Below are 144,179 nucleotides of genomic sequence, written 5' to 3' on the forward strand. Positions count from 1 at the left end.
CTAATATGGCAGCATAGAGACATGTCCCTACATGAACCCAGAACCTGCATCTCCCACCTCCAAATGTCTGCCTGCTTTAGAATTCCCAGGACTTCCAAGAGAATTTATTGTTTGTTTCTGCCAACCATTGTTGATAGGCTTTTGACCTTCATTTCCTAGAGCATTTACTTTTTAAAAAGTAATTCCAATTATGAATCTGTATCTCCTATAACTTCAAGTTATTTTTCCTAAGAATCTGAAAATCATTCCTTCAAAATGTAATCATCAGGAGGATACAACTTTGTCTCCAAGTCTCAGTGTGAGGATGGAGCCCAACTTTGATAATTGCTAGCTAGTGAAAACAGCTAGCCTCATCACATTTATGGTGAACAATGTAATGATTCACTTCTCTGACTCTACTTGAGCCATATCTCTTGGTGTCCAACCCATTCTTCCTATAAGAGACAATCACTTCTGACAAATCAGAACAGAGCTCTCTCTATGGAATAAAAATCTGTTTGTATAACTTTCACTAGTTTCCAGGTGTGTTTATCTTTGGCAGATTTGAAAAAAGAAGAACAATCCACATGACTAGTAGCAGAGTTTCCCAAGTAGAGGGACAGCCAGGAAGGGGTGAAAATACAAGAGCATTTAGCCTGTACGAGTAAAAAGGAGTCCAGTGTGGCAAGAGCAGAGGAAGTAATAGAAATATGGTGTGGTAGCTCATGTCAGAGGGTAAATGGAAAGGCAGATGGAATAGCATGTAGGCATTTATAAACTACTTGAAGGTAAGTATTTTAGCTTTTACGCTCACTGGAATGGGGGGACCACTAGAGGATAGAATAGAATATAGGAACATATAAAATACTTAAAAGTAAGTACTTTAGCTTTTACTCTCACTGGGGTGGGGAAACCAGTGGAGGATGCAGAGTAGAGGAGGGACATGATTTTGCTTGCATTCTGCAAGGATCTTTCTGCTATGTTGAGATCAGATGTACTGGTATTGGAAGACAGGGTTTGAAGTAGAAAGTTCAATTAAGAGGTTACTGAAATGAATCGTGTGAGATATGATGGTGGCTCAGTCAAGGGTGACAGCAGTGATAACATCAGATTCTGGATATACTTTAGTTCCTGATGGATTAGATAAGAGAAGTTAAAGGAAGTGTCAGGTATGATTTCAAAGTTTTTGTCTGGAGTAGCTGACAGAACAGAGTGTCTTTCAACTGAGATGTTAGCAGGCTTTGGAGGGGGCAGTGGAGAGGACAGCCTCATAGGAGTTCAGTTTCAGACATGTTTATAACATCTGTTAGATATTTATGGGGTGACTGAGTGAGCAGTTGGGTATTCAAGTCTGGAGTTCCGGGAAGCATCTATAACACAGATTCAAATCTGGGATTCATTGGGAAGTATATTATGTTGAAAGCCATAGAGTGCATGAGGAGACCAAGGAAGTGAGTGCAGCTAAAAAGAAGAGAACCTAGAATCAAAGCCCACCAATGATGGTAGAAGTTTGGAAGAAGAGGAAGCAGCAAAAGAGAATAAGAAGGAAGTGCCAACCAGGTAGGTGGAAAGCCAAGAAAGTTTAGTAACCTGGAAACCCAGAGAAGAAAGGTTTATCAAGGAAGAGCAAATGACCAACTGTTGCTGCAAAATTAGGACTGAGAAGTGACCATTAGATGTGAAGGTTATTGGTTATCTTGACAGTAGTAGTCTGAACGTAGTGGGGGTAATGAAAGCCTAAGAGGAAGCAGTGTGAGAAAGAATAAGAGGCAGGAATTGGGAAGAGTATGGACAATTTTTTTTGAGGAGTTTCCTTGCAAAGAGAAGCAGACAAATGTATCAGTCAGCAGTGAAAAAAATGAAGTTCAGAGTTGGCTCTTAACAGGTGTGTATTACTGACAACAGTAATGATACTTGCATCCACATCCTAAATTACTTTCAAACAAGGTATTTTGATGGGCCTTTATACATGCAAAACAGTCATACAATCATCATTGTTGTCCTCAATTGATAGATGAAGAAACAAAAAGCGTGAACAGAGAAAGGTAAGTAACTTTCACACTTCAGCCCAGAAAGAGAAATAACCTGTTTCCACAGATAAAAGTGTACATTATAAAATAGCACTATCTCTCAAGTAGAGTTAAAGTTAGTATATTGTCCAACAACCTGAATGGCTATATCCAAGGGAATTATTGAGAACCCAGCCATGACTGTGTACAACACAAGTGCCTACATTTTGCCTGTGCCCACACCAAGATACATCATCTACATAATTTTCAAATATGTTGTGTTGTTCTCCCAGTTTCATGGTAAGTAACTTTATCAGTTAAAATACAGGGAACTGGAAGAAAGCTTTTTAAAGGACTAGGAAAGTGAGAGAAGCAATCTCAGGTGTCACTAGGAGTGCAGTCAGAACAGAAGCAACTGGGGCAGGGGTGTGTGTCAGTATGCAGGCGAGTGGTTTAAGTTGCATGTGTGGCCATATGTACTCAATATAGGTTTGTAGGAGGATTTTCTTCACTGCTTTAGAACTTGACTAGGGTGCTTGGAATCTCCAGGTTGGTCTATGATTTTATAAAAGTTAATATAGATGGATGATATGAATTAGCATACTCATTTGTTGTGTCTTTATACACTGCAAAATCTGGACACTCTCATGCACTGATCTTGCTCATAATCATTTTGTTCATCAACTATTAAGCAAAATATTGTATTATGTACTATGGGATTTTCAAAGACAACTGTTCCTGTTGTCAAAAACCTAATTTCTACTAGGGAAAAATATATATACATAAATAGCTATAGGATACAAAGTTCTACAAGAGAATTATTAAAATTCTACTAGATTAATTCACAAGAGGAAGTGCTTATTTTGCTTTGGTTAATCAAAGAAAATTTCATGAAAAAGACATTTGAGTGGCTTGGAATTTGTGTGGAATTTGAATGTGAAGAGATAGAAACAAGGTTATTTCAGTGGGAACAGTGCAAATAAGAGTGATGTGAAAGTGTAGTAGATATGGAAAATGTAAATCCTTAAATTTGGCAAAGTATGATGCTCTGATTCCGAACTCTGCCTTGACTGCTGAGGGGCTGTGAAAGGGCCATTCAACTGGCCACTGAAAGAGAAATAAAAAATATCTTGAATGCTTACAACTACCATATATATATATATACATTTGTTTTTTGATGACAACATGAATTCAACTAAAAAACATTACTGAATTATTCATTTATTATATATTTCTTTTTTTTGAATATATTTTTTAGTTGTGATTGGACACAATACCTTTATTTAATTATTTATATATGGTTATGTGGTGCTGAGGATCAAACCCAGCGCCTCAAATGTGCTAGGCAAGTGCTCTACCGCTGAGCCACAACCCCAGCCCCTATTATGTATTGGAGTTGTGTGTTCAAAAAGGCTGATGGGTTCTGGAGTGAAGACAAACTGTAAGGGACTCCCCCTGAAATTAATGGCAATTTCCTGATGGCTTGTTTTTCTCTAGGACTTGAAACAGTTCCTTTTCAAATTAAAGTTTTAAATCTCTGAACTTCCTCATAATGAGAATAACAACTTTCTCCTGCTGAGGACTGACATCACGGAAATTAAGGATGATGTGTACTCTGGCAAAGTACAGCCTAGCTAGAATCTACATGTGTGCATAACCTGGCTTTTGTGTCTATCAATTGCAACTGCTTCTGTGGGAAAGGCAAAGCAAGCAAGCAAAGTAGGTGCTTCTCCCCATTTTAATCAAACTACATCACAATTCATTTTTCCTTTTTACCATCATTCGCCTATATTTTTATGTGGGTGCCTGGGATCCAAGCAGGGTCCTGGGGTAGGCTAGGTGAGAATAACAAAACCTTTATATGAACTCAATTGTGTGTGTTGTGCTGTTGAAGTCTTGAGTTTGTTTCCTTATCCCTGGAGTATGGACTATAAAAACCAACCATGTTTTGACTATTAGGAAAACAACTGGCAGATTTTAGGTGCACAGCAAATGAGAAGAAGCATAAAAAGAAAAGATGAGGCGAAATTATAATCCACCTTCAATACCGAATTAAAGAACTAGTGCTTTTACTTTAGGCATGGTTGTTACCGAAAGGTTGTTTGAACGGCAAGAAGTCAAGAAGTAACACAAGGTATTGCAGCGGCGTTGGCAGTGCTCACAACGTGGCATAACGAGGCATTAGCAGTGAAATTCTGGAGTATTTTGGGGTATCAAACAACAGGACTTCGCCTTTATTGTATAAGGTCTGTAAAGTAACAAAGACTGATATTTCGATCTAGGGTGCTGTTAAGAAAAAGTAAACAGAGATATTAACTTCACTTTGAGCTTAAATCCTGAAATTATTGTAAACTGAACAAGGAAGGGTACAAAAACCACTGAACATGATTTGTGCTAAAACAAGGATCCAGAAAATTTGCTCATTCTCCTAAAACCTACGAATTCTTAAAATCAAGCCTTTAGACCTTTCATTTTTTTGAATTAAAAAAGAAAATACAAGAAAAACAAAACAACCACAACAACAAAAACCCGGCGGCGTAACCCGTTATTAGGACACCATACGACAGGCGGCTATCATGGACGCGACACACTCCTTCTGGCCCTAAGATTCCGCGCCCGGTGATGTCACCACGACGCGCGGCGCGCTCCTGCGTCTCGGCAGACGCGGTACGTCATTACCAAGGAGGGGCAGCAGGCGGGGCGACCCTCTAACGTCCTCGCTCGCTCCCTCGTGGCAACTGGTTTCGAGGCCCAAAGCTGATCGCTTAGTCCTCATTCTTCCGTCAGTCTGGATCAGCGCATGCGTCCCACTTCTTGCCTGACCCAAAGCCGGTCGAAGGGCGACGCCTTGAGGTTAAACCCAGGAGGTGCGGGAGGCGGGCCCGCGCCGGCGCAGTATTCTTGGAGAAGCCGGGGGTTTTTGGCGGCCGAAACAGGTACCATGGCGGAGGGGCAGGTGATCGGCGACTTGTCTTCGGCCTCTGACAGTAAATCAAATAAAACCTCCAAGGTCGCCGCAGAGTCCCTAGACTCCGGGGACTACGACAGCAACTGCTTGTTCTGTCGGATTGCGAGGCAGCAGGAGACCAGCACCGAACTCCTGCCCTGTGAGGTGGGTGGACGTCCGACCGCCCCTCGGAGCTCCGGGAGGGAGGCCTAACCGGTGTGGACCGGGTGGGGAGGATCCGGATCACCGTGCAGAGCTCGGGAGGCAGAGGGGCTGTGTGGACCGGCTGGGGTTGAGGGCAGTGGGTCTGAAGGGTGTTGTGTGAAGGACCCTGACTTCTCTCGGGAGACCCCCGGAGTGTCTCCAACGAGACAGTTCCCAGGGGAGAAAAAGTAATGAGAGAGCTGCAGGTAGCGAGATTCTTGGCATAAAAGAGCATTTGGGGACCTTTTATTCCAGGAATAATTCCTTTTATTACAGGAATTCTTTTTTCCTCCTTTCTAATTAGAGATCTTAAATTCTGAGCACTCTTCATAACCAACACTGACGAGAAATCTAGTAGAAAACAGATAATGCCAAAATGTTAGATTAGCTGAAAATCGGCTGGGGTTGAGGGCAGTGGGTCTGAAGTCCGACTTAATAGCCTCTGATTTCTACTGAAGTGATATCAGTTGGGATATGTGGCAATTTTCAGACTGACTTTGCTCAGATATTTTCTGAGATATGTGATACACACCGTATTCAACCTGTTCTACTTGTTAAAAAAAAAAATCTTTTTGAGAAAATAAGCTCCCAAGATTGTGTAGTAATCATTCTTTAATTCGCTGCGCTGAGAGGTGGTTTTGGAGTCAGTGGTGGACAAGATAAAAGGACAGACAGTCTGCCTGTAGGTTTTATAATTTAAAGGGTGGAATGCATACAGAGGTGGCAGCCAATTACAGTGCCCTGTGGTGTGGTCAGGTGGTTTTACTGTATTTTGTAAGCTTGTGGGAGGGGCGTCTAACCCAGGTTTGAGAGCTAAGGGAGGAATTTCTAGAGGAATTGAGACATAGGTAGGAGAGCAACTGAAGTGCAGTGGTGAGACAGAAAGCAGTTTCAGTTGATTGAGAAGAATCTGAGGGGAGTGTGAATATCAAATATAGTCAGCTTTCTCAGAAATTTGGCAAACAGGAGGAGTTGGGGCTTAGGAGAAAGGACCTGATTTCACTTCCCAGTGCCCTGTCCCAACACACAAAGGAACTAATTACCTAGTATTTAGTTTGTATGTTTTTCATTATATGTGTATAATATATTTACAGTGTATTCATGTTATATTCATTATAAACATCTAGAAGTTATTGGGTTCATATGAAGTGGGATATACTAATAATTTATATATACAGAGATCACTTGATTTGTTGGTAAGTTACCAACATCATGTAGACTTTAGTCTGGGAAACTGTCCAGCAGAAGCTAAAGAAGATTCCTTACCACATAGACTTCTATACAATCTTTTCTCACCATGTTCTGCAGAATTGGACTAATCAAAGGTTAAATCATGCATTCTCATCAGGGAGTTTATCTATTCCCAAGGGGGTAAAAATTGTTTTTTGTTGTGGTGGGGGAAATATGTTACTCTTCTATATAGGAAAATCCTATGCACAGAATCTATGCACAGATTTGCATAGAATGCATAAACAGATAAATGATATATCTAAACAGATAAATGATATATCTATGGTATTAAAATCCTATGAATGTCTTAAAAGGATCCTAGAGTGGCAATAATGGGAAAATGGTTAAACAGTACTGGATTAGATTTCATCATGTTTGAACTCATACTGAGGAAATTTTAGTATTAATATAACTCCTCCATCTTTGATAATCAAAGTTGTTCTAAAACCTTAGATGACATGATATTCAAATGTTATTACTTTTTATTTGCTTTAGGTATCAGGGCATAGTTTGTGGAAAGAAAAGCTATTCTAGCTATTTTAAACAGAAATCTCAATGTAGTTTTTTTAAGAGAGAGAGAGAGAAAGAAAGAGAATTTTTTAATATTTATTTTTTAGTTTTTTGGCGGACACAATATCTTTGTTTGTATGTGGTGCTGAGGATCGAACCTGGGCCGCATGTATGCCAGGCGAGTGCACTACCGCTTGAGCCATACCCCAATCCCTCAATGTAATTTTAATTTGCATTTCTCTAATTGCTAAAGATGTTGAACCTTTTTTCATCTACTTATTGACCATTCAAATTTCTTCACTTCTTCTGTGAAGTGTCTCTTCAGTTCCTTTGCCTGTTTATTGATTGGTTATTTGTTTTTTGGTATTAATTTTTTTTTAAATTCTTTATATATCCTGGCGATTAATGCTGTATCTGAGATGTAGGTGGCAAAGATTTTCTTCCATTCTGTAGGCTCTCTCTTCATGTTCTTGATTGTTACCTTTGCTATGAAGAAGCTTTTTAGTTTGATACAATCCCATTTATTTATTCTTGATTTTACTTCTTGTGCTTTCAGAAACTTGTTGAGGAATTTGGTTCCTGAGCCAAATGATGGAGATTTGGGCCTACATTTTCTTCTAGTAGGTGTAGGGTCTCTGGTCTAATGCAAATGGCAAAAATTTTCTCCCGTTCTGTAGGCTCCTTGCTAGTTTTAAAATATTAGGAATATATCATAGAAATAGTTGCATGAGTATATAGAGATTATTATTGTTCCTTTTTATAACCAAATAATACTTCATTATAGGGATTTATCACAATTTATTCAGCCACTGTTCTAGTTGAATTATGGATCTTCGTGTTATTTTCATTCTCTCATCATAAATCTCACTGCAAAGAATAATTTTTTACTTATATAATTTCATATTTTTTGGCAGCATATCTTTGGAATAGAAGTATAGTCTTAAAATAGAGATCCAAATAGTGGCTCAACCAATAGTAGCAATGAGAGAGAGTATGACATCAGAGAGCCAATTTCAATATGTTTGAAATCTTGGTGGAAATCTAATTTAATCACTAATGTCATTAAGTTTCTTTGCTTTTGATAGGACTTTTTTCTATTCTTGGTGCTGATCACAGATATGTTGATGGTAGTAGTTGTTGTTTTTTTAAAATTAGAATTAGGAAAACAAATTATACGTAAAAATACATAAAATATTTCAAAATAGAGATTTGGGAGATAGACAAAGAACTGAGTATTCTGGTCATATAGCTGAGTCATGGAGTGTGAAACAGCAGGTTTATATAGGAATGTTTTTTTCTGCTGATATCCTTTAGATTGACATTTTCTAGTTTTATTTTTTTTATTTTTATTTTTTTTAGAGAGAGAGAGAGAGAGAGAGAATTTTAATATTTATTTTTTTTAGTTCTCGGCGGACACAACATCTTTGTTGGTATGTGGTGCTGAGGATCGAACCCGGGCCGCACGCATGCCAGGCGAGCACGCTACCGCTTGAGCCACATCCCCAGCCCCTTTCTAGTTTTATTAATCCAAAAAATGTTACTCCTGCTTTGAGGCAGAATTCAGTTTTATCATCTCAAACTAATTCTAATCAGGATGTATTCTGAACCAGAAGGAATTGCCTCTGAACTTTTAAAAATCAATGTCATAATTGAGGGGAAATAAAAATATGAAATTGTGTTATCAACTATGATAACTAATCTGGGCTATGTTAGTATGGCAATTTTTTGTTGCAAGATTTGATGACCAGTACTACTTGTTTCTTAGCTGAAAGAAAAAATGGAAAACTTTAAACAAGAACATTGTGATCCTTTGCCTTATCCCTTTATAAAATAATCCATGTATATCAATATTTAAATTTATCACTAGACAGCAAAACCATAATAAAAAAATAGATAAACTGGTATAATTATTGTGTTTGCCATATTAGGATAATAATGAGATTACTGACATGAATTTGAGGCCCTCATTCAAATTGAATTTTTTCAATGAATTTGTGCTTTTGGAATGGAGAATAATGAGCAACTGTGCATTTGGGAAATTTTACTGAGGAAACTCTGCTTATTGATACTGATTTTTTAAAATCTAAGATTGATTAAAGTTCTGTAAGAAAGATAGATTTTTCTCTTGTAAAAGCCGAAATTTTAAGGCTTTTTATTTGGAATAAATTATCATCTCATGTCAGAAGTTATGCTTGTTTTTATATACTTAGTACATAATCATAAAATTGCTCAGTATGGCTTTTTTTTTTGTAGCATGCATACCATTTTCCTTTCAGAGGTTTATGATGTTTAAGTTATGCCACAATAGTGTTAGGAAATTATTTTCTAAATTTCACTAACAAATACTTTTTTTTTCACTTTAGAATGAAGACCTTGTTTGCTTCAAAGATATAAAACCAGCAGCACCTCATCATTATCTTATAGTGCCAAAGAAGCATATTAGAAATTGCAATGATCTAAAGAGAGAACAAATAGAATTGGGTAAGATGATGGCACTGTTATTCATAGGTTTATCATCTTGAATTGGTATCAGCAATGGTAGTGACCATTAAAATATCTAGCTAGGATGAAAAGGGTCCATTATGACTGTTTGGAACTCCCATGTATTCATCACTTAGCTTCAGTATTTATTAACTTGTGGTCATTTTTTCAAGTATTAACATCCCAGAGGTGACTTGAAGCAAACACCAGACATCATGTTATTTAATATTTAAATTTTTTCAAAGATAATGTTTGAATTTTTAAAAATGTTGGCATTTCTTGACTCTGCAAATGGAAAGTGCTATGAAAAAATTTAAACAAACAAGTTACAATATGGCATATTGTCTCATAGTAAGATCATGTTTATACTCCATTAAGATCAATCACTAATGTAGATGAATTAGCAATAATTTAATTATGAGATTTGAGTGATGAACTTAGTTTCTGAAAAGGAGATTCTGAATTTTGCTTCTTACAGAATTATTCTGTATTTTCCAACTTGTACCTTCTGTGACTCGTCAGCTATCATTTCCTAAAACATTCCTAAGTTCACTTCAAAATGTAATTTGTAGATTTTGTCATCAGGGTTTGGGATTAGTTTGGTTAATACTGTAAGGTACCCTACAAGATAGATAAATAAATGGAAATTTTGATGTGGATATAGTTAATTTAGGCTAGACTTGCCAGTTTTTAAATTGTTGTTTCTGGATACTACAAAGATTTTTAGTATTTGAAGTTCTTTTAGTACTTTTGAGAAACATAGGTTTATACCAGAAGATTGCAGTTGAGCTTATAAAGATCAGATTTAACTTCATTTATTTATTTATTTGGTAATGGGAATTGAACCCAGGGGTGCTTGGTGCTTTGCTACTGAGCTACATCCCCAGTCCCCTGCCCGTTTTTTTTTTTTTTTTTTTTTTTTTTTTTTTTTTTTTTTGGGTACTGGGGATTGAATTTGGGGCACTTAACCACTGATCCACATCCCCAGCCCTTATTTATTTTTTTGTTTTTTGAGACAGGGTCTTGTTAAATTACTCAAGGCCTCACTAAGTTGTTGAGACTGGCTTTGAATTTGAGATCCTCTTGCCTCAGCCTCCCTAGCTGCTGGGATTACAGTTGTGTGCCACTGTGCCTGCCAGTCCTTTTTTATTTTATTTTTTTAGAATTTGAGACAAGGTCTCTGTAATTTGTACTTGTGATCCTTCTCCCTCGCCATCACAAGTCGCTGGGATTAGAGGCATGTGCCTCTGTACCCTGCAGATTTAACCTAAATTTACCTGAAATTGAAACATTCTAGTATTTCTTTGGTATTAAAAGTTTCCATTTCATTCTTGTGATAGTTTCTTAGACATTATATTTTCTTTAGAAGTTTTGGAACTTTTCTATTTATTTTTAAGGTAGAGGTAGGTTTGGGAAAATAGAAGCTGCTGTTGTAACTAGTTTTATAACTGTTGCATATCAAATGTTACCAATTTTTAAGCAGCTGGTGGGTATTTGGGATTTCACTATGTTTTTCTCTCTACTTTTATATATATTTGAATATTTCCATATTGAAATCTTAACAGTAGTGATTAATTTTTTTATATAATCTGTAAAGGTAGAGAAGTATTAAGCATATGGAGGAGCTCAGTGATACTATCAAGTCTAGTGACCATTACTGACATTTATAGAATACCACTTAGCTGCAGAATACACATATCTTGAAGAGCACATATTCACATTCACCAAAGTACAGTATATTCTAATCAGTAAAATATTTTCATATTGCAAATGCTTGAAATTTAATAAAATGTCATCTGAAGATAATAAAATTAAATTGTAGAAATAACAAAACCTGGACTAAATATTTATAAATTAAAGAACATATTTCTAAATATTTCCAATATGTATACGCACATACACTTATATTGCACACTTCTAAGTAATTCCTAAATAGGTCAAAGAAGAAAATAATTTTGAGTGGATTGGTCATGAAAATACAACATGTTAGAATTTGTGGGGTGCTGGTAAAGTGGTACCTAGGAGAAAATTTATGCTTTAAATGCTCATATTAGAAAAGGAAGTTTAAAACCAATGACTTCAGTTACCACTTTCAGATGTTAGAAAGAGGCAAGCAAATCAACCCAAAATAAGTATAAAAAATGAAATAATAAAGAGTATATAGCAATGAAATACAGAGAGCAGATTTTATTTCATGTATTTTGAAGAATTTGATTTTATGTAAATATATAATTAGGATTGTCATATCTTCTCAATAAGTTGATTATTTAAATTATAAAATATCTCTTTATGGAAATATTCTTTGAGTCTATTTTGTGTGATAATTTAGCTGTTTCTACTTTATTATTTACTATTTGCATTGCATATTATTTTCTACTTTCAACCAAATGCATATTTATATTTAAATACTTGAAAACAGATATGGTTGAATCTTGTATTTTGTTAAAATATAAAATCTCTTAGTTGGAATGTTTAACCCATTGACTTTTAGTGTAACCCATTATATCATTGGGTTTAGGTCTACTATTGTGCCATTTGTCCCATTTGTTATATGTTGCTTTATATCTTATTTTTCACTTTTGCTTTTTATATTTCTCTTAAATTTATCTGTTGTCATATTCACTGCTTTTTAAAAAATATTCCTTTTTTAGATGTTGATGGACTTTTATTTTATTCTTTTATTTATATGTGGTGCTGAGAATTAAACCCAGTTCTTTACACATGCTAGGCAAGTGCTCTACCACTGAGCCATAATCCCAGCCCCCCCCCCATATTTACTACTTTTTATATTTCTTTATTTAGTGGTTGCTTTAGAGAGGTTATAATACACATCCTTTAATTACCAGGCCTTGCTTAATACAGGCATTATATCAATTCATTTAAAATGTAAGAAACTGGTAGTCTCCCAGTGCAAGCCTGATTTAGAGAAGTAAATATTAGCAGTTTAGTAAGCCTCAATATAACAGCTGTCCTTTGTCGAATCTCTTACTTCTTCCCCTTTTAGATGCATGGTTATAGTATGTATAGGCTTAAGTTTTCCCATTATACTTTGAAGACCCAGGCTACCAACATTTTTCTAATAGGGAGACTTCTTTTTCCCACTTTAGGCCATAAAAAAAAAAAAAGAGATGAAAAATGATATGACATAGAAATTGGAAGTCAAAATCATTATATAAATGTTTAACTAGTAAAGACTAGGATCACTTGAAGGGATATCTTATTTCTAATTTGGGCTTAAAGACAAATTTGGTTTTTCTGTCTTTTAAAAAATTTGTTTTTGAATTGACAAAAATGTACATGTTTATTTTATATAAGATGTCTTGAAATATGTATACATTATGAAATGAGTAAATTGAGCTAATTAACATATACATTAACTCATATGCCATTTTTTGGTGATGAGAAAACTTAAAATCTACTATCATTTTTAAGGATAACAGTACATTCTCATCATGTTGTATGAACTTACTCCTTTTAATTGAGGTTTTGTGTTGTTTGACCAACATCTCCCAACCCTACCCCGCCTCCAGCCCCTGCTAACCGCCATTCTACTCTGTTTCTATGAGTTTAGCTTTTTTAGATTTGATATTTAAGTGAGATCATACACTATTCAGCTTTCTGTACCTTGCTTATTTTACTGAGCATGAGGTCCTCTAAGCTCATCCATGTTGTCACACGCCAGAATTTCTTTCTTTTTAAAGCTCAATATCATTTTATTGTGTGTGTATATATACATATATACGTATATGTGATATTTTCTTTATCCATTCATCTGAGGGTGGACACTTAGGTTAATTCTGTATTTTGCATATTGTGGATAATGCTGTGGTGAACATGCTATCTTTTTTCTTAATTCAATTTCTGTATAATTACCTATTCTCTTTATTAAAATAGGCATCACTATAATGTTCTAAATAGCCACTTGATAATATCTCTCAACTGCTTTCCAAAGCCAACTTATGTGTGTAATATTTTGTGATAATGATAATGCACTAGAGCTCAATTTGAATATTCATTTCAGTTGTCGATGAACAGATTTCTTGTTGACTTAAAGCTATTGAATGTGTCTCTAAATGTTTCCCCATTTGACGTGACTTTTGACCAGAACCCCAAAACTTAAGATTAATAACAATTTAGTGAACTTAACATCTCCTATAGTCTAATGTTTCTTTCCTGTTTTATAGTGGAAAACATGGTAACTGTTGGAAAGACCATTCTTAAAAATAACAATTTCACTGACTTTTCAAATATGAGGTATGTATACATCAGATAGAAACTAACATTTTGCATTATTGATTTTTCTGACATGTTATTTTTCATGAAAAAGGGAATAGCAGTTACAGAATTTTGGTTTAAATACATTTTTTTCCTGAAAGTGAGAATATAGTTCATATAATAAAAATTTGATAAAACTTCTTCCTCTCATTTCTTAATATCTTCCAAAAATATCCACTTAATAGTTTAGACAAATATATATATAAACAATGGGTAGTTAAAATAGTTATGAGTCCTTTTTTTCTTTATTCTGTTTGGGATTTCTATAAAATTGTGTATAAAATGAATTTTATTAGACCAATCTTTATTTTTTTGTGATTTAAAAAGACATTATTAACTCTGCACAACCAGAGATATGAAAAATTGTACTCTATATATGTAATATGAATTGTAATGCATTCTATTATCATATATAACAAATTAAAATAAAAAAATGATAAAGAATACATTATTAGACTTCTGGCATGAAATTAAATTGGATTTATTGCCTGCTAATTTGAACTCTGGCATTTGCCAATCTGAGAAAAAACACATAATGTTCAATTAACTGTTTTAATTAATTTAAATTATAGTATTCTTTTTAAAAAGATTTCTGACTTTGTCCTGTGTGATGTAGGCAGTTCCAAGGCAAGGTATAGTAGAGATACTTTTCTAACACTTCTGAACCAGAATTCAGAATTCTCTAATACTATCCATATCATTTGTGTACTGTACTTGTACTAGCTGTGTCATTTTAGACAAGTCATTTTAGTTATCCACAATAATACTGCTCTACCTACTTGTATACTAATGAGATTGTGTGTATGAAGATCCTCTGAAAACTGTTAAGCGTTATCTTAATGTGGTAATGACAAGTAACATATGGTATTTAAGATCTTCTGGCCTGAACAAACATGTTCCTTTCTCAGTTTTGGAACTGCTTATTAGAAAAAAGAATACTGGATAAGGAGTCAAGATCCCTGAAATTTACTCCTAGCTCCACCATATTTTAATTTTGTGGCCTTGGGAAGAGTCTTTATTTTTTATTTTTGAGAAAGAGTCTGGCTGTGTTGCCCAGGCTGGTCTCAAACTCCTGGGATCACGTGATCCTTCTTCCTCTGCCTCTCAACTAGCTGGGGCTACAGGCATGAACCATTGTGCTCAGCTCTTAAACTTTTAATCTTTGCTTACCCATCTTTAAAGTGAAATTGAAAATGGATTTTTAAGAGGTTAAATCATACTTATGAATAATTATCATCTGACTTATTTTTAGTATTAAATTTAGGTGATCAAAGTTTTTTTTTTTAACAAGATGATATGATTGATATCACTTTTGAAATATTGGTTCGCAAAGAAATGCCTGAGTACTTTATTACAGGAGAAAGCATGCCATCTACTGGTTATACCTTGGAATAAAGTAACACTACTGCTTGTGTACCCCAAAACTTTATTAGATTCATTACAGGAACATATCTTAGAATTCAAACTTAATGTTATAAGGACTGAACTGATAAGGAATAATGTCAGCTCAGAATTTATAAAGGTTATTCTGAGATATAATGTGCTATTAAGCCCTTCCTTGTTAAAGAGTTTATTACTATGAACTTGAACATGAAAAGAAGAGGAACTGTGTGAATACTATGAAGTGTGTAAAGAAATATACTAAAAGAGATATGTGAGTGATATTCTTTCTACTTTAGGTAACATATTTTGTATATCTTTTATATGTCATTTAACCTATAAATTGTTTTTAATTATTGTAGAGCTGATTTGTCAATCATTTCTTTCTTCTCTGTTTTAGGATGGGTTTCCATGTGCCACCATTCTGTTCCATTTCCCACTTGCACCTTCATGTTCTGGCACCAGTCAGTCAGTTGGGCTTCTTATCCAAGTTGGTTTATAGAATAAATTCCTATTGGTTTATCACAGTAAGTGTTATTGTATCAAGAATATGCAAGCATATTTAAAATATTTGTCCTTTTGTTGAAGCTTCTTTTCTTGCAAGATTAGGCACTTATAGCTTGCAGTAGCTTGAACACCTGTTTTAACAAACTGCTTTGTATATATTCAAAGTAATATTTTTACTTTGGGGGATTTTGTAGTTATCAGGTCTATAGGGAGAGAAGCTATGGCCAATCTCTCCATTGCAATTGGGGTATATGATATAGAAAAGCAAGACATTAAGAATTTAGACTTTGGAGTCAGATTTGAATACAAATTCTGGCTCCATTGCTTACTTGAGGAATCAGGTACAGATTACTTTTTTTTTTTTTTTTTTTTTTTTTTTTGCTGATGTTGAACCTAGGGCCTGGTGCACGCTATGTAAGTATTATACCACTGAGTAACGTCTGCAGCCCAGGTTTAAGTTCTGTTTTACCTGTCCTTAGGGTTAATAAAAGAGATGATGAGATGATTTCTGTATAAAGCACTTAAATCAGTACTTTGTAAGGCTAAGAGTAAGGTCATTGGTAGAACGTTTGCCTAGCATTTGTTAGGCTCTGGATTCAATTGCTAGTATTGCCAATAAATAAATAGTACCTTGCAGATAGTACTCAGTAAATAAGTTAGGTACTGTTTCTACTATAATCAACATCAATATAGAAACTGATTTTTTTATAGTTTTGTGTGCGTTTGGATGTGGTTACTGGAGATCAAACCCAGGGCTTTGTGCATGCTAGGCAAGCAGTGTTTCACTGAGTTATGTCCCCAGCCCTTTTTATTTTTTTATTTTGAGACAAGGTCTTTTTTTTTTTTTTTGACTTTTATTTTTTTTTATTGGTTGTTCACAACATTACAAAGCTCTTGACATATCATATTTCATACATTAGATTGAAGTGGGTTATGAACCCCCAATTTTACCCCAAATGCAGATTGCAGAATCACGTCGGTTACACATCCACAATTTTACATAATGCCCTATTAGTAATTGTTGTATTCTGCTACCTTTCCTATCCCCTATTATCCCCCCTCCCCTCCCCTCCCATCTCCTCTCTCTACCCCATAGACTGTAATTCATTTCTCTCCTTGTTTATTTTCCCATTCCCCTCACAACCTCTTATATGTAATTTTGTATAGCAATGAGGGTTTCCCTTCATTTCCATGCAATTTCCCTTTTCTCTCCCTTTCCCTCCCATCTCATGTCTCTGTTTAATGTTACTCTTTTCTTCCTGCTCTTCCTCCCTGCTCTGTTCATAGTTGCTCTCATTATATCAAAGAAGACATTTGGTATTTGTTTTTTAGGGATTGGCTAGCTTCACTAAGCATAATCTGCTCTAGTGCCATCCATTTCCCTGCAAATGCTATGATTTTGTCATTTTTTATTGCTGCATAGTACTCCATTGTGTATAGACACCACATTTTTCTTATCCATTCATCTATTGAAGGGCATCTGGGTTGGTTCCACAGTCTAGCTATTGTGAATTGTGCTGCTATGAACATCGATGTGGCAGTATCCCTGTAGCATGCTCTTTTAAGGTCTTCAGGGAATAGTCCGAGAAGGGCAATAGCAGGGTCAAATGGTGGTTCCATTCCCATCTTTCTCAGGAATCTCCAAACTGCTTTCCAAATTGGCCGCACCAATTTGCAGTCCCACCAGCAATGTACAAGTGTACCCTTTTCTCCACATCCTCGCCAGCACTTGTTGTTTGACTTCATAGTGGCTGCCAATCTTACTGGAGTGAGATGGTATCTTAGGGTGGTTTTGATTTGCATTTCTCTGACTGCTAGAGATGGTGAGCATTTTTTCATGTACTTGTTGATTGATTGTATATCCTCCTCTGAGAAGTGTCTGTTCAGGTCCTTGGCCCATTTGTTGATTGGGTTATTTGTTATCTTATTGATGAGACAAGGTCTTGTTAAGTTGCCTAGGCTGATCTTGAATTTGGAATTTTCCTATCTCAGGTTCCCAAGTAGCTTGAATTAAAAGCATGTACCACCACCATGCTGGGCAAGTGTTTATAATATTTGTAAAGACTTTTTAACTTTATTTTATTCATTTATTTTATTATTTTTAGAAGTACCGTGTGCTAACTGATTGCACCACTGGAGCTCCTATTTTATTATTTTTAAAACAGGTCAAAGGTTATACATATTTAATAGTAATGTCTACTTTACAATTACAAAATCATGTCCATTGTAGAAGTTTTTTATTATTAATGTTTTAAATTTATAAATGACAGTGGAATGCATTACAATACATATTACACATATAGAGCACAAATTTTTCATTATCTCTGGTTGTATACAAAGTATATTCACACCAATTTGTGTCTTATACATGTACTTTGGATGATGATGTCCATCACATTCCAACATCATTTCTAACCCCATGTCCCCTCCCTTCCCCTTCCACCCCTCTGCCCTATCTAAAGTTTGTCTATTCCTCCCATGCTCCCCCTCCCTACCCTACTATGAATCCTTATATCAGAGAATCCTTATATCAGAGAAAACATTTGGCATTTGTTGATTGATTGTATATCATCTTCTGTGATTGTATATCATCTTCTGTGAGGTATCTGTTTTTTTTTATGTGGTGCTAAGGATTGAACCCAGTGCCTCGCACTTGCTAGGCAACTGTTTTACCACTGAGCTACAATGCCAGCCCCAGTTTTTGTAATTTTTGATTTTCAGTTTAAACTCCATAGAAAACTACTAAGAAAAGGACTTTAGTACTAGTGTTAACTACCTGATCTGTGGTTGAAGCTTGCAGCCTAAAATATTTGCAGAATCATGTTTGCTGAGTCAATAAGTAAAAGAAAAAAATTCAGTTATTTATAGGCTGGTGGTCTGACAGTTTCCTTAGACTCTGGTCTCTCTGGGATACTTGACCAGTAATTTACCAGGCTCTTGTTTTTTGTGTCCATTATCATAAGATAACTGACAGTTACTGTATCTGAATAATCAAATAGTATTTATTTGCCATTAGTCAGTGAATGATAGTATTCTAATAGTGCAGAAGAAATTAAAAAGCCTCAGATTTCTAGAAACTTCAAATTTCAAACATCTTTCTCTTCAACATATCCAGATGATTTTATTTAGTATATTTAAGATTGTGTGTGTGTGTGTGTGTGTGTGTGTGTGTGTGTACTTGAAATAATGTTGGGTGTTCAACAGGGCAGCACTTGTGGTCTCTAAAAATCATAGCCTTTAAAAAATTTTACAAATGGATTCCCTCCTTCCCTCCCTTCTTTCCTCCCTTCCTCCTTCCCCCCTTCCTTCCTTCCTTCCTATCTCTGTTTCTACTTGTGTATAAGATTTTGATTTGTGATAAAAATTTAATTAAACCACATTTTGGGAGTGGGGAGTATAGCTTAATAATAGAATGTATTTTCTTTCATGAAAGTTTTTAGTTGGCAAACATGAATAAACAAAATTTTAAGATCTGTTAATGGTTTATCCTGGGAATCTAAATTCTTTAATCTGTATTCTCAGTAGTGTATTATGAGACTTAAAAAAAGATAAATATATTAAAGTTTATTCTAAAATATCTTATATAAAGTGTTCCAGATTATGAAGGAAGATTGAGAAAGGCTCTCTGAAATGATGTAACTTTAGTTTACTTTCAAAAATAGACTTTATTTTTTAGAGCAGGTTTAGGTTGTCAGTAAAATTGAATGCAAAATACAGAGTTCCCATATACCCTGTGCTTGCACATATGTGCAATTTTCCCCATTATCACATTCCCATCACAGTGGTTCATTTATTATAATGAGTGAACCAACATGATCTATCATTATTACTCAAAGTTTACTTTAGGGCTCACTCTTGATGTTCTGCATTCTGTGGGTTTTGACAAATGTATGACATATTCTCACTCATGTAATATCATTCAGAATTTTCTATTCTCTGCCTATTCATCCCCTTGATTCACTGACAACCATTGATTTTTTTTAATATTACCATAGTTTTGCCTTTTCATAAGGTCTTATAGTTAAAATCACACACTACATAGCCTTTTCAGATTGACTTCTTTCTCTTAGTAATAACATTTAAGTTTCTTTCATATCCACATTATTTTTTAAAACTTTATTTTCCATTTCTTATTGATGCTTTTTAATGAATATATAATATAGTTTATAAAATCTGCCTATTTGTATATAATGTAGAATACCTTTACTATAGTTTATAACATTATTAGTTTTTTTTTTTTTTTTTTTTTGAGAGACATTTTTAGAAAGAGACTATATAGTACCTTGCTTTTCTGGTATGGCTTTTTTTTTTTTTTTTTTTTTTTTTTTTTTTTTTTTTTGATACCAGGGATTGAACCAGTGGCGCTTAACCACATCACCAGCTGTTTAATATATTTTATTTAGAGACAGGGTCTTGCTGAATTGCTCAGGGCCTTACTAAGTTGCTGAGGCTGGCATTGAACTGTTGATCCTCCTACCTCAGCCTCCTGAGCCATTGGGATTACAAGTGTTTCTGGGTGGTATGGCTTATTATAATAGGATTGTCAAGAAAATTATCTGATAGATAATTATCTGATAATTATCAAAATTATCTGATATGATATCTGGAATAAAAACATGTTTATGTGTTTTTTTTCAATTACAGACTGATTATTTGATTGAAAAACTAAGAATATGAAAATACCAACAATGGAAGACTTTCCTAATCTTGGCTCAGTATGAACTAATATTTTGATTTCTAATTGCAATTTTAAGGTTTGTTGTGTTTTACCAGAGGCTGTTGCTGAGTAGCCTTAAAATCTTTTCTGAACGTCTGTTTTCTAAGGTCTATGATATAGTTATGTGAATACTTTTGTCACTGACTTTTTCTGTTGTAATGGTTGTCTAAGGATTTTGTGCATCAAATACTATAGATAAACTTCGTTTAAAATCAAATTATTAATCAAGGGTTCTGTATTTTTTAAAAAGCTCAAGTAATTTCATTTCTCAGTAGTCTTAATAGTGATTTATTTATGAAGATTAAACTGATATAGAAAGTAATTTATTGGAACATTTATTAGTATGAGGGAGAAAAAGAAATTAGCTATTTCTTAATCATTCTGCGTAAATTTTCAAAATAAAGAATACAATACTACACAGTAATCTCTGCTTGAGGAGGAAACACTTATGTGTTACTTTTTATTCAAATTTTAAATAATATGTTCCAAAACCCTCACTGGGTACCTGAAACCCAAGGTAGAACCAAACCATATATATATTATTATTATTTTCCTATACATACATATCTGTGATAAAATGTAAATTATTAAGCAAATTAAGAGTTAACATAACTAATAATAAAATAGAATAATTGTAACAATATGTTTTAATATAATCACAGAATCACTATTGTCCTTGGGGCCATTATTAAGTAAAATAAAGATTACTTGAATTCTGTGAAACTAGGAGAGTCTGATAACTGAGATTGTTATTAAGTGACTAACAGTGACTAATCATCCATGCATTGTGTACTGCGTGGATGATTTGCATCCCAGGTTGGATGGAGCAGGACAGTATGAGATTTTATTATGCTACTCAAAATGGCTGACAATTTAAAATGTATGAGGTATGTATTTCTGGAATTTTTATTTAAAAATTTCAGACTACTGTTGACAGTGGGTGACTGAAACTGTGGAAAGTAAAACCTCAGATTGGGAGGGGGGCTAATATAATGTGATTTCTAACAGGGATTTACAATAATAAGCAATTTGGTTATATAACAATCCACTATAGTAGAATACCTATAAGAACATAAAAGAGGAAGAAGAATAAAATATTGTATTAAAACTGGCAGACACTGTTGCTTTTTATGTCATGCTTTTTGTACCAAAGGAGAATTAGAACAAAAAGTGGTTAGACCTACTTGTATTATAAAAAGGACCTGATTTGAAAACAGAAAGAGAAAGGCTTATATGAGAAATTTTATTTGAATAACGATGTTAATATTTATTGTATATCATTTCACAAAGCATGTTTCCTTAGGAATGGTCTTTGGTGCTAATCTATGGTCACATTAGTGAATGTGAATGAAAAAAATGAAATAGGCACTGAAAGATAATCCCTAGTGGCTATTGATACCATGTACATGAAAAGAAATGAATATAAAGATTAATATATTGCTGGATTACTAGTTTTCACTCCTTGTTTTGGCATATTAAACATAGTTTTAAGTAATAAAATACCTATTACAATGCTTAGTTATAACATCTGGAGTCAATTTTGTTAAGTTTGTTCATTAATTTATTTAGCAAACATTTATTGGGCATTTTCCATGTATCAGACACTGCCAGAATCAGGGAATAAAGAAACGAGAAAGGACAGTCTGCCTTTAATTGCTTATATAGGAGCCTGACAAAAATCAGTAGAATTTAGTGTGTTGGGTGTCATGAGGTTTAGAGAAGAGGCTGTGGAGGGGCAACCACTTCTGAGAACAGGTAGTAGTAAAAATGAGTATTCAAGACTCATTCTTTGGGAGGTAGACAGTGGATTTTAGACTGAGAAAACCACATATTGTTTTTCATGACGTTTACATTCACTATTAATTTACAATTGGCATGAATGTTCTAATTTCAGCTTATTTGCTGAAGGTGGAAAGTGGGATTTGCAGGGATTATGGGTTCTCAAAATTGTATGTTTGTCAGTATTGTTTTGTGAAATAGCTGAGCATTTGTATTTATAATAATAGTTACAAGCTTCTATAAATCAGTTATAAAATATGATTAGCTTCAGGGAAGAAATTTTAACATGTGCAGGCTTTGAATGTTTTATTATGTGAACTGGCAATGATATACATGAGATTATTATGACAATGACATGACAGATATTTAAGGAATTCTAAAATGCTTTATGGATCTCCAAAAATGTGAATAGCCAAGTGACTCCATTTATATAGCTTTACAACCTTGCGTAAATTTTCTTTGTTGGAAAACCTTTGGAAATTCTCTTTACTTGGTAAAATTAATAATCAAATGACTACAAATAAAATTAACTTAGCCTTTTTTGGGGGGAGAGGGTAGTCTGAGCATTTAACTCCTTACCTGTCTATAAACATTAATTCAAAGCAACGTTAAGTCATAACCTGTCTTAAAAATGTTTAGTATAGAGAATATGTATATGCATGTTGTGATGTTATTCATATAGTTATGGAATAATAAACTTATTATAATGAACTACTTCAAACTGTGCTTACTTACAAGAAAATGAAATAAAAAATAGAAAAATACTATGTCAAGTTTTGCCTCTGTAGACTCTTTTTTTAAATATATTTTCTTTAGTTATAGGTGGACACAATTTTTATTTTATTTTATGTGGTGCTGAGGATCAAACCCGTGCTAGGTGGTGCTCTACTTTTGAGCCACAACCCCAGTCCCTCTGTGGACTCTTAATACTAAAAACATGTTCAAATGGTGTTTGATAAATTGGCTGATAACAGTGCACAAAAGGTTCACTCTTGTTTCATACAAAGAATTGAAGGTCAGAGCACAATCTTTGTTATTGCATCGCTCAAATATTTCTAGGTTTTGATGTCAAAAAGTCCTCTACAAAACACAAGTTTCATTAAATTTTCAGTATGTACTAGGTACAGGTACTCCCTAGTTACCAAAATGAAGCTGGTACCTGTTTATTCTACAAAAATAAATGCAATAACCATATCTCTAATTCAACTTAAGTTAATTTAATGAAAATGTCTTATCCACTTCTAATTAAGGAGAATCAGATGTATGATTAGTTATTTAAAATCTCATAGGGAGAGATGGAACACAACCAACAATCATGCACTGATTAAACTGAACCCTAAACCAAATATGACTCAACTAAGTTGGTATTAAAATATGCACCTCAAGTTTCAAATTTCCCCCACCCCCAACACATTCATCTGTTCTATCTTTATCAATGGCAACTCCAGTCTTTTGAGTTGCTGAAGTCAAAATCTTGGAGCCATATTTTACTTGTCTTTCACATTCATATCTAACATTAGCAAATCTATTGGCAATATCTTCAAATTATATTCATAATTTTACCACTTCTTACCACTTGTACTATTTTCATCTTGGCCAAGTTATCCTTTCTTTAGATTCAGCAGAAACTTCTTTATTATGATCTCCCTACTTTTATCCTTGCCCAACTCTGCAGTCTATTCTTAATTCATTGCTCTACTAAATAGAACACACATGCCATGTTTCCTCAGGCTCCTAAACACTTTACCTTGAGATTTATACCAAAAGTTTTAGAACCAGGGTGTAACCTTGAAGAAGTCCTAAAGCAAAAATCATTTCAATCCTCTTAATGCCCAGTGTCTGTCTTCAGATATTCATACTTTCTTGTCTTGACTATTGCTAGAATCTCCTGACTGGGCTCCCTGCCTCTAGTCACTGTCTGCCTAACAGAGTTCTTTCTAAATTACCGCCTAAATTACTAAACTGGGGCTGGGGGATATAGCTCATTGGTACTGCACTTGCCTAATATGCATGAGGCCCTAGGTTCAATCACAAGCACCAAGTAAAAAATTTTAAATCACTAAATTAACCTCATCATCTACCCTGAAGATAATGTTTCAGCTTTTTTATCTGTATTTCTCACACTTGTATCCTAGTGTACCATCCATTTTTAGTGACAACAGTTGTTATAACAACCAACAGTTTTAACATTTTTAGTTGTAACAGTATATTACTAAACTGATCACATCTTTGTAAATATGTTCATCTGGCTCTCATATTACTTTCTCTGTGAAATCTTCTCTGTTGTTTCCCATCCCCAATTGTAGCAATATTGTTTCTTCTGCTTCAACCCTAGCATGGACATTTTATGCAATCTAGTCAAGATAGAATGGGCTGTCTCTTATCATTGAATTTTGAGCTCTTGGAGTTGGGGGTTTATTTTATTTTTTAACCTTATCTTTGTAACTGCATTGCCTTATTCTAGTGAATGATTGATGTGACTTGTCAGTAAATGTAATTTAATCTCTGAATGCCTTCACATATTACCATAACAAACCAAAGTGACTGAAGACCATAATTTTAGGCAAATTTCAATCCAGAAGATTATAATCTAGATGTCAGCTGATCTTTCTGGACTGATACCTTTAATGGCAGTATCATTATCAATATAACTCAAGTGTGAGACTTCTTTTGAGTTTCCAAAGAATTAATTCATATCAGAGATTTTAAAGAGTTTAATATTGAAACTTACAGGGCTATGGGAAAGTATCATATAGTTCTTGACATTATTAGATTTGTTCTTTCTCTAAGGGCTTAGGTTCTATACAACATTCCTGGCCCACAGGAAATCACCTATTAAGTGATTATTCTAGATATTTTCATAGCTAAGGAGATTCAAAACTAATTCTCAATTTAGTTGGCCAAAGAGGAATACTTCCTTCTTGATACATATTCCTCTGAGAAAAATATTTGTGATGGTGACAATTTTGCAAATTTATCATATGAATTGTCTCCCCAGAGGTGGATAAGGAAACAACAAAACATTAGTCTTTGATGCCTGGGCCTCTAGAGACTCAAAGCCCATCCATTCATCTCCTCCCCCAAGAAGTTATCCTTAAACCTTAGCATTATTCAGCACCTTTTGGTGGATTTTTTAAAAAACAAACTGCTAGGCCCCACCTCCAAAATTTCCGATTCATTTTTTTTGGGGAGTGGGACAGCATTTTTAAATGGTTTCCAGGTGATACTGATGCTGCCTGTCCTAGAACCACACTTTGAGAACTACTGCTGTAAGTGATTTTCCAATTTGATTGCACATTAAAATCAACTCAGGAACTTTAAAATTTTATTTCCAGACTGCACTCTAATCAAATTAAATTTGAATCTTGAGTTAGATTCCAGGCCTCAGTATTTAAAAAAACTCTTTAGGTAATCACAATATGCAGCCAATTTTGAGAACCTGTGCTCTATAGGATTGAGTAAAACACTACATTTGACTCTGCTGTTATATAGTAGACTGTCTAAGAAAATCCCTAAAAGGGATTAGGGATGATCTACAGACTACTATAGGATAAAAGGAAAGGCTTCATGAAGAGTTACTGAAAGGGACTGACAGTGGGTGCTTAATAGAAAAATTGATGCAGATTGGTTTAATCATAACTTTTAAGTGACAAGAGCCTTAAGAATGAAGACTCAAAGATCCATAGAGCCCTTGGGTTCTATGAAGAGAAAGCAGCCATGGAGTAATAGGATTAGACACGAAAGGTGTGATTTAATAGAGACAGTGGGGGAACACAGGAAGGCCTATTTAACTGTTCTGGCCCCTGTGCAGCACTCCTTCCACCCTGATGGGGCGGGCAAGACCGCTTCTGAAATGGAAGTCTTATGATCTGTCAGACAAGGTAGGCCGAAGAATTTCTTTATGGTCCACTCAAAGGTGGGGGAAGATTAGTATTTTTTGGTTTTATGGGCTTGCTTTGGAGTGAAAGAGTTCTAGTTTCTATTATTCCCCATGGGGAAGAGGAATTCTAGTTTTTAATGGCTTGTCTTGTAGGGAAAAAGTGGAGCAGAAGACAGAGTAAGAAATTTTGTTCCCAGGCCTTCATTTTGGTGTATTCTCATCTGAGCCCCAACACTATATAATTTTTCTACTCCTGGGAAGCAGTTAGAATTAAAAGATGGAGAGTACTGGGAATTATGCTTAAAACAATATGTGCTTAAAAAGCATCTAGAAGGTGAGCTGCATACCTACCTTAAGCAAGAATGTAATGTTTGTGAATTACTTGCCAAAAGGCCTTTTAATTTAGAAATCAAACTTGGTTGTATTTTAGGAAGGAAGGAAAGGGGAAGGAAGAAGAGAGAATGGGGAAATGAAAGACCTGGCTCATATGAGGCAAATGCGCTGTGATGTTGTACTACTACTGGTTTACAAGTTATGCCCAAGGGAAATAATAAATGGGGTCCATTTCAAAGATTAAATCTATTAATCTATTTAAAATCATGAAAAGTCCACCTAAGCTGCAAAGCTGAAGCTTCTTGAGCAGTGGAGTTAATAATCACTGTCTTGCTTTGCCCTTTGTTTGGAGAGGAGTAAAAAAAAAAAAAAAGAGTGAAAACTTAAAATAATTAAACAAAGGAGTGGCCCAGAGAGGAAATTCCGGCAGGCCTTGGGTTAGGCTTCTTTGGGGAGAACTTGGTATTTCAGTCACCTAATAAGATGTGGAGAGAGTTGTCTTCCAGCTTAGTTCAATTAGGCAGCTATCATGTTTATGAATGTATAGCCCTTGATGACCGTGTTTGAATTGTGACAGCATTAGGGTTTATGATGACCAGGAAAGAAGGCTGAATCCCCAGTTTTCCTTCACACATTTTGCTATGCGCATAATCTGCTTCCTAGCAAATTAGAGGACATAGTTTGCAAACTAGGGCTTCATGTTTCTTCTGGGGAGTCTTTAGACCATAGAACAGGATTTACTTTTGTCCACCTCTGGAGATTTTTCTTGTTGGAAATTTGACTTCCAGGAGTTGAGTCATTCTTAAATCAAAAAACTCCAGTTGCTCAAGTCTCAATTGGTGCCTCAGAATTTCAACTTGCATTCTTGTTTCTACGGAGCAACCACTGTTATTTCTCTCCTTTCATGAACCATATTCATTAACAAATGATACCAGAGACCCCTCTGGCACATCAAGAAATTTGACATTCCCATAATTCCTATATAAATCGGTACAAAATACTTTTATTTTTTTCTAATTGCAAAAATCTTAACAGATTAACTTTTCTCCTTCCCATTGGATCTCTGATACCCAATCTCTTTTCAAGTGTTAGATGCTCAGCCTGACAGCGATGCATGGATGTTTTGGACTTATGACCTCGGCCTCGATTTATCAGAATCTGTTCCAGGGAACAACGCTTCTCCTTGCGCCAGCTACTTGTACTTGGGCCCCCACCCAGACTTAAGCCGCTCCAGCAGTTGGAGAGTGCGGACGCCAGGCATGAAAACTGTCAGCACAGCGCGCGCCCTGTTGAACTTCCGCTTCCGGCCGCCCAGGCTCCGCCTAGGGGAAACGATCTTTGAGGGGTAGGGGGCGGGGCCAAGCGGGCCGCGCAGGCGCATGGAGAGCAGCCGCAATGGCGCTGAGGTGCACTCTGAACAGGTATCTGCTGCTTATGGCTCAGGAGCACCTGGAATTCCGCCTCCCGGTGAGCCCGCAGCGCCCTTCACAATTCCCGACGCGAGAGGACTGAGCGGTGGGGTCTGGTTGTGGGTGGAGGCTCCCCGCACCTTCAACGCACGCACCGATTCAGGGGACTGCTGGTCCCCAATCCTTGGGTGCCTGGGCTGGGGGCTGAGCTTTGCGAAGGGTGAAAGAAGTTCTGTTAGTCCTTGGAGGAGGGTATGTGAAAGAGAAGTCCTCTCGGTGTTGCTGAGCCTTTTCATTCATTCTGCACGTGCTCCAGGTACCAGAATTAGGCAGGCGAAAATGATGGGGCCTCTTCCTCCGGGAGCTTATTTGAGTAGCGGAGGATAGAGATATCCAAGAGGAGTGCTCGGTGTGTGTTTTACGTACAGAATATGAGGTTCAAGCGTGGTGAAGGGGTTAGTAGTTGCTGTTAGATGATGGAGAAGCTGGGGAGATTTTTTTTTTAAATGTATTCAAGAAACCTTTTTGGAATGACTGCAATCCACTATGCTGGACACTGAGGATATCATTGCCACAGGAAAGCAGAGAGCTGAAACTCCAAACCTCCGTCCTTGTGTTTGGAAGAAAGAAAATTTAAAACCAGACACCAAAAGTCATGCAGGAGAACTTATAAGTGAAAGTGAGGTCAAAGTAAAGTAAAAGTAAAATGAGGTTCAGGTAAAGAACCCTCTCAAGAGAGCGAGTGGTCCGACTCTGAGCAGAGAATGACAGAGACAATGCTCTCCCTAAATTTATTGCTGTTTTGTGGTTAACTTGAAAAGTGGGGTCCTCCTTCAGCAACCTTCGCCAATCAGATGTTCAATTCCTTCCACTTGGGTGGTGGAGTTTTTAACCTTAGTTGGTCCTCACCAGAATTGTCATGTGGCTGTCATATTTAGGGGGCCTTCAATCTATAAGTCAATTCTTTGTTAATGTGGGCACTGGGGTCAATAGCTGGTCAGAAGTTGCCTTAGTGCACTTGCGTTGCTAAAGGAATCTTCCCTCCCAGACAATTGGACGCTTGTAGCCATAATGCCTAACTTCACATCAACCTCGGTGAACCCTGTCAAGGGTCCTATTAATCCTTTTCTCTTGACATGTTTTACAAATAGTTCTCTTGCTTTTGTTTATTTTCTACAGATTAACTGTCACCATTTGATTTCTTAAGATAGTTTAAAGAAGTACCCTAAAGTAAAAAGAACACTTTATGACCTCACATGCAATTTCACTGTTCATTGCTAGCTACTTCCTACCTAATATCTTGATAACAGCCTCTGCTCTCAAGGGGCTTACTTTTTAGGCTAAGGGCTGAGCAGACACATAAGCATAGAATTAGGTTAGCAGGTGCAGTGAGAGGGATGCACAGGGAAATATGAAAGAATATAGAAGGGGAATCTCATCTACCTGAGGGACGGGGGTCGGGGAGATCTTGGCTTTTAAGAGGACGTCCATGGGAATAACACTTGAACTATAGGGCTACTAGTAGTTAGCTGGACCAGGGAAAGAAATAAATACATTAGTATTACAAACTGTTAGCTACTACTAGATCACCAAATATTTGGCAGAGAGTGATAAGTGACCAGAAGAGGTAGAGAGGGATCAGAAAATACAAAGCTTTGAATATGTTGGGGGTTGGAAGAATAGTTTATTGAAGGGCAGAATTAGTTTTTTAAAAAATAACTTTGACAGCAAAATGGAGGATGGATTTGAGGGAAATAAGGGAATCAGAGATTAGTTAAGAGTTAGTTGGAGGGCTGGGGATGTGGCTCAAGCGGTAGCGCGCTCGCCTGGCGTGCGTGCGGCCCGGGTTCGATCCTCAGCACCACATACAAAGATGTTGTGTCCGCCGAGAACTAGGAAAAAAAAAAAAAAATTAAAATTCTCTCTGTCCCTCTCACTCTCTCTCTAAAAAAAAAAAAAAAAAAAAAAAAAAAAGGTTAACTCTTAAAAAAAAAAAAAGAGTTAGTTGGAGTAGTCTTGTAAATTAAGAAGGCATGGGGCTGGGGTTGTGGCTCAGTGGTAGAGTGTTTGCCTCGAATGTGTGAGGCACTGGGTTCAATTCTCAGCATCACATATAGATTAAAAAAATAAAGGTCCATCAATAACTAAAATGAATAAAATAAGTAAAATTAAAAAAAAAAGAAGGCCTGACCTAGTAAGGGTGTTAAGAAGATGGGATAGACTGGTAAAGCATTTAGGTGATAAGATCATCAGAGCTAGATTGTTAGGGGGAGAAGGGCAAGTTGAGGATGACTCCTGGGATGGATGTAGGCATGTCTCCATTTAAAGTAAGTACACAGGCAGATGGTAAGATTTAAGTTTCAGTTACACTGAATTTGCTTCACTAGTATACAGTAGGTTGGTCAGTAGGTAGTGGATATGAGTATGCATAGAGCATAATAGGGATCTCCAGACTGATGATAAATATTTGAGAGTCTTCTGCATATGCAAACTAGAAGAGAGGATAAAATTACTACAAGCATAGGGTCAAAAGAGTGGTGAGCCCAGTACAGATTCTTGGACCCATTGCTATTGAGATGTATTGCAAATGTCAGATAAGAAGGGTGTGAGACCACAGACATCCAGAGGGTAAAGTTTTAGAAAGCAGGGATAAATTAATAGTGTCAATGAATGTGTTTTTTGATTAGAAAGTAATGAAAAATGTTCAGTTACACTCTCAGAAGGTTAGAGGTGAATATTCTAAAGCTGTTTAGATTTTTAGTGGGAAAAGCCAATTGCTTGATTTAGAAATCACTGGAAAATAAGGAAAGGAAAATAGGCTGGACTGCTCTTAAGTAGAGCGTAAGAAAGGAAAGTTAAGAGATTGGTTGACTGTGGTCAAAGGAAGACTCCCTTTAAAGAGAGATTGAGTTTGAGCATAATTATAGGCTGAAGGGAAGGGGAGGATGGATATAAGGACACAGTGGGAGAAAAATTCACCTTTCAGTAGAAAGGGAGATTGATTGAGCAAAGGAGAGTTGGGGTGGAAATTGCCTGGAGGTCTGTTTTCTAGGAAGTGAATAAATCTGAGTTATTTTCTCAGACATAAGGCATCAGCAGTTGAATGGGAAAAATGAAAAATAGTGAAATTGTAAATAGTCTTTGAGGGAGGTAACAAGGACAAAGTTTAGTAGAGAAGATCACAGGTGTTGGAGCAAGGCTGAAAAATCAGCAAGCCACTGAAGGTGTAGATGGTGTATTTTTGTTTTCTATCATTTTCTTTTCTGGTCCTGGGGATTAAACCCAGAAGTTTTCTACCTGAACTAAATCTCCAACCCTTTTGTTGTTGTTTTTGAGACAGGGTCTTCTTAAGTTGCTGAGGCTGGCCTGGAACTTGATACTTCTGCCTCAGCTTCCCAAGTAGCTAGGATAACAGGTGTGTGCCACCATACCTGGTAAGATTGTGTGTTTTCAATTGTGCCAAGATTCTTTGATTTTCTCAATTAGTGTTCAACTTATTGTCCTTGGGAATTATGCAGGAAGATTGTAGAACTGATTCAGTATTAGGAAATACTGAATTCCTTTAGGAAATTTGAAAATGCACGTTTATATTTAAAAGGAAGGTCTTAAATTATAAAGGAGATACTGTGTTAGTGAAGAGGATTGGAAAGCCCATTTCCCTGAAAAAGAGAAGCACATGCAAGGTATAGAAGCGTAGTTGGTTATTGGAGAGAGGATGAAGGTAGGGGGCATTGAAGCTAGAGAGGTGGGGTAGCGTCCAGATTTTGGAGTGTTTGAAACTATTCCAGGGTGTTTGAATTTTTATTTTAGATTGAGGGGGACATTGACTTTTTTTTTTCTTTTTGAGAGGATATGACAAGATCATTTTTGTTTTATTAGAGATAATTCTGTAATACCAGACAAAAATACCATTTAGAGGATACTAGAGAGGAACTAGAATAAGTACCTAAAGTAAGGCAGTGTGGTGGGAATGGAGGGGTTAGGCTGTGGTGTTAAGAATAGCATCCCTAGTACTTGCTGAATTTACTTGTTTCTTCCCTTTATCTTCTTATTAGTTACTGTCTTACCTTGGTGCCAGTTTAATGTTTCATAAGCTCAGTTCTGTTTTATGCCCCCTTTTTCTTAAGGTTAAAATTCCAATGGTCTGGCACGCCTAGCTTTCTTACATTGTTCCCAGTCCTTAATCCCACCCAAACTGACTCCCTGTCATTCCCTGAAGGATATCCTCCATTTTCCTGCTTTGGTTTTTGCTCTCTGTGTTCCTTCTGTCTGGTTGGGTCTTTCCTCTCCTATAATTTAATCTCTGGATTTTATATAATCAGTACTCATTTAGATTTACCTGCATATTTACTTATTTTAGGTTTATATTTTTTACTTGATTATTTTTAACATCTAAAACATCCTCTGCCAGGGGATGACTCTTCTTTATCCCCTTCAATATAGAATGCCGAGTAGTTAAAGTATGTGACTCATAAAGGGGCACTGTGGGTCTGTTTCTATTGTTTATAAAGTTTCTGTTTCTTCTTCAGATATATGTGCTAGATTATTTTTTAAATATGTGCCGGATGCTATCTTTGAAAATTTATTCAAAGAAATACTTTGAGAACTAGGATGATAATACAGTCTCTCTCTTTCTTTTTAAAATATTTTTTAGTTGTAGATGGATACAATACCTTTATTTTAATTTATTCATTTTTATGTGGTGCTGAGGATCAAACCCAGGGCCTCCCATATGCTAGGTAAGTGCTCTACCACTGAGCCACAACCCAGTCCATAGTACATTCTCTTAAAAAAGGATGGAACACATAGAAAAAAGCATTAGGAGTCCAGAGTCACTTTAACTAATTTTCAGATATTGTTTTAGTGAGCTTTGTGTCACTGTGACCAAAATACGTGACAGGAACAACTTAGGGGAGGAAAAGTTTATTTTAGCTCATGGTTTCAGAAGTCTCAATCCACAAATGACCTACTGCGTAGCTGGACCCCTACTGAGGCAGAACACAAAGGCAGAAAGGCATGGGAGAGGAAAACAGCTCAGGGCATGAGAACCAATAAGCAGAGAGAGCTCTGTTTACCAGGGAAAAAATATAAACCCCAAAGTCATGGCCCCCAGTGACTTATTCCCCATCCACACCCTACCTGCCTACAGTTACTTCCTAGTTAATCCATGTCAGTGGATTAATCCACTAATTAGGTTACAACTTTCATAATCTAATTTCATCTCTGAACATTCTTGCATTGTCTCACATGAACTTTTAGGTAGGAGGATGACCATATCTAAACCGTAATAGATATTAAGCTCTGTTTATATTCTGCTTCATTCATGCTCCTAGAGTATGGGATCCTAGTAAAAATTGGGTGGTTTGTTTGTCAAATCTCCTTTCTTCCCCATGGGCAGCCCTGTACTCCTTTTGTCCTTCTAGCTCCATTAGGCTATCAGAGGGATTTTTGCCTTGACAGTTGTTTTTGAAGTTGGTAAATGTTTTAGGGAAAAGTGGTTCTTCCTTGAAATCCCTGTCTTTGTTCTTTCTTGAAATTTCTCTTCAGTCTTGGTTTGGTGATTCTGGTTCGCTCTCTGGGCCTTCAGTAGATATTCAGCTTTTTCAGTTTTTCATATCAAGAGACTTAATCTGAATTATCTAGTTTACCTTTCCTGGAAGAGGTTGTCCTCTGCCATTGATTTAGCCTTGCTTTTGCTGAGGCTGGCTTTGAACTGTTGATGCTTCTGCATCAGCTTCCTAAGCCGCTGAGATTATAGGTGCACACCACCACACACGGCCTTGCTTTTACTTCTTTAAGAACACTTCACACTTCAATTGTGGGGTTAAATGTTTCATTAATTCCATTAAACCCTAAACTCCTTTAGGATAAATAGATATTTATCTTACCTAGTGCCTTGCCCATACAATTTGCTCTATAATGTTGAATTAAATGAAATAAGGTACCTTCTAGGGAAGGTAATAAAGGGACATTCTACACTTGTGGACCTCATTCTACACTTGTGGACCTATCTACTTCATTAGAATTGCTAAACAAGAAGCTACAAGAAGTAGCTGCCTTTATGAATTAAAATGAGAGATTAGGAATCTAAGTGTAGTCCAGTTTTACCTCTCATATAGAGTTAGGGCCAATTTTAATTTTTTTGCTGCCTTATATTAAAAGTTAAGTTCAAGCGACTTGGATTTTATTGTTGGTTCTGAAACAAACCTAAATGGATGAAAAAGTAAGCAACTTAAATAAATGATCTGGTTTGAGTGGAAAAAGGGATGGGGATGTGGCTTAGTGGTAAATTGACTCTGGATTCAATCCCCAGTACCAAAAAAAAAAAAAAAGAGAGATGTGGGGAGCCATTCTGACACGTGATTGGGTGACTCCCGTTAAGGGCCTGAGGCACTCTGGCTGTATCGGAGCTATCCCGACCCTTTCCTGATGAGAGAGCCCATCCGTGTGGGGGTGTGCCTGACCACTGACCCCGGAGACCCAATCACTGACCCTGACCTTGGAGTGCAGCCCCCCCTCAACCTTCATTGGATGGAATTCTCCCCTGAATCTCTTGTCCCCCAAATAAAAGGCTACTCCCAGGCGTGTTCGCTCCCTCTCTCTCTCTCCTGCTAGCCCAGAGTAATCCTCGCTGCCCTGCTGGGCGGCTGGAGGCGGGAACCAGGGAGGCGAGCCGTCTCAGACCTAGCAATGTAAAATAAGGTACTGGTTTGTGTGTTTTATTTCGATCTCTTCTAACTAACTTAATGCCTAGAACCTCATTAATGAAACCACTGTGCAGGCCGCGTGGTAGAGAGAGAGAGAGAGAGAGAGAGAGAACTTCAAGATTTGAGTGGAAAACAAACACAGACCATTAGGTTGCCAGTATCTGGCATGCTGGTATCATACCATTAAGGAAAAAACAGGATTTGAGATGAGACCTTATCCTTATCTATATTCTCATCCAAAGGAAAATAATACAGAAAAAAAAATACAATGAGAGTTATATTTGGAAACAATGAGACAGAAGATATAAATAAAAGAACTTAGTTCCATAAAATTAAGGATTCTGAAAAGGTATAGGCCTGAGAATTAAAAAATACCACAACACAGATGGCTCTGTCCACAGTTCATAGGACATAGATTGTAAATATTGTATTAGGATCATATTTGCAATGGCAGAAGAAGGAAGCATAAAACTGATGTGTCATGCTACAATATCAGGAGCATGTAAACAAAATCCATTAGATGTCCCTTTAGAAGAAAGAATCGTACGTGAAGCTAATCATGTGAATCTCACCTGTCTTGATCATGCCAAATTTATAAACAATGTGCTTATAAATTTGAAACTTAAATAACCACTTAAAACTGAGGGTAAATGACTTATCACATTTACCGTCAGTTTTAAGTGGTTATTTAAGTTTTGGGTATTAGAGCTAATGCTATGCTATAAAACTTCTGATAATTCTTCACTGTCTTTTTTGCATCTCTCATTCTGTCTCTCTTTTTTTGGTACTGGGAATTGAATCCAGAGTCAATTTACCACTGAGCCACATCCCTATCCCTTTTTTAAAGTTTTTTATTCTGAGACAGTATCTCACTAAGGTGCTCATGACCTTGCTAAGTTGCTGAGACTAGCCTTGAATTTGTGATCCTCCTGTCTTAGCCTCAAGTTAGTGGGATTACAGGTGTGTGCCACTGCATCCATTTTGTTTCCAACTCTTAAGACCTTTATATTTTAGCCTATCACTGTTTTTTAGCAATGATTCTAGGAGCAGCAAATTTTGACTTGGTTGTATTTGGATGTTTTAATTGTAAAGCTGATTCCCAAAATACTTTAATACAGAAGGAACAACAATCATGTAAGACCAAGTAACCTAATCTATAAGTTCATTTTTTTTCTTCTGATTGTTATAATTCTGTTAGACTTGCTTAACTTCCTGAGCTGCTGAATTTCAGTAATAGTGTTGAGGTCATCATTATCTAGATTCCCTTAATATACCCTAAGAGTCTGTGCTTCTCTCTATATAGATCTTCTAATTCATGAGATAACTCTGATTCCTATTTTACACCCAAGGGAACTGGATGTAAAAGAAGTTTAATTTCATATATAAAACCACATAGCTAGTATGTGGAAGATCTGAAATCAGATTGTAGTCTGTCTTAGTCCTGAGTCTCATAATGTCTACTATTCCAATTTGTGTTACTCATGTTGCTAAATAACCTTTGGGCTTCCTTTACTGATTTACTGGTAGTTTGTTTTAGGTTGTGCTCTATCCATATTTTTGTACTGAATTCACCTCCTTCTAATATAAGAAATTATTTGATGCAGAGACAAAAGAAAAATACAAATGGCATTAGTTGCTTAAACCTCCCATTCTTTTGGATCTTGGAATGAGGAACTTGGTGATGTGGGTGTGCATTCCCTGGTGATGGCTGACGCTCACTGAAGGCTTGGTGTTAAAGGTTCTTTCTTCTGGTTGGGAGGAAAGGGGATTGTCAGCAACCAGTAGTGGGGACATTTCTCCTTCTTTAGGTTACCTGCTCCATAGGACCTATACAAGATTTTATCTGCTTTCAGTAGGTAGAATTTGTAGATAGTAGTTGTTAGTGGTACAGGTCATAAAATTTGTATAGTCGTCGTTTATCAATACAAAGTGTGTGCTTCACAGAATACACAAACTATTGGAAGTGATTTCAACTTTGTACACATGATGCTTTTAACATGCCTATTATGTTAGTTCTCTTTCTAGTGCTATAATTTAATCGAGGTAGAAGAGGTTAATTTAATGTGCTTAATGAATCCATGTTGATGCTCTGTAGTTATTTTCCAAATATCCTCAAATCATGTTTTTAATTATTCACTTTATTTTTATGAGGTATTGTTAAATTTACCAATCTATAGTGTCTGTAATTTGTTTTTGCCTTCCCGCCCCCTTTTAAAATCGGGACATTCTCTGATCATACTTGGCAATTCTGTTGTCTAAAATTCTCTGAAATTACTTAACCATGGTTGTGACTATAAAATTTCAGAACCCTGAGTTGGAATTGTCTGATATTGAAACTTAAATGCCTTGGGTAGATATCACTCCATTCTTTTTCTTTTTTAATCATATTAGGTTTGTTTCTCTTAGAAGACTTTGAGTTTCCTGTTTGAAATATATTCTCTCTATAATATTTTCAATGCAGGAAATAAAATCTTTGCTTTCACTTTTTGGAGGTCAGTTCATCAGCAGTCAAGAAACTTATGGGAAGGTAAGGTGAATTTTCATTAGACCATATGTAATGTATATATAAATAGAATCTTGGGTTTGAAGAGAACTACAAAGCTGAAATTTATATTTGTGTGGTTATTTGTATCTGTTCCTAGAGAAAATGAAATAAAAAGGATATTTAGGGGAAGATTATGGCTTTGGAAAGTAATAGATGTACTTACAGTTTTAAATTTTTATTTTTTATTTTCATTTTTTGGTGCTGGGGATTGAACCCAGCGTATCATACATGTTAGGCAAGTCATCTACCACTGAACTACATTCCCAGTCCCAAATTTAATTTTAATTCAACACTTGCACCATAATGTATATCTGTTCTTTCATTTAAGAAAGGACTATATTCTGTTGATGAAATGTATTCAGAATTACAATTTAAATGAACTGTAGGTTTATATTGGGCATAATTTTAAAATTTGAAATTTTATACTGTATACGATTGTGAATTTATAAGCTTTTATTTTGTATTTATAGTTTATCAGTGTTTTAAAGAGGTTTGGAAAAACAAAAAAAGAAAAGAAAAATCATTTACAGTTCTTTCACTTTGTCATGACTTATAATTGGGGATATGACCTTCCAGTCTTTTTCATATCCTTTATCCTCCTCAGTTGTAATATTACTTACCATGAACTTCTATAACCTGTCTTTTTTATTCTACAATATTAATATAGGTATGTGTTGTTCTTAGCCTTTATCACCAATGTAATTGCAGTATACCATAATTTATATAACCATTTAATTTAATTTAGATTGCTTTAAAATTTTTTTTTAATAGAATTAATACTAATGATCTCTTTTTCTATTTGGATTATTTTGAATTTTTCTGTAGGATAGTGTAAATACTGGAAGAAGATAGACTGCTAATGTCAGGGAGGATTTCTTGCAAAAGATGAGAGAACTTAAATTAAAAGTTCCATGGTATTGGAGTTATATTCCTTATTTACTTTCAGTTATTGAGGCAAAGTGAAAGGAGAGTGATGAATGAGGTCAGGACACTGCTGTGTTTGGCAGTATTCTGGCAAGGGGCTGTTTGAGAAGATATTTCGTGTAATCTTGGGTATTGAGATAGGGGATTGAGAAACTCCTGATTGACTTGGACCTTTTTTTTTTTTTTCCCTCCTAGACAATATAATAAAACAGTACAACTTAGTGGTAATAATAATGTTCCCCATGATTATCTATCATAGTTTTTTCACAGGGCGCTCATCTACCTCTCAGATAACCATAGCTACTTAGAAAAAGAGATCATTTAGTATTAAGAAATACATTACTTATAAGTTAAAAATAAAATAGCTGTACTATAAGAAATGATAAGCAAAGATAAAAATATCCAAGACTGTATTCTGTAGTATAATGTGCATTGTTTCTTTTAGTCAAGCTACATTAAGGCAAATACAAAATTAATCTTAAAGTTAAATAGGTTTAAGTTTAATTTGATATTTCATTCATTGGATCATTTTTCTATAGAGTCAGATCAGGTATTAAGTGAAAGCAGCAAATAGAAATTTCTCCTGTTGACTTCTTGAATAAAAGCGAACCAGGTGTTGGTAGCTACTTAGAAATAACTTGCGTGTTATTATTTATTTCAGTCACCATTTTGGATTCTTAGTCTTCCCTCTGAAGATATTGCAAGAAACTTAATGAAACGGACAGTGTGTGCCAAGTAAGAAAAACTTACCATGTTATCCTGCATGAGTGTACCCCATACTTAACTGCCGTCTTCTATTTTGGTAGAAAGTAGGACTGGTTGTGGCAGGAGCTTGGTTTATCTTGTAGTTAACATGCATTTACCACTGGGTGGCGGTGTGGGAACAGAATTACCTGCTGAAATTAAAAGTTGGAAGATTCTCAATGGAGAAATGTAGAAACTCTTGCTTAGAACCATTTTTCTTTAAAGTGCTGTATTAACTGGGAGTATAGTATGGGGTATAAATGCTACATTCTTATGTAGGATAGATGCCACATTTAAGTATAACCAGAGTATTAAAATTTCAAAAAGTGATTTTTTTTTTCTCCCCTGTATTTGGAGATTGAACCCAGAGGTCTCTATCACTCAGCTACATCTACATCCTTGATCCTCCTGCCTCAGCCTCTCCGAATAGCTGGGATTATAGGCATGCACCAACACTCCTGGCCAAAAAATGCTTTTCATACAGGTGATTTTTAGTTGGATTGAGCAGACTGGTAAAGTGTAATGTAACAAAATGTGGGGACTGCCCTGAAACATGTTTTACTGTTTTCTTTGTTAAAGAAAAAGCAGTTTAATGATCATATATTGATATAAATTAATGAAGTATATTGGTATAAATTAATAAATTATCCTGAGTTTCTAGATTTTATCATTGACATCTACTCTTTCCTTTTCTTGCATTTTTTCTTTAAAAGTATTTTTTTATTGACACTTTTTAGTTTTTCTCAGTTGTTTTTTTTCTTGAATATTTTGACAGGTTGTTGAAAACCTTTCTCTTAGAAATTATGTTTATTAATGCAATGCAATTAAGATTATTCATATATCATTTTATTAACATCGTTAGCAATGCTTCATAGTGTGATATGTAATTTCTGTTGTCATTGAATTGGCTATAACCCCTTATTTAGTGAACTTCCTCCTGTTGAGAACTACCTGCAGCCCTAAACGTCTAATCCCTTAAGCTGAAATTTGTTAGTGAATCTTGTTTATTAAATAAAAATGACTCAAAAATGAGAACATAACTAAAAAATACTCTTTGAATAACTTATTATTTTACCTGATGATCTCAAAATTTTTGGCTGAAGTGTTTGAATTCCAAATATGAGGCTTATTCAATTTAAAACAAATACCTGAGTACTAAGAATTTGTGCACTTCTTTTAAAACTGATATCATCTGATGCTTATATTTGATGATTGGTAAAATTAATAATTGTAGTATTAAATAATATTACTTAATACTTTTTCAGTTTATTTCTTCTACAGTTTGCATGGCTGAAGTAAATATTAAAGAGATTATTAAGTAAGAGTAGTAAGAATAGAGTTTTTTTCTGTATAAATTCAATAGAATGAAAAGGAGGAATTCATTTTTAAAGGATAGTATTTACAATCTCATAGCAGAATGAAAATAGACTTATAAGCATAAATTCAAAACTAACTTAAGCCAGGTGCAGTGGTGCATGCCTGTAATCCCAGCGGTTCTTAGGAGGATTGGGAGTTCAAAGCCAGCCTCAGCAAAAGCAAGGCACTAAGCAATTCGCTGAGACCTTGTCTTTAAATAAAATACAAAACAGGACTGAAGGTGTGGTTCATTGTTGAGTGCCCCTGAGTTCAATCCCCGGTACCAAAAAAACCCCAAAAAACTAACTTAAATTCAGAATTTTCTATAGTAGAAAAGTGATTGAAAATGGGTTTTAATTATTTATTTTTAGCTTAGACTATATTGATCACACAAAATAAGATAAAAACTGTAGCAAACCTACATTGTTAAATCTTAACATTTTGAGTAGCTTTGTTAATAGATATTACCAAATCATAGCCAAATGCTAATAGCAACATTTGTATATAGTCCTTTTTGTTTTATGGAGAAGACATTGGGAAAACTTGGATTTTCTGCAACTTCTCATTCATTTGACCAAAATATCTTAAATGATTTTACTGCATCATTTGATCTAGCATAAAAATAAAATGATGGGGTGCCAGGGATGTAGTTCAGTTGGTAGAGTCAATGCTAACATGCGCAAAGCCCTGGGTTCAATCCTAGCATATAAAAAGATGAAAACTTGGACAAATCCTAAATTATATTAAACTTCCACCCAACTCTATTAGGTTCAGCTTTTTTGTGTGATTTGGACTTATGCTATATTTGTTTCCAGAACATGTATTTGTTGTTTGTAGCTTAGAACACACAGACAATAATTGTTAAAGAGTGAGTGTAAAGAACTAGTAAAATAACTTAAATATTACTGTGTGAACTAAATTCTTTACTGAGGTTAGTACCAATCATTTATTCCCTAGGTCTATATTTGAACTATGGGGTCATGGAAGATCTCCTGAGGAGCTGTATAATTCTCTTAAAAATTACCCTGTGGAGAAGATGGTGAGTAGTGAAATGTGATTTTTATATAAGCATATATATACATTTTGTATTACTAATGTCTTAAAAAATTATCTGCTTATTTTAGGTTCCATTTCTGCATTCAGACTCTACGTATAAAATAAAGATTCACACATTTAATAAAACATTGACACAAGAAGAAAAAGTCAAACGAATAGATGTAAGTGAATTTAGCAAAATAAAACCCCTAGAGTATTAATCTAATCTAGTCATTGTTGATATATAGGAACAGCTAATGTCAAGTGTTTTGTTTGTTTTGTACCACAATTTTGCTAAGGATTTTCACATTTTATCTTATTTAATTGCTGACATCAGACTTACATGGTAGATATTATTAGTTAAGTACTATTTTCCCTTGGAAAATTTTATAGAACATTATAGTTGCTTATATTTTTTAGGCACTTGAATTTCTGCCCTTTGAAGGAAAAGTGAACTTAAAGAAACCACAACATATATTCTCTATTTTGGAGGATTATGGTTTGGACCCTAATTGCATCCCTGAGAATCCATATAATATTTATTTTGGTAGATGGGTAAGCAAGTATTCTTTCTGCCTATCTTATTTTGTTTCTTTTAAAAGCTGAATATGGGTTGGGGTTATAGGTCAGTGGCAGTGTGACTTGTTTAGCATGCATAAGGACTTGAATTTGATCTCCACTCCACCAAAAAAAAAAAAAAAAAAAAGGTAATGCCTTTATACAAAAAAATGCAATGCATTTCTCCAGAGATTTCTGAGGTTCAAGAGGCTTATTAGATTTGTGACCTAGGATGACAGTGGTGTACCTAGTGACATTAAAACAAAATTTACCAGAAAATTTGAACAACTGCTTTTTTACTAATATAGAAGGAAGGCAGAGTACTGTAATAGTTGTGGATCTCATTTATGGAACTCTTAAATCCAGGCCTTAATTCTTAAGAAAAATGGATTACTTAGAACACTTCAGCTCACTTCCCTGGGGCTGTACGTGGGTAAGTGGAAACTGAGACTCATGTTATATAGATTATTGTTATTTAGGAGAAAAAGAAATCGGGAAAGCTTATCAGCACCAATTCTTGGAATAATTATGTTCAAATTCAATTCATATTTAGTTTGAAAAGACATAGTAAAGGGAAAGATATTTGTCCAGAACTACCTCAAAAACATTATTTTAAAAGAATGAATTTAGAGTAGTAGTTAAGTGGAAAGTTCTCATCAACAGGATGCTGTGGTTTTTTGTGATTATCTTAAATCTTAAATCTCTTCTCTATAGTTTTACTAATTTGAAAAATATCTCTGATTTAGATTGCAGATGGACAGAGAGAGCTAATTGAGTCATATAGTGTCAAAAAGAGACACTTTATTGGAAATACAAGCATGGATGCTGGTTTATCATTCATCATGGCAAACCATGGAAAAGTGAAAGAAAATGATATTGTCTTTGATCCATTTGTTGGAACAGGTATTTTTATTTAAATGTTAAGCTAATGTAGAGATACTGCTTGTTTGTAGTAGTAAAGGTCATAGTAATATTTTTGATGAGAGATTAAATGGACAGAATAATACTTTTTCATTGGGTAGTAGGTAAAAGACAACTTTATATTTGTAATAGTATTTAATACCTTTGCTACTTCAAAGATGGTGCTGATAGAATTTTATGGGCTTTATTCCAAGTAAGCCACTAGAAGGGGGGAGCATTATCTAATTTTTTTACAGCAGAAAATTTGTACTACCTTATGTTGTACAAAGACAGTCTTTTTCTTTTTTTCCTTTAAAAACAGGAAAGCTCTTGGAGGAAAAAAGACTTGAATGACACAATAAAAAAAAAAAAGTTCATGTTCTAAAAGAGAACCATATATTTGGTTTTTTTGTTTTGTTTTTTTGTTTTGGGTACCAGAGATTTGTGCCCAGCCCTATTTTGTATTTGATTTAGAGATTCGGTCTCACTGAGTTGCTTAGTGTCTTGCTTTTGCTGAGGCTGTCTTTGAACTCATGATCCTCCTGCTTCAGTCTTCCAAGCTGCTGGGATTACAGGTGTGCGCCACCGTGCCTGGTGAGAACCATATATTTGGTTGGAGAAAAATAGTTAATGAATTTTGTCTTTGATTTGGTTTTGAAGAATTTATAAATGTGAATACAAAAGTGATTAAATATCAGCAGACTAGAGACTGGCTGCTATGCCGATGACCTGGGTTCTGCCTGTACTTGATTAGGGTACCTCTAATTAATTTTGTGTGGAAGTCCTAAAACTAAGTGTGTACTTCATCTGACTCGGAAGGGTTTTTCTTGCTTCAGATTGTTTTTGATTGATGTTGCCTATACCCAGGGAGTACTCGTATTTAATTTTGTCTGGCTTACCCCATTGTGGTTCAGTTTGTAGTTGGAGTCTCTCCACGTAGCCAGTTTTCCATGTGAGTGGTGATGATGCAAAGTTAACATTGTTGAATAGTATATGTGTCAGGTATGTATGATGCCCTGCACTCTAATGTTAATGTTTTACTTCTTACAAAAACATGGAGACACTTTAAAAGTCTTTTTCAGGAATTTATGGCACAGATAGATTAAATGACTTGGCCAAGGTTATACAGTGTGTAAGTTTGACAGGATTCAAACTCAAGCACTCCGATTCTAGAACTCATTCTCTGAACCACTACCATAGACTTGCCTCTTTGTGCATTAGGTTCCCAGTCAGTTCTTATTATATACCAACTTAAGGAGTGTGACCATATGTATTAGAAATAGTATCTGGTCAAGATATTCTAGCTGATGGGAAGATTTTTGACTAGGTGTGCTGGTGCATACCTGTAATCCCAGTGACTCAGGAGGTTGAGTCAGTGGGATTGTAAGTTCAAGGCCAGTCTTGGCAACCTAGCAAAACTGTGTCTCAGAATAAAAATAAAAAAGACTGGGGATGTAGCTTAGTGGCAAAGCTCCTGTGGGTTTAGTCCACACTACCAAAATAAACAAAAAGATTTTTAATGTTTTTTGTTGTTGCTGAATTAATTTGCTAGTGAATTCTCTTCTAGTCTGCCATTGTCTCCCTGTATTCTACCCTCAACATTACAATATACATATATATATATATATTTAGAAAGGTCACAAGAATAAGAGTGGAACAAAGAATCCTCACATATTCTAACCCAGCTTAAGTCATTGTTAACATTCAATCTCTTTTGCTTTATCACTTGTTCTATTTATGTATATATACAGAATATTTTTTCTGCATCATTTCAAAATTGCGTATGACACATTCTTCCTCACCACATACTTTAAGTTGTATTTCTTAAGAATAAATAATATATTTACTTACATAACCACCATTGTTTTTGATACTATTAAATATAGTATTAATACAATAACATTCATTTTCCACTTTTGTCAGTTCATCTAAGAATGTTTCTTAGGGCAACCTTTTTTCCTTTTCCAGTCTAGAATCAGGTATTGTATTTTATCATCAATATTTCTTTTATCTCTTTGATTTGGAACATAGCTAGACTTTTTTGTTGTTGTTGTTTTTTTGTGGTGTGGGAATGGATCCACGGCCTTGTACATGCTAGACAAATGCTTTAACATTGAGCTATGTCCTCAATCCTTCAAGCCTTTCTTTTTGTATTATTATAAATTCACACCTTTGAAGAATGGTATTCCTCCTCCCTTGGTTATTTTCCTCTAGAACATTCCTCATTTTGAGTTGATTGATGCTTCTTCATGATTAGATTCAGGTTATACATTCCCAGTGGGATTACTACATCAGTGGTTTGTGTCCTCCTCAGGGTATATACATGATGGCTTTCTGTCTCTCATTAGTAATGTTAATTTTGATCAGTATGGTGTTTGTTTTTTCCACTGCATGATGATTATGATTTTTTTCCCCTTGAAGTTAATAAGCAATCTGTAGGGAGACACATTAAGACCCTGTAACTGTTCTCCTTATGAAAATGTCCTCACACATCTATAAGGTTGTCGGTTTGGTGTCTGTTGATATGATTCTTGTCAAAACAGTCTGTGCTCTGATGGTTGCAAAGGGATGAACCAGCACTCCTTCAGCTCCACCAATCCTTCTATAGCCACTAGTCAACTCTCATTATTCTGCTGTAAGCAGCAACCCTTTCTTCTTTTCTATTTACTTACCTATTAATAATGTGAACGAATAGGTTCCCCACACCTTTTTTTTGTTTGTTTGTTTGCCTCTGGTGGTCTATAATACATGGCAGTCCTTAATTATTTTGTTGTTGTTCAAATTGTCCCATATTTGCCTAGCCTTTTCACATTGAATGCTTGTAACATGTTCATATGTTTCTAATTTTTTTCCTCCTCCTTTGAAGCCCTTTATTAATTTTTGGCTTATATTATGGCCATTCTGACCTTAGTATCAAGTCATTTCTCTAAGGAACACTTGTTTCTTTGAGTGAGGAGATGGTATTAGAGACCAAGATCTGAGTTCTAGACCTATTCAGAGGACAAACTAGGAAACATATTATGCATTTAAGTGCGTATGCAAAAAGACACACATATACTTCCCCACAGTGTGTGCACATATGTACGCCTACACACAGATATGTGTTAGAAATTGTGATTTATACTTGTGTTTATACTATCATATTCCAGTTGATCCTCACGGATTTCTCTTTTGCCTACCCCATTTCATTTTTTTATGTGTACCTTCTTCCACATTGAGAACCTTTATTTTTATCAAGATCAACACATTTGCTCTTTTGCTCATTTCTGTAATTAAAATAGTTTTGAAATTGCTTCATTCATGTCACTAAAAAAAAAAAAAAGGAAAGAAAGAAAAAGAAAGAAAGGGAATCTTACTTAAAGGAGTTCAAGATATGTTTTCAGTTCTCTACCCTGTCTGTTGAACAACAAACTCAAATACTATGCTTGCTTAATTTTCTCCTTCATTTAAAATTCACTTGCATTCATTTGTTCTAGTTTGCCTTCAGTTTTAGATTTTTATCCCCACCCTCTACTTCCTTAAAGTCAGAACTACACAATAAAATGTACCCAGAAAAGTGTCAAATCTCTTTCATATCCATTCCTTCCATCCTGCTCCCTGAATCCCGCATTAGTAACCAACTTCGTTTGTACCACATTTGGTATAGAAGATTAAACCACTGAGCTACATATATCAGTTCCCAGAAATTTCTCTTTTGAGCAGGTTCTCACCAAGTTGCTGAGGCTGACCTCACACTTGAAATTCTCCTGCCTCAGCTTTGTAAATAGCTGGGATCATAGGCGTGTGCCATCATGTTCCAACTTCATTGTTTCCTAGTTCATTCTTCCTGTTTTTTCTTTTTCTAGTGCTAACCCGATATATGGACATTTTCTCATTCTGCTTTCTTCCACAAAAGGTAGCATACTGTATATGTTGTTTCTAACTTTGCTTTCGTCACTAACAGTATTTCCTGGAAATTACTTTGTGTCAGTTCATGGAGATTGTCTTCATTCTTTTTTATAGTTGTATTCCATAGATGTATGTACTATGATAATTTATTATTCTTGGATGTTGGTATTTTTTAGTGTTTTGTTTAAAACTAATGTTTTCAATGAATAACCTTTGCAATGTTGAGCTAATGGAGCTCGGACAAATTCCTAGACATAAGATTGCTGGGTTGAAGAGTGGAAGCCTAGGTAGTTTTGTTAGCTCTTGCTAAATTCCTCTCCATTATACAGTCTGGATTCCTGTCAACAACATAAGAGAGTCCTTGTTCTCCCACAGTCTCACCAGTTGAATATATTGTCAAACTTGAAGGTTTGCCAGCTGGTTAGGTAAAAATGGTATCTTAGTGTAGCATTAATTTATTTCTTTTATTAGAGAGAAATCTAACAACTTTTCCATTTACAGAGCCATTTGCATTACTTTTTTGGGAATTGGCTTCATGTCTTTTGCCTCTTTTTGTACAGAATTTTGGGTTGTTTTTGCCATTCTTCTTTTTTTGGTACTGGGAATTGAACCCGGGGTACATAACCACTGAGCCACATCCCCAGCCCGTTTTTGTATTTTATTAGTGACAGGGTCTCACTGAGTTGCTTAGGGCCTTGCTAAGTTGCTGAAGTTGGCTTTGAACTCACCATCCTTCTGCCTTAGCCTCCACTACTGGAATTATAGGCATGCACTACCATGCCTGACCTTGCCCTTTATTTTTAAAGGTCCTTTGTTAGACATTAGTGCAACATACACCCAGCCCCTACCCCATTATCCATGATATATGTTGCAAATGTTTTCTCCCAGCTTCTAATTTACTTGTGAGTTTGCTTGTAAATGCTATTTACCATGAAAACACTTTCCCTATATTTATATTACAGGGATATTTCTCTGTTTTCCTCTAGTACTTTTGTAGTTTTATTTTTTTCTTTTATATCTTTGGTTCATTTAGAGTTTATTCCCTTGTATGATCTGAGGAATTGACTGATTTATCTTTTTTTCCAAATATTAAACTCTTTATTAATCCTTAATCTTGTTCTTGGACTTTAAAAATGTTTGTGAAGAATTTTTTGAAATGAATACATGTACAAAATAAGTATGACATATATCATAGATGAGACCATAGAGTTAAAAAAATAATTTTCACTGCATGTAAAATTTCCTTCTCTTGATATAGGTGAAGCTGGGTATATTATAGTGTGCTAATATCACTGTGGTCAAGATTTTGACTGCCTTTAGTGTAGTGAGGAGCAAGGACATGTGCTGTGTTTGCTTTAGAGCAGCTCCTTACAGTGAATGGTATATCTATATCCCTAGTATATCCTCTGACTATTCATCTAGAAGAATTAATATAAAATGAAAAGAGGTTCTTTACAAAGATGCTGCTAAAATATAATTTCATAGCTTGTGTTTGTAGTTTGAATATAGTTTTAGGAAATAAGTCAGTTTTGGTACTTTTGTTTTGAAATTGATCATAACCAAAAATTGTGACCAGAGAGTTCTTAAGCACATTTTGTCCTCTCTCTTGGGCCTTTTGCCTCATTGATGGGTAGTACCTTCTGAAGGACTAGAATAATAAATACCTCTGTGCCCTCCTCTGTAGCCTTAGCTTTCACAAAATATTTGATGATGTTTCTACCTTTGGTTTCCTTTCTTTAACTTTTTTTTTATACAGTTAAGTTTACCTAATCTGTTTTCTATTTTAAAGGAACATAATTGAAATTTATATAGTTTCCCAAATGGATTTTTCAAAAACTACTCCTAACTTGTGATTTTCTTAAGATTATATATAGAGTAAGGTAAAAATCTTTTTCCTGCCTAAATGCCTTTTTCTTTTAGACAGTTTGCTACTGTTGTTTAAAATTGCATTAAAAGCTGCAGAAATATACTTTCCTTTCTATTTTAGCAAACACATCAATTCTTGTTTTAGTAATTTTTCTTACATTGTGTAAGAATTATCCAAATGAAGACACATGCCACTGGGTTAGTTCTCAGTAGTTAGGATATAATCTGATATGAATGAGTATAGCTAACAGAGTGCAAAGCCCTGCCTGTGATATGCTACAAGGCTTGTAAATGGTATGCAATTTTTACTGAGTATGCAGATTTTCTTATGTAATTTAATTTGTTTAGTGATAAATTTTGCTTTTGTTTAACTGGTAAGTGTGTTAGTAAGCTTTTTGTCACTATAATAAACTACCCGAGATAATTAACTTATGAAGAAAAAAGATTTATTTTGGCTCATAGTTTTAGAGATTTCATTCCATGATTGAACAAACCCATTGCTATTAGACTTCTGGTGGAAGTGCTGGATGGTAATGGCATGGAGCACATGGCAGAGCAAACTGCTCTTCTCACAGCCTGGAGCAGAAGAGGAAGGGGCCTAGGTTCTAGCACCAGAGAACACCCTCAAGGATTTAAGGACTTTAAATCACTAAGCTTCACCTCCTAAAAGTTACACTACTTCTCAGTAGCACCATCCTTGGGACCAAGACTTTAACATATGGGCCTTTAGGGGTGTTTCACATGCAAATGATAGCAATAAGTTAATGTAATATAAACCAATATATACTTACTCTAATTGGTGTTGACCTCAAAGGAGGTAGTATGGTATTTTTTTTTTTTTTTTTAAAGAGCATGTAGAGTGAGCTTTAATATATTTACCAATTACTGGATGACTTTGAGCAAGAATCTTGTCTGAGTTGCAGCTCATTATTTGTATAAATTGATAATAGTAATATATTGTGATGATTAAGTATATACAATATTCTTAGGTTGTTAACCTGACACATGGTAGACATTGAGTGAATTGTAATGTTTATCATTGTTATTTTGTTAAGAACTTAGATGCCTTTTTGGTGAAAGATGTTACATATAGCTAATAGTAAATGGTGATGATGAGTAACTTGACCATGAATTCACTTTCTCTTTGACTAATTTTCAAAATATTTATAGTTTACAATGATTGCAGCGAGCTAAGGAATTGGGGTTTAAAAATAATAAATGTTAATTCTTTATTCATAATTATAATAGTTGGTGCAAGTGTCTGCTGATTGCTGAAGGTACCATAGAGCTCTGAATCCATAACTATGATTCTTTCTCATCCTCTCTTCTCAAATGAGTCAGTTCTTCTAGTTATGATTGAGCATCCTTGGCCTTGTCTACTCTTCAGATGACTGCTAGGTGTAAGGATAGCTCTGTTAGAAATTTTGTCACTGGAAAAGAGAGGCGTGGGTTCTAGGTGTTAGGAAACTGACTCTTTCAGTCCTGGGAGGAGACTATGGGGAGGAAAAGAGAAGTTTGGAGAGTGAGAGAATGGATCTTTATACATCTTTGTAATATTCTCTATTTCCCATTTTCCCATAATTCTTGCAGTCCCCTTTTTCTGAGTCTTATAGATTTTTGTCTAGTAGAATTTCTGTTTTTAGCAGTATTCTTTTGCAAGTTTATTTAAGTAGTTTTTTTTTTTTTTAAGGTAAAATAGATGCAGTATTACCAGCTTTTCTCTTTTTCTCTTAGCAAAAGCAAAGCCCAGCAAAGCTTTCCATTTAGCTCTCTAAAAATGCCAATCTTGAATTAGTTTCTTTATCATGGAATAAATTCTACTTATTTTATTTTTTTACTTGTAAGATATTACCCTAACCTTAAAGGGGCTACTGTTTTGAGAAATTGAAATTACAGTGGTTATTGTAATGAGAAATTAAAACACCAAGTTGCTATTCTAGACTAATTATGCAGTAATTTTATTTCAAATAGCATAAAAAGAAGTTGGTGAGTCATGTTACCTATATTCTCAACACTTCACCCTCCTTTTTAAGTGCCTCTTTTTCCACCAAAAAGCCTCCAAGAAAATTCCAACCAAGGTATAACTAAATGCAAAAATGCTTCAAGTTAAGGAAAGAACCACTAGAACTAGATGATTAGCAGTGAATGAAGAGTAACCAGTTCAGAGAAACCATTTTATTATGATTTTATTTTTAAAAACTAAAAGCTTAAAAGGCACAGAGTTAACTAACAGATGTAGTCTAACAGATTATTCATCTCCTTTCAGCAGTGTACTGTAAATTGAGTCTTCTCAAAACTCATTCTAACCAAATGGATAAGGTTCTGTTAAGGAAGCACAGGAAAGCTTTTCTGTTCCCCTTGACAACTAGTTCTTCTAGGTGAGTATCTGCCTTAATTGGCAGAATTGTAGTAATTCCTCATGATTTGGGTGAAGTGACTTTGTGAGTATTCCAGGTCATCACATACAGTACCTTTCCTAAGTATGGCCTGCTCCATTTCTAGACTAAGAATTATGAGCCCCTTTTTGCCTTACCTCTTACACAAATGCTTTCAGCAGTTAGTGTGAGAAGCCATAGGTTTTGCCGTACTTTTAATCCCTTCCGCTTTTCTTCTTCAAAGGCTCCAATAGGGATTAGTCAGGTATAATATTTTCCTGAGCAGAATATTTTTAAGTAATGTTATCAGACTGTGTTTTAAATGGATATGGGAGGAACACTATTACTTTGTAGATCTTGACCCTCTGGAGGCACTACCCATCTTAATTTTAAAGATTGATTTCAAAAGGATATAAGAACCCTAGCTTTTTTCTCTGCCACGTCTGTGCATATTTTTTATATTTCTGATTTCAGCTTGACTGACAGAACTTTCTATATTATAGCTAATTAGGACTTGAACAAGAACTAAAAGCATTTTAATTTGAATAAAAATGTGAAGCTTAATGAAAATATAATTATAAAAATTTAATTTTTTTCTTCGAGGATTCCAAAATAGTATTATTCTCTCTTTTTTTAAAGTTTCACTTGAAAAAAAATCATTATTAGGATTTTTCTTTTTTGAGCTGATAACATCTGTCAAAATGTAGTCTTCTCAAATTGTATTAGGGCATTTATTCTTACTTTGGTCATAACTTTAACTAAACAGAAAAATAATTGTATGAATTGTTTTATGTTTGATAATAGTTACCTAGAAATTAATAGTTTAAACCAAGAGCTAATTACTTGATTAGTTGCAGGTGTAACAATATTTTAAAATAGGATATAGATTACATTTTGTAGGAATGAATGTCTCACATATGCATTATGTTTCCTTTAGTTGTTTGAAACTCTGACTTTAGTGAGATTAAAATCCAATTATCAGAATTTATGTATTTTTAACTCTTTGTGTAAGCAGCTGTACATACTCATTTTAAATAAAAAAGCAAGTCATAAACCTCTTAAAATAAGATAAAAAATGTCTAAATATTCGTTATTTTGACCAAAAAAGGTATTGTCTCCCCCATCTGCACCCCAGTTCTGTGTCTTGCTAAATAGGACAGGATCAGTATCATTACAGGGTACTCTGCCTGTGGCTAATTTGTAAAATTCTGGATCACATTAAGTAGGGAGAGAAAGCATAGTCTGGGACTTCCTGCTTAACAGATCATAATTGTGTGATTTTTTTAGGTGGCCTCCTGATAGCATCTGCTCATTTTGGTGCATATGTATATGGGACAGACATAGACTATAATACAGTTCATGGCTTGGGTGAGTAGAACTTACAGACAGTGTCATAGTCTTTGTTGTTGAACCAAATGTGCCTTTCAAATAATAATAAAATAGACTTATATGACTTTTTATGTTTAAAATACAAAATTGCAATATAATTATACTTTTTACAAGTAAGACTTCATCGAATATCTATTTTTTACAAATTGATAACAGTATGTGCATAATGATTTGGAGGAACACAGAGATGAATAAGAAAAATACCTCTTCCCAGAGGTATTTGTAGTCTTAATAAAAGAGGTTAAAAAAAAGTAGGCAAACTATAGATTCATGAGCTTGAAGTTTAAGAGAGAAAAAGAGGAAATAGCGATTTTGTAATCCATAAATACATATTATGAAAATATATATAGTTTATATTATTTAAGATTGTAACTATCCATTTATTCAGTAATCATATATTGAGTATATACTGGATTAGTATTTAATACCTAATTTTTGAAGTATCATGTAAATTTTAACTTTCATAACTGACCAACGCATCTTTGAAACACTTAGGGGACAGTAACTTTAAAGATTCTACCTTTAAGTGAGAGTAACTTGAGATAAGAATCTGCTTTACTTTTGGGGCAGTTTTGGAAATTTTTTTTTTGGTACCAGGGATTGAACCCAAGGGCACTTAACCACTAAGCCATGTCCTCAGCACCCCCCTTGCCTTTTTTTTGAGACAGGGTTTCACTACGTTGTTTAGGGCCTCACTAAGTTGCAGAGGCTGGCTTTGAACTTGCAATCCAACTGCTTCAGCCTCCTGAGTCACTAGAATTACAGGTGTGTGCCACCACATCCAGCAGTTTTGGATAATGCATTAAGTTTTAAAAGCTTCACTGATGATGTATATTTTGATGGAATTGAATCACATTGAAAAAGTGTTTCCTTATAGCTAAATAGTATTACAAATGTTAAATTTTATTCATAATTTTGAAAGTATTGATCTTTATGTTTGCATTTCACTATGGTAACTTAAATCATCTCTTAAAACACTTCTTCCTTTTGGTTATACCTATTTGCTATAAACCGTTGTATAGGTGAGACTTTATTATGCTTTCTTTTCTTTTATTGAAGCAATTGATGTATTGTACTAATGTCCTGTCTTTTTTCCTACCTTGACTCTTAAGAAATTTAGTAATATTTATGAGGAAGAAAAATGAGTTTTATTTTTAAATGGTTTACATAAAGGGACTAACCAGAAAAGTATATTCTTTGTCTGCATTATATTAGAATAGACAAAATGCTAAAAAATATCCAGTTTGCTTTTAGTAGAAGCATTGTGCCTGCTTTAAGGATATTGTCTTATATAATTTATTTGAATTTTTATTTTTTAAGATTTTAAAATTTCTGTGATAGTCATTCTACTGGGAATATTGTTTCCTCAGATCTTATCAAAGGTACTGCTATTGTATATCCTCTGAACTTTATGCTTCTCATCTTAGACTGTATTCTAAAATATTCTCAAGTTTCTCCTACTTTAAAAGTGCAAAACCTTTCCTATCAGTCCTGTTGGGGTTTTGCCAAAATCTGCTGAAATACTAGTATTTGCTTGCTGTCTCCTTTTCCTCATTTCTTACTCTTCTTACTCTTTCTTTAGCACTTGTTTTTCAGCTTCGATGTCCACAAATCTGCTGGAAATGCTTAGTGAGGTCACAAAACTAACACTGTTTGGCAGTGTTGACCCTCACAAACCTTCCTTGGTTTCCTAGATAGTGGTCTCACTCTGTGGTTTGACTTTTTTTTTTTTTTTTTTTTGACTTTTATCTCAGTCTCCTTAAGACCTTGCAATTTTCTTTGATCTCTGTTTACATATTGCCTCTCTCCAGGCATCTATCTTTGACCCCTGCTCATATTACACTGCATGTTGTTCTGAGTTATGTCATTCTCTTTTTTATTTTTATGTTTTGTTTTTATTGTGAATTTTAGATCACATAGAACCACATATAAATATTTAAGAGTAATTTTAGAGCAAACTTCAATGTGACTGGCACCTAGGCCAACAAAAAAAAGTCATTCATTGTCATGAACGCAACATGTTTATGTACGGATATCTCCCAAATGTATGTGTTCTGACCTTCAGCTACCTGCTGATTATCTCTTTTAGCAGAATATCTCTTTCTGAAGGTTCTGTAAGTACCTCAGGTATATCATGATTATGTATCTCAAACTTTCCACTTAAGCTTGTTTTACTTTCTGGTTTCTCTGATCTTAATCACTGGGATCACCATACACTTAGGTCTCCTAAACTAGAAACTTTTGAACTTTTTTGGCCCTCCCTCAACTCCCACTTTGACTTTTCATCAGCTATGTCTGTATTTAGCCTCCATGGCCACAGTTGCTGCATTTCCCAAGTTAGCTTTCTTTATTTCTGTTTCATTTATCTGTTCAGCACTATCTCTATGTGGGACTATTTATTGCTGGAGGAAATGGCCATGTTCTAGTCAACTCTGTTTTTACCAGTAAATGCTTCATAATTGGCAAGTGTTTAATGAGTGTGTTAAAGCAGTTTTACTTGGAGTTCTGTTAGATATCAGTGTGTTTTATTGTTCAAAATATATTTTTAATAACAAATTGAAATAAAGATAATGGTTTACTTGCATATGTAAAATGAAGATTTTACAAAAGTCAATATATGGGATGATTTTAAACTAAAAAGCTTCTTCACAGCAAAGGGAACAATCAAAAATGTGAGATAGAATCTGCAGAATAGAAGAAAATCTTTGCCACTTGCACCTTGGATAGAGCATTAATCTCCAAGATATACAAAGAACTCAAAAAACTTAGCACCAAAAAAACCCCACAAATAACCCAATCAATAAACCAGCAAAGAAACTAAACAGGCATTTCACAGAAGAAGAAATATGACTAGTCAACAAATATATGAAAAAAAGTTCAACATCTCTCAAAATTAGAGAAATGCAAATTAAAACCACACTGAGATTCCATCTAACGCCAATCAGAATGGCAAGTATCAAGAATAGAAGGAATGGGACTGAGGTTGTGGCTCAGCAGTAGAGCACTTGCCAAGCACTTGTGGGGCCCTGGGTTCAATCCTCAGCACCACATAAAAATAAATAAACAAAATAACTAAAAAAAAAAAAAAAAAGAATACAAGAAACAATAAATGTTGGCAAGATGTGGGGCAAAGGTTCACTCATATATTGCTGGTGGGACTACACATTGGTGTAACCATTCTGGAAAGCAGTATGGAGATTCCTCAGAAAACTTGCAATGGGACCACCATTTGACCAAGTTATCCCACTCTGCGATATATATCCCAAGGACTTAAAATGAGCATACTACAGTGACATAGCACATCAATGTTTATAGCAGCTCAGTCCACGCTAGCTAAGCTATGGAGCCAACCTAGGTGCCCTTTAACAGATGTATGGATTAAAAAAGTGCGGTACATATATACAATGGAATATTACTCAACCATAAAGAAGATGAAATTATGGCATTTGCTGGTAAATGGATAGAACTGGAGACTATTGTGGCTAGTGAAATAAGCCAATCCCTCAATACTAAAGGCCACATGTTCTCTCTAATATGTGGATGCTAACACACAATAAGGGTGGGTGTATTGTGGGGGTGAGAAGTTCATTGGATTAGGCAAATGGGAATGAAGGGAAGAGGGAGAAACGAGAATAGGAAAGACAGTAGAATGAATTGGATGTAACTTTCCTGTGTTCATATATGAATATACAACTAGTGAAACTCTACATCATGTACAGCCACAAGAATGGGATCCTAAGTTATAGTCCTTGTATTTATAATATGTTAAAGTATACTCTATTGTCATGTGTATCTAAAAAGAACAAATAAAAAATAAATTAAAAAATAAAATTCCTCATAACTCATAGCAGTTAAGCTAGTAAGAATATGTGGTTGCTTGACTGGAAAAAAAGAAAATGAAGGTTTTAAATCAAAGCAAATTTTATGTAAGTTAAGTGTGGGTTTAAATGAGTTAAAACGTGACTTTTAGCTAAACAACAGGAAATAAGAATGTTCTGTTTTATCTAATGCTTTCTGCCTTTCTTTTCTTTTCTTTTCTTTTTTTTTTTTCTTTAAGGAAAGGCTAGTCGGAAAAACCAGAAATGGAGAGGACCAGATGAAAATATCAGAGCCAATCTTCGTCAGTATGGTCTAGAGAAGTATTACCTTGATGTACTGGTTTCAGATGCATCTAAACCTTCCTGGAGGAAGGGCACATATTTTGATGCCATTATCACTGACCGTAAGTTTATTTTTGTACAAAAGTAGTAGTGGGATTAGTTGTCTAGTCATTTGCCTGTAAAGTACAAAATGTGTCATCATAGACACCGAATGCCAACTTGTACAAGTAGTACTCCTCCCAATTTGTTCACATAGGAAAGGAGAAAATTATTAATGTAAGGTCGATTATAATTGAACTAAGTAACTATGGGTTTTCTGTTTTGTTTTTTTAAACAAATATAATAACTTACCACCTGTTTTTCCCTTCAGCATATTGCTTTTTTGAGACATTTGTTTTTATATTGACTAATTAATTAATTGATTGTTAGCATGCTAAAATGTTGTTTGGAGTTGTTATAGCAAATCTCAGAGAAGAGTTTCAGGTGTCACATATTGCAAGCCTCTCAGGTTTTGTCTTGTCCTTTTCACTGGTATCTCCTTTCTAGACCTTGAATAAATTTGGGGTTCTGTGAAATAAGTTTCAGAAATATGAATGAAAACTTATTTTCTATGCCTTGTGAAATCTTAGGATTTTTAGGTTGTCTATCTAAGACTAGATCTAGATCTGCCTTTTTAATAGTATTTGGCAGTAATCTATAAATAGTGGAAAAGTCAAGAACCATCTCAGCCCTGTTTAGTTTTTTAATAACTTAGATGGCTTCAATTCTAATAAAAGAAAAACTATCAAGGCATTACAGTGTTGGCGTAATACTATACTGTCATGTATAACTAAAAAGAACAAAGGAAAAAACAATGTCAGTGTTAATATATTTTATGAAAATTTGGGCTTTTTATTAACAATTTATTTGCTTCACCACTATGTATGTATATTAATTTTTTTTAATGAACTTGAGAATAAGTTGTGTACATTGTGGTCCTTTACCTCTGTGCATTAGTGTATATTTCCTAAGAATAAGGAGTGTTTTAGAAAGCTAAAGAGTTCTCAGTTTCAATATACTGATACAATACTTTAATCTACAGATTGTCATCCAATTTTGTTAGTTGATTCATTAATATCCTTTATAGCATATTTTTTCTCTTGAGTATAAGAACCACTCCAGAGTCAGTTATTGGATTTAGTAATGATATCTTTGTGGTTTCCTTTATTTCTGATACTTTCATGGCCTTACTATGTCTTTTATGACATAGACATTTTTGAAAATACAGTCAACTTTTTATGTTAGTTATTCTCAGTTGGAATAGTGCGTAGGCGATGTTGTATCCTCTGGTGTCACATTTGGAGGCACATTGTATCTATTTGCCCTTCATTGGTGATTTGTTCACTATTACTTATTTTCTCTCTAGCTCCATATGGTATCAGAGAATCTACAAGAAGAACAGGTTCACAGAAAGAAATACCAAGGGGGATAGAGAAGTGGTAAGTGAAATTTAAATATGAGGAGTTATTACTTTGAGAAGCATGTTTCTTCTCTTTAATTTCAGTAGTCTTAAAATTTTCACTGATTTGAAATTTTGTTTTCTTTGTATAGTCCAGAAAGCCATGTTCCTGTTTCCTTGAGTTATCACTTGAGTGATATGTTTTTTGACCTGTTGAACTTTGCAGCTGAGACCCTCGTATTAGGTGGAAGACTAGTCTATTGGTTACCAGTGTATACACCAGAGTATGTAATTTTAATTTTGTTTTTCTTAAAATGTTTGCATATCTAACATAATTTTCCCCTTACCTCTAATTTTATTCAAGGTATCTTTTATTTAATATGTATTGATAGCCTTTGTTTACCTACATAAGTATGAAAAATAATCCCTTTCCTATTATTGATTGGATTGTTTTGACCTTTTTATATTTGGGGTGGGCAGACCATAGCCTATGGGCCAGATATGGTTCTCGGTCTGTTTTGGTAAGGTTCTTAAGCTGAGACTGTTTTTTTTCACTTAAAAAGGATTGTTAAACGTGCACAGAAATGAATATGTGACAAAATATATGTAGTCCACAAAACTGAAATGATTTATTTTCTGGCCCTTCACAGGAAAAAGTTGCCAATGCCTGTTTTACACCATAGTTACTTCCGTATCTAGTGTATCATAGCCATACGGTAGCTATTTTAGCAGTCTACACATAGTAATTTTTAGCAATTTAGCTGAGATATTCATGTGTTAAAGAATGTTAACTTTCATAAATATTGTCTCTTATATTACCTTAAATGTAGTAAATATTTTTTAAAGCAAAGGTCTCAAAAAAGTTATGCATATATTTAAAGCCTTGTTTATGTTTAACATAAACAACAACAACAACAAATACACCTTTTCTGTCCATATTATAGGGGTCCTCTAGCTACCGCTTTTGTTTTCCTCTTCCTTTTGCCAAAATGCTGCTTGAAATATTTGTTTTCTGTCTCCTTTTCCACAGCTCTTCCTCTTGAGACCATAGCAGAAGCAAGCCACCTGCTTTTTATTTTAAGTTGCAGAGCTAAAATTAAAAAAAAAAAAATATTTTGAAGTAACCTCAAACTTACAAAAAAGTATCAAATATAAATATAAAACTCCCATCTCTACCTTCATTCAGATTTTCAAAATATTAGCCATTGTTTACCCTTACCTTCTATTCTTGCACATACCCATATCATTAGTCTCTTTTGACACATTTGTAAAGCTGCAGGCATAATGCCTTATCACCTGTACTTACTCCATTGTATTTTTTAGAAACTAGTATTTTTGGCTACCACCATCAGCTATAGAAGTTTGAAAATCTGCATTGATAACAGTTGCTTGTCATGTTCATGGATTCACATTTTACCAATTTCAATCCATACAGGAAAATATGCTACATTTTTCTACATTATCTTTTCAGTCTCTTCCAGTCTGGAATATTTTTCAATTTTTCTTTGTTTTTTGTGTTTTCAGCAGTTTAATTATGGAGTATGTGATTCATATTCTGAGGGTTGACCCTCAAGCAGGATACATGTTTCCTCTATGAAAAGACTGAGGTAATGCTTTCATACTAGGAATAATACAGAAAATGTTCTTTGTGCAGCACATCACGGGGCATATAGTCTGCCTTGTGATGTTAACTTTGACCATCTGGTCATGTTGTTGTCTATTAGGTCTCAATTCAAAGTGGTCGTTTTCTTTGGTTAGAATTTCCAAAGATTACAAAAATATCTTGTACTTTATCAGACCCTGCTCAGTTGACAAACCCATTTTTTATACCCACAAATATGGTGGTTGTCAAATGATGACTTGCATTCCATCATTTTTTCTGCATTTGTACATTTGCATTCTATAAAGGAGAGTTGTCCCTTCCCTTCTCTCTCATTTGTTTATGATTTTATTTGAAGTAGCATAGAGTCATGTATTCCTGTATTATTCATTGAATTATCACTTATTATTATTTATTTTGTTGCTCCAGTTGTCCCAGATTTAACTAGTGGGAATCTCTGTGGGCTGGCTCTTCTGTACTTTAAAAGTTTCCTCATTTGTTTTTGTACACATCCTTATGTTCTAGCATACCTGATTGTCCATTCTTTGTAGTTTTTTATTTAAATATAATTGAAATTTTATGTGATTAAGAATTTCTTTTGAAGTTCTTTTATTCCTTTAGAAAAGTTAAATTTGTAGGTACTTTAAATGTTATTTCTAAAGACCAGTTTGACACTAGGTATTTTTTTAGTGACTTTTCTAAAATTTTAACAATTTTGCACAAAAGGATATGTTCAAATACATATAAGCAAAGGAATGTTTTAGAAATAAACATGGGAGATATATTTTAATTGATTCTTTTTTTGCCTTAGATTTTATGTTGAGGGATAGATAGACTTTTTCCAGGTGTGTGGCTAGCACACAAGGGAAGACCATGTGGCGTTTATTTCTTTTATTTGAATCTGGAGCATTACTTCTAGATCCTCTAAAATTCAGTACTAGACCTCTATTGTTTCTTCTCCCCTTAAGTCTTAAAGGATCTTTTCAACAAATTATTTTTATTAATTGCTAGCTTACAGTGAACTTAGTTTATCTTGAGTTTATGCTAGAAAAATGAACCATTTTTACTTTTGTAGTATATATAATCCAAAAATCTTCACTTTTTTTTTTTTTTTTTTGGTAAAATAACACAGTAGCAAGAATTTAAGGCCAAAGTCGTCTATAGGTTTTAAATAATATTCTTGCCTCTAAATTAAACAGTTTAGAATTAGTCTATTTATCTTCTATTGAAAATATAGTTTTTTATTAGACTAAGTACAAAAATTTTAACTTAGCATAGATTGGTTTTAAGAGTTTTTTGTTTCTAGTATGGTGAATGTAGACTTTTAGTCCTGCTGTAGAATTAACTTACTTAATCAAATCCTGTTATATGACTCAAGTTCAAAATTAAGAAGTACATATTATAATTAAGTTAAGGTATTATTGAAACGGGGCATTTTGAAAATTCAGTTAGACATAATAAAAACAAAATACTACCTGAAAGCTCAGTTGCATTTGAAAAGTTGTCAGAACTAATTATAAAGAATTTTTTCATTGTTTGATGATTTTAATTCTAGTAAAGAAATTAAAACTTGCAAACGTTTGCTACTTTTCCTCTTGTCTAGACTCTCCCTAATCCAGTATATAAGATATTTTACCATTGTCACAATATCTTTATATTTTCATCTTAGCTTATTCTGTTATGGCCTTTCTTTCCTCTGCTAGTAAAATTCTAGTCATCTTCTTAGGCTTTATTGTCACCCCTTCTTTGACACTTTTCTATTGCTTCTCAGCCGAAATAATCTATCCTTCCTCTGTACTCTGTGGTCGATACTTACCATTCAAAGAGACTTTACTATATGATATCACTATAATCTATTGGTGTTTTGGGGTTTATTAAGAATTTTGACTACTTTCAAATGATCCTGAATATCTGTGTTCTGTTCATTTAAGACAGGGCATAAGGTTGGCTCATGTGTGTTGGAAGTGATAATAGGAGTCACTAAGCTACTGAGTGATACTGTGGCTGTTTGCCCAAGTTCAATTAAAAATTAAAAATGATGACTAAGAAGCCTAATAAAATTCCCTCATCAGATTTGGCAAGACATTTTTAATTGTAGTTATATGATTTCATACTAAATGATCCCACAACAGCAGGCCTTACAGAGAGATGTACTTCTATAAGAAGTACATTTCTGACTATATAGAGAATATTAAAGAATTTTTACATGAAGTAAAACTGAAATGGTTATAACTTCTTGTAAAGCTCTAAGGAAAGAGTCAGAGAATGACTTCAAGAGAATTGCTCCTACTGATAATAAAGTAAAGTTGCAGTATGAATGTTACTTGGTAAGTGGGTGATGAAGGTTCTGAGCATGTGGTTGAAGTAATAAGGGAGAGCTTGTTGAAGGTCAGAGATCTGGCAAAGTCAGAAAGAGTGATGGTGAAGGCGGTGTTGACACATTAGAATAGTTAGCTAAGATCTTGTTTTTTAGTCAGTACCTTTCTCATTTTGGATCAGAGCATTAAGGTTACCTGTATAATAAATGTGTGTAGAGACTATCCAGAAAGGCGTAAAGATTTGCAAAGGAAAAAAAAAATCTGTTAATCAGTGTTCTAAAGATGCTCATACCTGGTGAGTTTCTTCCCTGCTTTTATTCTACATTCTGCTTCAGAACTTTGTTCCATATTTGTCACCTGTTTCCTCTGCCAAGATTGGTACCAACAACCTTCGAGATACCAGGTCACAAACTATTGCATCTTTCATGTGGTACATGTATTGAAGATCACAGTCTCCACCATCCATTGTCATGGCTTCAGTATTATTTCCTAGTTAATGTGACCAGATGACTGATATAATCTACGTGCTTAGTTTATTTGAATATTTGTATAAATAACTTTAGTATTTATAAATTTAACATAGATCTCGAGATGTCATTGTAATTTTGCAGGTGCATTTCATTTTATAGGGGAAAGTATAGGCCATAGTGCACTTTATATTTTGGTAATTTATAAAAGTCTCCAAACCAGTCAGTATGTCATGAATGTCTGGGGACTGTAGGATGTACATCTCTCTGTAAGACCTGCTGTTGTGGGATCATTTAGTATGAAATCATATTTGTGATTTAAATGTTTGGTGCTCTTTAAAAAACGTACTTATATCCTTTCTCATTTTCTTTTCAAGGGGTAAAAAAATAAACTGCATTTTTTTGATGTGGTAATATTTAAATACTTTGCTGTTGAAATACAGGTAGGCTATTTATGTATTCTATGGACAGTTAGCATATGTGGAATAAAATGGTGTACCTCATGTAGAGGAAAGACCTCCCTCACCACACTGGTTATACCCCCATGATGATCCTGTGTGGATTGCACATGTGAATGTTCATACTAGTTAGCTATTCTTTTTTCAGGTACACTGAAGAGATGGTACCCTGGCACCCTTGCCTGAAACTCATCAGCAACTGTGAGCAGAAGCTTTCTAGTCACACATCAAGGCGCTTGATCACAATGGAAAAGGTGAAGAAATTCGAGGTAAATTGCTGGAGTATTTTTAAAATAAATTTTGGAGGAATCAAAACTAGAATTTTTAAAGTTGCTTTTCCATAGTAGAATTTGTAAATGTTAGTCCTTGAGTTTCCCTGATGAGTTCAGGAAGAGATTATAGAGATTAAGTTCAGGAAGAGTTAAAGAGATTTGTGTCAGGGATGGGGATGTGGCTCAAGTGATAACGCGCTTGCCTGTCATGCGTGGGGGGGGGGGGGCTAGGTTCGATCCTCAGCACCACATAAAAATAAAATAAAGATGTTGTGTCCACCGAAAAACTGAAAAATAAATATTAAAAAATTCTCTCTCTCTCTCTCTCTCTCTCCCCTCTTAAAAAGAGAGGGAGAGAGAGAGATTTGTGTCATTTGGTTTGGGTTAGAGAGTAGGAGTAGGATATAGAAATTGAATACAAGAGTATTAGAAGTTGACCCTAAATTCTCAAGCTTTATTTGACATCCTTGTTGCAAAAGTAGAACCTATTTAATTGCAGACTATAATAAAGAGAAGATATTTGTTTATGTGAGGAAGAAAGTAAGGCCTAATTTGTTAAGGCTCAGTGTTTATATTCATTCCCTCTCTCTCCTCCTCCCTTCTTTCCTCCTCCCTTCTTTCTTCCTCTTCATCCTCCTCCTCCTCATCTTCCTCCTCCTCCTCTTCTCTCTTTCTATCTCTCATACACACAACTCATTTAAGCTTGAGAAAGAACAAAACATGTTATTTCCTATCCAGATCAGAATTGATATGAGTAATGCCTCATAATGGAGCTCAGTTTAGATCTATAGATGCTTTTGGGGCTTCACTTCTCTGGATTGACAACAGTCTAGATGAATGAACCCACCTTTGCTTTGTGTTGGCAGAGTCAGCAGAAGTGCAGGATGGTGGTGTCTGAATATTTGTCATACCCATCTCTATCTTTATTTTCATCTAATTTACATCTTAAGGATCTTTTATAGTAGTGCAAACTATTATTTGTAACGTGCTGTTAATGTATGTTATTTTAAGACTTTCTTATTTCAGTCCTTATTAACACTTACTGTCCTTACACTTAGTTCTATACACTTGGTTTATGCTGACCAACTCCTCCCAAATGATCTCTGTCCTTCACACCTCATTCTTATCTGTTAAATAAATTTTCTGAAAATGCTGCATTTATTATGTCACTTTTGTATGCAAAATATTTTGTTTTTATGACTGAATAATGTTCACAATTTCCAGTATGACATAATTATCCTCAGTAATTAGGCTTCAATATCAAGGCTTTTCAGAAAAATAAGATATACATATATGGAAGTGGTTGATATGTGTGTCTGTGAGTACATACATTCACATACATATCTACATGCGTAGACATAGATATATGTAATGTGATCAAAATGAGTGTGTATGATAGTAGTTTTTAAAGTAAAAATACTAGAAGTTTATATTCAAATGACATACTTGAGATGGTGTCTTTGTACTCATTTTATTAATGTCATAATTATTTATCATGTTCTTAAAATTTATCTTTTTTTGTTTTACCTTTAAAGAAATACATTCATATTAAATAGTTATTTTGCTTTATACTAGTGCTTTGCATTTTTAAAAATTTGGACTTTGCTGCTGAAATTTTATATCAGACAGTTTACTTAATTATTAAGTTTTTTTGAAAATTAAATCATGTTCCAAGGATAATGATTTACCATTAAACCTTTAGAACACTGTATGTCAGAAATTCGAGAAGTAGTTTCCATATTGTTTGGCACAGTGACAGTCTTTCAAAATGACAGTTTTAAATACCAGCATTTATTTGGCTGGACATTAGAGCCTCTTTTCTTACTACACATTTTAAACTCAGTTGATTGACCACTACTGCTCTAAAACCCATTGCCTGATGTCCTGTAATGTGTTGAATGCTTTGAGCTGGTGAGTTGCTTCAACTCTACAGTATCCATATGCTTTTGTTCCTACTAGCTGAATGGTCTGTTTACAAAGAGCCAGTTGTGTTCCCAGAGCTGTTAATACCAAATAGATTTGTTATAGTAATTACATAATCTAGTGAAATACTGTTAGACTAGTGAAATAGGAGTATAAGAATAAAATTGTCATTTTTATAAAAACTAAATTGAGTGCTTTAGAAGACAGGATAAAGTTAGTTGCTAAAAAAAACACGAATTGGGAAAGTGTTGAAAATAGTGATCACTGGACCCAGATTACTTTGAAAGAATCTTTAGGTTCCAGTATCATCTTTAGAAGTCAAATTGGAAATCTTTATAGGCCTACTTTATATCAAAAAGATTTAAAAATCAATATACATTTTTTAAGTTAAATTAAGATGTTTATATATTTACAAAGCAAATGTGTGTGCCTTAAATTACAGATTTATTTTTTCATAGTTCTGGAAGCTGGAAGTTCAAGATCAGTGTGTTGGCAGTTTGTTTTCTGATGAGACATCTCTTCCTGGCTTGCAGATGTCCTCCCTTTTGCTGTGCCCTCACATGGCCTATCTTCTGGGCAGTCCTCCCTCTTGCCTTTCTTCTTACAAAGAAACCAATTCTATTGGATAAAGCCATATCCTTCTGTACTCTATTAGCCATAATTACCTCCTTAAAGACCCCCAACTCTAAATGTAGTCACATTGAGGATTAGGGCTTCAACATGTGAATTTTAGGGGGGATATAAGTTATGCCATTATCAGTGTTGATCACACTGAATAAGAGGCTTCTGTTGTATGTTAGAGTATGCTTTTTTCTCTTTTTCCAGTCAGCTACTTTATACTCGATTCTGATATTTAGAAGAAAGTGAGGCATTTGATAATTCAAATAGTAATATTACAGCTGTTAGAAATCATAGCATTCAGTGTAAATCATTTGAGTTAGTAATAACAGTAAATAACATTTATGTGCAAGGTACATGAGCAGTACTCAGAAAAAGCAGAATAATTACCTTTAGATTCTATAGTGGCATATACGTATAGTGTTCCAAAGAATAAGGAGATTCTTTAATAATTAATAAAGGCAATAGTAAATCAGACATTTCTATGCTAATGAAAATTTAAAAATAAAGATTCATTGTGGGCTAATTTTATATTTGCTTTCTCCTGACTGAGTTTAATTTTTTTAAGTCTAGTATTTTCCCCCAGATTGATAATATTTCCTCAAGCAAATGTATCTCAAACTCAAGTATTTTAGGCCTTTGAGATTTTTTTGTTCTATATTAAAATGATAAATAAGGTCATTCCCCTTTAGTATTTTTAAACCTATAAAGTCAGCATTAGTTTTGTTTGGTTTCCTTTTATCATTTTACTTTTGGCATTTTGAAATTGCATTTTAAAAATAAGGAAAAGCCTAATACTCAGTGTTTTAAAATGATCTTCACATTATGACATCAAATTTAGTCAGTGAATTTTAACTGTGGAGTTTATTATAACTGAAAATACTTTGTCATATTAAATTAATCATGTTTGATTTTTTAATTACTTCATTTCTACCTTCTGTTTGTATAGAGAGGAGTGTATATAATTGCAGCAAGATCCCAATTCTTTGTAATGCAAGTGATGACATGAAATTGTCAAACAGTTCTCACATGTATCTAACAAATTATTCTCAGACTTTCTCAACATTGTTGATTTTGGCAATGTAAGACTATTAATTGTAGACTTTTATACTTTTGTGTATTGTATCTCTTCATTTTTAATTTGTCACTTGTTAATTTTAACTTTAGTATAACTTTTGGCCCACTTAATATGTTGTTATAGAGTATTATCCCTTTCTCTCATTTAAAATGTAGACATAAATTATAAAAAGTTACTTAAAGAATATGGATATTGTATACAACTTTATTATTGGCAGTAGTTTTCTTGCTTATTTTATATAAGCAGTGAAGGAAGAAATTATTTTTTGTTATTAAAAATTGCTGTTATCAGTATTTTATTATTATTATTAGTTCTTTTTGGTTACACGACAGAAGAGTATATTTTGAAACATTTACACAGACATGGAGTACATCTTATTCTAATTTGGATCCCAGTCTTGTGATTATACATGATGTCACTGTGGTGTATTTATATATGTACATAAGAAGAAAATTCTTGAGAATCATTGTTAAAATTATGAAGATGCCTGATAAGATCTTGTTTGTTATCATTATTCTTAACTGATATATCCTAGAAGCTAAATGAATGAAACATGACACTTTTATATTGTCAGTTTGAGCTTATTATTTTCCCCATTTCAGAGAAGATGAAGTAGCCTAAGCCTATCCCAGACACTTAAATAGTTAAGTGCAAAAGTAAGACCCCAGATACTCTGTATACTTGAAATTTGATACCCTTTTTTTTTCTACATTATGTTGCTTTTCTACCAAAACATTCTTCTCTTTAGAATATACCAAGATTAAAAAATATTTTAGAATCTGGAGATATAGCTCCTGGTTAATGCTGGTAGATTTAATCCCCATCCACAAAAATAAGTAAATAGACAAAAGATAAATATTTGTGAACATCATGTTGCTGATTTCTTTTAGAGAGAGTCTTTTTTTCCCCTTAAGCTCGTGTTTCTCATGGGGACATGGCAGAATGTTTTATTGGAATTTATTTCCCCTCTTGCATGTACTGAATGCTGCTATATATGGTGGTGGTCACAGTGGTTATGCTGTAAAAATTTTTTTTTCATATAAAATTCATCAGATAAAAGTACTGATCTCCAAAGTTGTCTAGAAAAGCTCAGGATATAAGTATGATAGTTATGTCTTCAGTGAAAGTCTCCTAAAAACAATATTCTCTCAACCCTTCTGCCAGAATCTACTTGGGCAGATGAAATAGTACCCAGAGTAGCCCTTTTCAAGACTTTTTTGAGGTCTTTTTAAAAAATTTATGCAACTTTTATAGTCTTCTCTATAATAGATGTTTGTTAAAGTACAATTACTTTTAATTGCCATTGAATTAAATGGGCCATTATGAGCCTCCTGTCTTTTTTTATGACTTGTTTTCCTTACATGCTACCTTATTCTTGTAGTCATTTGAGAAATACTGAAGTCAAGGTAAATTTAATTCTATATATTATATAGATAGTAATTTAGATTAAAATTATTATGTGTATAAGTCAGTGTTCATTGTTTTTTATAACCACCAAGTATAGTGTAATTTAAAATAAGGAACATTGGAAGGTCATAGTGGCAGGTGATAAAAATTCATGTAATTTTTTATTTTGGGTTGAATTAAAGGGTCTAGTAACATGAAGCTGCTGCATGTATTAATGAGAGTGGAGGGTGTACAAAATTTAGGTTTCTGAATAAGGACTGAAAGATTTTGGAGCTGCAAAGGGAAAAAGAACCAATAGCATAATAATATTTTTTAAATGAGGAAAGGTGAGAATAGACATTGAGAAAATGACTTTGCATGACTCAAAGTGGAAGAAATGAGTATGTGAATTAGGCTAGGTATTAAAATAATATTAGTGTTGTACATCATAAACTGTGGTGTTTTACTAACATAATGCTTGTGCCTGTTTTCGTTATACATTATCCTAACTTAGTTTGAATGTCATTAGTTTGGGTTTTCTTTGGCAACTATTTGAACTGAAGATAGTTTCATCTAATTGACTTTTGCTTCTGAGATATTTTGTGATTTTTGCCTATCTCTTGCCAGCACTGTGCATATTTTCCTTTTGAGTAGAACTATGAAAGATTAAAGATTAGGTAGAAGTATTTAAATTATATAATACATTTAATAAGATGTAGATGATACTTATTGATGAGAAAAATAAGTCAAGATGACACCAAGAACATTAGTAATGTAATTAGTAATTGAATGTAAACCCAGTCTGGGTCTTCATACAGTCTCTAATTTTTACCATCAAATCATGATGTGTGTGAGAGAGAGAGAACCTTTTTAAAAAGTATTTTGCATAGGAAGTCAGAAGGAAACAGATTTAATTTTAATTTTAATATTAAATTTATAGATAATATTTAATTTATGATAATATTAAATTGTGGGTTTTTAATATGTATTTTTTAGTTGTAGTTAGACACAATACCTTTTATTTTACTTATTTTCATGTGGTGTTGAGGATCGAACCCAGGGCCTCGCACATGCTAGGCAAGCACTCTACTGCCAAGCCACAACTCCAGCCTTAAATTGTGTTTTAACTTGAAGTATTTGGAAGTGTCATGGAAGCAGGGTAGGAGCTTGGTGATGCTGCATATCAGCCTGCTTGAATTCAGCTTTCAGGTTACTGTGGCCTACTTTAGCCCAAATGAATTTCCTTTTGCTGCTAATGATACTTTTTCTTGAGTTTAAATCTTGAAGGATCTATCATTTTTTCTTTCATACCTCTGGAACTAAATGATTTTGCCAAACAGACTGGACTTCATGGCCATAATAACAGTTTTAAATTACTGTTTCTGGTAAATCAAGAAAAAGCAAAAGCCTTTTCCTTACTAACATAAGGAAGGGCAATCAGTTAAGATAATTAGTTCCTGCAACCTATGATGTTATTTAGATATGATTACTTGCAGGAACAAGCAATTCACTGAAGGTGGAGAAAGCCTATGACTGTATCTCTGACACTTGTGTTTTTAGGCAATCATAGTTAAAATTTGCTTTTAAAATATAACATAGGGGCTGAGGCAATGTAGCTCAGTGGTAGAGCACTTGCCTAGCATGCATGAGACTCTGGGTTTAATCCTTAGCATTGCCAAATAAATAAAATACAGTGTAAAAGAATCTTGAGCATAGATTATTTGCAAAATATACATATAGTTCAGAGACTCCAAGGTATGAATGGTTTAGGGAAATGAGAAATTTCAGTGTGGAGTCACTCTAATCTGCTGAGGCTTTTATAAGTTTTACATGAGTGACAGGTTTTCCACTTTGTATTTTTTTCTTTTAATGATTCTTTAATTAGAATTATTTTTCTAGGTTTTTTTGTTTTTTGTTTTGTTTTGTTTTGTTTTTTTTTTAACATTTAAACATGAACTTGTATCCTGTTCCCACTCCATGACCCTCCAAAAAGGTGCAATATTTCTATATATGCTAATGTATCATCATGATAAGCATTAATATGCACAATGTTTTTTTTATAATTAGAAATTATGTGCTGAGTGCTAGATGTCAAAGTGCAATAGTTAATTGCTACTCTTTTCCAGAACTCTTGTGATGATTTTAATATGTATTAACATATTTTCATAGACTCTAGATAACTTAATATATTTCAGAATAGTAGATTTTTTTAAGAGTAAAATAAATGTAAGTACCTAATATAGAGTCAAAGATTTCTAACCTCACCTCGTTCTCATTAATAAGGCTAGAGATTTCTCTTAATAGTATCGGATGCCAGACTTTTGACCTGCTTGTCCTTGGTTTGGAAATGGCCCAGTGCTGTTTATAGTTGTGTAACTTTTAGCACAGTGGTTTCTATAGCTACTGTCCAATACCAGATGTAGAATAGTGGAAAGCTTTGATAAGGAGAGCAGAATTTTTAAACAAAAGCCGGACATGGGTAATTACCCTGAAGTTGAACTGAGGTCCATTATATTCAGCACTATCATTTACATTTCATTTTACTCTCTGGTGATTACAAGAAAGAAAATCAACCTGCTGTTTTTCTCTTCCATCTCTTTGCCTTCTTCCTTGCACTTTATTGAAGACTGCGTATTATAGCTTAAATCTGTTTCATGAACCCTAAAGTCTTGCTGACAAAAGGAGATGAATACCACCAGTTTGGTGGCTTTCACTTTGGTGACAGCCTCATTGGTTTTCACTTAACATGGAATATGTTTCATAAGCCATTTGTATTCAAGTGTTTGCAGTGAAACTGCTGTTTTGTATAAACTGTTGTCACTTTGTGAATATAAATGACTTAAGGTTAATTCAAGCGAAGTAGAAGAAATCGTTATCTCATTATCAGTAATTGTCAGTGCGTAAAAGGACAACTAAAGCCTGACCTATTAATAAAAATAGAAGCCATTTGGTTTTCTGCTGAGTGACTTTAGAATCTTGCACCTTCATCTCCTAGAAAGAGAAGATCCATTGTTTACATACAACAGTAATTTTATAAACTGATGATCATCCTTGGTATTTTCATTGAAACTTTGGGGTTTCTAAAATTCACTCTAAGCAATAAAGGGACACCATAAGGTAGAATTTTGGCCTTAGTCAGAATATAGTAGGGATTGATGAGAGATGAGGCTTGAGAATTGAACCAAGTAGGAGCAGTTTATAGTAGAGGATAAATGTGGGAGTGGGGAGAAAGTTCAGGAAATTCATACCTGATGACTAAGTTTTTGATAACTGTGAGTAAACATATTGTAAGCCATTTGAGGACAGGTGAAATTTTGGAAAGTGGTTCTGTGAGAAATGGGAAAGAAAGCTATGTTGTTTTAACAATTTTTGCATTTATATACTTCTTATCCTTGACTTGACTATATGTTCCCTTAGGGGAAAGCCATGGCTAAGACCACTTCTCATGTGTTCATGGGACCATTTGAGTCAGGTGTTGAGACTAAATACACTAAGCTTAGTCCTTATCCTTAGAGTACATCAGCAGGAATGGTCACTCTGCCGGGTCCAACCCATTGTGCTGAGTCTTATAGTTACCTGTGAGAACAGAAAAAAGTGCTCACTTGAAGAGTTGGTACTTGAGGCAAGAGAGGTGAGTAATTTGGTGGGAAAGCCATATTTTAAGAAAGGCAGAGTCATAAGAAGGTTGAGGTGTGAGTAGTAAACCTTGGATACTTCCTCCAGACTAGAATGCTGAGTGTTTGAAAGAGAATCAGCTAGAGATGACCTGAAAAGCTACAAGGATGCCCAGTTAAGGACCGTGTTTACTAGTTTCAGGTTTATACGACCAGGGATGGCAAGCCCACAAGGAATATTAAAGTAACAGAAAGTCATGTTTTATAAGGGTTACCCTAGCTTGAATGTGTAGGTAGATTTGAAATGTGGAAGGATACCTGTAATACTAGTGAGGAAGTGCCTGGCATGGTTATTAAAGATGAAGAAGTTGTAATCCAAGAAAGGTGAAATTGGCGATTGTAAAGGACATAATGGAATTGGGAGTATTGGAGAGAGGTAGTTGTGGCAGAAATTGGTGACTGATTGGACAATAATTAGGGTGAAAGAGCTAGCAGTTGAGAACAACTTTTCAGAATTCAGGAATAGTTAAGTGGATGGTAGATTTCTTGTATGTATTTTCCCCCAAGAACAATGATATAGTGCCACTTTCCTCAGCTCTATAATAGCCTCCCACCTGATTTCCCTGCTTCTGCAGATTCTCCCTCTACTTTATTTTCTGCACAGTGGACAGAGTATATTTCAGAATGTAAGTAGATAATGAAATTCCTCTGCTTAAATCTTATCAATGACTTTCTGTGAAGTTTAGAATATAATTCCAGATTCTTCATCTAATCTCCAGGCTACTCTGTTCTGTCTCCAATTTCATTTTTGTACCACCTTCCTTTTTGAGCATCGAGCCTAAACCACATGAGCCACCTTTCAGTACCCAGAATGGACTCATCTCTTTCTAGTCTCAGAGTATTTTAGATTGTGATTCATCTCCCTGAATACTTTCTCTTTCTATAAGTAAGTTTAATTTATCATTTAGGTCTCAGATAAATGTCACTTTTTTTAGGAAGCGTTTCCTGTTCCTTCCTGGCCACTGCTCCCAAATAATACCCTTTTCATCCCAGTGTTTAATCAGTTTGTGAATGCATGTTTGGATGTTTGTTGCTTAATGTCTGTCTTTCCCATCAGTGTATACGCTCTGTAAACTTACAAACCTTGACACTTTAGTGCACCTCTAAATAAATATTTATGGAATGAATAGTAACTGTTCAGTGATTATTTTGCATTCTTGTCTAGAATAAAAGCAATCTTATTCAGCAGTATTTAAATCATCTATTTGAAGAAAGACTAGGAACAGGTAGTTATGATTATCCAGACATTTCCTGTTTGAAATGCAGTGAATTTTATCATTACCCTGGCATTATTCTTCAAAAATCAGTGGGGCAGAACCATTTTAATCCTGTGGTCTACCCAGGCTTCATTTCTCACCCGAGGCAAACCACAACCGCAGCTGAATTGACAGTTGGAAAACCTAATACCTTTCCTTTATTCATTTTTTTTAAAGTCTTTTTTTTTTAAGAGAGAGTGAGAGAGAGAGAATTTTTAATATTTATTTTTTAGTTCTCGGTGGACACAACATCTTTGTTGGTATGTGGTGCTGAGGATCGAACCCGGGCCGCATGCATGCCAGGCGAGTGCGCTACCACTTGAGCCACATCCCCTTTATTCATTTATTTGAGGAGAAGGTGATACAAGAGAATGGCAAGTTTCTGAGAGGAGGCAGTAACTAGAAAGATAGTTCTACTTCACTGGAGTTCTTCATGAAGAATCTACTTTCTTTACAGTCTGAGTAGTTAATGATACTCAGTTTGAGAAATGCATAGAAAAATATTATTGTCATATAATCCAAAGTGTTTTTAGTTCCCACCTAAAGTGTCAGTTTCGAAGGTACTATAGAACATACTTTTGTTTCTTTTAGATTAAAATTTGTATATTATAAGTGACTAAAATACAGTCTTTTTGGTGTCTTTTAAATTCTTTTTAAAGTTATGTTTTTGACGTAGAGTTAGTTGTAAAAACAAAGGATTAACCTAAATACAGACTAGTTCGTGCATTTTTTTTCATTCATGTTCTGGGGAATGACTGTAATTCTAGGTTGAATACAGATGAGTGATATGCTATAGAATCACTGAGTTAAATATGTATTTGTATATTTCTGCATCATTCTTTAAACATGAAATGTTATAAATAAATGCTAAGGGAATAGGCCACACTGCTCATGTGGGGGCTGTGACTCTGGTTGTTTATAGCAGTCAAAATTTGCAGAGTGAAATAAGTTTATAGCAGTCAAGATAAGCAAACAGTGCTTCTGTTAGATGTATGGTCTACTCTGCTGTAAACTTATTTTAGTCCACATTAGAAAAATCTTACAAAGAAGAATTTATCTACTTCAGCCAGCAGAGGGTGGTATACACATAAAAGTGAGCAAGTGTTTTGTGAGGCTTCCTTTGGTTTCTTTGGCAAGTGTGTTAGGATTCCTAGAGTGGTTTATGTTTAGAATTAGTCGTACTGATAGGACAGGAAATTGGTTGGGTGGGACAGTGGTTAAAGGGGTTCTGTCTAAAAGTTTAGATCTGAAAGATGTGCTACCATAATGTTGCTGTTCATTGAGGAATGTCTTCTAAATGTCAAACTTCATTTTGAACGACCCACTAATCTCTTTAGCCATCGTTTTGATGTAGTTTCTGCTAAAAAAGAAAAGAAAAATGTAATGGAAAAAAAAGCATGAGCTTTTAAAGTCTGAGTTAGGCCACACTTCTAGCAATGCTGCTTACTAGCTATGTGACCTGTGGCAGATTCTTTAAAAATCCTCAATCTCCATTTCCCTATCCACGAAATGTAGAAGATAAAATGTTATGAAGAGATACAGAAAATTAATAATCAATGTATATAAAATACGTAGCTGTAGCAAATATATATATATATATATTAGTTCATTCCTTGAATCAGAACTTGTATATTTCTTACAATATTTGCAATTGCTGGTTGTCTTACAAGGATAAATGAGAGGTCTGAGAGCTGCATATTCCCATTGTGTAGCCATTTGTGGGTAGTACAGATTTTCCTATAAAAACTATTGATTTCAGGTTAAAGGATGATAAACAATAATATAAACAACAATATTAATATTTTATTCACTTATCCTTGATTACTATTAATAGTTAAGAAATTTGGGGAAGATGATCTTTAATCTTTCATCACCTTAGTTTCCTCTTGTGGCATTTCCTAATTCCATGTGTGTTTTTATTTTACATCAAACATATCTTATTTACTAAAAATGGGTAGAACTCAGGCTCTGTGGTACATAGATAATACTATGATTGATAATAGTGATAGACAAGTTTGGAAATGTTAAAGAAAGTCAAATACTGGGACCAACTTGAATGAATGAAGGACATCAAAGATTACATTGCTTGAGGATGCTCTCCTTTTAAGTAAACACTTTTGCCTTGGAGATACTGCATTGAACAATAACAACAACAAAAATGCAGATATTCCTAGTGGAGATGGGCAGGGAATGTGAATAGAGAAGTCTTGAAAAGGTGATGACAAATATGTGGAGTTGAATATCATCATCTTAAGTGTGAGCCTTGGTCAAAGGGCTAAAGATAGGATGAAAGACAGGAAGAGAAACGAGAACAAATCGAGTTTGCTGTTCCCTCCAGCACTGAGGTAGCAATGCACATTCAGAATATACCCAGGCCGTATGAAATATAGTATACTATATGCATCATCGAATATATATTTCATACGGCCTGGGTATATTTGAATGTGTATTGGTAATAGGTATATGATATTTATGTGTGCAATAGTATGTATGTGATGATACATGTGAAACCAAATATACACTAAACATTTCATAAGGAACATTTTATGAACGATTGCTTTTCTTCCCAGATGGCAATAATAGCCAAAGTCCCTGGAGTATTTGGCTTATTGGGAAACAGGACTTATGCTTCTAGATAATAGACTGGTTCCTGGCAGATCCTTGGCTGAACAAAGGATTTGGAGCCTTTGGATTGTACAGGAGTTTCTTTATGAATGTCCTGCTTCACACTCGGGGCAGTGGGTCTTGTAGAAAATGACATTCCAGCACAGGACCCAGATATTCATGCTGATACTCTGTACTACCTGAGAGAGAAAGGGAGAGAGAGAGCAAGTAAGATTTCCTCCCAGAAGTTCTAAGGTTAATGGTCTGCCCTGTCTTTTCTAGTAGCACATGTGTCTTTGCCACTGTGTCTCTGGGGCACTGAACAAAACACATAGTCTATAAAGGTGTTATTTTGCTTTTGCTGTATTCTAAGTTAATCTTAGGGTCTAAATTATATATATATATATATACACACACACACACACACACACACACACACATACATATACACACATACATATATATATGAATATGATGTTTCCTTGATAAATCATTAGCATAGGCTTTGTTATTTGGGGATTTTTCAGGCTTCTATTTGTTCATTTCCTGGCTCTGATTCTGATCTTTTATATTCCATGTTCTTTATTGTTGTTTGCCTATTTCTCTCCTTCATGTCAAAGATAAGCAATTTTACCAAGTTCTCTCTTTAGTCCACGAAGGAAGCCTGTCTTCAGTTGTGCTTTGGCTTTTGTCCCCTTGCTTCCTTCTGGGGAGGTGCATACCAGCAGCCTAAGTCAGTACCTGAGCTGTATCATTCCCCCAGAGCCTCATGATTCTGTCCTACCTCATCTTCACTCCAGTAGCTCTAGGATATTCCATGGAATCAATCATCTACAGTGTATTTTGAGCATGAGGTGATCTTTCATGGCCTATCGGAGCCTTGGGGAGAACAGAGGACTGGAAGACACAGCTGGGAGGGACTTGGTTGCCTGGCTGTTCTAGTTCCTCTTGTACAGGAAAGGCCATTGAGTGAGATGTCATTCAGCAAACTGATGTGTAATTGAATCTAACAGCCAAATGTTAGGGGAAAGCCTGAGGGTTGGGGAAAATGTGAACTGAGTTTGGATTTTCACCAACGGGTAGCATATTATATTTGTGCTTTAATAAATTGGGTTTGATCTCAGTGTGGCAAACAGACTGAAGAAGGAGCCACTGAAGGCAGGATAACTGGCCAATTAGAGAAAAAAGAGGAGAGATGAGGAGGCCTAAACTAGAGTACAGGGATTCTGGGTGGAGACAAGTAGATTGGAGATATTTAGGATATAGAAGCTAAGGTTTTAGGACGGACCAAAATTGGGGTAAAGAGAAAGAGGAATTTGATCCAGATTTCTGATTGTGATGAAGCAGAGAACTGTGAGAAGATGGAGATAATGGCATCTGAGCATGAACTCAAATATATAACCAAGGAAAAACCTTTCTGCTGGATTAAGCAGATGTAGCTCACAGAGTGGCCGAGTTTTCCAGTGATCTTATTTGACATAAGAACAGAATTTAGAATACCTGGTGGAGCAGTTGATGGCATATCACTTCCTTTCCTTCAGTCAGACTTTGATAAAACGAGCAAATTGATAGATGCTGGAACATTGTTTTCTACTACTGTTGTCCTGAATACAGTCATGAGATGTGGACCTGCAAAGTCAGCTGTACTCCTAGGGTTATAATATCCCTGAGCATTCCTGTGGCTCCTTGTATCTCCTTGAAATATGTTCTGTTAGTTAATGGAATGAAGTTAATAATACTTAAGATTTAATTCTGTTCTTTTTTTTTATTCTGATTTGTTATATATGACAGCGGAATTGCATTACAATTCACATTACACATGTAGAGCACAATTTTTCATATATCTGGTTGTACACAAAGTATATTCACACCATTCATGTCTTCATACATGTACTTAAGGTAGTGATGTCCATCTCATTCCACTGTCTTTCCTACCCCCATACCCCCTTCCTTCTCCTCCCACCCTTTGCCCTATCTGGAGTTCACCTAATCCTCCCATGCTTTTCTTGGTAGGCAGCTAAGCTACTTCATCACCTGTTTATTCCTCATTAAATTGTAGTTAAGCATATAATCTCTGGAATCAAACAGAACTGTTCTCAAAGCTGAGCTCTGCCACTTATCAGCTATATTATCTTGGGCCTTGACTCTTAAATAATTCCTCATCAGTAAAATGGTGATGATTGTGTACATATCATCTAGAGCTGACAAATTTGGTCAGATAGTGCATAAAAAGTATTTAGTATAGTTTTGGGTCCATAATAAATAATTAGTAAACTTTACTTTCATTTGGTATTCTTTAGTTATATGCCTACAGGTTGACTACATAAAATTTATTGATTTCTTCTGTATAGACTGAAGTTAGTAACCAGTGGCATGTTTTCATGTGCTTGTAGCAGTTGTTGTTATAACATACTTAGTGCCTTAAAATTTAAATAGCCACCTGTTTATTTTTGATGAACCAAGACATCTGGGAATGTTTAATAATTTCTATGTGATTTTAAAAAAATGTGTGTTGTAAAAATAGTTTCTGAACAAATGAGTCAACATTGTTTTGGCTCAACATTGTTTTTTTTTTTTAAATTTAGATATGAAGGGAAGGATGAAATTATTCATTTCACAGAGGAATGTGCAAAAATTCAAAAACATTTTGAGGACTCATATTTCAGATGTTATTTTTAGCTACCTGTTTGATACTGAAATTAGGATAGAAAATTAGGCATCATGTTTTATCATTGAGTCCTCACACTTTTTTCAAAATTACAATAATATATGCATATTCAATATGAATTTTCAGAAGTACATGAGAAATAATATTTTATTTCTAATTAGATTCCCCCCCCCACAGGATTGTAATGGTTTGTGAAATTGTGTGAGATTCAGCGTTTCATGCCAGTTTTCTTGTCCCCGTTTTCTCTGCCAAAATATGTTTGATATTCTAAAACCTAGATTGATATTTCCAATGATCATTAGCCTTTATTTATATGTGAAGTCTAAAAGTGCAGAAATTTCTTGTTTAGCCTGAACCTTCATCTGCTGTGGTAGGGATCCTTTATTTCATACTGAATACGAGCATAGCCCTCGAGAGTTTTATATGACATCATACACATTCAGTAATCTTCTGGTACATACCTTTCTCTTGAGTAGAAGCTTCTTGGTTTGTTCATTCTTACCCATACCTACAGATGATTTCAGTGTATGCTGAACTAAGAATCAGAAGAAAGTTGTAGTTCTGACTGAAAACTGGAATAAGTCTCTTTGTCCTCTCTGGGTAATTAAAGAGTTTGTCCTCTGTGCAGAGTATTGTGAAGATTAAATGAGATGAAGTAAGTGAAAACACTTTGAATAACCAAGCATAATCCAGATAAAAAATGATTGCATATTTCTCATTCAGTTAATAAAGAAATGCGAATATATGTCAGAGTAAGATTTTGCTTAGAGTAAATGACTGCATTGGTTGCAGATAAACTAAAGAAATAACTTGTGCATCTTTATATTTTGGATTTTTTTACCAACCAGAACCGGGACCAGTATTCACATCTGCTAAGTGATCATTTTCTGCCATATCAAGGTCATAATTCCTTCCGTGAGAAATATTTCAGTGGAGTAACAAAAAGAATTATTAAGGAAGAAAAATCCAACCAGGAATGAAAATTAAGATTCTGACAATGAAGAAAGATTAAATATTTGACAGAAAAGACGTCTGGAAGTGAACTTTCATGTACAATCCAGAGAACATGTACTGTTTTAAGGTGGTTATTATTATTTTGTATAAAAATGCTTTGAAGTAAATCAAGCAGTTTAAAAATTGTCTTTGTATTTTAGACTATTCTGTTTTATGAGGTCTTTTGAACCTTATTTGACTTGTATTTGTACTTTCAAGTACTAATGGAGATTGACTCAACAGTTAGTTTTTTACAGTTAATTTACAAAGAAAATTAATATTGTTGAATTTTTTAAACATATTTGCCAGGTATGTTATAGGCAGTTAATAGTGCTTAAGATTTATTCATTTGGAAAATTTGTTTAGTTTGGTTTTTAATTGTAATTGATTTACATTGCTACCAATAAAATGTATTGATAATTTCTAAAATCAAAAAGTATTCAGTGCTTTTTAGGAGGGAAATGAATTTTTACTGACAAAATCCACAAGAACAGCTAGACCTGACAACCTAACAAGGTTCCAAAGCATTAAGGCCTTGAACATCTGAAGCTCGTCTGTACCTTGGATTTGCTCCTGCATTCCTCAATCTTGACTGTCGGTCAAGTTAACTACCCTCAATTTTTGGTTTAGAAAGTAACTGATGGTTAAAAGCAGTAACAACAACACAGATCCTTGATGGTTCCCTAATGGTATTAAGCCTAATCAGTGCTCTTTGAAATAGAAGCTATATTTTTCTTGAAGGAGAAACTTTGCTGAGTCCACATTGTGTCCATCATGGAAATATCTTGTTTGAAAAGCACTATACCCATTAATTCAGGATGCTAATAGCTTTCCTGCCTTTGGTGGTCAAATGTACCTCAGCAGGGCAGCAGTAAACGGATCCCCTCTCTCTAACCAGAGCCTATTTTTATTTATGTTATTATTATTATTATTTTAGTGTTACTGCTGACTTTTATGAACTCACAATATTCACTTACATGGCTTAGGAGCTCAAAAAACCAGTGCTGTCCAAGCAGAGAGCGAGGGTAGGCTATCTTCTTCATACTACTTTTCTCGTCTCACAGCTCTGGATTTCAGCTGCAGATCTCAAACATTTCAGTGATTGTTTTGTTTGGGTTTCTGGATGTGATTTGTGGCCAATGGGGAAAATCTAAAACTATTTGAAGATGATTTATTTTCAGAATTTCTGTTATAAACCATCTTATTTAAAATTTTTTGAGGTTATATGGGGGGTAAGTATGAAATTTTGTAGCTGACTCAATTGGAATATGAGATTTTAGCTTAGCCCTTTTTTTGGATTGTCAAAAAGTTAGTCCAACTAGTTCTGGAAATTTGCAACATTAATTTTAGTCACTTTGTTCTTAAAAATTATCTGTGTTATAACACATTTTAAAAAGTAAAAAATAAATTATACTAATTGAGGTCTTCAATTAGTAATTGAAGTAAACTTCTTCCTATTGTGAGGCTTAGTTTCATATCAGTAAGTTCAGTTTCACTTAACTGAAATGTTAATAGACTCAGTAAAAATTTGTGGAATTATTTTTAAAGTTGATATTTAGAAATGAAAAAAAAAAAAACCACCATGATCACTTTCAACCAATTCTGATTTTATTGTATAGATCTCAAGCTCTCTCATTCTAAAAAGAGAGACTCTCTTTTCTGGCATCAGCATCTTAATACTTTCTACATAATTTACAGGAGTTCATTCCCAGGATTGCTTTAGTTTTATGTGTGACCACTGTATTCCTCCTCATGCACTTAATAGCAGGAATATCACCTCGCAAGATGCCTGCATTTCAGATAGCCCTGCATTGTGAATTTACAGTATAATCTGGGAAAAAAGCCTAGGTGGTCTGTGGACTGGCCTATTTAATGTTTATAATATGACAAAATGTATAATTTTGTTTCTGGAATATATTAAATGGCCATAAAATCCAAACAGTTACCTTGGTGGTGTTTCATCAGAAGGGCCTCCTTCCTGTCCATTCTGGTGAGTACTTTTCTTGCTGTGAGAGCTGGGAGGGAATAGTAGAGTAGGTGGTCTTGGGTATGTTTAGCCAAAGTGGCCAACTAATTTTAAATAAGTTTAAAATCTGCTAAAATTTTCTCAGCCACTTCCTGCCCAGGGTGACCCAGCTTTGAGTTAATTCACTACCACCAACTCTCTTATGACTAACTCTTTAAGCATTGAGCAATATCGAACAGTTTAAGCTCTAGGAGATTAGTAGATGTTGCCACTATTTCAATTTTGAGAATATTCATTCATATATTGAGATCCCCTATCTTATTTGGAAAAATGGTAATTAATACTAAAAAGACTTGCTTCAGGTTTGGTAGAGGAAATAGATTATGAGTTAATATCACTATATGGATTATACTGTGTGTGTTTATTTGGGTAGAAAATGTGCTGTGAAAGTTTGGCATGTGAAAATAGCTTTTAAGGTATTTTATATTCACTGTAGATTAAAGAAGCAAGTGTTTGACCTTTTTAACATCAGGAAATGAGATGTTAAGGTGTGTTACCTCGATGCCAGTATAAGCAAATCTGTCTCTTGGGTAAAAGGCCATAGTCCTTTGGTGTTAGAACTACTGAATCTTATTCTGGAAATACTATGAAGCATTTTTTTTAACCCAGAGTTATGGAATAAAGCACAATATTTCATTATTGAAAATGAAGTTTTTGTTTGTTTGTTGAAAATGATCTTTCTATCCCTTTTAAATAAATCTCCCTTGAAAAAGCACAGTGGAACTAACCTGATGTTAATAGTTCTAGGGAAAAAAGAAAAAAAGAAGTCCTTTGTAGATAAAGCAGGACATAAATAAATAAATTCATTCATGTAGCACAGGGGTGGGAATGGCAGTGGGTGCTGCCAAGGAAATTGAGGACCTTATTGTTGATCTCTTTGACCAAAAGAGAATAAATTATACCAAAATAAGAATCTTGGCTCTTTTTTTTTTGCAAGAATATGATTTTGTTTTGTTATAAACTATTTAGAAAACCAAACACTTGCAGGGGTCTTTTTTCTTAGAAGGATTGGAATGATAGAATAAGTGAAGCTTACTTTCATTTCCAACTCACCCATTCCCATTTTTCTCAGATATTTATCAAGTAATGTGGTTTGTAATCTAAACAAAAAAAGTGCCTTAATCCAGGACATACACATGGACACAATAACACTAGACTGATGGTGTTTGTACTTTACTAAAACATTTGAGATCTTCTCTAAAACAGAGTGGTTTGAGAACATACAGTCTAAGGGTGTAAGGAATTATAATGGAATGATAAACATATCTGTGATTCTATCTTACCATAGAATCAGAAAGACAGCACATTCCTGTTTATCCTTTGAGGTGAAACTTTCTAGGGAACCTGACCCTGTTCCTTTAAAAGAGGTCTGCTTCAGGATGTTCATATGTCTCACTGTGTGGGAAAACACGTTGACATTTAGACATAATTGAGGCCAACCTGGAATTTGGCTCTTATCCCTTTCTTCGTAGGCCATTGTAGACAGGCTCTTAGGAGGATGGAGGTTTAATTGTCATGGCAGTCTGTTAAGAAGCCTGGGTCATGGAACAAAATGGGGCTTAATAGATGAATGTTAAGATAAGCCAGCTTCCCTTACATAACTGCAGTCCTATTTCTTGGGTTATTAAGATGCGCTTAGTATATTTTTGTTCTAGAATTTGAAAGTTCTTACTAAGATAATCATGTTGTTGTCATGCCAAACTGAATTGCCTCAGAAGAAATCTACTTTGACATTTTAATCTATGACTTTAAAGTCTCCCCTTTAATCAAGCCTCCCTGACTCTCCTGAGGGTTTATCAGAAGAACTCTGTTTTGGCTAACATCCAACAGTGAAGATTAGCTGGACTTATGTGTGAAGTTAGTCGAATTTAAAAAAAGAAAGAAGAGCAGACTTGAGTAATTTTATCTAATGAAGTTGGCGAAGTGGGTTGAGATGGTTAAACTTGGTATTTGGTAAGCTCTAAAAATCTGTAAGAGTTCTGTAATATTTTCGTGTAAGTCGTAAACTTAAGTATTTCACCATAAGTCTGAGAGCTTTGAGTACAAACAGCAAAATTTTGTTGTTTTTGTTTGCATTTTCTACAGTGTAAACCTGTGGAGAAGCAAGTCTCTGTAGGTCTCTTGCATTTCTATATGTCTTTTTAAGTAAGAAACTGTAGTCCCTGTGTCTTAGACTGTCCTACTCAGGATGTTTTGTTTTTGTTTTTGTTTTTTGGGGGGTCCCGAATTTTGAACTCAGGGGCACTAACCACTAACCCACATCCCCAGGCCTATTTTGTATTTTATTTAGAAGCAGGGTCTCACTCAGTTGCTTAGTGTCTAGCTGTTGCTGAGGCTGGCTTTGAACTCGAGATCCTCCTGTCTCAGCCTCTGGGATTATAGGAGTGTGCCACCGCCTGGCCCCAGGATGTTTTTATAGTGAGCAAGCTGTCTTGGAAGAGAGTATCTTCCTTTCTCCCACCCTGCCTCCCCCAGCAGAGGTTGTGTGCCTACAATCTCCAGAGTAAAAGGTGTGCTTACTGGTCATTAAAGAGATTTGAGTTCTCTAAGCTCAAGGTTTCTCCCTTGTACGAAACCTGTCACATGTGTGGGCACCCATCTGAGCCTATCTAGGGCACTCCTCTGGGTATTGGGTGTTAGGAAGAACTGGTGAAATTATGCTGATAATCATGCTGCTTGTTGTGTCATTAGTGCTATAATGCTTTGTATGTGACCCAGGAGTCTCATGTCTTCTATGGATGCCCATGAAACTGGCAGATCAATTTGTTAGCTTGTATTAGAGCAAAATCTCAAACACTTCTCTCTTGGCAGTTTTGGTAATTAGGAGAGGATGCTGACTGAGATAGGACTCTCTGGGAGCAGATGAAGACTCTGGACCATTAACAGCATTTAAAGAAAGATCATAGGAATTGCTCGCAAACATGTTGACCAAATTTCAGGGTCAACCTGATTTTACATGGTCCTCAACCTTATTGCCTGCTAATAAATAATTGGGGCCATGATTACATTCCAAATATCAGAAAGAAGGTTTTAGAGACCCAAGTGGCCTCTGGGTGTTGCTGTTTTTTCTGATTGGGATGGGTTGGGGATGGGAATTTCCTTTCTAATCTGCTGGTTAGCTTCAGGTCCATCCACAGGAACAGTTAGTACTGAGCTATATCTTGAGTAAGCAGAAAGTTCTGCCTTATTTTATATAATAGTAACAGGGACACGAACTTACAGTAAGACCAGAAGAAGGAAATTCACAACCCCTGTAGGCAGAAACTTAGTGAATGGTAGAGCTTAGGCCATCTTGCTAGGGAGGTAAAGAGGCAAGGTATATAATACTTGTTCAGTATTATATATATATATATATATATATATATATATATATATATATATATATATATATAGAGAGAGAGAGAGAGAGAGAGAGAGAGAGAGAGGGGGGCTGGTCCTGTATGGTTCAGCCCCTCCTAGCTGTCCATCATACGAACCCTAGATTCATTTAGATATGTTAGTAACTACCTTCTAAAACTGGGTCCTTGCTATGATTAGGGAACCACAGCCTTTTGGGGAGATATCCCTGAAACTCCTGTAGAAAGAAATAGGCAAGGCATTGACTAGTATTTGGTCCTTACTACTCTAAGTTGAGTTTACAGTGCTGATGAAGGAGGCCTAGTGGAGAATGTCCCCCCAAAATTCTAGATAAATTATTTCAGTCAGTCTCACTACCTTAGAAAACTGCTGTACCTTTTCTGTTAAAACCAGATAAGAACTTAGGTGATATTTCTTGGTAATTGGGAAGATGCTACTGATTAAGATGAACTTAAAAAAAAAAAAAAAGGAAAAGGAGTTACCAAAGCTAAAATAGATATTGTCAGATGATCTGGTTTGGTTGGACCAAAATTATTGGAATTATTATTTTTTGTTGTTAATTTGTTTTTTTCTTCTCTTTTCCCTTCCCCTCCCTTTGCCTCCCCCTTTTCTTCCCCTCTCCTCTCCTTTCCCCTCCCCTCCCCTCCTCTCCCTGCCCCTCCTTTTCAATAGCAAGCAGCTGCCATACTACTCAAAACTGAAAGGAGATATTAATCCTTGCATATGGCACCCTGTTTCCCCTCATTTCTCCCTCCTCCTTTAACCTCACCTCATTTTCTTTAAGGAAGTTGGTAGGAATGGGCCCAAAATCTCTTTGTCCTAAAAGAGGATCAAAGGCCACATCTACCTGAATGAGACTCCTGGGGGAATTGAGGGAGGAAAGGGACTGAAATTTTTATAGCTTTATTGTATGTAGGTGGCCAATTTACCATCTTACCCAGACCTATGGGGAAGAGGACAGGACACTCTAATTCAGCTGATGGGGCTTAGGCATGGTTCACAGTAGGAAAACAAGGCTAATATGATCTTGTGAGTATGACCGTTGAACCAGTTCAGGGTACGATTGTTCCCTCTATATTGACCATATGCTTAAACTTTTTTGTCCAATAAGTTCCACAGGGGATCTTCCCAACCAAAAAGATCCCCATTTAGATAATGCCAGTATCTTAGATGCCACATGAGGTAATGTTCCCTTAGAGATATGGAATTTCCTATGATTGATGATTTTGCTGATTGGAGGCAGCCTCCAGCCAGATGTACCCTTGGGGTTTTGGGTTCTGTGTTAATCATCTTTACATGACTAACCAAAATACCTAATAAGAACAACTTAGAGGAGGAAAAGTTCAATTTGGTTTCAGAGGACTCAGTCCATGGTTGGCCACCTTCATTCCTATGGGCCTGAGGTGAGGCAGAACATCATGGCAGGGGAAAGCTGCTCAGCTCATGGCAGCCTAGAAGCAGTTCAAGGAGATAGGGACAAGATACATAATTCCCAAGGGCAGCCTTTAATGAGCTACTATGCCCCACCTGCCTGGTCCCTCATTGTACTGGACTTGGCCACACACTGTTACAGATGGGACACAAAGTAAAGGATTTGTGTTTCTGATACAGAGGCTGCCATTTGGTACCAGCCTTGTGACTCCTGCTGAAAGTTGACCTAGTAGCCTTGCAGGAAGGGAGTCCACACTGCTCAGTGTTATTCCCTCCTGTTTCCTGGCAGATTGATTACTTCAGGCTCCCCCGACTCACACATACTCTCCTGCCCCCAGAGCTATTGGTTGTGCATCATTGCTATTGACACGTTCTCAGATTACAGTGTTGCTATTCTAGTCAGATCAGTTGACTCCAGCCACACTGCCTTGGCCCTTGAAACTAATTTATGTCATGTGGTTGGCCTTTGGGACCATTTGGTATGTCAGCACTATAGCTTTTATTGCAAAAGCCACTCAACCTTGGTATCTGATAGACTTCCCAGGATTGCAACCATTCCAAAGACTTCTGGAATTTTTGAACTTTGTAAATTTGCTCTGCATTTGTTCTGTATTTTCTCTGGAAGTCCTGTTCAAAGCCTTCTCAGAAAGGCTCAGCACATTGCTCCAAAATTAGCTCTGAATAGGGCAGTATTTTTTCCTTTGTCGAGTACCTAAGTCTTCTAATTGTTGGGATTCATAGCTTGAGTCTCAGCCTGAGAAGCTTCCCCAAAACTAGCACTCAAGAGGGGTCTGTGGTAATATGATGGAAAAGGATCTCTTTACCAGGTATCTTTTATTATTTCTATTGAAGCAGGTAAATCAATAGTCTAGTGGATTTATCATCTTTTTTTCTTTCTTTGTATTTAGCTATGTGTTACAAGAAGTATTAAAAATTAAAGATGATGGAATGAAATGGACATCAATACACTAGGCATATGTACGATTGCATGAATGGTGTGACTCTATATCATGTCCAACCAGAGAAATGAAAAGTTGTGCTCCATCTGTGTACAATGAATCAGAATTCATTCTACTGTCATGTATAACTGATTAGAACAAATAAAAAATAGAAAAATTAAAAAGTTTTTTTCTTCTATTTTATTTTAGTTGCAACTGTTGTTCCTCTGAATTGGTTATATGTATTACTCTAATAAGGTTCTAAGGCTTCTCTATTGGTGATTGGTTGCTCCACAAAGGAGTTCCACACATGGGTTCAAATAATCCAAATGAATTTGCAGTCTGTTTGGGGAGATGAGACCTATGCCCCAAACAAAGCAGAATGGATTAGGAAGCAGCAGAAGCATCAGTGGAGTTTGGAAGGAGGAGAATTTCTGGAGAGCAGGTAATTTAATAAAGATTTCACAGATATGGTGCTTATTCTAGACCATTAGAAAGTAAACTAATTCTTTTAAGTATTAAAATAATTCTGTTCAGTGGTGAGAAGAAAAAAAAAAAGCACATTCCAGATTAAGTGTGTGTGCTACTAGTTGTAAGGACAGTTTAGATGTGGGAATATGAGTTAGGAGGTAATGTACACCAGACTAACCACAGTGAAAGATATTATGTTTGTGATGGTGGGAGAGAATGTGGAAAATGGAGACTGGGATCAAATTATGAAAGACCTTGAATGCCAGTCCAAGGAATTTGTATTATCAACTGTAGACAACAAAAAGCGGATGTAGGACTGCAGATTTGAGAATAAAGAATGATGTTTTAAAAAGGTGACACTGACCAGCTGTGGTGGTGCACACCTATAATCCCAGAGACTGAGGAGGCTGGGGCAGGAGGATTACAAGTCCAAGGCCAGTCTCACCAATTTAGTGAGATCCTGTCTCAAAAAAAATGAATCAATACATAAAAAGGCTGGGGATGTAACTCAATGGGAAAGCACTTCTGGGTTCAGTTCCTAGTACCACAATTAATAAAAATAAGAAGAGGAAGGAGGAGGAGAAGAGACGAAGAGGAAGAAATTCTGGCAATGAGATAGAGTGTTTTTGAGTCAGACCAGGAGGGAAATGAATAATCCAGGTGAGAATCCAAAACAAGAATGGGTATAGAACAGTAGAGACAAATAGAATATGTATTACTTATCTATTTATTCATTTAGCAAATAACCAGTCCTCATTTGTATGTGTTTTAATCCACTTTTCTGTTGCTGTGACCAAAAGACCTAACAAGAACAACTTAGAGGAGGAAAAATTTACTTGGGGCTCATGGTTTCAGAAGTTTCAGTCCATAGTCAGCTATCTCCATTGCTCTGGGCCCGAAATGAAGCAGAGCATTACAGAAGAAGATTGTGGAGGAGGAAAACAGCTCAGAACATGGCAATCAGGAAGCAGAGAGAAAACTTCAATTATGAGAGACAAAATATAAACCCCCTAGGTATGACCGTCTCATACCCCTGGTGACTTACCTCCTCCAGCCACACCCTACAGGTCTATAATTACCACCCAGATAATCCCTATTAATGGATTAATGCACTAATTAGATGGATTAATCCACTCTCAATCTAATTGTTTCACCTCTGAAAGTTCTTGCATTGTCTCACACATGAACTTTTTAGGGGACACTTATTACTTATCTCTGACTCTGGAGTGCCTAGCAGAGTGTGGAGAAGAGGAGAGGAAGAATAAAGAATAAAGCAATGTGCTAGGCACTCCAGAGATAAGTAATCATGACTGCCCTGAAGAGGCTTGGGACACTCAGTGTTTGAGAGATGGGTAATCCTAGCATTGGACCAAATTCAATGAGCTAGAGGGGGCTTTGTAGGAACATGAAGATAGCAATCCCAGCCTGCCTGTTATGGCTCCTGGAGGAGGTGTGCCTGACTTGCCTTTTTAATCTTTTTAGGTTCTTGGTAACTTTATCAAGAAATGTATTATTCATACAGAAAAGCACATGGAGAATAGGAACAGCTTGATGAATGATTAAAACAAATCCCTGTATACCACCATCCCTGAACTGGGTTTTGTAGGAGTTAGCCAGGTTACACTGGGGAAAGACATGGGAGGAAGTAAGGTAAGGACAGGTGAGGCAGTGGCATAGCAAAGGAGCATGGTGTGTAGGGGAGCTACATGCAGTTCAGTTGCTGGAGTATGAAGTGTGGACTGAGGAATGAACAAAGTGTGGTGAGAGGGTGTGGCAGGAAGGACTTTGGTTTTCTTGAACACCTCTGGTATTCAGGGAATAAATGCCTCTGGTGATGGGGGGCAGAGGTGGAGGAAGAGCTATCCCAGCATTTTCACTGGGGGACCCATATCAGGGTTGGTCTGACTGTTACTCTGGTGATAGTAATTGGGGTGGAGGAAGATACCAATCAAAGCTAGAAAGCTGGGACTAGGGCCGCAGGTCAGTGGTAGAGTGACATGACTAAATACTCATGAGACCAGATCAGGCAATTCCAAGTTTATTACAAGAATTTTATACTAAAATCACTAAATGGCATGGGACTGCTCCCCTGCCATACATGAAACTGCTGAGTACGACACTGACTTTGGAGCGGTGTACGCCTGCCTACGTGGTGTGGGTAAATGTACTCCATTTATGTAAAAGTGAGCCCGTTACATCATAGAGTCAGAAGTGAAAAGGATTAGCTATTGTTAATTGTCTCTAAGAAAAGCCTGCTACAGAAATACACAGGCCACCACTGTTTGGACTCAGGGTGCAGAAAAAAGAAAAACTCAAATGGGTTTCCTTTCCTCTCCTTATCCTTTAAAATTAAAAATACTTCCCTTTCCTTTCTCCTACTTAAGTAACTACATAATAGTTTTGGGGCAGCAACATAAAAATTACAGGGTGGGCCAGAATATGGGGAAAATTTTAATTAAATCTGGGGTTTCATTTGTGTTTTCATTTATTAAAGGATATTAAGCCAAAAAAAAAATCCCAGTTTCCTTCTGCCCCTCTTTTTATATATCCTTATGCATTTGGCAGAGTGTGTGACAACCTCTTTGCAGCTGTGGACCAGCCAAAAGCCGCCTCTGAAGCTCCTACTAATTTGGATTAAACTGACTGGTTAAAAGCTTCACAACACAAATGCTGCCAGAAATGTCATGAGGTCCCTTGACATTTAATTTAGTACTCTTATCTTTTGGAGCCAAATAAATGAATAAAAATGTAGTTTTTCTTCTTGCATCTGTTAGCTTGTTTTCTTTCTTAGTTTTGAAGAAGTGGATCAAGAATCTGAAAACAGCAGGACCTTGATTTTTCTTCCAGTCTGGCTTTCTGAACCCAAGGAGAAAGACCCTTCATGATGTTAAGCCTTTTCCCACAGAGAAGAGTAGCAAGTGTTGCTGTGTCATGAATCAGGCTTTTGGTGAAAGGATCCATTCCTCCCAGGTGGGAGTGGTGCAGGAGACCCAGTCCTGCAGCAGGGAGTATCACTCATGTATTGGGACCTAGGGCTGAACCCTGAGCCTATCAGGGTTTGTGCTTTCTTCCTGTTCTCAGTGATGAATAAGACACACTCCTCGTCCTCAGTGAGCTTATGGTCTAGAAGTTGAGGATGGCAAGAAACAAAATAAAATAGTGTGGTGCATCCTTCCATAGGAAGCCCCAAGTGAATGGGAGAGGCACACATGACCACTACCCACGGTGGTCAAAAGAATTCACCTGTTAACCACCTGGTTCTGTCATTTGGACTAGTGCTTCAAAGCCCTGGAGAGACTACCCTTCTCAAAGCCAGCCAATTCCTGGAGATAATAAGGGACTCAACGTTGTCTTTCATATGCAAGCTAGCCAGTTTGAAGAAGCCTGCACACTACCTTTTCTTACATAGACCTACACTTATACTCTGGGCCATCATTTTTCAGGCCTAATTACTTTAGGGCCACGTATCTGGCAACAAGGAACAGCCCTTACATCTCAGAACCTGAAATTATTCAAACAAACTAAAGCTTAATCTATTTGCCCTGTATCACCTGTTCCCTCTTATGGAAACCGCAAACAAAAATCTTTTGCCCATATTTTCCCCCCTCTCGCCCCACTGCCTGCTTCTTCTCTGTGTGGCCAAGTGTGTGGTGTGCCCCCTCCTCTTGGGAACTGACTATCTTTTCAATGGCAATTATCTTCTAATCTGTTGGTTAAACGATACCTGAATCATAACAAAACTTACGTATTAAAGTGTAGTTCTGGGAGAGGGAGAGGATTAGATCAAAGAAGACTTCTGGGAGAAGACATCCAAAGAAACAATTGAAGAAGCGGAAGTTACCAGGTGATGTGAATGGGTGAAGTGGAAAAAAGGAATTTCAGGCCAAGTGAACAGCATGTAGACAAGTTCATTTGGCCAACAATTTAAGTAGTTGTATGCCTGCAGCTAAATGTGTGTGATGAAAAGGAAGAATAAGCCAGAGAGGTCATGAAGGCACATCATAAAGGACTCAAATGCCTTGCTACAGAATCTGAACTTGATCCTGGGCAAAGCTTACACCCTATGAGGTTCCCTGTCCTGTGGTGATGTCAAGGCTCAAAATGGTGTCATTTGCAGAAGTGCTTGATTTCCTTGACCCTTAAGATATCCTGTGGAGAGGGAGTTGAGGTCTGCCATTGCCCTAGGGACTGACTCACCCTGGGTTCTAGGTCCCAGTTAAGGACCTTTTCTGAGTTGGGCTTGCTACACACTTAAGACTGCCTTCAGCAGAGCATTACCCTCTTGGAACCTCCATTTCTCCATCTTTAAAGTCCTCTTAGGTTCCCCATTATACTGTGTAAGAGCTTTCTCAGATAAATGCAACAGAAACTTCCCTGACCCTGACTGACAGATAATTGCTCCACAGCCAAGAAACAGTCTTGAGAGTTGGCCTCCTGCAGGGAGAAAGATGATTTTTATTGATTTTGCTCTTCACACCGAGCTGACAGTATAGGTCTGTAGAAGAGCAAGCTGATGAAAATAAAGATTGTGGGTTGCCAGCTCGTGTTTGCCCTTATCTCCAAGGAAAAACACAAACACTGTCTCAGGGAGCTGCTTCTCCACTCCAAGACAAATGAGCTGTTGAAGTGTCATGATTTTGAAATGGTAGCAATATACATACAGGATGTTTTACTGATCAACCTCAAGGAATCTGTCATAAGTTAAAAAATGGTCCTTGATGCCTATTTCAGAGCTTTGCCTTTAGACCCATTGTGCTGTCTCCCAGCGCCTCTTTCTATCTCTTTAAAGGCACCTGGCAAGAGCAGCTGAGCTTTTCTGAGTCACCATATGTGGGCAATCTTGTATTCGAGTGAGGATGGGAGTGAGGCAGGATGGAGACCCCTATTCCTCACTTGTCAGTCTTTCATCTAGCTGTCACCCTCTCTTCCTCCCTGCCTCCTCTTCACCACTTACTTCTTGTCCAGTATATGCAAACTGCCAATGAATGCAGACACAAAGATGAATGGAAGGCTTAAAGGCTATACATAGTCTTTGACTAAACTAATTTTCGTTCAATTGTGAAATATTGTATTCCGAGTTCCAAGCTGGCACTTAAACAAGCAAAAACAAAAAGCAAGACGATGTCACCTTCCATATACTGATCTCTGGAAGAGGTATAGTGAGCTGGGAGTGGTGGAGGATAGGTGGGGTGCCACATTCAATCTTAAATGAATTGAAAATTTTTCTCCTTTAATGTATACTATTTCTTTTTACACCTAAACCATTTTCTTTAAATGTTCATTCATATTTCCTCCCATAAAATTCTACAGCCATCTTTTTCATGCTTCCTCTGGGTTCTATAAAGTTCTATAGTCTGTTTGAAATTTTTAATTTAAAGATTTTGATCAGGCAATAAATTTGCATGTTAAAAATTCAAAGTAGTTCAAAAGTATGCTCCAGATAAAAAAAAGTTTCCCTCTCTCCCTTTCCTCTCCCTTGGCCACCCAGCTCCATATCTTGAGACAACCATTCTCATAGATGGCTTAGCTCAATGCCAAATAATACACAGTCCAAATGTGAAGCTGTAATTGCAATACTCACGTAGAGCAAGAGCAAGAACAAAGAACCAGCCATCTAATCCTAGAAGGGCCACTCCGAACTCATCTGTCTTATTTCTTATTGCTAACATCAAAATAAGCTTTCTTTAGCTGTCTGCTTTGGAATAGGAATCTGTTTTGTTATCCCCTGCTCACTCTACCACACTGGGAATTCAAATCAGGAGTGCTCTACCAACTTTTTTAATTTTTTTATTTTGAGACAGCATCTCGTTAGGTTGCTGCAGTTTTTCTTGAACTTGAAATTCTACCTCAACCTCCCAAGTCACTGGGATTACAGGTGTGCACCACTGGTGCCCAGCTGGACTAAGAGTCTGTTGAGATGACGTGAATGAATACATTTTTTTTTTAGAGTTGTTACTAAAGGGTTATAAAGACAGGGAAGAGAAACCCCAGAGAATAAAGTTAAAAATCATTCAGTCACAGGGTTGAATCATTCACAGGTTTGGCCAAGAAGCCCTTTCATTTGATTCCAAAGCTTCCACTTCAGAGATATCTAGAGGATATTGGTTCAATAAGGAAGGAAGCATAGAACGTGGATTTATTTCCTGTTGGTTTTCATGTTCTCTCTTGAACTCTGGAATCATACAGCCAGAAGTGGTTCCCTGTTAGGAGCCTACCTGCAAAGAATTCTGGGCCTTTTTTAGCTACCTGATCTACCACCTGTGGGGGCAGTAGAGGCTTGTGTTGTGTCTGCTTGATTCTTTTCTGGTTTACAAAATAGTTTCCAACTGAGTATAGATATGGTCAAGGCATGTGAGTTGGGAGAAAATATAGACAGTCATGGGGCTCCAGGATTCATGTCCCCAATTGTCCTTGAGGCAAAGCTTGTCATTTACTTCAGAGGAAGTTGTACTTGGGGAAGGAATGCAGACCCCAATGTGCAGTTAATTGTGCACATGTGAAGGGAACTGGCCTGATAGCCAGGGGCTGGAGCCTTTGTTTATCCACAGAAGATAGGAAGCAGGGGATGGAGATAACACAGGCTCTTACATCTGCATGCCTCCACCTGGCCCTGGAAAAGCTGTGCTAGTGAGATAGGAACTCTGGGTCTGGCTCATTTAGTCTTGCATGGTGCAGTAATTACGGAAGAGACTGGTGCTCTTCTGTGAATTCTGGTGCAATTTTATCAAAGGAATCTTAAGTGTGTGCCATCCATAGTTGTCTTCCTTTTTAAGTGACTTATTTTGTTTTCTGAGAGTCAATAAATCATAAGTTTATTTTGTGCATTGTTTTTACTATATGAAACAGCATAAGCCCAGCCCCAGGATTCCTGAAAGAATGTCCAAGGTTTGGAGGTGTTTGTGATTCTCTTCTCTCCTTCCTCCTTCTCCATCAGTCGTCTGTGGCAAGAAGCAAAGATAATAGATAATTGTGTTGTCTGATATTGTCTATGGTTACCCTGAATTTCTGACTTTCTGATGCCAGGAATTGAATGTTTATATCTTTGTAGGTAATCTTTGAAGTACTTATCTTCTGTGTTAGGGAAAAGTCAGATACTTTTTGAAGAGTGTTTTTTGGTGAATTATGTTGGGTTGTCTGGTTGCAGGAAAGCACTGATTCTATGAGTTTCTCTATTTAAGAACCTCGAGATTAAGCTTAGAGTGCCTCAAGGACTGGAAGGAACTTGTGGCTTTTTGGTGAGTATTGAATATAAATCAGAGCTCTGAATATTGTAACTCTAGGAGAATTCATCCAGTGAATCAAACAGGCTTAAAGCTCAATGACACCAAGAACTTGGTAATGGGTTTGGTCTAATTACTTTAAAATGCTCAGGCAGCAGTTAGTCTTCGGGAAAATACAGAAAGTGTGTCAGCTACAACATTAACTTAAGTTAGTCAAAGCCACTCTCTGCATGGGAGAAGGTTTTAGTGTTTTGACAGCAGTGCAACTCAAAGGTCCTAGGTCAGGACCTAATGGCCTAACAGATTACCTCCCTTTTACCTTGGCTGTCTTGAGAGTCTTTTTACTAGAGCATCTTTGCTAAAGGGCAGGCAAAAATTGAGGGGCTTAGCAAGGCAAACTTGTCTTCACAGTAGTATTTCAAAAGGATAGAGCCCGTGGAGATGACTGAGCTCTCTGGGTTTTGTTACTGTACCTCAGATAGGTCTTGGATCTTGAATTAATTCTTATACTCCTTTGGAGAATGAATCATAGAATGAACAAGCTCCATATACCTTTGCTCTCTTTATTGGCACATTCTGTCTCCCTGTTGATGGTCAAAGATGAACAGATAACAACTCAAGGGTAGGTTGGCTAAGTTACTGAATTTTTATGTTTCTATCCACTTCTAAGATTTTAGATCCCAGAAGGATCTTAGAGGTTGCAAGCCAAGAGCAAATCACACTATTCAGGGCATTCCTCCTTACCTTACCAAAACATTACAGAGCTGGTATCATTTAGCTAAAAGAAAATATCTGTGAGAGCTTTCATGAACAGAATAAAAATATGAATGGTAAGAAAAGCAGTTATTGGCAGAGACTGGGAGTGAGGGGATTCAATTAGTTGCAATACTTGCAACAATAATTACTAGTATATACTGAATATGTGGCATTGTGCCTTTTATGTAATGTTTAATTTTTGTAATTTTTTTGTGGTTGTTTTTTGGTAGTACTGGGGATTGAACCCAGGGGTACTCTACCACTGAGCTACATCCCCAGCACGCCCCCCTTTTTAATTTCAAGACAGGATCTTGCTAAGTTGCCTGGGCTGGCCTTGACCTTGCATTCTCCTATCTAAGCCATCAGCATGACTGAGATTACAGGTGTGCACCACCACACCCAGCTGATTCTCTAAAAATTATTTTATGCCTTTAGAATCGTTGTATCTATTGTAGAGATGAAGGAACTGAAATTTAGAGATGAAGTAATGCAAGCAGTTTAATGGTAGCCGTGTTGGAGATGGGGTTTGAACACACATCTGACTGATAAGATTGATGCCTCTGACCACTGTGATATACTACCAGTAGCTTTCAGTCTAGACTATAGGTTTCTCTAGGATTAGGGCTCTGGCTCATTCATCTTACTCTTCTCAGTGCCTATATTTCCAAAACTCTAAGGTGTTCATTGACATGCACCTGCAAGTGGCCATGTCCAAAAATAGCTCTGGGAAAATATTTATCTGAAAGGAAGGGAGAAAAATCATAATCAATGGGAACATGGTCAAGAACTATTTCTGGTAACCATGGCAAGTCCTTCACATTTGATCATTCTGTAAAAGTGACCGGAGGAGGACTGTCAAGTGCCCTGAGGATGTATTTCAATAGCACGCACGGTAACTTTTCCTCTTTCAGGAGCAGGTCTGCTTTCTTCTGCCTTTCTTCATGCTGTACATCTACCCTAGACTGGTTGTAGGATTTTTAATTACATTTCTTAAATTCAGAACTTTAGGTCAAGAATCCAAATGTAGATATTGAGGAATTGTTTACTCTTAAGGGTTAGCTGCTCTGTTACCTACAGCCTCTAAAAATACAGCCTCTCAGAACCTGACATCCACTGTTCCTTTTTAACTTTTATCTTATCACTGGCTCTTGGACTCAAGCTGTCCACCATGAGAAGTGAAATGCCAGAGGGGTGGTGTGGTCCCCCATCTCTCCTTCAGGCAAGTTCTCTCCAGAGAGAAAAGCCCATTCACGGGCTGCTCCATCACTCAGCACATCTTTGACAAGGGGCAGATAAAAGAATATCACTGCATCCATAGTGGCTGGGTTGGCCCTGCTTACAGGATGTGGCCAGTCACTATTGGTAGTGAGGACAAGGCCTGGGGTCTACCCAGCAGACATATAATAGATTAGTTTTCAAGTTTCTCCTTTTTCCTTTTGATTGAGAAATGAGCTCTCCCAACTCTGATGACAATACCCGCTTTGAAGGGCTCAGTATGATTTCTGAGTAGCAGCATTTTGAGAATGTTGCTCAAAATGCAAAATAGACTATTTGTCTGCTTTCAGATCAGAGGACAAAAGCATTGTTTGTTTCTGTGTACAGAGACATAAGATCACTTGGATAAATGAAATCAACAAAACCAGTAATGAATGGTTTCAACCTTCTTCCCCACCAACACTTTTTAATAGCTGCCAAAAGGTAAGTGACCTCTTGTCATGGGATGTGCTGGCGAGAAATACGTGGCTGAATGAAGGATGGCTTAATGTAAAAGAACAATCACAGATCTGCCCAGTAGGGAGTCTCAGTCCTCTAGTACTTAATTCTTTTTTTTTTTTTTAAAGAGAGAGAGAGAGAGGAGAGAGAGGGGGGGGGGAGAGAGAGAGAGAGAGAGGGGAGAGAGAGAGAGAGAGAGAGAATTTTTAATATTTATTTTTTAGTTCTCGGCGGACACAACATCTTTGTTGGTATGTGGTGCTGAGAATCGAACCCGGGTCACACACACGCCAGGCGAGTGCGCTACCGCTTGAGCCACATCCCCAGCCCCTCTAGTACTTAATTCACAGTGTCCTTTGTGGACCAGATGAGCAGAATGGCCTCAAGTTTTTTAGAAATTCAGAATCTCAGGCCACATGCCAGATCTACCAAATTGAAACCTGTATTTATTTACTTATTTACTCAGACAGTACTGGGGACTGAATGCAAGGCCTCATGCATGCTAGGAAGTCACTCTACCACTGACCTATGTCTACAGCCTTTTTTATTTCAATAGAAGGTCTCATTAAGTTGCCCAGGCTGACTTTGAACTTGCAATGCTTCTGCCTCAGATTTCTGAATAGCTGGGACTGTAGAACCTGTACTTTAATGAGATCCTGGATCAGATTTATATAAACATTAAACTTTGAGAAGCAGGGCTCTAAATTCAAAACACGGTACCACCATATGTTACATGTCTGCTTGCAGAGAAGAAAGATGATTAAAGTCATTAACATAGTTCTTAAACTTTTGTTATCAAGGTTAACTGTTTGTTTATTTAAGCTAAAATATCTTCTTCCTCTGAAACCATTTATTGGGCCTATCAGTAAATCACTTCTTTTAATTCACAGATTTTCCTATTTTCCTTCTTGCTTGACAATTCTCAGAATGAATCAAGATTCAGTGCCTTCTTTTAACTACAGATATCAGTGACCAGTTCAATTTGATATTTGAATATGTTGACATCCTTGTTGCCTAAACCAGTGTTTAGCCATAATGCTATGGAAATAGCGGCTCTTGTGGATAGCTCTTTGTCTTGTCTGCCCAGAAACTATTTCTTCTTCACTTGGAAGTGGCACCATCCTTGTTAAAAGTCTTCAGGTGGGTGGGGCTGTCAGCCAAGATCTGCTTCCCTTCAATGGCCAGTGGTTGCCATGTGACCCAAGTGGGGCCAGTCAGATGCTCTCTGACTATGAAACTAAAGCTCACTCTAGCACAAGAGCTGGGAGGACCACTGGCCATCTAGATCTGGAGCTTCTGGATAATCATCCTGCTCAAAACCTGGCTATTTAGCTTTTCCTTCTGTTTTATTGCATATTCTTACCATACAGTCCATTTTCATCTGCCCAACATAGCCAGCATCCTTTACCATTGGTTCAAAGCAAAGAATGCTAGCTGAGAAGAGCAATGTAAATATGGTTCATATTGTAGAGAAATCACAAGTTTATTCTTATTGAAGAAGGAGTGTCCTTATGAGTCACCACAGCTTTACTTTGTTTCGTTGTTTGTGTTGTGTTCCACAGTCAGTTATAAATGATTTGAAAGCCTTTCAAATTTTTATATCCCTTACTTTGCCTTAGTTTTTTAAATATATACATATATATCTGTGAAAAGGGTAATATTAATTAATATCATCAGAATATGGGTAGTCCATAGTTTATGGTAACTTCAAACTTAACCTCACTATGGCTTTTTTTGTGAGTTATTTTTTAAACTTATGACTTTGATGTTCATGTGCTCTTAGGACATCCTTAAAGAGTTAAAATTTAGCCCTGGAATAAGAAAAAATACATGTATAATTTATCAATCAGACACATAGTAAACAGCATTATTGTAGACCTATCGATGTAATTATGATTAAAGGATATTGTTGATTCCAACATGGCGGTGGGCACAGAGAGATCAAGTCTCTGACCTCTTCAGCTGTGCAGGCATAGGGAGTCGTAAACAACCTAAATCTGTTTGCTCAGGATCACTAGGCAATGCTGAGCTGACGTGGATCTGGGGCGAACAGTCTGGGCCTCTCAGAACACACACTGAGCCCGGATCGGCTGAATTCAAGCTCCCGTTTGCCTGCTTCCCGCAGACAAACAGCTGTGACTCAGCACTAATCCATCCGGCTGAAACAACTGGTCAGCCCTTCTCATCCTACAGAGGTAAATGCCTACCGAGCCTTCATAGGTAGTGGCCACAGGTTTGAAACGGGGCTTGGGAGAGACAGTAAGGACCCACCCGTTGCATTGGTCGCCCGGCAAAGGGAAACGAACTGTAGCCATTTGCAAGAGATACCACCATGGCAGAGAACTGACGTCATCAGACTGCGGCGGAGGAGATAACTTCATTGAAACCTGCAGCTACAGGTGTGTAATTCCCTAGCCTTCCCTCTCCACACATTGGGGAAACCTTAAGGGCCCCTCCCAGCTCTCCCGTAAGGGCCCCTCCCAGCTCTCCCGTGAGCGCGATAGCCAGCCCGAGGGAATCAGAGGTGGCGCGGGAGCCGCGGTGCGGAATTACCGCTCCCACCAGTGCTGACAGCTGAGGTCTCTTGCACCAGCTACTGGGGGCGTGGCTACTGGAGGGCAAGTAAAATTCGCTGAGGATTCTCAGCCCCAAGCTCTACAAACTTTGGGTCTGAGGGAATGGCAAACTGGAAGAGTGTGCCCAGTCGTTCATGAAAACAGGGATCCCGGGAGCAGCAGACCTGGCATGTAGCCAGTATTGTGGTGAGCGGCACCCGTGAGAGGGGCCTGGCTAGAGGAAAAGTGGGAAGTGACTAGACACAAGAGGAGGCCCTAGGCACTCAGGATTGGAGACTCGCCCAGTCTGGGAGGAGCTGCTGCACAGTGATTGGTTCCTGCGTATTGACAGGAGAAACTTGGCCTGGTGGGCACAGCGCCACCTACTGGAAGAGAAGTTAATGAAACTCTAAGACTGCATCTATTAGGTTTTTTTTTTTTTGTGGTTTTTTTTTTTTTTAATTTTTTTTTATTGATTATTTATCGCATTACATAGTTCATGATATATCATCTTTCATACATTAGACTCAAATTGTGCTTTTTCTTTCATTTTAATTCTTCTTTCTTGTTGTTTTTTTAATTTTTTTTACAATTTTTTTTTAAATTTTTTTCTTCTAATTTTAATTTTAATATTTTAAATTATTTTTTTAAAAAATTTTTTTCTTTTTTCATTTCCTTTTTTTTTATTCTTTTGTCTTTTCATTTCTCTTATCCCCACTTCCTTGAATTCTACATGCTTACTCTCATTCTCTTTAGTGACTTCTTCCCTTCCCTTCTAATACCTTTCCTCCCAAGCATCAAATAAATTTATAGGAGTAAACAGTAACTCAGCAGTCAAACAGAACAAGAAGTAACATGAGCAGCTTCAAAAAGCAAGGAAGAAAAGGAGTACAAACAATGCAGGACAGCCTAAATATTCAGAAGGACCTAGAGTCATCAGAAAAATGGTCATATAAAGAACTCAAGGAACACCTTAGACAGATGGAATGGAACCTTAAAGAGGATACAAGACAGCAAATTCAAGCAGTGAAAGAACACATTGAGAATGAATTACATAAACAGATAAAAGAAGAAGTTAAGCATCTTTATGAGGAAACAGAGATTATAAAAAATAATCAAACAATAATTCTAGAAATGAAGGAAACAATAAACCAAATTAAAAACTCAATTGAGAGTATCACTAACAGAGTGGAGCAAGTAGAAGCCAGAACGTCAGATAATGAAGACAAAATATATCATCTTGAAAAGAGTCTAGCCAACTCAGAAAGGCTGGTAAAAAATCACGAGAAAAACATCCAAGAGTTATGGGATAACATAAAAAAGCCAAACTTACGAGTCATCGGGATAGAAGAAGGTACAGAGATTCAAACCAACGGAATGAGTAACCTGCTGAATGAAATAATTACAGAAAACTTTCCAGAAATAAAAAAGGAAACAGATATACAAATTGAAGATGCATACAGGACACCGAGCACACAAAATCACACTAGACCAACGCCAAGACACATTGTTATGAAGATATCCAATATACAGAACAAAGAGAAAATATTAAAAGCTACAAGAGAAAGGAGACAGATTACATTCAGGGGTAAACCAATAAGGTTAACAACGGATTTTTCATCACAGACACTGAAAGCAAGAAGGTCATGAAACAATGTATTTCAAACACTGAAAGACAATGGATGCCAACCAAGAATTCTGTATCCAGCAAAATTAAGCTTCAGGTATGACAACGAAATAAAAATCTTTCATGATAAACAAAAGTTAAAAGAATTTGTAGCCAGAAAACCAGCATTGCAAAGCATTTTGAGCAAAACACTACACGAGGAAGAAATGAAAAACAATAACCAAAACCATCAGTGGGAAGTGCCTCGGTAAAGACAGAGGGCGAGGGGAAAGATAATCATGGAGAAACAAACTAAAATTTTTTAAAAAAAGGATAAATAATCAAACATGGCTGGAAGTACAAACCATATATCAATAGTAACTCTGAATGTTAATGGATTAAACTCTCCAATAAAGTGACATAGGCTGGCATCATGGATTAAAAAAACAAATCCAACAATATGCTGCCTCCACGAGACACATCTGATTGGAAAAGACATACACAGGCTGAAGGTGAAAGGATGGGAAAAAATATACCACGCACACGGTCCTTGTAAGCAAGCAGGGGTGGCCATCCTCATATTGAATAAAATCGACTTCAAGACTAAGTTAATCAAAAGGGATAAAGAAGGACATTATATACTGTTAAAAGGAACCATTCACCAACAAGACATAACAATTATCAATATTTATGTACCAAATAATGGTGCTGCGACATTCATAAAACAAATTCTCCTCAAGTTCAAGAATCAAATAGACCACAACACAATAATTATGGGTGACTTCAACACACCTCTCTCACCATTGGACAGATCCTCCAAACAAAAGTTGAATAAAGAAACTGTAGAACTCAATACCACAATCAATAACCTAGACTTAACTGACATATATAGAATATATCAACCATCATCAAATGGATATACTTTTTTCTCTGCAGCACATGGATCCTTCTCAAAAATAGACCATATATTATGCCATAGGGCAACCCTCAGTAAATATAAAGGGGTGGAGATAATACCATGCATTTTATCTGATCATAATGAAATGAAACTGGAAATCAATGATAAAAGAAGGAAGGAAAAATCCTACATCACATGGAAAATGAACAATATGTTACTGAATGATCAATGGGTTACAGAAGACATAAAGGAGGAAATCAAATTCTTAGAGATAAATGAAAATACAGACACAACATATCGGAATCTATGGGACACAATGAAAGCAGTTTTAAGAGGAAAATTCATCGCCTGGTGGTCATTCCTCAAAAAAAGAAAAAACCAACAAATAAATGAGCTCACACTTCATCTCAAAGCCCTAGAAAAGGAAGAGCAAAACAACAGCAAATATAGCAGAAGGCAAGAAATAATTAAAATCAGAGTGGAAATCAATGAAATTGAAACAAAAGAAACTATTGAAAAAATCAACAAAACTAAAAGTTGGTTCTTCGAAAAAATAAATAAGATCGACAGACCTTTAGCCATGCTAACGAAGAGAAGAAGAGAGAGAACTCAAATTACTAACATACGGGATGAAAAAGGCAATATCACAACAGATGCTACAGAAATACAGAAGACAATTAGAAATTATTTTGAAAACCTATATTCCAATAAAATAGAAGATAGTGAAGACATCGATAAATTTCTTAAGTCATATGATTTGCCCAGACTGAGTCAGGAAGATACACACAATTTGAACAGACCAATATCAATGGATGAAATTGAAGAAGCCATCAAAAGACTACCAACCAAGAAAAGCCCAGGACCGGATGGGTATACAGTGGAGTTTTACAAAACCTTTAAAGAAGAATTAATACCAATACTTTTCAAGTTATTTCAGGAAATAGAAAAAGAGGGAGCTCTTCCAAATTCATTCTATGAGGCCAACATCACCCTGATTCCAAAACCAGACAAAGATACCTCAAAGAAAGAAAACTACAGACCAATATCTCTAATGAACCTAGATGCAAAAATCCTCAATAAAATTCTGGCGAATCGAATACAAAAACACATCAAAAAAATTGTGCACCATGATCAAGTAGGATTCATCCCTGGGATGCAAGGATGGTTCAATATACGGAAATCAATAAATGTTATTCACCACATCAATAGACTTAAAGATAAGAACCATATGATCATCTCGATAGACGCAGAGAAAGCATTCGACAAAGTACAGCATCCCTTTATGTTCAAAACATTAGAAAAACTAGGGGTAACAGGAACTTACCTTGACATTGTAAAAGCTATCTATGCTAAGCCTCAGGCTAGCATCATTCTGAATGGACAAATGTTGAAGGCATTCCCTCTAAAATCCGGAACAAGACAGGGATGCCCTCTATCACCACTTCTATTCAATATAGTTCTCGAAACACTGGCCAGAGCAATTAGACAGACGAAAGAAATTAAAGGCATAAAAATAGGAAAAGAAGAACTTAAATTATCACTATTTGCAGATGACATGATTCTATACCTAGAAGACCCAAAAGGATCTACAAAGAAACTACTAGAACTAATAAATGAATTCAGCAAAGTGGCAGGATATAAAATCAACACGCATAAATCAAAGGCATTTCTGTATGTCAGCCACAAAACTTCTGAAACGGAAATGAGGAAAAACACTCCATTCACAATATCCTCAAAAAAAATAAAATACTTGGGAATCAACCTAACAAAAGAGGTGAAAGATTTATACAATGAAAACTACAGAACCCTAAAGAGAGAAGTACAAGAAGATCTTAGAAGATGGAAAAATATACCCTGTTCATGGATAGGCAGAACTAACATCATCAAAATGGCGATATTACCAAAAGTTCTCTATAGGTTTAATGCAATGCCAATCAAAATCCCAACAGCATTTCTTGTTGAAATAGATAAAGCAATCATGAAATTCATATGGAAAAATAAAAGACCCAGAATAGCAAATGCAATTCTAAACAGGAAGTGTGAATCAGGCGGTATAGCGATACCAGATTTCAAACTATATTACAGAGCAATAGTGACAAAAACAGCATGGTACTGGTACCAAAACAGGCGGGTGGACCAATGGTATAGAATAGAGGACACAGAGACTAATCCACAAAGTTACAACTATCTTATATTTGATAAAGGGGCTAAAAGCATGCAATGGAGGAAGGATAGCATCTTCAACAAATGGTGCTGGGAAAACTGGAAATCCATATGCAACAAAATGAAACTGAATCCCTTTCTCCCGCCATGCACAAAAGTTAACTCAAAATGGATCAAGGAGCTTGATATCAAATCAATGACTCTGCGTCTGATAGAAGAAAAAGTTGGCTCTGATCTACATATTGTGGGGTCGGGCTCCAAATTCCTTAATAGGACACCCATAGCACAAGAGTTAATAACAAGAATCAACAAATGGGACTTACTTAAACTAAAAAGTTTTTTCTCAGCAAGAGAAACAATAAGAGAGGTAAATAGGGAGCCTGCATCCTGGGAACAAATTTTTACTCCTCACACTTCAGATAGAGCCCTAATATCCAGAGTATACAAAGAACTCAAAAAATTAGACAATAAGATAACAAATAACCCAATCAACAGATGGGCCAAGGACCTGAACAGACACTTCTCAGAGGAGGACATACAATCAATCAACAAGTACATGAAAAAATGCTCACCATCGCTAGCAGTCAGAGAAATGCAAATCAAAACCACCCTAAGATACCATCTCACTCCAGTAAGATTGGCAGCCACTATGAAGTCAAACAACAACAAGTCCTGGCAAGGATGTGGAGAAAAGGGTACTCTTGTACATTGCTGGTGGGACTGCAAATTGGTGCGGCCAATTTGGAAAGCAGTTTGGAGATTCCTGGGAAAGATGGGAATGGAACCACCATTTGACTCTGCTAGTGCCCTTCTCGGACTATTCCCCGAAGACCTTAAAAGAGCATGCTACAGGGATACTGCCACATTGATGTTCATAGCAGCACAATTCACAATAGCTAGACTGTGGAACCAACCCAGATGCCCTTCAATAGATGAATGGATAAAAAAAATGTGGCATCTATACACAATGGAGTACTATGCAGCAATAAAAAATGACAAAATCATAGAATTTGCAGGGAAATGGATGGCACTAGAGCAGATTATGCTTAGTGAAGCTAGCCCATCTCTAAAAAACAAATACCAAATATCTTCTTTGATATAATGAGAGAAACTATGATCAGAGCAGGGAGGACGAGCAGGAAGAAAAGATTAACATTAAACAGAGACATGAGATGGGAGGGAATGGGAGAGAAAAGGGAAATTGCATGGAAATGAAGGGAGACCCTCATTGCTATACAAAATTACATATAAGAGGTTGTGAGGGGAATGGGAAAATAAACAAGGAGAGAAATGAGTTACAGTAGATTGGGTAAAGAGAGAAGATGGGAGGGGAGGGGAGGGGGGATAGTAGGGGATAGGAAAGGTAGCAGAATACAACAATTACTAATAGGGCATTATGTAAAATTGTGGATGTGTAACCGACGTGATTCTGCAATCTGCATTTGGGGTAAAATTGGGGGTTCATAACCCACTTCAATCTAATGTATGAAATATGATATGTCAAAAGCTTTGTAATTTTGTGAACAACCAATAAAAAAAAGAAAAGAAAAAAAAGGATATTGTTTAATTGGCAGGCTTTACTTTTACCTATTCATAGAGCTGAAAAAAATTCATAGTGGTGCATGCCTGCAATTCAGCAATTTGTGAGGCTGAGGCATGGGGATGGCAAATTTGAGGCCACCTCCAGCAATTTACTGAGAGTATGTCTCAAGATCAAAAAATAAAACAGGTTGGGGTCTAGCTCATTGGTAGATCTCTCCTGGCTTCATGCTTCAGTAGAAAAAAAAATTGACACACCTTTTTCACAAATATATTTGTTTATTAAAATACATTTAACCCTAAGAATAACTAATATATATCTCTTATTATATTACATAATGCCTTTGGAAAAAATTGGAAATGGGTCATGATGACACATTGCCTAAATGAATGTCCAAAATAATCAATACTCTTCATCCATTAATTCTTATAGATAAATATTTATTGGACATATGTTCATTATGTACCATGTGATCACATTCTATAGTACATTATATATAATAATGTACATGAAACTATTGTAATGTCTTACAGTAGTTATCATTAGGTAATTTTAATTTGTGGTGTTGTTGATGCTTTTGTGGTACTAGGGGAATCAAACTCAGGGCTTCACAATGCTAGGCAAGCACTCTACCATTAAACGCCATGCCCTGCCTGCTTATTTTATTTTATTTTATTTTATTTTATTTTATTGATTTTTAAAATTTTCATTCCAACAATATTCATTTTCTGATATTTCTATAAAAACATGCTTGCTTTCTGCTATATTATATATTTGAGGTATCCTCCCAAAGCACATGCATTAGATAATGCAAGGATTTTCAGAAGTAAAATGTTTAAATTATGAGATTCTAACTACTGATATGGATTAACTGGGTGGTTAAAGGAGGTAGCTCACTGATTGCCATGTCCTAAGCTGCTTTCCTCCTCCACACTCTTCTTTTTTTTTAAATATTTTTTTTAGTTATACATGGACACAATGTCTCTATTTTGTTTTATTTATTTTTCATGCGGTGCTGAGGATTGAACCCAGTGCCTCACACATGCAAGGCAAGCATTCTACCACTGAGCCACAACCCCAGCCCTCCTTCACACTCTTCTACCACGATGTTCTCCCTCACCTTTGGCTCAGAGCAATGTGGTTTGCTGTCTATGAACAGAGACCTCTGAAATCATGAGCTCAAAAATGAACTTTTTCATCCTCTAAAACTGTTCTTGTGAAATCTTTTGGTCACAGCGGCAAAACAAATCAAAGAAAACAAGCAAAAATACTTCCATAACATAAATAAAGGGAAACGTTATTTTTAGTTGAAAATAGATTAGAGATTCAGTGGGCTTTGTGCATAAATTAATATAGAAACATGCAAAAGTTTAGCTACTCAGAATAAAATTTATTGTATGATGCAAACATGGTATAGAAATACTCATTTTCCCCGAGAATGTGAGAAACATCGTATTAGCTTTTATTTTCGATTAAACAAATCTAGGGGAACTTAAATTAAGAAAATATTTCTGTAACAGTTCTGTTTGATTTTATAAAGATGCCTTACAGTTGGGGATTTTGAAAAAGGAATGAATTAAACTTGTGTTATAACAGATTTCTATTTTCTAGAACAGAGCTTCTCAAATTTTAATGTGCAGACACATCCCCTGGGGCTCTTGTGAAAATGCAGATGGCTCTGTTGTGAGGCCTGAGAGTCTGTGTTTCCATCATGCTCCGAGGTGGAGCCAGATGCTGCTGATCCATGGGCTACACTTTGACTGGCAATGGTCTCTGGACAGAAGTTGTCATTCTTAATGATGTTGGAAATTACACTGAGCCAAGAAAAAAAATAAACAATTGGTGAGCAAAAGCTTTTACAGCCTGGGGCAGAAAGCTGGGAGGATTTGTGCCTTCTGAGTTTGGGACTTAAATGTTTCATCAGAGAGGAACAGAGGTCAGAGATCTAGGAGGAGGAGTGAGGGATGGGATGCTGGATCAGATCATGGAGGTGGGCCAAGGAGGGACCTCAGGGAGCAAGACCACGATGACAGGGTTATGCCTGATGATATTATTTAATATTATATTTCTGAGCATTTCACTGCTGGCCTCCTTCTCTCAGGGATTAGAAAGAGTTAGCAGTTGGCAGCCTTTAGAGAGAGAAGTCAGAGGTGGTGAGCTTGTGAGCCTGGGAGGGAGAGGAGGTGGTGGGGTCTGTCCGCTGGTGCTGATGCAGAGGTGGATGTGGGCACATGAAAAAAGTTGAGACCCTTGACTTCTAGTATGCCTGAGAGCAGCCCAGGGGTCTCTGAAAATCTTTCTGTGTGTCCACAGATACCCTAATGAAACCAGAAGTCTGTGGACACCCTTGATATACTTGTAAACAGTTCCAGAAAGATTAGTACTGTCTCTATTCTCTATTTTAAAGAAACAATACCACAGCTGTGGGCTCCAGGATTGTGCTTGCCCAGGGGACACTAAGTCAGGAGCTAGTAGAGTCTGAAAAACTTGCATTTTGAAGCTGGAAAGGCAGTCTTAGAAAAGATCAGTTTGTCTCCAAGATGCCAAAAAAGTCATGATCAAAGATTAGAGATAATCTTAATAACTGTGTATTTAACAAACTGTGACAATTAATGACAAGATAATAGCTGTCAATAAACCATAAAGTACAAATTCTGTTTTAAGAGCAGATATTAAGTAAAAATATAATTTCTGTAGGTCAAAAAAAAAATCATGTAAGTTAGGCCCAGATCCATGGGAAAGGGAGTTGGACTCCAGACTCCAGACTTGTGGACTAATGATACCATCAAATCACTGGTTAACTCTCTGTATCCTAAGGTCAATATTTCTTTTAAAAATCCAATGGTAAGTTGTTACTCCTAGAGATAGTTTTTAAACTCTATTCCATCTGTATAGCAAGCTTGTCGTATGTTTGTTTAGTTAGTAACTTTGATACGGAACAGGGATAATTAAAAAAAATATTAGCTATCATTACTTGATACTAGAAACTAGTTTTTTTTTTTAGAAGTGAAGACTGAGACCCAGGCAGGAATGGGGCCCTGGTTTGAATATAGGAAAATTCATATTCATTGCTGAGGAACTGTGAGTTTAGTGCAGTGGTAGAGCAGTTGCCTGCATGTGAGAGGTGCTGGGTTTGATCCCCAGCACATGTGTCTATCATGCGTACAAATGCAAGTAAAATACAACTAACTGAATAAAATTACTGAAATCCTTATCAAGAGAGATACATGGAGTCACTGCTTCCACTAGAGGACAGAGACAGAACCAATGAAGAAAATAAGAGGGAAGGGTAGTTCCTAAAGCTTAAGGACCACTGACAATATTCTGATCACAATCCTGTGAACTATTTGCTAATGAAAAGGAGCTCTAAAGCAAAGAAATAAATACCTCAATATTAAAGTTTTTCCTTTTATTGTTAATAGCTCAACAAGACCACCTACTAAAAAAGGGACTATGTGGGTTAGAGGAGAGAAGATAATTGGCCAGATAACCTTGTTCTTTCATCTGGTGGTGTGCCGAGCCTGGGCACCAGGAGACCTACACAGCTTCTGTTATCATGGAGCAGGGTGGGAGCAGAAGCTGTCCCCCAAGTGGAGCCTGGCCATCAGGGAACAAGACTGTGAGTTTAGTGCAGTGGGGTTAGAAATGATGGTGGAATGTGATTGACATTATTATCCAAAGTACATGTCTGAAGACACAAATTGGTGTGAATATACTTTGTATACAACCAGAGATATGAAAAAATGTGCTCCATATGTGTAATATGAATTATAATGCATTCAGCTGTCATACATAAATAAAAAATTAATTAAAAAACAATCAGGATAATAGTACCTATTTCATGAGTTTTTGTGTGATATAGAAGGATAAATGCTAAGGCAGACACTTAGACTTTGCAGATAGGTGGGGCTTGGGTATTGCTCAGAAGAGTTGGGAAGACCTTGGACGCTTGCTCAGCCATTTATATTTACATGGAAACAGGCTTCTTAGGGACATGGATTAAGATTTTGACCCCTTCCCTGGTTTGATGGCTGGGAGGATCAATTATCAAGGTCAGATGTGGAAGCAGATAAGCAAGGCAATCCTCTGCAAGAACTATGACCTATGATCATTTCATAGGTCAGGATCAAGGCTGACCTCTGCCCCAAGGCCAGGGCTTCCTAGGTTTGCTCTGGAGTCAGAACTCATCCTGCCCAGACCCCGGCTATGAGGAAATAATAGGTCCAGGACATTTGGCTGTGACCTTTCATGGATCATGAAAGAGTGTTGTATCAGAATAAATTGGCCAAGTAACTTAAACAACAAAACTTTGTTTCCCACAGCTCTGAAGTCTGGAAGCCCAAGATCAAGGTGCCAGCATGGTTGGCTCTTGATGAGGGCCCCCTTCCAGTTTATATTCCTCATATGGACTTCTTTGGGTGCATGGAGAGGGAGAGGGAGAGCAAGAGTAAGAGTAAGAGTGAGAGCAGGAGATAGATAGATAGATGATAGATAGATGATAGATAGATAGATAGATAGAGAGATGAATCTTGTTTTCTTAAATTTTTTTGTGAGGACACTAATAACATTGTAGGGGTTCCTCCCTCATGATCTTATTTTAAAAGTTTTTAATTACTTCCCAAAGGCCCTACCTCTTATACATAGATTTGGAAGGAAAGCAAAGGAGACACAAACATGTAGTTTACAACCCAGACTGAATTATAACCACTCAGGATGTTATACTCTGTTGCCTATAGATGTGGGTAAATGTAGGGGAACTGTTAAACCTGCCCCAAGGGCAGGGTAGTGGGGAAGCAAGAATGAAGTCTGGTGTAGACCCATCACCCAGCCAGCCAGAACACTGGCTCCACTGGCCACCATGAAAAACAAGGGTGAATTGCTTGATGGCTGAACTGCTGGGCATGGGAGAGGATGTTGCCTCCTGTAGTCTGACATTGGTTTCTATGGGTACCAGCCCCTGGGCCAGCAGCTGGGGTTGTCCAGGTTTGAGAGCCATCTGGATTGTGATCTATGAGAGGGGCCAGGACGAATTCAGCTGATGAGTCAGTGTATTGGGGGATTCTTGGATATATAAGAAGGTGACTGTAAGAAAAGGCATGACTCAGAGTCATTGTAACTTAGGGTATCAAGGATTTATACCTTGAGTCTGGTGAAATGCAATCATTTTGGTTCTATGATAATTTCAATAATTAAGGGTTTCTATGAGCTCCAAACAATGCCAAGTCTCAGAATATGCTAGTAAATGAGTCCCCCTCTTCTCTTCCCTTGCTTTGCCCTAAATACCCATAAGACTGAACTTGACTGAGCACTCAGCTGATCTGGGCTATAAATGTGACTCAGAGAGCTAAAGCAGCTAATCAAGGGCTCAGTGGTTCATGATCCAGGACAGGGAATTCCTTTTGAACAGCCACGATGTTCTTGACATCAAAGAGACAAAACTGTCCTTTTGTATGGGTCCCCTAAACATACTATGCCTTACTTTTACTATTTCTGAAAAATATTCTCAAAGCAGTAATCATTTGGATATCTCTGGTTTTTATCTAGATTTCTTTTCTTAAATTAAGTAAACTTGTAAAAGAATACAAAAAAACTTCAACATTGAATTATACCCAGCATTCTTGCTGGTTTAGTTGCTTATACCCTTGTCAATACCCTGAACTTGGAAATAGCCATCAAGTTGCAAGGCTGTACATTATTCTAACTTCTCTTTGTTAACAGCTTCATGTTGGCAACTTTCCATTAGCTGTTGCCAGCAAAGTGTCTCTGTTTCCGGAATCTGTAGTCCAAGACCTGCCAGTATTCAGAGGCATCGTCTTCTGTGGTTATTGGAGACTATAAAGAACAGTTTCCCTTTGTTTTTGAAGGTTGTGAACATAAGGTGGGAGGATGTTTGGTTTCTTTTTTTTTTTTCTTTTTCAGTGCTGGGGATCAAATCTAGGCCTTGCACGTATGAGGCAAATACTGTACCACTGAACTACATCCCCAGCTCCATTTTTAATTTTTGTAGATGGAGATTTCTACTATTTTTAATTGAAAGAATGCCCTGTTAAAACCACCTTTGTGTTTTAATTTTTTAAAGTTTTTTTATAGACCTTTATTTGATTAACTTATTTATTTGTGGTGCTGAGGATTGAACCCAGTGCTTCACACATACTAGGCAAGTTCTCTACCACTGAGCTACAACTCCAGCCCCCCAAACACCTTTATTTTAAAAGAGCCAGAGGAATTAAGACATGACCATTTTCCAATTGATCCCTTGGGGATAATTTGAGGCAATTAGAGGGTTCCACAAAAGCAAAAACATTAGTCAAAATAAAACCAAACACACAGGTGACACATGAACTAGTAGCCGTGGACTACTTTCTTTTCTGAGCTTTCTGGTTAGAAGCTAAGTGCAGGAAAAGAGAGACCAGGGTCTCAAGTAATTGAAATATGAACGAAGGAATTTTCATTTTTTTTCTCTCTGAGATTCCCATATCAAGATCAAGAGACAAGTGGGTTTCCAGTGTTTGGCTGGTGGTCAGAATTCAGAGAACTACAGAATTATGCTAGGCTGCTTAGACACCTTTTTCTCTTCCTTTCTTTTTGCCACTGCTCTTGTCCCTGGTATTCTAATATATTCTTTCTCCAAATTTAAATTAAAAAATGACTTTCAAATCTTACATTCATCCTAAGAGAGAAGTGTTTGTAAAACCAGATGGACTCATGAGATCAGAACCCTAAAATAGAGGAGTGGAGCTCAATAGGGAGAATTCCAAGAAATCAGCCAATTGGTGGAGAGTTTGGAATGGTTTTCTCCAATGTTCCCTCCTTTTCCATCCTTCCTCCCTTCTTAACCTATAAAAACAGACCCACTGCTTATTCTCCAAGAAGTTACATTATGATTAGTGATTTTATCACACATACACCAACTTGGAACACTGATCACCTTATACTAGCACCATCTAATCAGCATTTACTTAAACATTGTGCTAAGCATCTTACATGTGTTATCCCACTGAATTCTTAAAACAATTCTATGATGTTAGTAGTACTATTCTAATTTTTACAGATGGGGTAACTGAGTTTTGGAGAGATTAACCTGCTAACACTACATACCTAGTAAATGAAGAGTCAAGCTGGTCTGACTGCCACCCACTAGCTAACTAAGCACTATCCTGAACCTTGAAGACCACGGTGATTTGAATTGTAGAAGGAGGAAATAAAAGTAAGGGAAATTTGTGGAGTTCATCACCTTTGAGTTGACTTGAAGGATGTTGGGACAGGTGAACAAATGAATGTCGTTTATGGCCTTTTCATACCCTTATCTCTGATACCTCTTTCCTTCAGAAGTATCAGTGCTTTGCCTTGCCATACAAGAGCCACTGGAGTGCGGTAGTTTTCCACTCCAAGTGGAAACTTGTTATCATTAATCACTATGTACAGCCCTGTTTCCTCCAGGGGGCTTCTTTTGGATGCTGACAAATTTTTCTAATTAGCTGTAAAAATCATGAAAACCCAATGTCATGTTTTAATCATAAGCCACTTGGGCCATTGGCATTTGTACCCTCGTTGAATTCTTATTTTCATTTACCAAATTGAGTTTATGACATTTTTAGTAGGTCTCCTGTACATCCAAAGTATTCAGGATTACAAAAGCTATGAATTGTTTTCAATAACTTGATCACACAAAAGCAAAGAAAAAAGGGGGGGGGCATTGACACATTGTCAGTGGTTTATTCTCCCATGTGTTGGTGGAATAGTAAAGATCTTTGCGATCTTTTCAGATAATTCAATGCAGGCCTAGTTCTAAGAATAAAAGCTGGCATACTGAACAGTTTTTTTTTTCTTTCTCAGAAGCTAAAATGAACTCTTCCAAGAGTTGTGGAGAAGGATATGGGATTAGAAGTCACACTATAATTGGCTGTTAGAGTTCAGATGTGTGTAGCATCAGAAAGAGTTCAGAAAATCATGTCTCAGCTAAAATCTTTCTCCATGTCATGCTATTGCAGTGGCTCTAAAACTTCAGCATCCATCAAAATCATCTGGAGAGTTTTTTACAGCACAGATTGCTGGGCCCCAGCCCAGAGTTTCTTACTTGGTATATATTGGATGGACCTTGAGATTTGCATTCTGATGACTTCTCAGATCATGCTGATACTGTTGCAACCAAAACTTGAGAGACTAACTTGTTATCCAGCTGAAAGCTAACCAGCTATGAGACCTAAGCATGTCTTGATATCTTGTGTCTCATCTGTGTGTAATCCAATGCAGGTTTAGCATCCAGCTTGAAAATCACTATGAAGCTTAAAGAGCATCCACTAGGATCCCAGCTGATAAGAAATATTCACTTCATTGTTCCTTACAATTTGGGTGGGATTTACATTGCTTAAAAAACTGATTTGCTATTTCAGGGAAGCTCTGAAGATAAGTTAATGCTATTCATTTATGTAGGGTAACGCATGCTTCTGAGTCAAAACCTCATGTGAATGTAGAGGCTCTGAAACTGAACATAGCATGCATGGTGTGACCTGATAATTTCTTTCAGCATTTATATTTTTTAAAAAAGCACTTTGTTTCTGAAAGTCGTATGTACGTGTAGCTATTAGACAACTTGGGCCCTATTGTGTGTGTGTGTGTGTGTGTGTGTGTGTGTGTGTGTGTTTTGTGGTGCTGGGGAACAAACCCAGGTAGGCACTCTACCACTGATGTACATCTCCAGCCCCCACTTGTTTGTGCTCTTATCTTTGTGTAATCCACAGCATTTTAACAGAATGTCTTGAGCGTGATGGAGGCTCAATAAATGCTTGTTGAGTTGAAACACTGAATTTTAAATTTAAACATGCTGCAAAGAGAACATGTACAAAACACTATCTTTTGAGTAGATAAAAGTAACCAGACCAATTACACTTTATGTGTGTATCTCAGTTCTGTTCAGGCTGCTATCCCAGAATGCAATAGACTGGATGGTGTCTTAACCCACAAATTTCTTTTTTTATAGTTTCTGAGGCTAAGAAGTCCAAGATTAGGTGCTGACAGATCTAGTATCTGATGAGGGTCCTGTTTACAGTTTGCAGTTGGCTAGCTTCTCATTGTACCCTCACATGGCAGACAGCAGAGGTGATCTGTCTTGTGTCTCTTCTTATGAGGGCACTAATTACATTCATGAAGTCTCCACCCTCACTATTTAATTACTTCCTAGAGGCCCTGCCTCCAAATATCATTACTTTTGGGATTTAGGCTTCTGCATGTGAATTTGGGGAATACACAAACATTCAGTCCATAGCAATGTGACTTAGTATTTCAACAAAATTGGAAAACAAATTTTCTCTCTCTTTCTCAAACTTCATAGAGGTTGAATGTAAATTATAGACTATTTCGTGGTTCAGATCATGGGGAGTTTTAATGTTTAGTGTTCCCCTGACAAGAATTGCTAGCTCTGAGCTCCAGTGAGAAGCATTTTCTCAGAAGCCATTGATAGCTGGATCCCAGACAAATTGGAAATGGAGCTTCATATCGGGCCATGATACATGATAGGTGATACGTGAGTCCCAGTTGAAACCCCCTCAAAGGAAGCATTGCCCATGCTGAGCCCAGGAGAATGAGGGCTCTCCAAGAGAGCATCTTCTCATGAAGAAAGCAAGAGACTCCTAAACACCTCTTTCTTGTTAAACCATCATTGAACTCGGCATACAAAATACATATTGATAATTCCATTTTTAAACATCAGGGTAAGTTTCTGTTTTTTTTAAATAAATAAAATCCTCTTATGGGAGATTATGTGTGACCTACTCTTGTTATCCATTCTTTTTTGGAAATAGTTACTCGCCTACATGCCTAGGAAAACAACTCGTGTGATTTGAATATAAAATGCAGCCATCCCTTGTGTTTGCAAGGAGCATCACTTCCAGGACTCCCTTCCCCCTTGGATGACAAAATCCATGCCAAATCCCTTATATATAATGGCATTGTATTGCATATAACCTATATACATCTTCTTGTATACTCTAAATCGTCTCTACATTATTTCTAATATATAATGTAAATGCTATGTAAATAATTGTCACACTGTATTGTTTAGAGGATAAGAGCACAAAGATGTACATGTTCATCAAAAGTGTAATTTTTTAAAGAGTATTTTGATCTGTGGTTGTTTGAATCTGTGAATGTGGAACTTGAAGATATGAAGAGTTGACAGTATTTCCTACTTTATCCCTCTAATTCCAGTCAATGAGCATTGAAAGCTTGATTACATGAATCAAGATAATTTTCTACTTTTTAGCAATATGTTATATTACTATATTCTTTTTTTTTCATATCAGGAAGGATGTTGGAAAGCTTTTGAAAATATCTATTTCTCCTAAACAAATGGTTTCTTTTAATCTTTTTTTTTTTCTCCCCCCTGGTACTGGGACTTGAATCCAGGGATGCTCTACCATTGAGCTACATCCCCAGCCCCTTTTAGTTTTATTTTGAGTCAGGGTTTCACTAAGTGTCCCAGGCTGGCCTTGAACTTGCAAATCCTCCTGCCTCAGCCTTATGAGTCACCGGGATTGCAGATGTGTGCCACTGGGCCTGGCTTCCTTTAATTTTTTTAAAAATCTTTTTATTTCTTTTTTTTAAAAAAAATATTTAGTTGTAGATGTACACAATACCTTTATTTTATTCATGTATTTTAATGTGGTGCTAAGGATGAAACCCAGTGCCTCCCGCTTGATAGGCAAGTGCTCTACCACTGAGCTACAACCTCAGCCTCTTTCTTTTAATCTTAAACAATATGAAATTTGTAGAGGATCAGTTTTCTCTTTTCACAGTAGCTAGTACACAACTTGGCCCTATTTGTGACTCACCTATCAAAAGTGCATTTATGTTTATAGAATGTGATGAGCCTTTTCCTTTGTATATATGTGTATGTTCCTATCTTTTCTTGCATACTTTATAAAAAAAGACCTTAAAATTATGGAATAATTCACACTTATCATAGAATATTTGGAAAACATAGAGAAGTAAAAATAAAAAGGCAAAACCAAAGCCAGAATATTTTTGTAGTCTTTTAAAATGCATATATGCATATGTACACATGTCTATATTTAAATAAGTTAGCCTAAGAGTATGTAACTGTGTTGTAACCATGGTTTTTTTTTTAATGGCATGTATCTTTTATCACCTGCTTTTAATTTATTGCCATATTATTACTTTACATATATCTTCATAAAATACCTAGAATCCTGTTAGCATAAAGGAGGATGAATATGAATTATCAACCTTAAAAATCCCCCACAGTTTCCTTAAACAACGTTCTTTGGGATAGAAAAGTGAACAAATTATGTATTTTTCTTATAGAAATAAGGTGCTCTTCAAAATGTACCACTGACATTTTGAAGAAATGAAAGAAGAAAATACGATCTCAAGAAAATATGATCTCAGAGTGGTGTTTTCAGAGGATGACAGATGTGTACCAACTTAGCCACACTTAGGTATTAGACAGGCTAAGGGTCCACTCCACAGTCAAGGCATCAAGGGCAGCTCACTGAACCCCACAGGGGTGGGGCCCCGAGTTGCTCTTAGTTCTGTGCTCACCTCTTGAGCCATTCAGTTCAGATTGGGGGGGTCACTTCCTGCCTCTGGCTGGCTCTCATTGTCCTGACAATCTTTGCAAGAGTAGCCCTGTGAGAAATGCCATACCTCAGCTTCTGGATGAACTTGGGAGCTATAGGAGGTCTCAAACCAAAGATTCATGCAACTCCGGAAGAGTTGTCCTGAGAGATGACAGACAACTCACTGGGTTGTGAAATCATGTCTTTTCAAAAGACGTTTGCTAAGTTGCCAATGGCTCCAGATAGATTCCTGGAGGTCCTGATTAAGTAAGAAATAAAACCAGCCAAGCCAATCCTCCCACTCTCCTTCCCTCTGGAACACTCCAGCTGGAACACTCTTCCTCAGCATTTACCAGGATGGTAGTCTATGAGGACTAAGCTATAGCGAACCATCCTCCAGAAAATCTTCTCCAGCGCCCCCTCATGTTCTCTGTGCTTACTACACCATAACTGGGGGTGACATGTTCTCCCTCACCGTGTGGCCACTTCAACTCCATGGCTCTGGTTTTGTTTCTTTAAAAAGAGCACAGTATCTATTGGATAGATTATTTCTAGATTTTTCTCATCAAGATAGACTTCTTGGGGTAGGGATGGGGAGATTTAAGCTAAAATGTTTTGAATATTACTTATACTACTTATAACTTAAGAAAAATGACTAGCCTTAGTATCATACACCCACACACAAACCCCAAAACCAAAACAACAACAGCAAGCAAAAACAAAATGAAACAAAACAAACAAACAAACAACAACAACAACAACAACAACAAAACAAAACAGAAACCCAGGAGAGGCACTCACCAGCTATCACTTTATTTATTTGCTGCTTAGGCCTTGAAGCATTTTCCATTTTTCTACATTCTTAATGTAACATATCTTTGATTTATTCTTAAGAACCAAGTTTTTTATGTTCTCTTTCATGCTTTAAGTACTTATAGAAAAGATATATCTAAAATGACAATACCTTAATATCTTAAATGAAACTTAGGTAAATAGGAATTAATTAATTAGAATTCTCAATGAGTTGGGTCCTTGCCTATACCAGACATAAGAGAAAAAGGCGAAAAAGAACAAATAACTAAAGAATTATTTTCAAGAAAAAATCCAAAGATCAGTAGTTACAAAGTTTATTTCTTCATTTATTAAAATACATAAAAATAATCAATAATCTTCATGATTATATTCTTTCAGCAAAAATTAATAACTTTTAAACAGTGTCTAATAACAGGAATAATACAACTCAGAAAAGTTCTCAGAAAGACTAAGAAAAATCATTTTAAGATAAGCAGAACTCCTATTTAGAGAGTCAAATTTCTGCTATTAAGTTCTGAATGTCAATGAAGTGCTCCATATTAAAGAAAAAAAAATTGTCAACAAATTAATCATGAGGTTGTATGTAGGATACCTTGAAGCAACTGTTTTTCAATCTCAATAATTTCCATGTTAAAAAGTCCATGAAGAAATGACTACATGAAATCTATTTATTTTTGTTTATTATAATTATTTCATATAGGAGATTGAACCCAGGGATGCTCTACAACTGAGTGCATTCACAACACTTTAATTTTTTTTTTTTTAAATTTTGAGACAGGGTCTCACTAAATTGTTCAGGTTGATCTCAAACTTTTGAATCATCTTGCCTCAACCTCCTGAGCTGCTAGGATTATAGGCATGAGCCACTGTGACTGGCTATGACTTTGTGATCTCTGTAAGTAAAGCTTTATTTTACTGCTATTTCCCATCTTGACACAGGAGCTGCTGAGAAATGGTGATGTTCTACTCAGACTAATCACTTCTAGCTGCTGCAACAGGAAATCCCCACATCTCAGGAACTCCATGCAATAAAGTTTATTTTTTGTCACGTGGAGTCCAGTTTGGGTGGGGAGTCCTCTTCCATCTGGTAGCCATCCCCTCTGGACCACAGAGCTTCCAAGGTCACTATTAGAAAGGAGGAGGAAGATGGAGAAGACACATGGCCCTTAACTACTTTGGCACAGAAGGGACATGTGTCACTGTGGTTCCATTGATTTGGCCAGATAGAGTCACAGGCACCAGAAAACTGCAGGCAAGGCTGCAAAATGTATTTTATGAGCACACAGATGGTTTGTGAGCATGAACTGCTTCTGCTACAATATTCTTGACAATTAGGATTTCACTGTCTTGATCTGTCTTCTACTACTATAACAGAACACCACTGACTAGAGACTAGGGCATTTTTAAAGAACAGAAAGTTATTTTTCACAATTCTGAGGGCTGGGAAGTCTAAGACTGAATGAATGCTTTTGTTGAGGGCCTTTCTGCTGCATGGTAACATGGCAGATGGCATCACATGATGAGAGCATGTGGAGGGGGGAAAAGAAGGAGAAAGAGAGAGCAGGGGGAAAAAGAGCGCGCGCGCATATGCGCGCGCGCAAGAGAGAGAGAGAGAGAGAGAGAGAGAGAGAGAGAGAGAGAGAGAGAGAGAGATTGCTTTTATAACAAAGCCACTCCATCAATAAATGACCCATTCCTGAGATTAAGCCATGCATTTGAGTGGAGCCCCCATGACATAATCCCCTACTTAAAGGTCCCACCTCCTAGTACCATGACAGAGGCAGTTAAATTTCAACATGAATTTTGGAGGGGACATTCAAACCATACCATACCCTTGCTTGGTGTGCTGCTAAGAATAGCAGGGCTGGAGGTGGGTGATGGGAAAAAACTAAGAACAGGAGGATATAAGTGGTGAATGTCTACTATCTCTGCTAGCATGAGAACCCACATTTCCTCAAGAGAGCCATCTATCTCCCAATTTCTGTTCATATAATTCTGACTTGACCGCTTTCTTTCTTCTAGGGAGGAGCAGAGGACTGACTAGTCAGAGATAACTGAGGGACAGACGAGCCCTTCTTTCTGCTTATGGGCCTGTGGTGCAGTAGCTGTGCCAATCTGTGGATATGTCTGTTTAGAAATGAAGCCAAATCAAGAGACTGTCAAAGCAAGAGAAAAGAGAACTGGTAGCACCCCAGATCAAGCAGTACCAGTTCCTACCTTGACCTACTCCAGTTTTAACTGTCAGCCAAGTATAGCCTTAGTTTCAGCTAAGTTGAGTTTCTGAAACTTGCAAATGCAAGAGAAGAACTAGCAGTTATCACTTCACAAATCTTCAAAACATTATCTTTACACCCTTTTTTTTTAAAAAAAACCCAAATAGCAATTACCTAAGAAAATACTAATGGTGACATATACCTTTACATGGCAGAATGACTGCTTCTATAATATAGACACCATATAAATGAGGAGTGATTAATTATCCCATATGTATCTCTTCTAACCCTAGTTTGATCATTAGTAGTTTTTACAATTAGTAGTATTTACAATTACGATGAGTCAAAATGGATTTAATTTTGGCAGTTAATGATTACCACATGTGAGGAGTCAAATATTAAAAATTAAGTTCAAGGATATTAAGGGAGAAGCTCCCCTCCATTCATATCACCTCCACAAATATCATATTATGTAGTCAATTGAATATTTTGCAAATATGTAAACTAAATCTAAGTAATGCTTTTTCTGTCCATGGCACAATAAAAGTATATATCTCACTGCCAGGTCCAAGCTCTGTGGAGTGACTCAGGAGATTTGGCCAAGTTGCCCGATTTAATGCAACACGTCACAAGACAAGTCCAAGTCTGAAAGAAGACACACAATAACTTTCTGGTGACCCAAACTATTGTGACCCCAGTTTCTAAATCACAGAACATTGGCTTGCTTTCCAATAGCCTGATTATTTGTCTTTATTTAGTGTTCTCAATCAGGAGCCAAAAGAAATTGGAGCAGCTGGGCTCAATTCTTAAAACTAACAGAGATCTCTGATGTTGAACTGAAGAGTGACTTTTCTTTAACATTGTCATCACCATCGTGCCCAACCTGCTCTGTTCCAGATATGTAACATCTGGGCTCTGAGAAGTGGGACGAGGAAATCAAACAAGGCGTGTGGACTTCCAAATGAGATAAGAGGCTCCAACAGATCACACTCCTTTCCTATATAGTTCTATTTTTTCCACCATCTGATTCTGTCAACATTTTCTGGAAACCTGTGTCTCAAAAGCAGAATTCTTCCTCTTTGGTCAGCAAGACAGCAAATGTCAAGAATTTTTTGTTGTCTGAGATAACTAAATGAACCGAGTAAAAATCCTCATGAAAAATCTCTCAGATCCCTCCCTACAGAATGCCCTTAGGGGACAAGGTGAACTGAACCCTACTCCTCTTGCCGACTGGATAGAAAGTATTACTAGTCCTATTTGGGTGGATGCTCCAGAGAATTTTTTCCTCTTCCAGCAGGAATGTACCTTTTATTTCTTCCAAGTTGGGATGGTTTTACCTTCAAAATACATAAACACTTTCTTCCCCATGTTAGAGTAAGGGTTTATCAATTTAGTTAACAATTTTAAATCACAATAACTGATATATAGCAGCTTTGACTGGGGAAGGCCAACCATAGGCTTTAAATAAGATAATCCAGGGGTAGAAACAGGTTATCATTTGACTATTAGCTTATTCTTTGTTATTAATTTTCCTTCTTATATGATCAATATGATTCCCTCATCTCCAAAAAATCCAGAAGTTATATAAATCAAGCTTGGGCAGAACCTAGTTATCTCAGTTGAATTTTGGCATACTTCTAATGAGGGAGCAAATGAACATCCTTTGTCAACTGATCATTGAGTATTTGTTGAGGATATTCTTCATGCTCACATGGTGCTAAATGAATGGGGGAAGCAGATCAAGTTCCTACCTTGTTCACCACCTCAGTTGGTGAGATAATACTAGCAGAGATTAAACAACGGTTACTAGTAAAAGTTGGTATACCATTAACACTAAGGTATGTGATATAGACTAAAATATTTCATGAGTTCAAAAAAAGAGGTTGCAGGAATGATAAATGACGGTGGGAGTCAGAGATTGTTCTGGGACTTAATGGATTAATCATAGACTGTGTACCTCACCCCCTACTTGTGCCTGAAAAGTATAGACCCTGAGTCACAAGATCGACTGGGTGAGGGACTATGAATGGCTCTGAGCTAATGAATCATTCCTACAGCGAAAGCATTCTACCTGTGGTGGCATTGTGGAGAGAATATTTATCCATAATCTATCCCATCTATTTCTGTTCTCATAAAAGAGATTTCTAAAAGGTAAGAGAGTCACTCTTCTGAGGGAAATACAGGTCTCAGTGATGGAGTAGGTCCTTTGGGATTGGGAGAATTGCCTGTGAAATCAAATTTAGGTAAAAAGATAGTTCAGCAACCATATGTAAATTGTTCCCTTGTGTAGAAACAACAGTGTGCACTGGATAATTCAATAGAGAACATTAGTCATTTATCATCCTTAGTTATCAGTCATCTCTAACTGCATCTGGTTTGCATTTTTTATTAGAAAGTTTTTTTTTGTCTTTTTTTTTTAGTTGGACCCAGACATTTTTTTTCTTCCGTTCCCAATTTCATTTTGTTATTCTTTTTAAAATTCCATCACTAATTCCCATGATGTGAGGAGGTTTCTATTTCATAAGATGCAATAAATCAAGCAGCTGCTTCGTTGTAACATTGTCCTTACTGTGCATTTGTCATAGGCCTTGCATTGCTGAGTTTGCTCAAGGTTAGAGAGTCAGGCTGCTTTGAGGACAAACTTAACCAGTGCTGTCGGTGTGCACGTAGCCCCATCAGAGGAGCTGAAGGTATAAAACTTCCGTCAACTTGAGGGAGCACAGCTGCTTCAACAAAGTCAAATGGCAAAAACCAACCTTGGGGCACTTTGGAGTCTGAGTATTCTTGTCCTGGTACTCTGGACTGTGTATGATAGCTATGTCAGACTTTCTCATGTAGAACTGATTAGCTATAATATTCTTTTCTCACCAAATGGCCAATATTTATTAGTATTGTAATGGCCAATATTTATAGGAATTTTCTACATGCTTTGCACTATGTAATGTGCTTTCATACAGTGTCATGTTCAGTTTTCACAATGATCATTCAAGGGAAGTAAATATTATTTCTCTCTCTCTCTCTTTTTTCATACCGGGGATTGAACCCAGGGACGTTTTACCACTGAGCCATATCCAGTACCATTTTTTTTTTTTACTTTTTATTTTGAGACAGGGTCCCATTAAGTTGCTCAGGATCTCACTAAATTGCTGAGGCTGGCTTTGAACTTGCTGTTCTCCTTGTCTCAGCCTTTTGACCTGTTGGGTTTGCAGGCCTGAGCTACCACATCCAGCTATTTCTATAATTTAGATGGATAAACCTTAGACAGATGATATTGCATGGGACAGCTGGGGAGTCTCTGATTATATAGGCAGAATTAATTGGAACCCCAAACCTGCATGAGGTAGGTCTATACTACATTTCTCTCATTTTAACCATGAAAATCTCAGGATAAGATCAGTAAGCTCCTTATTTTTTCTCCCCAGAGTATGGGGAGAAAAGTGTGAAGTCTTAAGTTTATATGTTTAATCTTAAAATAATGGTTGTTTTTATCAATTTGTTCATGAAACTCCTGAAAATTTAACACTGTGCTCTCTTGTAAGTTAGTTCAAGGTAGGTCCAGCACACCACTGCCTGAGTCTAATGAGGTTGAGGTGCCACAGCTTCCAATGCATGTAGAGAATCCAAAGACTTAGGCAAGTAGGAGTTGTGGAGTGGATATTTCATGCATAAACTGCACATTTATTCCTAACTAAATCCATCTAGAAAATACAGAGGACTTCCTTCATTTAATATTTTGAATAATGCATCAATGAAGGAAACCCTGGCATCCTGGCAAAACTCTGTAGATATTCTCATTTGTAAACCAGGTATGGCCATGAAGGATGCACCATTGAGATGGGCACCCAAGTTTCAGTGAGGAGAATGGATTCCTGGAGTAGCAGAGGCCATGGTGATGCACTTATCTGTCAAGGACAAAGATGGGCACATTCACATTAAAGGGTGATAGAGACATATTCCTGATCAGAATCATTGAGCTGCTGAGATCTTTGGTGGTGACTAATTGATCATAATGCTCTTAGCACTGAAGTAAATACACAGACTACTCGAGTATTACTTGAACTGTACAATAGAAAAACTCTAATTCTGGTAGTCAAAAACCTGAATTCAGCTACTATACTGGAGAGCCAGGGCTGCTCACCAAGTAGGTAAACCAAATTCATTGACCAATTCATAGATTTTGAGTCCTTGTTGGAAAGTAACTTGAGGTCACCCTAAGGAAGGACTCTGAATCATTGTTATAAATACTGTAAATCTACCTCCAACCCTTTTCTCAAAGGGAACTACAGCTATTTGATAGCATGAATATGCCTTGTGAAAAAGGAAACACCCAATTCTTTTATTCTTTTAGGAATTACTACATATTATTTTTTTTAATTTGTTCATATTTTATTTTGTTGATTAAACATGTATTGCTATTTGCAAAATATATCACGTGTTTTTTTCATTATATACCCATTTTTATTTCTTTTCTTTTCTTTTTTTTTTTTTTTTTACATATTCTTAATTATATTAATTCCTATGACCTAAACTACCCACTATAGCCTAACAGTTAAATTGGGGCTTTCAGCGGTTAGGATACAGATGAAGTCTGAGCCTGGGATTAATTCACAGTGGGCCTAGTTTGTCAGTTTGTCCACCCTGTGGTTATTTTCCCAGCTCCTAAATGCGTGACTGGAATCAACTTACTTGGTCACTGTCAGAATCTTCACATGGGTCTTCTGACCCATAGAGTAAGAGCCATTATGGTAGCAGATGTAAAGTGAAAGCCCTTGAAAATTCTTATTCCTACAAAGATAGTAAACTGAAAGTAATATTTCATCTTTTGGGGGAAATTAGAGATATTAGAGCCACTGTCAAAGACTCAAGACAGGCAGGATTGTTCTGGTTTAGATATGAGGTGTCCCCCAAAAACTCATGTGTGAGACAATGTAAGAGATTTCAGGGAGGAAATGATTGGGTTATGAGAGCCTTAACCTAATGAGTGCATTAATCCGTTTGAGTGGATTAGCTGGGTGGTAACTGTGGGCAGTTAGAATGTGGCTGGAGGAGGTAGGTCACATGGGGCATGCTTTTGGGTATATTTTATCCCTGGTAAATGGAGCAGTCTTTCTGTATTTTCTGGTTGTCATGTTGTGAGCTGCTTTCTGCCTTCATGTACTTCCCCCATGATGATGTGCCTTACCTTTGGCCCAGAGCTGTGGAGTCAACTGTCTATGGACTGAGAATTCTGAAACTGTGAGCTCCAAATAAACTTTTCCTCTTCTAAAATTGCTTGTCAGGTCTTTTGGCCATAGTGGCAAAAAAGGTGATTAAAATGAAAAATATGACATGCCCATTTAATTTTGTTGTGTGGTCAGTGCAAACCTTTAGTGAATCTTGGAGAACGTGAACCATCCATTTAATCAGGTGGGAACCTTATATTCATCTGTGATCCTAAATATGGTATCTTTACTGGAACAAATAAACACTGCTGTTGGTAGTTCGTGTGCAGTTATTGACCTGAAAAATACCTTTTCCTCCATATCAATTTGCAAGAACTGTCAGAAGCAGTTAGCTGTCACCTAGAACAGCCAACAGTAGACTTCACATTCCTGGAGTCAGGGTTATGTCAATTCTGTTTTCTTCTCTAATTCAGTCTACAGAGAAATTGATTATCTTGACATTTTATATAATATTACACTTTTATATTAACATTATTATCATATAATACATTGCATATTAATGCTATCATACTGATCAGAACTGATAAGCAAAAAGTAGCAAATCAGATGCTTTAGTAAGAAATAAATAAACTAGAAAGTAGAATATAAATTTCCACCTGGGTGAAGTTTCTGGAGTTTCAGTGGTTTGGAGTCATGAGAAAGATGAGTTGCCATATCTTGGACTATCTACCATGAAAAAAAGAAGTACAGTGCTTTGTCTAAAGTTTAATAAGTTATTTTGAGGTCAAATGTGCCACATTCACGGATGCTATTCCTATGTGCATAGCTACCTATAAAGTTGCCAGTTTTGAATGTGGACTCCAGAGAGAGAGAAGGCTCTGCAGCAATCCCAGTTTTGGTGCCCGCTGCTCTACCACCCAGATGTTGTGATCCAGCAGGTCCAATGATAATGTGCATAGTAAATAGGGATGCGGTATGGAGCTTCTGCCAGGTAACCAAAGAAGAATCACAGTGAAAATACGTTGGGGTTTTAGAGAAAATCTATGACATTGTCGGCAAGTAATTACTCTTGTTTTGGAAACAGTTTCTGGTTTGCCACTGAACCTCTAAGAGACTAACCAGAGATACTCCAAGTGACTATGTGACTTGAGCTTACCACCATGAATTGGGTGTTGTCTGATCTACCTAGCTACAGGGTCTAGTGTGCACAGCACAATCTATCATCAAACAGAGTTCCTTTCAACTAATTGACCAAGGAAGAAAGATCTTGAGCTTAGTTTACAGATGGTTGTGCACATTTTTCTGATACTACTGAAAGTAGGAAGCTGCACCATTACAGTCCCAGTTAGGGTGACTCTGGTATATGTATATCCTCTTGTTTGTTTCTTGTACCCTGACTAATACAATAATGTTATATGACTTAATATACTATAATATAGTACTGATATACTGTGTATTTTATAATGTTGATATTGTATATTGTATTATCAATTATGCATTACAGTTTACATGTGCAACACCATAATAACAATTCTTTTTTTTTTTTAAGTACTGGAGATTGAATCCAGAGCTCCAAGCATGCATCCTCAGCCCTTTTCATTTTGAAACAGGGTCTTGTAACCAGGCTTGTCTCCAATTTGTGACCTCCCTGTCTCAGTCTCCAGAGGTGTGTGCCATAGTGCTGGGCCTCTTGTTCACTTTTCATACTTTGTTTCTCATTTAGAAAAGTAGACTTTGGCTTGTCCTGTATTCTCCAAGATTCTTTACTGTTATCATTTGTAGTCTACTTTATATCAGTTTTCTCAGTGGTCTGGAGATTTGATCCAATTTATAATGGAACTCTTTAATTCATTTATTTCTCCTCTCTCTCTCTCTCTCTCTCTCTCTCTCTCTCTCTCTCTCTCTCTCTCTCTCTCTCTCTCCTGCTTTGTGATTTTATATCCTCTTATTTAAATTGTTCCCTAGTTATTTTTACAATAACTAGACAATGCAGAAGCAGATGCGAAGGCAAAGATTCACCTAAATCCATTGATCTCGTGTTTCTTTCCTTCGATTACTTCTTATTTTAAATCATGATTATTGCTAGGCATTTCTTGAGAAGCATCAGATTATTTGCAGAGTTTTACTTTTCTGAAGTTATTTTAATCTTGACAAACTGATATCCCATCATCGTTTCTATGAGGAATCACACAAGGTTATCAGCAGTAGTCCCTAACCCTTCCTTCTGCCTAGAGCACCGTACCCCAGTTCACCTAAGTCTAAGCATACACATCTTCTGCTTTGGGAGAACTTCTGTGACTCTTTGCCCTAGGTTTGATCCCTTCAATTGGGCTGTTTACTTCCATAGTACTCTGTACTTCCTTTTTCTTAATTTTTAGCAAACTTGTGTCATTGATTAAATGTCTTTGGTTATTCTTTTATTTTTAAATAAATTTTCTTGTGTAAGTTTAAGATGAAGAAATTGATGTTATGGGATACAAGAGTTAAATGTTACTGTAGTGAAACAAATGAACAGATTCATCATTCACACAGTTACCCCCTTTTGTGGCAAGAGCTAAAATCTACTTATTTGGTATGAATCTCACATACAGAACAATTTTACTATGCATAGCCCTTATATTGTGCATTGACTTGCCAGATTGGTTCATCTTACACATCTGCTACTTTGTATTCTCTTGACCTACATCCCCCAATTCCTGCCTATCACATCCACCTCCCACCCTGGTAACCACTGTCATGTTTTTTTTTTAACATTTAATTTTTAGTCATAGTTGGACCCAATACCTTTATTTTATTTATTTATTTTTATATGGTGCTGAGGATCTAACCCAGGGCCTTGCACATGCTAGGTAAGCAGTTTACCATTGAGCCACAACCTCAGCCCCCACTGTTTTGTTCTTTATCTATATATTTGATTTTTTAAAAAAGATTTCACACATAAAGGAGATCATACACATTTTTCTTCCTGTGTCTGAGTGTCTGAAATATTACACTTACCATAAATCCTCTAGGCTATACATGTTGTAGTAAATCACAAGATCTCATCTGCCTCCTCACCCCACCCCCTGCACATCCTCCTATATATATATTTTTTCAGTTCAAGGATCAAACCCAGAGCCTCCACGTTAGCCAAGTATCACTAAACTACCTCCCCAGTCCAAGACCTGTTTTCTAGGGCTGAATAATATTCCATAATATATACATACCACAATCTCTATCAATTTGTTTGTTGACAGGCACTTAGTTTGTTTCACTATCTAGGCTATGAAGAATAATACTGAAATTAACAAAGGAGTGCAGATATTTTTACAAAGTGGTGATTTAATTTCTGTTGGGTATATTTCCAGAAAAGGGATTGCTGATAGTTTTATTTTTTAATATCTTCAGAAACTTCCATACTGTTTTCCATTATGACTGCACCGATCTACATTCCCACCAACAGTATGCAAGTGTCCTCTTTTCTCTACCCCTTTACCATATTTGTTATCTTCTTTTCACTTCTTAATAATAAGACAGAATCTCACTTCCCCATGATGACTATGAGATGCTCTCTTACAGTGGTTTTGATTAGCATTTTCTTTATTGTTAATGATGTGGAACACCTTTTCACATGCCTATTGCTATTTGTAGGTTTTCTTTCTTTTTTTTTTTTAAAGAAATATTTATTCACGGCTTTTGTCCACATTTTAATCACGTTATTTATTTATTTTTACTTTTGAGTTATATGTGTTTTGTAAAAATAAAATTCAGATGTAAGTCTCTTGGTTTACAAATATTTTCCCAATCCATAAGCTGCTGTTTCATTTTGTTGTTTCTGTGCAGACACTTTCTAGTTTGATGAAACCCTGTTATTTACTTTTTCTTTTGTGGCCTAAACTTTTGATGTGATATCTAAAAAATCATTGCCAAGGCCAAAGTCTGGGAGCTTTTCCTCCTACATTCTCTTCTGGGAGTTTTGTACTTTTTAGTCTTATTTTTAGGTCTTTTACAATTCCAAGTTGATTATTTTTGTGCGTGTGGTATATGATAAGGATAAATGTCTTTCTCAGTTTTAAAAAAGAAGTCAATCCTGCAATTTGTGGCAACATAGAGCAACCTGTTGCTCGTTATACTAAGTGCAATAAGGCAGACAAATGCCACATGATCTCACTTATATATGTGGAATCTAAAAATGTCAAACTCATAGATGCAGAGGTTGCAAGAGTAGATTTTAAATGTTAACACACACACACACACACACACACACACACATACACACACACACAGTGGTAACTATGTGAAGTGAAGATGTTAATTGATAATCATTTCACAATGTATATACATATCAAATCATCATTGTACAACTTCTATATATAATTTTTATTTGTCAATTATACTTTAATAAACCTGGAGAAAATTATTCTCAAAAAACTGTGTTCTCCCCCCCTCCCCCGGCCCAGCCCTAGGCTGCATATTCTGCAAGGGCAGGGATCTGACTTTGTTCCTGACATACAGTGTCAGGTAACAGGTGCCAGGCAGTACCCTGGACCATTCATTATTTATGGAATGAATAGTAAATATGCTATTCATCTAGGAGGGCAGGTTCCTTTTCTTTGATTTCTTGCTGTTTCAAATTCTTTTTCCTTCAAAATATAGCAAGCATTAGAAAAATGATTGATACGTAACGTAACATAACATATTTAAGATGAGGAAAGCTGCTCCTTCAGACTCCAAAGTGCCTTAATATCTTTCATGTACTCATGTCACTAAGCTGCACTGCATCAGCCCTTAACACATGGAATGCTACACTCTATTGACACTATGCCAAATTCAAGGTGATGCCTGCCTACACTCAAACTTGTCTCTTTTCTATATTTAGTGGTTAAAACACAACAATGATTTAGGGCAGTGAAAGATACCCTGTATGATATCATAATGATGGAAACATGTCATTATACACTTATATGTAACCATAAAATGTACAACATTAAGAGTAAGCCCTAAAGAAATATGGACTTTGGGTGAGGTAACGAAGTGGGCTCATTGATTGTGACAAATGTGTCACTCTGGGGATATTGATACTGGGAGAGAGAATGCATGTGTGGGAACAGAGGGTATATGGGAACTCTTTGTACCTTTCTCTCAATCTTGCTATGATCTACCCTCAAAATCAAGACTTTTTTTTTAAGAGCAACAACAACAACAAAAAAACCCAAACGTGTGAGTGGTATGACAGGTCAATGGTTTTAATAACTGGAGGAAAATGTTCTTAAATGGTTCAATTAAAAGAATGCATTTCTTGTCTCTAATTCTTGTGCCTATTTATTTACAAGGAATTATTTAATTCATATATCATTCAAATGAGTTTTCCCCTTGCTACTTATGTTGTCTCATGAATGAATTACTTAAATTTTCATTATTACCAAAATGTATTTGTTTAGCTTAGTTCTGGGCAAAATCTAAGCGATGGTGAGTGTAAGAGGAGAGTGTCTAGTTACAGGCATCACATCCATGCAGTTGCCCAAGCTAGACACCTATATCTCCTCCTAGACTGCTCTTTCTCCATTCCTTTACGTGTCCCATGAAACCATTCACCAAGTTCTGCCTCCTTCCACTGCCTCCATCCTATTTTCTACATTTGAATTTCAACACACTCTGGCTCATTGTCTCAAATGAGTTGTCTCAATTGTTCACATGAAGATAGTGCCGCTACTTCATCTGGTCTCCCTGTCCTCAATCCCCTTTCCAAATAACAGCTACATTAAGCCAACTCATGCATCTCCTTGCTTCAAGTACCTCCGTGATTCCATGCTGTCTGCAGAGCTAAGTTCATACTTGTTGGCTCCTATTCTGGATCTTTGGACTTGGTTCATGTTCACTTCTTCAGTCTTATCTTGGGTCACTTAAAGCCTCATGACTTTAGGCTTTGTAGCGATTGCTTCCTCTGAAGGCCTGGGATGACCTTTTCTCTTCTATTTGTCCAGGTAAAACCGTTTGCTGAGACTGTTGTGGAGGAACAACTCCAAAATGGTGGCCTCCTTCTGGCCTCCTCATTCCCTCTCCTTACCTTTATCACGTCATTGTTCACATTGTGTTTTAGTGCCCCCCCCCCCCCCCCCAAGGAAATTCTTTGGAGGCAGGAGCCAAATTTATTTGTGCCTAGCATGGTCTCTGACATAGAGAGGGTGTTTTAATAAACATTTATTGAATGAATAAATTAATAGATTAAAGAAAAAGAGTAAATACCCAAAGTTTCCTACTCCCTTTAGTAGTTCACAAACCCAGTCAAGTTAATACCAATTACAAACCTTCACAAGCTCTATGCAGGAACTCACATTTGTTCTAACCAAATACTGTGTTCTTCAAAGACACAAAGGACATTAAATGTTTTGTAAATGAACCCGCTGGAGTGCAAGAAGTAATATTATATTGGAAAACATTAAACAACCTGAAACAAAAGCAGATCATTTCCCAACCACAAATTGCAAATTAAAGAAACAAAATTCTCAACCAATATTAAGTAAATACTGCCAACATCTTAAAGAGAGGCCATTTTCAAGGGAGGACACAGTCAAATCAAAGGGAACAAGACTGTTGAATGAAGACAAATGGTAAAAGAAAGAACATTAGTCAAGAAAGTAAAATGTCAAAAAGTCCATGTGGACAATGAGAAAACAAAACAAAACAAATTCAAGAGTCTTTTAAATGTCTGATATATAGGGTTGTTTCATGGTTTTGGGTTTTGATTTTCCTCAGAAGCTGATCTTAGAGACTTTTCCTCTGTGGGAAGAGCCCTAGGCTGTCATTTTATCATGGTGTGTGTCTGTTCACATGTCCTAGAGGCAATGAATTATGAAGAAAGGAGAGAGTTGCAGGAGGTAAAAGCAGGCTGGGCATCCTTTAAACAAAAAATGGGGAACTGTTAGAAAAACGACCTGAAAACTAGATTCTTTCCAATGTGCATTCCCCAAAAGAAACGCTCTGGCTGGGGGCATCGTCAGTGGCACAGTGCTTGCCTAGCATGCAGGAGGCCCTAGTTGGGTTTATTCCCAGCTCTGGTGGGTGCGGGGCAGGGCTGGAATTTCTTCTCCTTTCTTTTCTGTGAATCTTACCACTTCAAAATCTATCTCAGTTTCCCCCAACTTCCTTGGAGACTCTGGACACTTTGACCATTTCTTCTGACCTCCCAGAGCTTTGGAATCAGGCTATTCAATTGTTCATATGATTGTGTTATAGTTATCTCTAATTACGTTTTTGTGTGTAAACATTGTCTCTAATCAGATTATTCCCTTTGCCAGGAACTGTGTCATTGACTTTTAAAGAATTTCCTGACAGTCATGAGCATAATGTGCAATATATAGAGAGAGTATTAAATATTACAATTAAATAGAATTAAACAAAAGATATTCTATTCCTCCTTCAAAATTATTAATAGAAACATGAATCAGAATAAGTTCATCTTCTTTGTCCCTATATGCAACAACTATATTTTTTCTCTTCTTTTTTTCTGAATTAAAGCGGGTGGTATGCCACAGTAGTGGTTCTCAACCCTGAGGCAACCTTGTAATCACCTGAGAATTTTAAAAATATGGAAGCCAAGGCTGTTACCCAGACCAGACTTCAACCAGAAGTACAAGGAGTTTTAGAAGATCCCAGGAGAATCTAATCTGTCAATGGGATAAAAAGCTCATTGGCTACAGCACTGGCTGATGACTCAGTCAATCAACAGCATCTGCTGAACCGCAGGGCTAATCTAGTCAAGATCAGCATGGCAGCTGCTCATGTGGGCTTCTCTTAGTTACCTATTTTAAGTGTGCCAAGCTGTGGAAGAGCTTTTGGGCTCTTCAAATGTTCAGATATACCCCTTCTTTGGTATATGGGCACTCTTCTAGACATCTCTTTATAGACAATACAAACACCTTTTTACTAGAATGTAAAAAAAAAAAAAAAACAGAACCAAAGTCCAAGAAGTTTAGAAAGTTTAGTGAGAACAGTTTAGATTGGGTCTGTATTCTTAAGGGAAAAAAGGGAATTTAATCTGCCAGAAAAATCAAACTCCATGATCCCCCAAACCTGCACTTTTTGTATCTAAAATAACTTGTTATTGGGCTCATAAGGGAAAAGATACTTATCAGACTCTGCAAACCTCTTCACATATAATCTTACCTATTTGAACGATGTGCTTCTATATCACCTGTTTTGCATAAAAGGAAACTAAGGCTGGAGAAGAAACCTACCCTAGGACATAGTTCTGAGAAACAACGGATTCAAACCCGGGTCTATCCAGCCCCAGAGCTCTGAACCTCTGCACTGTGACCCCAGGAATAACTTCTGCTGAATAAAGAATTGAATGAAATGCTTAACCCGAAATGCAGGGTCATGGAAAAGCAGTAAATTGTGAGGGTTTTCTCTTCATTTAAGTTCAACTGTAAGTCATTAATGAATTTATGTCTACTGTAATTGTGTTTGTAACTTTCCACTAGAATGTGTTCTGGATGATCTTATAAAATTTCAAAGAAAATTCATGGGATTTCTCCCCAGTGTTAAGTGACAAAGAAGACCAGCAATGTGGCTGTAGAACATGGTTTATTTATAATGAAATTATAGAATACATCAACACAACTGCTTTATGTTTAAAGATAGTGACAGTTCAACTACTGGTTCTAGAACATGCTGTGCTGTTTTATGCCTCTCTGAATGCACGTGCTGTTTGCTCCTACTGGCCAGGCATGCTTCTTCTCCTTGACAATGTCTACACGTCAGATTTTAACCAGTTCACCAAGACACTCAAGCATCTTTCCCCTGGTTGAATTCTTTCACTCCCCGCTTGAGGGGCCTAAAGAAGTTTTCAGTGTGCCCCTGTTTCCTTCTCTACCATGTAACTCGCTCTGCCATGGTCTTCATAAGTCTCATGGCAATCCTTTCTCATGTGTCTTGTGCGTCTCTCCTGTGTGAGATAGGAAGCCGTTTGAGTTTGCTATGGTTTGGATAAGTGTCCCCCAAAGGCTCATGTGTTGAAGGATTGGTCCTTAGCTGGTAGAGCTATTGGGAGGTGGTGGAACCTTGAAGAGGTGGGGCCTAGAGGGAAGAAGTTAGGTCATCAAGGGTGTGCCCTTGCAGGGGATATTGAGACTCCAGCCATTTCCTCTTTCTCTATGCCTCTGGCCACCATGAGTTGAAGGCTTCCTCTACCACATCCTCCCACTGTGATGTACTATCTTGTCATAGGCCCAAAAGCAATAGTCAACTGGCTGTGGACTGACACCTCTGAAACCGTGAGCCAAAATAAATCTTTCCTTTTTTTAAAAAAAAAAATCATTTATCTCAATAACTTGTTTGAGTAACAGAATGCTGACTAACATAGGCCAAGATCATTTCATGATCCTTATATCCCCAGAGCCTAGCACATAGTATATGACCTATAGATGGTTTATTGGATTTTTGAGTGAATTATGGGTTAGATGAATTGGAATTTACCCAAGAGACCATGTAGCAAGACTTCAGCAGAGTCTTCATCCTGATATAATTAGATATCTTCTCTATTTAAAAACTTTTCACAGCCTCGAATTTTTAAAGGGAAATATAGTTATACATATATAAATAAATACATTTAATGTTGAATAAAGTATAAAGCCTTCTCTAAAAGCAATTGGTTGATAAATTATGCCATCGGTAGAGGTTTTTATGTATATGGGAATATATGAATGTAAACTTTAGTCAAATGTAGTCAGTTTTCTCTTTTGAAAAGTTGATATTCTATGTAATATTAAACTTACTGCATCAAAGCATACTGATAACACTGTTTTCTCTAATATATAAATAAGACTGTTTTATGCTGACATTCATCTATGGGGATTCCGTGACTAAATTAACCACTCAGAGAGAATTAATCCTTACATGTGGGATGTGGGTGTTGGTTTTTTATATGGGAAACAGCATCTGATTCAGCCTTTTTCTTCAAAGCTTTTCTTTGAAACAGATGTGCTCTTTCCTACAGAGGAGAGGGATTTGGAGTGACGCCCCCTGGCTACTCTGTATCAGACCTCATTGGCTAGCTCTGGGCAGGTCATGAAAGGCCACAATGATACAGTGTGGCAACTTGGTTATTTTCACAGAAGCCTAACTAGCACTGATTGCTTTCTTTTATACTAAAACAGAAAAAAAACTCAAAAACATTTATCAGGCTAGGGAGTAGCTCAGTGGTAGAGTACTTGTTTAGCATGTTTGAGACCTGCTGTTCCATCCCCAGAATTGCAAAATCAATTACCTCTTAGTCTAAATCATGCAGTATACCTCAGTGACATACTGCCGGCTTTTTTTAAAATTTTTTTAATTTCTAGGCCTTGAAGTCATCATATGGGAATTCACTTCTTTAGATTTTTAAAGTATGCTTAAATTCTGGCTTCTGACTTGTTTATAAATAGATATGTTGTGTTTAAAGTATGCAGAATGGAGGTGATAAAAACTAACTCATCACCTATGTCTGAGTCCCATGAAACATTTAAATAATATATAAGTTTATGGTTTAAAATTTTAAGAAGTTGTGCAGGAAATATGAAATGGCCAGTTAAGATATTCAGATGGTTTGGATTCAAATTAGCTTTGTAAAAACTTTATTTAGTTTGATTAATAATGATTACTTGCTTGTGGTTGTTGAATTCTCTATATAGATTTAGTTTCAATTGTAATTCATACACTGTACCTGGGTTTTCAACTTTGTTACAAGGAACATAGTCAATAGAATCTAGACTTTTCGATTTTCTCAGTGATTGGTCTATATGTTTATTTTTAAACTTTTGTTATGGTATTTACACAGCAATGGTAAACTTCTGCATTTGTCATGTGGATTTCTAGAAATTTCAGAAACTTTTACTAATCTAGTGGTTCTGTTTCCAAGTATTATTTTCTGGCTGATCAATGAGACACTAGAATTCTTACAAATAAGTAAAAATGATAAACTTTTAATTTGTGACTCAGAAAGTATGTGAACCCTGCCAATCTTAATGGAGTTACATGACATAGTCCTAAAAATCATGTAAGACATCTAAGTGTACTTCAGTATATTCAGGGCCTTTTGCTCCGTTTTTTTAAGTGCTTGAGTTTGTGTGAAAAGAAATTCTATATTTTAACCTGCTGGATAAACTGTTTATTTCTTAAGTCTTTTCAAAAATTTGTATTTGAGGGAGGTATTTTCCTGGCCAGGTATTACAATATTTCCTTAGTAAGTCCAAGTATGATTTTAATTTTAGAGTTTTATAAGTTATCTTTACATTTGGTTCTTCATAAATGTGAGTTGTTTGGGTAAAATAAAAACACATAAAGTTAATATTTCCTTTTAGCATATTAACTCCATCACATTGCTTAACTTGAACTCCAAACAGGTGAGAGGCAGAGTAAACACTATTGGTCCATCTTGTGGCACTGTGGGATTTCTTTCCTTTTTGTATTGTCTGATCTTCCACAGTTTTGGAGTTTTAAGATAAATTGACTATAAAGACTGAGCATTAATTCCAAAGTGAGAATGTGGGATCAGAAGTTTGGAGACCAGCAGTGGGAACTTATAGTTAGTTACTTTCTTATTATGATTGACGTGGAGTTTAGGACAAATGGGGGATACTGCTGCTTCAAACATCAGTACCCTGGACAAGATTGTATCATTCAGTATTCAGTGTAGGTAATATTTTCTTCCTACTACTGGCTGATCGATAGGGTTCTGGAACTCACTCAAGAACTTAAAAATAGAGAATAAGATCAGCTCTCGTAGAGAGTTGAATTATAAAATTAACACATAGTACATAGAAGACTATAGATAATCAGGCACTTGAATGGCTTGAGGCCTATAATCTATTTATATGCCCTAAAACTGATACATTAATTTAGAAATTTCTTAGGACATAAGTTCAATATATAAGTAATATTCCTAAGCCCTAGCAATGAATAACTGACTGCATTTTTTCTAATCTAAGAAAAGGCTGAAATGGAATGATTTACTTTGTTATAGTTTTTTCCAAAATGTGATACGGGCAGTTTGAGAACTAAATACTTCCTGAAAGTAGGTTACTGCAAGTTGGTCCTTGATTTATGGTTTGTTCCTTTTCTTTTCATTTCCTTGGGATCAGGAGTTGAACCCAGAGGCACTTAACCACTAAGTTACATCCCCAACCCTTTTTGATTTTTTTTTTTTTTACAAAATATTAAGACAGGGTTTCACTAAATTGCTTAGGACCTCACTAAGTTTCTTTGGCTCTGATGCTGATGCTGGCTTTAAACTTGTGATTATCCTGCTTCAGCCTCCCAAGCTCTGGGATTACAGACATGTGCCACCACACCCAGCTTGATTCATGATTTCTAAACTGAGTGGTAAATAAGAGAGGTACAGTAGAGCTGTCTTATTGATCTTGGCTCTGACTACTTTATTTGATGAAATATGACTGGAGTATTCTTACTCATGAGGATCACTCAAAGTTACTGAATTTTGTGCTTCTCAGAGTAATAAAATTTCATGTGTTGTTTGAACATGGCAATGTCATGAAATCCCATGTGAGATGAGCAACTGTCAAAGAAGAGCATACATTCAATGTGATGGAAAAGGATGTTCTATTAGAAAAGAATTTATATATCTATTTAAAGGGCTGGGATATAGCTCAGTGGTAATTTACCTACCAAGTGCAAGGCCTTTGGTTCAATCTCCAGCACCACAATGAATCAATCAATCAATAATTTTTAAAAAGTATATATAAAAATGGCAAATTTGTATATCAGTATTGAGATAGTCTCAAGGGGATTTAGAAACTGATGCCCTGGGGGCTATTGGGAAATAAAATTTACCAAGTTATATTTTATGCATGTATGAATATGTCACAATGTATAACACTATTATGTATAGCTATAAGCACCAATTAAAAATTAATTCAAAAATTAAAAAAAATAAAAAAAAAACTTCTCCAATCACCTAGATTTAGTGCTCCTGATCTTGCTGTAGAGAAATAGACACCTCTGGCATGTTGTGTCCTCCAGTTTTACTGGCCAACCCTGGGCCACAGTGGGCACACATTTCCACACTTTCTTCAACATCTTAAGGGAAAGGTTATCTCTTGCTTGTGAGAATGCCAGGGATTTCATCTAGGCCTGGCCTGGGTTTGAATGTAGAAAGAAACAAGACAATTGTTCCTTTTTGTAGCTCTTAATTACTGAAGTGTGAGCTGAATGTTCAAGAACATTCTTGGGGCGAGTGCTACAGGTCATATTAACTATGGCCTATTTTCTCCTTTATAAATAACAAGTGCATTATACAGAGGCTTTTCAGAGAGCTCATGCATGTGATCACTGTGCCAATGGATGCTGCCTTATTTACCTTCACCATGATTTTGTAGGGCAGATAGATATCTACTTTTTGAAAGAGTGACAGACTCCTGGATGGAGAATTAGTTCTAGGTTCTAGTGTCCACCTTTGTTGCTTGAATTTCATCTTTAAAATGTGACACTGCTAAAACTCTTATTATTTTCATCTTACATATGGATAAAGTCATATGTAAACAGAGATATTAAGTTACTTTTCCAGGATTGCACTTTTCTTTGTAGTTTGGCCTGTTTTTAAGCTTGCAATAGAATATACGTCTAACATTTAGGGATAACATTCTTGGAATGTTGGATACCAGTAAATATTTAGAAATGGATATTAACAATGATCAGCACAGGATGGATGAGAACAGTTATCCTATGGAATCATTTCAGCATTGAGTCTTCTGGGAGGAGACAGGTAACCTGAGGAGTACAGACCTGAAAAGTAATCTCCTTGCTTATATTGCCTACTGCTGAATGATGAAGATTGAATTATTTACAGGAATCTGTCAGGCTTTTAACTGTAGTCTAAGGGAGAGGGAGCTGTGGCCACTCTAGACTTTTTTGGGAAATACTGTCCTAGGCAAAGTTGATATGAAGTTTTGAATGTCCTATTCATTAGGAATATTGAACTCCCTGCTGTTTCTTTGCTGTGTAACTTTCTGATTCCAACTTGGCTTTCAATGTAGACTCACTTTATTCAGTCAGCAAACATTTTTTTAAAAATCTGCCATGTGCTGGGCCTACACATTCAGAATTGAGAACTGTGGTCCCCATCCTTGTCCCTGTGGAACTAATGGTCTTCTTGAGGTTGAGGAGAGGGAAAGATTAAACATGAAACAATCATTATTTTATAGTGAGATACCAATTATAACAGAGGTCTGAGCAGAATGTAATGAGAAGAACTAACTATGCAGGGCATGGTTAAGTGGAAGAGGAAGGAATCAGAAAATTCTTTGTGTAGGCAGTGAGAATCAGACTCTTGAAGAGTAGGGAAGAAGAGGGAGAAGAACTTCTTGTGTGGGATCCGTTTTATGCATGGAGGTCTGAGAAAGCATGGTTTATTGAGGAAATAATGGCAAGTTTGGTGTAACTGGAACTTTCATGGGTGGGGGGGTATGGGATGACACGGGAGAAAGAAAAGAGATTTAGGGACAACATGCTTGGAATGTTGGATACCAGTAAATATTTGGAAATGGATATTAACAATGATCAGCACAGGTTGGATGAGAACAGTTATCCTATGGAATCTTTTGAGTATCAAGTCTTCTGGGAGGAGACAGGTAACCTGAGGAGTACAGATGGAGTCAAGTTGACATCAGACATGCCTTTGATTTCCAGAGTAAGGATTTGGCTTTTATTTTGCATAAAATGACAAGCCAGCAGGGAAGAGTTTGTTATCAAGCTGAAGAAGATTTCTGGTTCTTTTGGAAGTTAACTCTTGTCTGAAGAATATTTTGGTTTTAATCATAGGCCAGTGAACACACAGAATTCCAGGTTCCTTGGCAATTGAACTGATTTATCAATGTAAAATGGTAAAGTGGTGTTCTACTTTGCCATTGAATGGACTGTAAATTTTGTTAGTTTCAGTCTCCTCTGGAGTCAAATCAGCTTTGACTGTCTCCAAAAAACTTGGTTTTCTGGATCTGTTCATAGGTCACCATCTATATTTGCTACTTACTTTGCTAATTCCTTAGTCCTGTGCTTCCAGCTCTCAGCAGCAGTTTGTTTGAGGTCAGACTGCAGGTCCTCAGTCCTAGTCCACCGCCTACATGAGGTCACAATGATGTCTCTAATTTCAACACATTAAATTTCAGTCTTTTTCTCATGAAAGTCAAATACTTTAGTAGTTGTGAAATTAGGGCTTTGTTGCTCTTTATGGCTGGGTCTTTAAACCTCTGTAAGCAGGAATGGATCTTCTTAATGTTTGCACCGTCATTGTGCCCAAGTTGATCCTGTACATGCAGCAGAAGTATCATAACTGTCCCCTGAAGGACGACTTCCCAGTCACACTTGAGTCTCATCAGGAGTCTTTCTTGTGACATTTTCTATTATCCATTCATATAAAATTGATTTAAATTGATTTCAACTGTTTTGGAGAATTTTCTTAAGAAAGAGGCTTACCATATTAAAGACGTGAAAGACTAAAATTTATAGAGAAGAGAATTCAAGGGGGTGAGTCACTGCTGCAGACCTAAGTGTGGGACTTGTAACCACAGTCAGTAGCTGGAATCATTTGTAATTATAGGAAACATTACTTGTCCCATCAGACTATGCCAGATTGCAAATTTTTTTCTTCCTTTCAAATAGCATAAATTTTATTTGAGATTAATATATCAAAAATAAGAATGACCAGATCAGAAATGAGTGGGTTTATATTTTCCCCATAATGTGTGATTTGAGGGTGAGAACTAGGACATAGAGGAATCCTGATAATATTGTCAAGACAGAAGTTAGTTACCCTCAGGGTTCTAGTAGAACACTTTGATTAGAGACCATCATTCCCATTTGGGAAGGAATCTCACATGGTGTGGCCTCTGTTAGCATTGTTGATGTCCTACTGCCTGCTGGAAAAACAGTGATAAACAATGCTTATACCACAAGATCTCCATTCTGTATCCGGAAGGCCAAGTAGTAATGCATGGAAATTATTTTAAGTAATACTCAAGGAAAGGCAAACTATCAGAGAGTACTCTTTCAAAATGTTAAGCTGATGAAAAAAAGGAGCATTTTGCATCAATTTAGCTTTCTTTCCTTTTTTTATCTGCAGTGTTGGCGATTGAACCAAGGACCTCAAACAAGTAGGCAAGTTCTTTATCCCTGGGTTGCATTCTCAGCCTTTTAAAATTTTTATTATGAGATAGAGTCTCACTATGTTTCTGGGGCTGGCCTAAAATGCACGCTCCTCCTGCCTCAGCCTCCCATATAGATGGAATTGTAGGTGAGCACCACCACACCTGGTTTAGCTTTCCTTTCTTTAGGGCCCAAAGCATATTGTGGGGCTTGTCTGAGAAATGTAACACAATTTTTATTTCATTGAGTGCATAGCAAGTGTATAATCTTATTTTTAATGGTTTTTGAAACATGATGCAAGAATCATTTTTAAATCCTTAGTGTTTTCAAACTTTGTGATCAATTGAAATAAAAAAGAAATCTGAACTTAAAACAATATTTAATTGTATCTTTACTTCTTTAGCCTCTCTATATTTTGTTGGCTTGTAAAGACTAAAATTTGTTTAAGCTCTTTATTTCTTTACCTTTCATTACATGTGTGTTCTTGGGGCAAGAGCTGGGGGTGCAGGCAGTAAGGAGAGGAAGTGGCAAAAAGCACTTAGAAGTGCCTCTTATCCTTTTAAAGAAACATCTCCAAACTCTCTTTGTTTATTCTTATGGTAAGTGGTTTTACAAAGTGCTGGGTAGGATAATTTCCATGAAATTTTCCCTGGATTTTAATGACCTGAAGAATTATTCAAAATTTCTTCCAGAACACTAACTGGAAGGGCGTGTGGTCTGGTCTGGAGTTTCCCCACTGTTTTTCTGGATGGGTCACATCTCTAGACTCAGCAGGCCACCCTGGAGAAGCCAACCTTCAAAGAGCCAGATAACTCTCCCCTTCCTTCCTGCTCAGCTGTAGTTGGAAATCACTGCCTGTATTGGATGTCCACTCACTTTCCATCTCTGCTCCTCCAGTGTGTTTGCTGCTGACCTCCTTTCCTTGGTCGGGTGTAGCACAGCCTCATGACAGGGCAGCAGTACCTCCTTCTTCACCTGCCCACTCTTGCTCCCACCTCATTAGAGTCTGTCCTCTCTTTGTCTCAGGCCTATTTGACTTTTGAAGAATGGTTCTAAATAAATCATATAAACTGATCTTAGACATTCTTGTCTTTTTAGTTGTTGATGGACCTTAATTTTATCTATCTATCTATCTATCTATCTATCTATCTATCTATCTATCTGCAGTGCTTAGAATCAAACCCAGTGCCTTATGCATGCTACTGAAGTGCTGTACCACTGAGCTACAACCCCAGCCCCCATTCTTGTCTTTTGATGAAGAGCATGCTTCAGTTGCAATATAAAGAAATGAATGATGGTTGTTTTTGGCTCTATAAACATCTGAACTTTTTCTATTATTAAAAAAAATACTCAAGTATTTTAAAGTTATTTTTTAATCAACAAATAAAATTGTATATATTTATCATGCAATATGTTGTTTTGAAACGGAAGTCTGTGTTTTCAAATGTCTTCCTTGAACCACTCCTTATGTGCTGCAGTTACCATCCTTCCCCCACCTGCCTCTCCCCCAGTAGCAATTTTTTCCCTTCTGATGTGGTTGCAACATTCTTCTTTGTCAGAGAACCATGAAGTGAGGATGAGGGAGGGCAGGGAGCCATGACAATTGGAGAACATTGTTGTCAATAAAAGCCTAGTAAGGAATTTTAATATCACTTGAGGATCAGTTTCCCTACTTGTGAGACGGGCTTAGAGAAACAGATATGAACACCATTTTGTTCTCTCATGTTTCAGTAGCTTAAGAAATTTCCAAAAAGGGGATTTAAAATAGGCAAGGAATTATGGGTTTAACCTGCTATTTAATCTAGAAAATAGTTGTTCAGCATTCATTAACTCCATAAATATGTGCTAAGTATTGGCTCTCTGCTAGGTATAACTGGTGGATACATAAATTAGGCAAATGCTCTCATAAGATTAAATATACCATCAATTTCTTTTCTTCTCCCTTTTGGAGATTGCTAGAAACTTGGTGGTGTCCTTAAATCATTCAGTTAGCTTCTTAACACTGAACATCCTTCAGGGACATGATTATGTATGTGTAGAATTGTGTAATACTTTGAGTGTGTTGTGTTTCGAATTTAAGAGGGAAGATTTCCCCAAATTTCATTTGTCCATGAAATTTAGTGTGGAGTTAATGCCACTATTTCTTGCTCTCACTTGCACTTCTCTACATTAATCATACCACCTGCTCAGCAAAACTCTCTGGTTAGTGGTCTTGTTCAAATTGGATGGAAGCTTTATGTGTTACTCAAAATTTGGCCACGTACCTATGAATTGATGTGAGAACTATTGGGCTACAGGTAAGTAACTTACTGTATTTTGCTAATTCTGACATATGTTGACTTATTTCAGATGCTTCTGATCAAGTTCGTGGATGGCAAGTTGGATCCCTGATGATAAAAATGGCAATTGGAATTTATTGAAGTCAATGGTGCTGGGCCTCATGTGCAGTATCTTGTTTAATCCTATGTGAATCCTATGAGGATAGTTCCATTTATTTATTTTTTTTATTTTGCATTTGAGAAAATAGGAACTTTGGTTAAGTAATAATTTAGCAGATATATTTAAGAGTGTTCAAAAATCATATTTTTTCTTGGCTTCTGAGACATAATAAGGATACATGAAGATAATTTTTTTCACTGAATACATTTTAAGAAGGAAAAGGAAAATAAAATACTTTAAGAAATATGAAGGTCTCCCCACATTTTTGAAAAACTGAGTATAAAATCTGGAGGGGAAGATTAGACGTTGGTAAAAAAAAAAAGGTTGATATTATTAAATTTCTATTTTGACATTTTGTGTATGTGTAAATATGAAGCAACCCCAAATATTACATTATTTTCTATTTTTT

General features: G+C 36.3%; 2 protein-coding genes across 4 annotated transcripts; both read left to right on the forward strand.

Moving 5' to 3' along the window:
- Nucleotides 1-4,673: 4,673 nt before the first annotated feature.
- On the forward strand, nucleotides 4,674-22,791 carry HINT3 (histidine triad nucleotide binding protein 3). Its single transcript, XM_081293810.1, has 5 exons — nucleotides 4,674-5,100; nucleotides 9,243-9,360; nucleotides 13,545-13,614; nucleotides 15,416-15,542; nucleotides 20,167-22,791. Exons 1-5 carry the CDS (start codon nucleotides 4,789-4,791, stop codon nucleotides 20,197-20,199), a joined length of 660 nt encoding a protein of 219 aa, XP_081149936.1. The 5' UTR covers nucleotides 4,674-4,788; the 3' UTR covers nucleotides 20,200-22,791.
- A 4,799-nt stretch (nucleotides 22,792-27,590) lies between these two features.
- On the forward strand, nucleotides 27,591-79,204 carry TRMT11 (tRNA methyltransferase 11 homolog). 3 transcript variants are annotated; one of them, XM_081295589.1, is made up of 13 exons: nucleotides 27,591-27,698; nucleotides 36,809-36,874; nucleotides 38,478-38,551; nucleotides 40,874-40,955; nucleotides 41,041-41,133; nucleotides 41,372-41,506; nucleotides 42,256-42,412; nucleotides 51,826-51,906; nucleotides 55,985-56,149; nucleotides 57,433-57,505; nucleotides 57,618-57,749; nucleotides 62,457-62,577; nucleotides 78,636-79,201. In XM_081295589.1, the coding sequence occupies exons 1-13, from the start codon at nucleotides 27,627-27,629 to the stop codon at nucleotides 78,765-78,767; spliced, it is 1,383 nt and encodes a 460-aa protein (XP_081151715.1). In that variant the 5' UTR covers nucleotides 27,591-27,626; the 3' UTR covers nucleotides 78,768-79,201. The 3 variants fall into 3 exon arrangements, with proteins under 3 accessions (XP_081151715.1, XP_081151716.1, XP_081151717.1); XM_081295590.1 differs by lacking the exon at nucleotides 27,591-27,698 and adding an exon at nucleotides 30,984-31,055; XM_081295591.1 differs by lacking the exons at nucleotides 27,591-27,698; nucleotides 36,809-36,874; nucleotides 38,478-38,551 and adding an exon at nucleotides 39,014-39,044 and having other exon boundaries at nucleotides 78,636-79,204.
- Nucleotides 79,205-144,179: the final 64,975 nt, after the last annotated feature.

This window comes from Spermophilus citellus (assembly GCF_964194105.1).
Source record: "Spermophilus citellus genome assembly, chromosome: 5".
NCBI classification, from domain to species: Eukaryota; Metazoa; Chordata; class Mammalia; order Rodentia; family Sciuridae; genus Spermophilus; species Spermophilus citellus.

Bases quoted from the DNA above. Each gene is read 5' to 3' on its own strand.
- HINT3 (XM_081293810.1), top strand. From the start codon at position 4,789: ATGCGTCCCACTTCTTGCCTGACCCAAAGCCGGTCGAAGGGCGACGCC. The intron at 5,101-9,242 runs GTGGGTGGACGT...TTTTCACTTTAG, and splicing joins CCGAACTCCTGCCCTGTGAG to AATGAAGACCTTGTTTGCTT. The intron at 9,361-13,544 runs GTAAGATGATGG...CCTGTTTTATAG, and splicing joins GAGAGAACAAATAGAATTGG to TGGAAAACATGGTAACTGTT.
- TRMT11 (XM_081295589.1), top strand. From the start codon at position 27,627: ATGGCGCTGAGGTGCACTCTGAACAGGTATCTGCTGCTTATGGCTCAG. The intron at 41,507-42,255 runs GTAAGCAAGTAT...TCTCTGATTTAG, and splicing joins ATATTTATTTTGGTAGATGG to ATTGCAGATGGACAGAGAGA. The intron at 57,750-62,456 runs GTATGTAATTTT...TTCTTTTTTCAG, and splicing joins TTACCAGTGTATACACCAGA to GTACACTGAAGAGATGGTAC.